The sequence below is a fragment of the Polyodon spathula genome, chromosome 12 (genome assembly GCF_017654505.1).
Source record: "Polyodon spathula isolate WHYD16114869_AA chromosome 12, ASM1765450v1, whole genome shotgun sequence".
Lineage (NCBI taxonomy): Eukaryota > Metazoa > Chordata > Actinopteri > Acipenseriformes > Polyodontidae > Polyodon > Polyodon spathula.
This window is the reverse complement of record NC_054545.1, coordinates 35,559,625-35,703,803: the sequence shown is the minus strand read 5'-3', so window position 1 is coordinate 35,703,803 and position 144,179 is coordinate 35,559,625. Positions and strand designations below refer to the sequence as shown.

The 144,179-nt window shown below is 37.0% G+C and overlaps 3 protein-coding genes across 3 annotated transcripts in view; 2 read left to right on the top strand and 1 right to left on the bottom strand.

Moving 5' to 3' along the window:
- Positions 1-46,553: 46,553 nt before the first annotated feature.
- On the bottom strand, positions 46,554-114,890 carry LOC121324499 (catenin alpha-1-like). The gene is made up of 18 exons (XM_041266472.1): positions 114,487-114,890; positions 111,802-111,917; positions 111,289-111,484; positions 108,740-108,906; positions 108,243-108,362; positions 106,876-107,145; positions 99,281-99,484; positions 74,170-74,250; positions 73,549-73,701; positions 68,072-68,164; positions 67,599-67,755; positions 67,143-67,343; positions 64,973-65,124; positions 60,698-60,808; positions 58,441-58,622; positions 56,784-56,889; positions 50,624-50,758; positions 46,554-48,448 (listed from the first exon to the last, which is right to left on the bottom strand). Exons 2-18 carry the CDS (start codon positions 111,904-111,906, stop codon positions 48,161-48,163), a joined length of 2,721 nt encoding a protein of 906 aa, XP_041122406.1. The 5' UTR covers positions 111,907-111,917; positions 114,487-114,890; the 3' UTR covers positions 46,554-48,160.
- Positions 77,154-78,861, top strand: LOC121324500 (leucine-rich repeat transmembrane neuronal protein 2-like; the record flags this gene model as incomplete). Its single annotated transcript, XM_041266473.1, has 1 exon — positions 77,154-78,861. A coding segment is annotated over one exon (1,614 nt), but the record flags the coding sequence as incomplete, so codon positions are not given.
- Positions 114,891-143,404: 28,514 nt separating the features above from the next.
- The window catches only part of LOC121324032 (melanin-concentrating hormone receptor 1-like), a 9,480-nt gene continuing 8,705 nt past the window's right edge, over positions 143,405-144,179 (top strand). Inside the window, exon 1 of the mRNA XM_041265420.1 lies at positions 143,405-143,811. Coding sequence (XP_041121354.1) covers positions 143,405-143,811 — 407 coding nt within the window. The remainder of the gene's footprint in view (positions 143,812-144,179) is intronic.

The following is a 144,179-nucleotide window of genomic DNA, read 5'->3' as shown; positions in this document are numbered from 1 at the left end:
CACATTTACTTGGAATGTACAGCACCGGAAATAGGTTGTGTAATGATCTCTTCGCGTTGAACCACGAATGCAAGATCGTTAAGCATTGTTACCCTACAGCAAATATGTGTTTGGTTTACTTGCTTGCCCATTTATTTTTCCATCCACCTAAATGCCAGTGGTACATGTGTTCAATCATATACCAATCATATATATTTTATAGACTTTTCCTGATTTTAAACACAGTATCTTGTTTTCTGCATTGTTTTTCTTGTAACCCTTTTTATTAATATCAACCAAAAGTAAAGAAAAAATGATATAATTTGCAGCCTATTTGTTACCAAATTAGGGAAGAAAAAGTAAAAACATAATGAAATAAATCTTACCTATTTAGATCAATGAGTGCTCAGACCTTTCTCAGAGGATGTAGTCTAACTGCAGAAAGCATTAATCCTCTCTGATATAAAGCGGTGACATCACTCATTTATTAAAAATCTTTCCAGTACAGTTTGCATTTGCATTCTGATCATAACACCCTATGTGTACGCAAACAGACAAGTTAGAATTATAGGAACAGCTGTATCAGAATGTATTAGAAAGTATTAATTCCCTAACCTGTAGTTATTAACAACAACTGTAGTTTTGTGAAAGTTCATTCAACTTTGTTTTCCCCACGGCATGGTACAAAAATGTAATCCAGTCCCTATATTTTCCCTTAAAAAAGAACAAAATAGACATATTAAAACTAGATAACACTTTACATGAAGCATTTATAACAATAATTACACACGTGGTTGTCGTTATAATGTAATAACTACTGTAGATAACCATGCATGCATGCAATTAGTGTAACCACATTTCAACAAGATTCTTGATGACACAGTTACAGATAAAGCAATATTCTATATTTTTGAGTGTGAAAATAATAATAATAATAATAATAATAATAATAATAATAATAATAATAATAATAATAATAATAATAATACATGTTATGTGCATTCATTGTGATATTGTCAATACAATGTTCAACAAATAAAATTTAACAGTAACCTATCCTCAAATGTAATTCTGATATTAAAGCATCAGTATAATTCTTAGATAGCACCGTCGCTTCTAAATGACTTGTCATGCAGCCGCTCAGACTTAGCGGAACACAGCCAAAGTCACTTCCACCTAAAGGCTCTCATTATTCCATCGGCACATATCCTTTTGAATGTCATGACTTTAAAATCAGCTGTGTTTTGTAAGCATATGAACTGAGAAGGATCTTATTTCCCCTGCCAGGGTATTGCCCTGATTACATATACTACTGCATTAAAACAAGCAATGGCTGGTGTATCAGCAATAGAGTATACAGCATCCATGTATAAGAACCATGTACAGCTATGGCCAAAAGTTTAGCATTAGCATCTTGCATCATTCTATATATGAGGCAAACTATGCAGTGCTGTACAGTAAGATGAAAAAATGATTCCACTCTTTCTACGTTGCTTATTTCAAGTGATTTACAGCTCCTTGTTTGCTGACTGACATGGTTTTAAACCTTTAAGGCATTTCAACAAGAAACAAACAGGGGGGATTTGTGTGTTTGCCAGTTGTGAAAGATGTTCAGAGCAGCTCTGGCTTGAGGTTGTGTGCCCTTGTGGAAAGAACTGAGGAAATATAGCAAATTAGCACTGTGCCGCTGTCTGTGCAATGCTGTGTTATTGTGTTTGTTGGGAGGAGTGAAACACTGCACTTGTATTGCTTGAATGGTAGATATTGAGGTAAGGATGTCAGGAATTGATATGCATTTGAAAACATGAGACTCGTGGATATGATAATAACAACATTAAACATATTGCTTTATTATGAGTAAAAATAAAACAAAAACATTATATTGCTAGAAATTGACCAGTAAATATGTTTTTATAGTATGATTTAATGAGTTGCCTGCAAAAAGATTTCATAAATACAAGATATGTAGTGTAAAACAAATATTCATTCACATAGCAAATATTCTCTAATGCCAAAACACACAATAAGATATTTAACAAGAAATAATTCGAGCACGTCTATCAAAACATGGACGCAAAACAGCAACAGGTTACATTTTCACTCATACTAACAGTTACCTTTAAAGGTAAAAGAACTTGCGATTGAAAGGTTATGTATGTTAAGACCAAATCTGATTTTTTTTTTTTTTTTTTGGTCTCCATCTTCCTGACTCAAGCAATACCCTGCCATCAGTCATTTGTTTGGTATTGAGCTAAAAGCAGAGGTGGCCAGGTGGTTGCTATGGTATTCAAGTTAAACTCAGCTGACATGTCATATCAACAGGGATTGGTTAATCAAAGTGGAGGGCCTGAGAGACCCACACTCTGAATCATCACAGAATGGGTACTGAAAGGGTTAGAGACAGTTTCACTGGGTATAAACATAAATTATTGAAACCCTCTCTCTCTTTTGCATTTACCTTAGATAGCGTCACCATGAATCTGGATTTATTTTTATAAGTTATTTGTTCACACACGTATGTTCCTTATAATAATATATATAATATATATATATTATAATATATATATATATAATATATATATATATATATATATATATCCTTTTAACATCTCCAGGATCCTTAGAGTAAAAGTGTTTTGCTTGTCTGACATGACTTTAAAATTGTGGCTTTTTACACCATCATATTATCCATCAGATAGTCACATCTTTTTATTCCTAGTCTGTTTCCATTAGTACACCGCTGCTTTTCCCAGGAAAAAATCTGATACAGATTTAGTTTCCCATCAGCATGTCAAATTTTTCTCCTTTTTGGTAATGCGGTCTTATATTTCGCATTCGCCTGAATCTAAACCCATTCAGAGAATCAATAAATATGTCATACTAGACCTCTGGAGACTAGTGAACACCTTTCAAGGGGTTTAACTAAAACAGAAGGGACTGATAAACATGGTATACAGCAATAACTCCTCAGACAGAAAGGGAATCAGACAAACAGCCTTATCAGCTATAATACCTTGCAAGAAAACAGTGCATTGACATTTAGAAGCAATTTTCAGAACTGCTGCAGACTCAGCCAGAAACTTGTATTCATTCAAACCTTGTAAAGAAAGCAGCTGGCAGGTGCACATTTTGAATGACATTTTTAGCATGAAAACTGAAAAAGCAGACATGATGTATAAACTATGTTTTGGTTGCCTTGCATTTTTATAGAAATTAAATCTGCGCTCATAATAGTCCTGGTGCAGGAGATACATAAAAAAGACTGGAATATCAATTTACAGAAACAGGCAGCTGTAAACCTGTGGTGGAGATTTCCAGATAAAAATAAGAAAACGAGTTAAGAAAGGTTATACCGGGGTCAGAGGTGGGGACTGGCAGCCCCCCCCCCCCCACCTCCCCTTGTGAATAGATACCTACCCACAGCTATGGCCAAAGATTTTGCATCACCCTATAAAACAAACTAATTTTGCTTCTTAAAGTCGAATGAACCCTGCAGAACAATGTTACGTTAACATTGAATTACATACCGCTGTGTAGTTTTCCATATACTTAACGAAAAACTGACACAAAGGGAAAGATGTGACATTTCAAAATACAGTGAAATACCATACTACTATTATGGCTTCCGGCAGACCTTTGCGATATCGTTTTGTAGTTTCTTTGCTTACATGATGTTAAATAAATTATGTTCATTTAGTATTTATTTTTTTTTTATTTTTTTTAATGATGTCATAATCCTAAAATTCTAGGTGATGCAAGACTTTTGGCCATGGCTGTATAGTAGGTTACATTATGGCACTTTAGATCCATAATAAGTGGTTATTTAAAATCTATACAAGTGTTATGAATAATGTTATGAATTACGATTAGGTTTGAATCGACATTTTGCACAACATTTCCATTTCATGGATAAATCTGTGCTGATGGGAAAACTGGCAAAATGGAAGATTTATCTTGAGGTAAAAGCTTTACAAAATATAGTATAGAAAAGAAAAAAAAAACCTAAGACACAGTTATGATTATGCTAATAAAAGGCTGTCATGTTGGCTTGAAGTTATTTTGTTTTATATTACTTTCTATATACACAATTCTATTTTGAGTGAAATGCATTAAATCAAAGCTAGCTCACCGATCACTTTTAACACAACAGAAAAGGTAATAAGGATCCTGAGCGTGACCATTTGCAGAAATTCACAATCTGTCATGTTAGGTGTAAATAGGTGTAAAGAGGAAAATGCAATGTTATTCAGACCCTTCAGATCTGGGGCGTCACATCCCTTGTGCAATAAATCATCTTGGAGCATGAACATTAAATTCAGCCACTTTATTATTTAAGATGTGGTATATTAGGGTTAAGCAACAACAGCAAAATAAAAAAAATGAGATATTGATAAAACTGCCAAGAAAATAAATTATTACATGACAGCGTAAAAAACAAAATGGTTAGTATGTTGACCTAAACTGCTGTTCAAATGTCCGGATATTGAGCTGATAATTACGTTTGCCTCAATCGATGGCTGCGGGCTATGAATGGGAGGCTATACAATAGAAAGCACGATATAATCAAGTCACTAACTATATTTTTTGTACAAGGAGCAATCCACAAACAACTGATGTTACTGCCACCAACAACAAGCATGGGTGTTTGTGTGTGTGTGTGTGTGTGTGTGTGTGTGTGTGTGTGTTCGGAAAGCATACTTTTTACAAAAAAAAAAGTACGCGGCGTGTTAAAAGTATATACATGTACACAGAGTTCATGTGTGCCGATCACAGCGGATCCTAGATCGTTTTGTCTGACACGTGAGAATTTTACAGTTTGCAATGAACCCTACGAGATATATATATATATATATATATATATATATATATATATATATATATATATATATATATATATATATATATATAAGAAAATATATCTATGTACATAAGATGTACAAAAAAGTTTCCTAGTCCTTGAATTGAATGACAAAAGTGTGCTGTAATGATATATTTTAGGATGCGACATCAATGGGTAAGATAATTACTTGTGTTTTTTTTTTTTTTTCACAACCCAAAAAGGGGAAACGTCGGCCCACCGCTGGTATTGTTCAAACCTGAAAATTATATTAAAACAAGGCTAGGTAAAGGTCGGCAGGCAGCTACCGACACCAGCAACAAGACAAGAAACCCACAAGCACATGTACTGTAAAACAAGGGCAGTGGAATTCGGCAGACAAAATGCTATCCTTCTTCCTGAAATATAAGAATCGCTATCTTTTTGTTTACAAAAGAAGCCCTCCATGCACGGGTGTCGATAACTAACTAACTCTAGTGGCCTGAAATTAATGCTCATTCCAAATGTATCGCCTCCGATAAATTAATATTTCTGTAACCTTGCAGCTTTTTTTGCCTGAAACATCGTAATTAAGACAATAAAGTAAATATATTAGAATTTGCCACTTTAGGTAACCTGTGAACAATTCCACACTAAAGTTTACACAAAGTAAAACAAAGCTGTTCTTACAGTTAGTTGATAATGCAGGATGACCTGGTCGGCATAACTAGAATTAAAAGGCTGCATATAGGGTCTATGTTTTCGCTTATTGATACTTTATTTAAAGCATCATCTAAGTAGAGAAATAGTAATGAGTAAAAACGAATAGAATTTAATGTCTCCTTATGCTCAAACGCTGCTTTTTTTGTTTACATTTGCTTTTACATTTTGTGAATACCTTGTATACAAATAATGACTGATTTTTAATCAGACATCTAGGATTATCTGTTAATCCAAGATTTAATAACCCATAGTTAAAATTGTTGTGATGCAATGAACTGTGATTAAAACATAGACCCAGATAAACTAACCCTAGTTTAGCATTAAACTGAATTTTATTTAACCCATGTTGGTGCAACCCAGTCCAAAAGTGCTGTAAAATGCAGAATGTTTTTAATCAGATTCTGTTCCAGACTTCTGCTTCACCCAGATGTCTTTACCACATTTGTAATGCACATCTGTTCTGAGTGCCATGTTTGTTCCCATTAGTTAATTGAACACCTTATTTGTAATAACTTTGCTCAAATTATTAAAGATTGAATGATTGTAGACTCCTAGAGTAGATACAGTTCATTTTATAAGATTAGTATGAGAGAGCACACTTCACAAGTTATAATAATTACTGAACTGGAACAACAAAACTGGCATAACTGTATCCTGGCCAATTAAACCGATCTGTCTTAGATAACAGAATAGACAGAATCATTTAAAGTTGGCATTGACATTAAAAAGCTACTGAGTCTGTAAAATTAGCAGGAGCAGTCGTGGCTGACCTAGCAGAAACCTTCAATCTCCTGCTCCAAGACAATACACGCATGGTAGCGTATGGAGCTCTCATCCAGTGATGGGGAATGAGATTGAGGAACAGGTTTACAGTTCTTTACTGATCAGTCCTGTAAATAAATAATACATGGTGTATGGGGAGCTTTGCAAGACACTTTAGTGACTGTTCATTAAGGTATGGCTTACAATAGAAATGCTAATTTTAGCACACGCCTTACATGATTTATTTGCATTCACTTTTTAGATAAAAGGCCAGTTTTTAATTTACGCCCCCTGCCAGTAAGATGAGACAAGGTGAAAAGCTCTAAGAATTCAGACAAGCCCGCTCTTTTGGATTGTGATTAAGAGGCTTGCTTGCGGTGCGTGGGGTCGCCAGCTTACTCCCAGCCTCTGGGCTGTCCTTACTATCTACAGAACGCCTCCGGAAATGCTAATCTTTATCCCATTCCTTCTTCCTTTTTCAGCATCAGCCTTCTGACCCCAAGGTTCCCGGATCTCAAGCAATAGCGGGATAAGCTGTGCTTTGAAAGGAGGATATAAAACTTTAGCACCGGGGTAAACCTGCTGCTCCGTTCATTCGTGCATCTAAAAAAATTACATTATGTTAATTTTTTCTCCCCCTCCCATATCCTGTTATGGAAAGTTTTAAAAGCTAACACCAATGTCAGGAGCTGATGATGAACAAAATAAGCACATAAATGACATATAGGCCAAGCTGCTTTGTATTGCAACCTAGCAGAGCAATGTTAATCAAATATTGAACAGAGGAAAGGGTTGAAGTGAAAAATACAAAGAGGATCATGTCATTTAGACTACACTGGCCTTTAAGGTTTAAGATGTTGAGATTCGACCCCTATGGTGTACAAGTAGGCATCTAATTTATCAATACATCAGGGCTCGGAGGTCAGACTATAATAATAGGTTCAACCCTTTGATAATAAATCACCAAGCTCTGCCTGCAGTTTTTCAGCCGGGAACAACAGGATTAGGTATTTGCTCACACATCTGGCTGACATCCTTAATCAGAATCCAGAGCCCTGCTTCTCAAATTGCTCTGGTTGATTACACTGCTTGAGTTGCATTATTTATTTATTTATTTATGTAGGTATGTATTTTTTTTTCCTCTTGCTCTGGAATTCATCCTGATTCAGGAAGGCAGAGTTCACTCGAACAGTTCTGCTATTGCAGAATCGTATTTTTTTTTTAAATGTTTGCACGCCATCACCTTGGAGACCCCCAGTGACCTACATGAAATCACATTAACTGCTTTTTGGCTTTCATTTCTGCTTCCCCGCTATCCGAACACAAGGTTCAATAAATTATGATGTCAGGGATTACACCGTGTAACAATTTTTTTTTTTTTTTTTTTTTTTTGTTCCTGGGTAGTAAGTGTTATTTCCTAATTGCTTATGCCTCAAAAGTATAGGAAATGGCTATTATTCCCCACAAACCTTGCTTTTGTGACCAGGCGAATTTGTGTCTTTTCGTTCACATAAAGTCAGAAAAAAACAACATATGAATCCAAATTAACATGTATTTATATTAAAGTAATACAAAAATGACTACAAAAGATTTAGACGTGAGTAGTTTTTTCGAGATTTACGATTATACTGTAAATTTATAAATACATGTACAATAAATACATGTTAATTTAGATTCATATGTTGTTTTTTTCTGACTTTATGTGAACAAAAAGACACAAATTCGCCCGTTTTCTCATTGGAAATAGTGATATTTTGAAATTGACCTGTCCTGGTCACAAAAGCAAAGTCTGTGGGGAATAATAGCCATTTTCTATACTTTTGAGGCATAAGCAATTGGAAATAACATTTACTACCCAGGAACAAAAATTGTGTTACACAGTGTTATCTGGATTCTGCAAATCTAAACCAACACAGCTTTAGCGGAGCTTTGATGCTTATGAAAATTATGGATAATCTGGTTAAGACACAAGAGGGAGGTTTCTCAGAACTGTACACATCCTTTAATATTCTCGCTTTCACTGTCAGCAACCATACAGAAAAACAAGATAACAACTAATACCTCTGCGTTTAGATTCCCTTTTGTAGCAAGGTTCTGCTTTTTAAAACACTATTTAAATATAAAGTAAATATTATGGTTTTGGGTTACATTGCCATCTATGTTTTCTTTACACTTTGGGCTTGCTTTGTGTGGATTAAACTGTGAATGAAAGCATTTATTTTTGAGGATTGGATGCAGCTGTTTCTCTGCCTTCCAAAACGACAGTAATACACCTCAAATTATCTGTGATGCTGGAGGGGAAAAACAAACAGTTTGCTGATATTAATAAAAAGTCATCTTCTTCTTCTTTAGTTTCAAACATACAGTAAACAGATGCAGAGGAAACTATCAAATACTTAAGATGCTGGAAAGAATGTAATGGTTTCATGATAAAATGTCCACTTCCACCTCCACACAAGCAAGAACATCTTCAAACCATACACAGCAGAGCAAACAATCAGTCCCTAGATATATATCCCAGCAGAGTTCTGCATGGTAAATAATAATTTAAAAGAAATACAATATGATAACCCTTTAAAATCTGAATTCCTTTTCTTTCAGGGCTCAATATTGTTAGCAATCTGAGGAGTTTACAAGCCTTCGAATGTAGACCATTTTAAAATCATTGACACACCAGAAGGCTCTGAGTATAGATTCTGGAAAATCACAGATAGATAGATTAATGTGTAGGTCTGCTATTACTGGACATCAATATTCCTGGAGCATGCTGGAAATCGGGACATTGTTGTGTTTATTTTGATCTCACATTCTCTCATCGAATCGTTGTCTTGTCTGAACACTGGCTGGTCTAATTAGTTCCCGCCTTACATTTAAGGTGCATAAGAAAGTAAAAATAAATAAATAAATAAATAGTACTCACTAACAAGCTTTGACATCCAAACTCGTATTTGCCTGAGGTGAAGGATTATACTGAATACAGCATGCACTTTATTTCAGTTTAGAAAGGGTCCATTTTGATGTGTGTCAAGTGGTAGCAGCTTATCTAAATTGCTTTACTACATAGTTTGGTAGAAAAAGGAAAGAAAGAAAAAAAGATGCTGATGGCTGTCAAAAGGAGTGTTTTAAGATGGCCTCGGTCATTAGCTTGTCATTCAATCTCAGGGACTTCAAGGGAGTATGTGTATACAAATTGCATTTTTATTCTAGGAACAATGGTTAGTTGTAGTTACATGGAGGACATCCTTTAAAAAACTATGTTGTATTGTTATGGACTTGTCCTGGGCACCTCGCATGAAATATACATTAGTATGACAAGCTTTTGTTTTAAAGTATTCTAAATAAGAAAATATCCTGGGGACTCCATCAGAACAGCATTCATGGTACCAAATAACCAATTGCAATCTCACCCTTTCATAGAAAATGAAAGACGTTTTTTCACAGAGTGCCTAACCACATTTATTTATTTAATCAGGGGCTCCTGGCAGGAGAAGGCAGCAAGAAATTACATTATACAATCAATGGCAAAAGTAGATAAATCATTCAAACAAGACAAAAACATTTAAAACAATGATAAAAACAACCCTGGTCAGTGATGTAAATGGGTAGTGTGAAAGGCTGTTTTTATGTTTTGAAAAACTGATGAAAAAGCTCCATATAAAATGTCAATAGCTGTCATTCTTTAAAAGACATAACATTTTACAACCAGGTTACTATGGAAACACTTTGTCCTCACATCTCAGTGCTTCATGTTTTATCAGCTTATGATGATGTAAAGGTTAATAAGTCACCTGCACTCTATCTGAACTTGAGAGAAAAAAAGTTAAAATTAAAAAGTTATTTGAGTCAAAACAGATAATAATTAAAATCCATGAACCGATAATTAAACTCAAAATTCCAGATCTCTTAATAGCTAAAATCCACAATAACTATAAACCTCTATCCAGTATCTTTATGAATCACTTGGGAGAGTTAAATAAATTTAATTTAGTTTTAATATGATCCAAAACACTTTTTACATAGTGGAGTAAAATAAATATCTAGGGAGAGTAAAATTAAGATGGTTTATAATTCCCTTGTCAGATTGTTTAACTATTTGTATCGTCCACCTTATGCAAACTCCCCCTTGCACAAGATATGGATTTTCTCATGGAAGTTTAATAAAACATGACTCAGAATGCATTACCACTGAGTGGCTTTACAAAATCTCTCACTCCATTATCATCATCTACTGAATAACCCAACATACCCAGGGGGGACAGGTTTGATCCATGGTATTAATACAGATTGTTAGTAGATTTAAGGGAGCTCTCAGTGTTCAAACTTCCAATGTTCTGGAACTCTTCTCAAACTTCCAGAACTTCACTTTGATGACTCCACTTAGTTCTCTTGGTACTGCAAAATGAAGAGATTTGCATTAAGATACGTCACCACTGTACATAAAGCACTCATAAATCCATTTATGCTAGAGGTGGTCTCATGTTATTTTTAATAATATCATCACAGATGTGGTACAGGATGCAAGATCAGGCAAACAGTGCAATGCCACCTTGAGAGCTGTAGAGTTTCAGAGTGGCCAGATGTGGATCACAAATGACTTGCCGATGAGTTCATTTTTCTCTCAAACTTCACATCTCAGTAAGTTCAAAGCTTTGACTGTATAGCTTAAAACTAAATTCAGCAGCCGGTGCAAATCAGTCTCGGTCTTCATTCTTCAACAATAGGCTGAAACAGGACAAAGAAAGCAGCCTGTTTCCACTGGTTAGGCACATTTTATTTCTATAGCAATCACAAAAATCCCATAGGGCACATTTCTTAATCAGATATATACATATTGTGCAGTCTTCCTGGAATCTAGTCACACAACTAAGACAACTTTTTTTCAGTTTTGTAAGAAGAAAACCTGGTTTGATGTTTATAAATTGCATGCAAATTTAAAAACTCAGTCTTATAAGAGGGTCTATATAAAATGTTTTATATAAATCTGTCCCAATGTGCATTAATAAGACAAGAAGAGTTACAGTATTCAGATAATGAATGATATTCCAACAGATCTCTAACAGTGGTCACAGGACTAGGGAATCAGGTGCATATGTTGCAGCAGCATCAAATGGTCAGCCATCAATGTAGTGTCCCAGTTTTTTAAATCTCTCTTTTAGCTATTATTTATCCCAAATGGAAATGCTTGCAGCCAAATGTTTAAGACACTTTCATCTTTAGTGCTTTAGGTTTTGGTGCCATCTGAGGCTTATCAGTTGCCTGTATTATTCTCCATTGTATGATAAAAGATTAAAAAATTGATACTGTAGAATCAGTGGTGGTCATTCCACTCTTGATCTCGGTTCCAGTCCTGTTCTAACAATTTAATGGAACCAATTAAACCTCCATTCAGACCCAGAGGTAATTAAAGATCTCATTGTACCTGTTAAACCTTGAGAGGAATGGTGGTGACAGGCCAGCCCTGCAGTAGAAGCTATAAGCACAAGGACTCTTCCAGTAAGGTTACTTGTCAGACTTGATTGTGACATGTTGGTTCCACTTTGCATTAAGTACCATGACTGCACAGTAGCTGCGCTGTAGTGACACAGGAATTGCACAGATGGTGGTATAGTTGCAGTGCATTTACACACAAGGTTATGCATTAGGAGAGGAAATTGTTGTGGAACCACACAGTGTATTTTGAAACACGTATATTTCACCCGTTATCTAGACATCGCTCTCCCTCTGGTGTTACACCATAGAACCCTACCGCTCAGGTAATGTTCATTGCTAAGATACAGCAGATGAAAATACGCAATTGGCTTGACAGCAGCAGCACAGACTGCCCCTTGATCTTCAGGACACCTGGAAGGTAAGCAGGTTGCATTCATTTCAGGTGTAGAGGGATTCTGGAAAAAAAGAAAAAAACACAGCTATGCCTTATGAATCACAGTTTTTTTTTTTTTCCTAGGGTTAAAAATGGTATTATCTTTCTAAAAGCTTTTAATATTAAACAAACCCTTGAGGTGTGATTTCATATCAGCACAAGAAAAAAGGGAAATAAAAGGTTCCACATTGTTTAAATAAAAAGCAGACTGACTCCCATTAAAACCTTTTCTATTTAGTTTTATCTGTAATGATTTATATTTCAGAATTTAAAAAAAAACAAGCAAATTATCAGTGAGCTGTCTTTCATGTGTCAGTGACTTAATTATTTCAAATGCGTTCTCAAATTTAATTCTTTCCATTTCAATTTCATCTTCATTCTTTTAACAAAGCTGACACGTGTATGTCAAAATAACGTTCTCAAGAAATAAGAAAATAATAATAATTTTCCTAAAAAAATAAATAAACTCCTAATTTAATATTCATATCTTCATTTAAAAATCCATTGTGCTTGCTCTTCCAAGGTTTTGAAAAATAAAATCAATTAAATTGAATTTGCATTTAAATAAACTCATTAGCTCCAGAAACTCATAATGGTTTCCATAAAGTCTCACCACCTTAAAAGACAAAGCAATCAAATGTATTATATGTACTATGTACTATAATCTCTACATGTCAATATCCGTGCAGCATAATAAATAAAAAAAAGCCAGACAGCTTTACTTAAAGGTGAATTTGCATTACCCATAAAGAGTTATGTCCCCACATGTTGTTACAACTGTTTAAATAACATGCCTGTAATATTTATTTTCATTGTTAACATTCTGACAACTTTTTACACTTTAAAAACTGTTGCAAAGCTCTTTCAAAATGTCCACTCTAGTGGACAGGGTTTGAGATCTGTCCTCTAAATCACTGCAGGAAGCCCTAGCTTTTCTGTTCCATACCACATCATGGATCATTCTGGCTTACCTGTTTGATAATGTGGGCAATAGTCCTTACAATCAATGCACTAGAGCGGACATTTTAATACATCTTTAGTATTTAATCTACGATAGCAAGTTTAACTAACATCAAAATGATGTAAACCACACACATACAACAACAAAAAATAATAATAATAAAAAAATCAATACCCCTCTCATGTTTAATACAAAGATCAATTAGGAGGGCAAAGACATTTTTTTATATAGTTTTCCTACGTACAGTATTTTGGTTATTTGATAGATAGATTTCCGGGATAAGTTTATGGGTTATTGTTTGTTGTCCACCTTCCTAAAAACAAAAACAAAACTAATTAAAAAAAAGCCACTTCAGTGTCAGTGCAACAAAAAATACAAATTAAAAAAATAACCGAGTGAATGGTGCTGCATTAACATTGTGAGGGAGCTGAAGTCGCAGTGCATATGTGTATTGGGTTTAGAATTGTCTTCAATATTTTATTTTCAGTTTCTTATTGCAATCAATCAGCTGCTTTCGTTGGCCTCAGATGTTATCTAAAACGCTGCGGTACCTCTGGGTTGTGTGTTTCCATGGCTACCAGAGAGACCTCTGACCTTATCTCGAAATATTTATTATTTTTACTGATAAAAACAGTATAATTAGGCAAAGGGTTAAGTGATCCAGCATGTAGAAGTAAATAGAAATACTTCCTGAATAAGGTCAGAGAACTCCACAACCATGAAAACACGAGCCTCCATATCAGTTTCTCATATATGCAGCTGCACCCTGGCTTATGAAATAGTAAAAAGGAGTACAGAGGGTACCTTATACAAGGGTAAAGAAATGCTTTTGGTTGGCTTGTGTAGTAGAGTGCACTATGTGCTTCAATAGTACTACTGACCTCAAGTTTGACCTTTAGTCCCGGAGCTCAATCGACTGGTTGCTGGTTGCGGCAGAGGTAGAATGGGGATAGATTTTAGTCGTTTATACTGGGTAAATTGAAGTGTTGAATCTCTCTAATCCTGTGAGCTCCTTGAAATCGTACTATGGCAGATATTCTGCATTACAAGATCAATCACTGTTGCTATGGACTGTATAACACACACCTCCAGAGTCGTGCTCTATTGAAAATGGTAGACGCAATTGAAAGCTACCACTGTGCTCTGTAAAGATGTAATATCACTAATGCTTTCACATTCTTCTGTCCTGACTGCTTTTTCAAGTTGAGATCTTTTCTCTCTTTAAAGATTATGGTGCTTGTGCCTTAACCTTTTTCCCTGTCTTGCATTGTTTACTGTGCGATAACATTCTTGACAGCAGGAAATATAAAGGTTGATTACCCAATAGTGATGTCAAACTGACAAAAGCCATTCTGCTGTGGCTTAGAAATAATAATAATAATAATAATAATAATAATAATAATAATAATAATAATAATAATAATAATAATAATAATAATAATAATAAGTGTAATGCTATTGTACTGTAAGTAAGTTATGTTTAAAAACAACCTGCCATCAGAACAAAGTGATACAGTTAGCAGTTGTCCTAACAGATCTCTTCCACCTGTGCAATGGTTCCTGACACCCCCCAATCAAGAAGCTTCATTTTAGCACATGCTAGATAACTGCAGAACTTTAACATAAAGTAATTAGATAGAATCTTTCATTTTGTATAGAATCTCCAGTTCAGTGTGTTTGAGAGAAAATACAGTACCCATCTTACTTTATCTAATAGCTCTACATGGCTTTTCAAGATGTCCTGAGATAACTTGATTAACATACCTGACTAAATAGATCCAAGTACAGCAATACAAGAAGATAGATTACTCAAAATGAAGAAAAAGAAAACATGGTTTAAGACACATTATTAGATTTCAGAACAGGCTGGGACTGGATCTTCTACCGAATGTTTTGCAGTTATTTTGCTCTTTGGCAAGCAGGTCTGGCTGCTCCAGAATGCCTTGCTTCCTGAAATATTCATTACCCAACGTTTCCCCGGCATTTCTCTCCTGCAGCATAAAGACTGCAGGCTTTTGGCTTCTTAATAACATCTAGGTCTGCTGCACAAATGCACACGTTCTAAAAAAACATTACAAAGTCATGGAAGGTCAGTTGTCATTTTGACAGCATCAGGTATGCAGAGAAAATGAACTTTCAGAAAATTAAATTACAAAGCAACACATCTGTCAGATGGGAGGAAGTGATGCCAACTCTCAGGTTCATTTGACTGCATAAAGAACCAAAAACATTGAAATGCTTGTTTTTTTTTAATATTGAATATCCAACTAGGTAAATTAAATATTTACACACAACACAGACTTACTATTGAGCTAGAATGTTTTTTATTTATTTATTTTTTTAATGAAATGCAATCATGCATATCAACCAGCCTCTAATTTACAAAATGTCAGTGACATGCCATTTTCACATTAAACTAAAACAACCCAGTAACCAACAAAATCCACAAAAAAATCAAATTTTCTTATGCTTTAGTTTAGACTTCCAAAGTATATCTAATATTTTGATAATTTGAAATTTTGCAAACCAATGGTACGCACCATGCGTAATGTGCTTACGGCTGAAGGCTCCAGTCTTTTTAGTGATGTGACATTATTGCTGTCTGTCTGGTCATCTTGCCAGGACACTCTTGCAAAAGAATGAATAAATAAACACAATTAATACAAATCACAGTTCAGGGGGAAAGAGGTTGCACATATAAAATACAGTATTTAAAAAAAAACAAGTTGTAGATCGGAGGACACTTTAAATCCTTGATAAAAAGGTAGCCTGAAATTAACATTGGGGTGTGAATAAGCCTTTGTACCCTGTCAAGCAGGTGGAATTTCATCAGCATTAGATCTATTGACTGTATGACGTTCCAGGATAGAGAATTAAGTATGGCCATCTCAGTTAGGCAGAATCATGTTTGGATATATCCTTGATGGAAAATATACAACACCAATAGATGTATTAGCTTTTACTTCCTACTGTACTTTAGACCACATAATGTTAAAAAATGTTCCACTGCTAAAGCCTACTCTTCATTGCTGCCTGAGAAGATGAATGCATTGAAAAGGCACTGCAAGGATCTGCCCATATTTACTCTGCTTCAACACTTTGTTTTATTTCAGAGAGGTTTTTTTGTTTTCACCCTTGATAGCCAGCTCATCCTTCATGTTCTGTTTCATAAAATATGGTCTAAAAGTCCTCCAAGGATATTATTGTTGTTTTACCTAGTCAGAAAATGCATTTTGCTTATCAGATTTGCCACCCCTCTACAGCATAAGTCATATCATGCATAAGTCGTGCAACTTTACTTCATTTACTCTATCTGTACTTGATGCTCGATTTATGCAAGATCATATATATATATATATATATATATATATATATATATATATATATATATATATATATATATACAATATATACGGTATATAGGTGTTTACCATGACGTACATGAAAATCTTCACAGTTTCACGGTAATACTTTGTGTGTTTCACCAAATGCTACCTAATATGATCAGTTTCATATAGTCAAGAGACTTAGTGATTACGTCTAAATAAGTTCCAAGGTTAAATATTCAGCAGTGCCGTCGTCTTGTGAATAGAGACAATAAAACAGAAGCCTTATCTCTGTGTATTGTTGCTGAATAATTTTTTTCATATTATCTTTAATCCCTGCAAACAGCTGCCAGTGACAAAGCGTTTACCCACCTTGGCTTATTCATTCTGTCTTTGTCCCTGCTGTGTCTGAGACACTGGTATAATCTACACGTGTCAGCTGGCACTACAAATCTGATTAGAAAGTCCTTATTTCCACCTACTCCTAAGCCATAATAGAGACCCATTGAACTACAGCTATGGTCAAAGGTTTTGCATCACCTAGAATTTTAGGATTGAGACATAATATATATATATATATATATATATATATATATATATATATATATATATATATATATATATATATATATATATATAAACATAATTTAGATATTTTACTTAACATCATGTACTTAAAAAAACTACTAAAGTATATCGCAAAACTGTACTGGAAGCCATAATAGTAGTTGAGTATTTTGATATTGAAATGTCACATTTTCAACTTTTTGTCAATTTTTTGTTAAATATATGGGAAAACTACAAAGTGCTATGTAATTCAAAACATTAATGTGACATTATTCAGCAGGATTCATTCGACTTTATGAAGCAAAATTTGGTAATTCTATAGGGTGATGCAAAACCTTTGGCCAGAGGTGTTGTATTCTCAGGGGTAATCCAAGGACCAAGGATAGGTGTAAAAGTGTCTAATAAATTGCAGCTGTGGCTTCTCCCAGCAGTGCAGTGGTTGATCAGATCAGCCCCTGTGTTTCATAGTGTTCCACAATATCAGCTAAAAGGGAATGTCAGATAACACAGCTGGTCTTGAGAGCCAGTGCATTTTGAGAAAGGTATCTTATCACTAAATAATTGCTGTGAGTCAATTTACAACTACTCTCCCAACACAGCCAACAAAGGCAATTGAACTGTGCACACCCCAGAGATTTCCAAGCAACAGCAACAGCACTACATATTTAAACCGTTGTTGGAAATGAGCACAATATCTCCAGCAGTTAATTAGGTGCTTTTGTTTCTGTTTGTTTTCTCTCAATGAGTAGTTTAAGCAGTGTCTCAGATGCAGAATCTCAACGAAGAGCAATAACTGCAATTGTAGACCCTTTTATGAACTCTGTGTCATTGATAACTGGATCATTTTCTTTCAAAATCTTCTATTATTTTGAATGCAATCAAAGTACTGAAGGCATTGTTAATCTTGAAGACAGCTTAATGTTGATCTTATAATGGAAATAAATATATAATGGAAATAAATAAATAGTGGATATCATATATATGTATATATATATATATATATATATATATATATATATGTGTGTGTGTGTGTGTGTGTGTGTGTATATATATATATATATATATATATATATATATATATATATATATATATATATATATAAGCTTTTTGTGAACAGCATTTAAATTTGAAATTATTGAGGTGAAACCCCAATAACACTGAAATAACAATAAAGCATAAATAAAAGGAGCAAACACTCCCACTGCTTAAATGAAGATCTTGTAATTATAAAGTCAGTTTTCACTACAACAAACATACCACTGCAATTAAGAAACTGACAAGCTAGATGCATAGGGGGGGAGGCAATGCATGGTATCCTTTGTACAAAGCCTCATTGACCTTGAAGGTGATCGGACTAAGCTGACTTTGATCGATGATTATTCTACAATGGTGGAAGAGGATTACATGCAGACAGCCTTCTTATGCTTCTCAAAAAAATTTAAAAAAAAAAACAAATAAATGCCTGTTATGCTCTTCCCCCTTTAATATCACCAATTGCCTGCAGCCAATCTATGAGATTCAAGTCACTGCGCCAATGCAAAAGGTGCCGGCTGGGCGTGAACATTTTAACCGCTATGCAAAACAGCCAGGAGTAGTTATAGATCTTTTAAACTTGAATCATCTTACCAACAGGGGGCAGAATCCATATCGGCAGTGTATCACACAACACCGCAACATTACAAGCTCTGTTCTAGAACTATAGAGAGCTGCAGTGTTAATACCATTGTCCTGTTTAACGTTGAATCCAGACAAAATAAATTCTAGCTCAATTAAATTTCCTGCACCCACACTAGTTGTTTATCCTGCAAAAAATAAATGCACAGCCCCTACAATGTCACTGGAAATAGGTCTCGTGGAAACAAGGTGCTGCATCTTAGGTGTATGCAATAAATAACTTGTCAAAGGAAAGACTTCAAAACTGTTTTGAAAAAGATACTGGCGTTTGCAGGGCTGTTCTTATGAGACTGGAATTTAGGTGAGCAGCTATTGCTTGGGCAGTAAAGTGAAGACAATAATTGCTGGAGTGACAAGTTGTGGACAAATTGCAGGTGTCATTAGAAAAGTCAGCGTTGCCCTGGGAGAAACAAAATGAAATGGTTTAATTTCCCTGGCCCCACACACAAACAGGATGTTACTGCATCCCCTGCAAACTGCATGTGTTATTAGGCTAAATGACTACTTCAGGAAGGTTTCAGGGAGGTTTAAGTTGCATGATATACTCTGCTGTGCTTTTGCACATTTTCTTTTTTTGGGGGGAATGGGGGTTATACCACCATAGAATCAACCTGTGCCATCTGCTATACATTTAAAATTAAAAAAAAAAAAAAAAAAAAAACATTTTACTTTTTTTTTTTTTTTTTTTTTTGGCGGGGGGGCCCCCTAACGAATTGCTTTGCGCCCCCCCCCCCCCCCCCCCCCCCCCCCCCCGTTGAGAACCACTATGTAAATGTGATGGATTAGCTGCTGCAACACTATATATTAGCTGCTCGTATATAGTTTACTTTGAGTTATTGTTATCACACGTTTTTTGAAGATTCTGATCAATGTGAATTAAAGATTGCTAAGTGACAAGCTTGGTTTCTTCTCACCCAGACTAAGCTGTATTAATAACAGTCATGTTATTAGTTGTTATAATAGTGGAAAACACTAGTGAAGACTTTGTTGATGCTCCTAACACAGATTATATATATTTGAAGGCACTGGTGAAAATTTGAAAAGGGGGTGTAGACTTTCTATAGGCACTGTATATATATATATATATATATATATATATATATATATATATATATATATATATATATATATATATATATATATATATATATATAATACAAAATAAAAAGCCTAATACAGTTTGATAAGTAAAAATGAAAAGTCATTTAAGATTGATTGCACCAATTTATTATTAATGACACATAAAATGAGTTCCAGAAAGCACATGTTAAAAATATGTTCCATTCCAGTGCCTGACATTCCAGTTCTGCTGATGGTCTCCCAAGCTTTCTGTGATATTCAAACAAAAGTGTGAACACATTCATTTCACTGCATTGACACACATTTCCCATCTCTCTATGGACAATAAGACTCAGAATCAGATTCACCTTAAGCAACAGGACCCTAATGAGAGGCATTACTGACTGGTTGTAGCCACCTCAAGAAGACATACCATACAGATGAGGTCAATTTCTGTCTGATAGTTTGGGTTTTATTGCAATAAGAAACCAATAAACCATGCCTTATTTTTTTGTAAACATTTTAAACTTGTTAGCAAAACCAGGTTCAGCAATAAGGAATAAATGTTTGTCTTTAGTATCAATTCCTGGTCTTCACAACAGTCAAGCATCTGTTTGTTAAGCCATCCATAGTGGGCAGAACATTAAAAAGTAAATCCTAAGCAGTTTCGCAATCTGCATCATTATCCTCCACGCCCGAGACACAGACACTGAAGATATTGTATTTACGTATGCATGCATATCATAAATGTAAATGACATAATTAATTTATATTGCTGTTAATTAAAAAGTGGGAGTGTTCTATAAACCCAGCTCATATCAAGAAGGGAATCTCCAAAACATGCGTATGATTGAGCTTTTTAAAGTACTTGACTTGTCAATCATCAGCCTGTAAAACATATTACCATACAATTAGATTTGTTTTCAAAGGAAAGTTGATGGAGGTGGCTCATAATGAAGTGGATGCCACAATGTCTACTACATCATATCACATTCTTTATTGTGTGGAAAATGCAATGGAAATTAGACCCTTTTATTATCATTACTATTGTTTTATTTCCACTTGATTCTGTTAAACAGGAGATGATGGCACTTGAAAGCAGGAGTGATGTAAAAATATATTATGTGGGAGGCTGGCCCCAAACACTTGTGAAGCCGGTTTTCCAGAATGGTCCACAGAGGTTGAGAAGCGTTCATATATGGTTACAGCTTGGTGGGTGTATAGAAGCAGTAAGCCCTAGGGATGTGAGCCTGACTTCACCCCAAATCTATAGGAATCAGGTATAGATCCAGTATAGCTGGTAACACTTTATATGAAGTGCCTCTATTACTGTGTATTTACATAGCAGTAACTTAGTAAATACATGTGTACTTACAATGTTATTTTGTAATGTTACAATGTACTTAATGTGTACATTGTATTGCATGATATAACCCTAATCCTAACCCTAACTAAACATATCCCTAACCCTAACTCTAAATCTAATCCTAACCCTTTTCTGATACAATTGTGTACTGTGCTTAGATATATCATGCAAAAAAGTGACACTTGAAGTGCATTTAAACTATGCATAATAACATTGTAATTGTAAGTACACATGCATTTATTATGCAATTACGGCATACACATGTTACTATATTCCTTAAAGAAGTCCAGAAAGCTGGGAAGTTGGGAGTTTTTCAAGCAGCCACAACAGGGTATAATAAATCTGCCTGTTTCAAGATTATCATAATGAATATGTGATTAAGCTGGAGCTAATTTATGCATGGGATCCCTTTATATGAGAGTAGATGCATCCTGCCAATACTGAACTCTCATAAGCGTTGAATATTCTGAAGCATTACTACTTTGCAAACACATTGAACATGCTTTTAATAAGCATGCACTGTAATGTGGAAGTAAATGTCGGGATTGGTTAGAGGTACTGCATTGATTTGATTTGATTTCGTAACAAAAGCAAAAAAAAAAGTCTGGATTTGTGGATCGGGTGCATTCTTGAAACGTTTTCAAAATGACAGAAAGGAAAGAAACAGAACTTGTTTACAGAAGCGATTAATATTTTATTGTAAGTGTGTGTTCACTCGTAACATAGCCAGCTAGAATGCTGTTGCCTGTTTTTCTTATTTTAATAAAATGACAGATGGTAAGGTTAGTATTGTCTCCATTTATTATATTGTAATTATGTGTAAGTACACATGTATTTATTAAGTAAATATTATGTAAATACACACTAATCAGATACACATTTAATGTAAAGTGTTACCATGGTAATGTATACGAATCTTGTAATAACATATTCTGAATTGTAACATTGTTATAGCAAAGGAAAAACTGTATTGTAATAGAGTGGTATTATCAATGTTAATAGGTTGTATAAAAAAACGCTTATAAAGAACAAAATAAGTTTTTTTTCAATCTTTTATAAACATTGGTTATAAACTTTAGACATGAACAATGTCATCCAAAAAAATAATAATTTGAGAAAACTAAATTCATTATTTAATCTGAAGCTGTAATCTTTTTGTCTACAGGAAATCATGGTGCTGAAAAAGGTGCATAATTGGTTAGATAACTCTTCAAAATGCAAGACAAACAAAATGTACCATTCACAATTGAAACTTTTAAACTTTTGGCAGACAACCCAATTTAAGCTACAGTGTAGGCGTGTGAAGAAAATTATTATCACATACTGAACCATGCATGTATTCTAGTATTTATTGCTACCGTTAGCACAACTAAAATGGAAATGTTTATCTTATTTTAGATACAGAAATTGTAGCCTACATATATCAGAATAGTTTTGTAGGTATTTAGAATCACTGAGTTGATAACTGATCAAAGATATGCTTTTAAATACCTATTAACATTTTCTATAAAAAAAAAAATAATTAGCCTAACAAATGGCAAACACAGTATTTAATTCAGGGCTTAAGTTTCTTCCAGTTCATGTTAGCTGCATTTTAATTGAGGATTATTATCTGTTTGAACTACAATGGTTCTTTATACATCAGAAATGACTGGGTTCCTCAAGACGCAAGGGTTTACTTCCTTGCAAATCTTTTAGAGCAATTTATTTAGTTTTTTTGTCTTTGCTTCATAACACCATTATACTAGTTATACTGCAGTTTATAGTTTGCAGTATCCAGTTAGAATTAACTGTATTGAATTCAACATGATTTCTAGACCACTGCATGCCACAGACGTCAATCAAAATCGGTAGTGGTCATTTATTTATTATTTATCTATGCAACTAACAACATGCCTTACATCAATAGATAAGAGCCATAGCTCTTTCAATGGTTTATTGTTGAATAACTGGGTGACTGCAGTTTGCACTTGCTGAACTTGTTTCGTCTTTGATAAAAAACTAATTTTTAATAGTTTTACTAATTGATTTACGCAACAGTAGATAGAAAGGCCATTACTTACAGGAGAATGTTGCATTGAAAAATAATGTCACTGTTTTCTTATGTGCGTTTGTTGTTCTCACTCCATTTCAGTAAAACTGCCTGTCTGGTCTGCTGCTGAACACTTTTCCACGGCTTATGACAGGTGTGTTTAATGGCAATGCAATAAAGAAAACAGCAATTCTTTTCTTGTTTACTTTCAAGGAGGCCTACGTCTTTTTAGAAGGAATGGATTGTGCTTGGATTACTCACAGCCTTCTTGATAAATCATTACATTTTTTAAACAGCGCGACAGTTAAGTATGTTCCATTTCATTTATGTTAAATGATGTGCCTTTTAGAACAATATAAATATGTGTGTAAATACTAATAGTGTGTGTGTGTGTGTATGTATGTATATATATATATATATATATATATATATATATATATATATATATATATATATATATATATATATATAGACACACACACACACACTATCACATCCTACTCATCACGGCCAGCATTGCATGAAACTAGGTAGACCCAGAACTGACCCATGACCCAGCTTGTATATTAAACAACTTCACAGGGTAAAAGCAGGGGCTACATGGAGAGTTTTGGACATTTCCACTTAACGGTCGAATATTCAAGGCTTTGGAACGTTTCCTCTCGCTGCCTCCATAGTAGATGTCCGACTTGCTGAGCATGTCACCAGAAAGAGGAAGGAATCAGCAAGGTGTTAGATTAATTTGGGACTCAATCGCTGAGATCGAGATCATGCCACGTCCCAAATTCGATTAGAATAGAGCTTCATCCCGGTGAGGGGAAGTAGAGTGCTTAATTACATTGATACACAGTATGGCCGGGGGTCCCCTCTGACTCACGTGGTGAGAACTTCCCTCAGCAGAGGCTTGTGAGTGTTGAACCAACCCGAGGTCGGGGAAGTGAGACTCATTCCCCTACAAGGAGACCTAATGCAAGGGAGGCAGTATAGAAGGAGGGGGAGGAGGAGGGAAGAACAGAAACACTTAGACAAGGAGGTGCTTGTGTTTTGGCTTTAAATAGGTGAGCTAGGTGATTAACATACAGGGTGTTAATGTATCAATCAAAATGTGTTAATAGGGTATAGCTGGAGCCCCTGCTTCTATCCCCTGAACTTTGCCTAAAGGCTTACATAACAAATGTCTGTGTGAGATCACATCTGATTCCCTCAGTTTACCACTGATTTGTTTTGTTTCATTGCAAAGATGCCTGACAGATCCCAATGGATAAACAGCCCCTCTCCACAGAGAAAGCAGGTGGTCCTGTGCTTCACATACACATGGAATATATTGTGGCAAAATGGTGAAGTGCAAACTAAATTTATGCAACCTGTGTTGGGTGTTGCATTGTGGGTAACACTGTTTTAGACCTGGGTCCTCCAGGCAGCTTAACTCTTAACCTGTACGGGGAATTGTGAAGATACAGTATTATGTAAAGAGAGCTGCCCAAAGAAAATACCATATTTCATATATAAACTATATGATTTAAAACTATAAAATCCAATTTCATCTGATGGGAAAATGTCACATGAGGTTAAATTTACATTACAATACAATACAATTGTTTTTTAAATAGCGTCTTTCATAGCAAAGTTATCACAAATGCTGAACAATTAAGAATAAAGCCAAATAAAAAAGTACGTTTTTAACCTACTTTTAAAAACGTAAAAAACAGCCAGCCAGGCAAATACCCTCAGGAAATGAATTCCACAGTCTGGGAACACAATTAGAAAAAGCTGTTCCACGCATAGAGACAAGGTGGAAAGAAGGACATGGAAACTTTGATCTCTGGATGCTGTACTGTTCCTTTGCATAACTTGCTGAGTTGGTCTAAATTCAAGTTGAAGTTCTGTTTGGAAAGAAAAGTAAAACAGGATGAGTCTGCTTCTGTAGTCAAAGCACTGCAGCTTTGTTTTTGGCGTAGAATCCCAGAATGTCCTTTAGTTCAGAAACATTTGAATTATTTAAAATCTGCGTTGAAGATGATTTAAAATGATTGCGTTTAATTACTTTTTTGCTAAAACTTTACTTCTTTATTTAAACAGTTTAGATTTAAATTTTTCATTAGTATCTGCAGCTGATGAATCTCAAGCTCTTTAAAAAGGAACACAACAAACAAGACAATTAAATATTTGGTTTGCGAATGTTTAATTAAGGATGCTTCTCTCTTTGCGTTGCCTTGGGCCAGAATCAGCTCTTAGCTGAGGTCTTAAACAGTCTTAAAAAATCCAAAGCTTGTTATTGTAAAAAAATTCTTGTCCCCAACAATATTTGTTTGTCTTTGTTTCATTGACACCCTTGAAATTACATATCTATCTGCATAACTTTCTAGAGTACGTGTTTATTTCTATATTGTTAGGGTTACCTTATGACTACATGTACACTATGACAGTTTAGGACAGTTTAAGCTTTTCAACTCAAACCCCAATGCCTTCTGGTAAGTGTAGTCCTGCTGTGAAAGGTACCTGAGGTAAAACGTGCCAGAAGGTATTGCGATGAGTTGAAAATCCTGGACTGTCCCAAACTGCCCTAGTGTACATGGAGTTATAAGGTAACCCTTCATATTGTTCTCTTTTGCATTTCTATAAAAAAGTTTTATTAACTGTTTATAGCCTATTTTAGAAAATGTCCCCGTTTTGAATATAACTGTTCTGTTAAATAAACCAAATATTTTAACCTTGCACATACTGTTCGGTTTAGAATTATCTGTGTGATGGTCTGAGATACACAGAGAAGTTAAGACACAGCTCACCCTGCCTCTTACACCATGCTGTAGCTTCTTCCCTAGGTGTTGAGCGAGGTGTGTAATGATAAAGTCCAGAGCTCTCTGATTACTGTCAATTAAGAGCTCAATGTGCTACCTGGGTGCAATGCAAGCTAAAAGTGAAGTCTCTGATTTCTTACTTTAGATTATTATTTTTATAATTTTTTTTACTTTTGTAAAAACCAACAGGGCCAGTGTTGCAGTCAAGCAAATACTTAGAAAACTGGGTTGGTAAGATTAATTGCACAGGCTCAAAATGTGCTGACATAAAAAATAAAACACAATAGCAAATGTGTAACTGTGTCACGTCCACACTTTAAATAAGACAGACTCCAGTTACACCATTCATCTCATTAGCAATTGATTATGCTGCCTGATTAACTTGAACTCTTTGTCTGATTGGCCCTCTGAATAAATGCTTTGTTTGTTTTGTTTGTTTGTTTGTTTGTTTTTTTAATGCGTTTGTTAGGGCCTTTGCACGTTATAGAAACTCTTTCTTTAAACTGCATTGTTTTACAGCCCTCGCTTTATTCACTGATCAGAAATAGGGTCACAGGAGGCTGCTGAAAATATCAGCTTCGGTAAAGCATTAAACTGTTTCCTCTTTATTAGTTTTACTACAATGCTGAGTTAGTTTACACTCCTGTGATTTTCTATCATCTTAAAGAACAGTACTGTTTCTACAAAGATGGCCAGGGTCTTGTAATAAAGTCTGGGCAGCTGCCAGAAACTTTGTAGCAGATGAAGGCATTTGAATACAGATGAGTAGGAAGATCAAATGTCACTGATTCTGTGACCTTGATTATACTTTGAGGAGTTCTTGCCATTTCACAGTGAGCAACACTGAAGTCCAGGACCCGTTATTCTACAATGATCCCTACTTGGAGAAAGCATTGTTAAACTACTTTGAGAAGACACATTTAAAAAAAAAAACCCAAACCAGGAATTAAAAAAAAAAAATCAAGGCACAGTATATAACCAAGAAGCAAAGAAAACTTATAACTTGTATATATAATTATGCATTGAAACTCGTGTAAATATATATATATTTTTTATAGGCTAGAAGTTGATGCACAAGGATACCTGGTCCTCCCAAAACTTCCCTTTTCTACAATGCAATGAACCTTGAATCATATGGTCACCCTACTCGGCCGTTACTGTCCATCTCTTCTCACACATGCAGAGTCCAGTCTGCACTTGTTTCCAGATCATTTGCTCACTGATCCATTACAGTAAGTTCTACTGCCCTTTGATTTCACTTCACTCATCCACCTGTGTTCATACCGTATGTGTCTCTTTTCCATTGATGCATTTTTTTTATTTCCCTCTTTGTTATCTTTGTATCCTATATCAAATTCTCACAAGTATGTTGCTTATAGTTGCTGAGAGAACAAAAAAAGCAAAAAAAAAACAAAAGTTGCACACCTCAGAGCTAATTTTGAGACGTGCCTGAAATACGTGTCTTTCTATATTGAATGTTGAAAGGTCTTTTGGCACTTACAAATATGGATTTTATATCAGCAATCAAATTTTCTCTTTCACAGTTAAACTCTGCATTGCAAGTATGACCTTTTGATTCTGAAGTTTGGATGAAGGAAACAAATGCAAGCTTATTGAAATCATTGCATTACCTGTTTACACTTACTCGAAACACATATTAAAGCATATATTATTGCTCAGAACCAAGACAGCTTGATTTTTTTTTTATTATTATACAGTATAACAAGAATCTCTGGTTGTTAACAACATCACTCAACCAGATAAATAGCCAATATTGTTTAAACAAATACATAGAAAGACACAGAGTTACAGAACTGTGCATTTGGTCTCTAAAAAATGATAAACGTATGTTACAGCATATATAGCTGCAAATGCCCACTAAGCATTATTATCACACATACAGTGGCTTTCAAAAGTATTCAACCCCCTTGGATTTTTCAACATTTTATTGTGTTACAACATGGAATCAAAATTGATTTAATTAGGTGTTTTTGCCACTGATCAACACAAAAAAATCTATAATGTCAAAGTGACATTATGTTGATCAGTGGCAAAAATTCCTAATTAAATCCATTTTGATTCCATGTTGTAACAGAATAAAATGTGGAAAAGTCCAAGGGGGGTGAATACTTTTGAGAGCCACTGTACATGAATACATACTGCCATTGCTTCTTTGTTATTGAAGGATCTCTGTGAGGGACTTACCAGTGTGTGTTTTATAATATCGGATATACCAGTCAGGGAACCTATTGAAGCACATTATTTTAACATAATAGAAACCTATCTGAACAGCAAAGGTTCATGGCAGGAGAAAAGCAGGAATCAACTTCAATGTTCAGCTCCTGGATCGCTTTGAAAAGAACCTGTACAATAACAACTGCAGCCTTGGAAAGTAGCTGCCTATGCAAATAACATGTGCAATTAATCCTCCTTCCCACTAGAGGGAAATAAACTGTAAAATCCCAGAAGCAAATTGTCTGTGATACAGATATGTCTTATATATATAATATATATATATATATATCTAGGACTGCAGATAGTATATATATATTATATATATTATAATCTCTACCTGATACAGAATTATGAATCTAGTAATATGACATATACAAGTGTGTTATGAAAGGTTTTCAAGATTCTCTGTGTTTTGTGTTTGCGGTTTTATATCACTAACTGTTCACAATCATTTTGCTGGCAGGGGCTTGGAGCATGTTTGAAAATTATGAAATGAGATTTGCACCACAAAAAGCACTTGAAAATCAATCAAGATCATTCTACAGCACCCTGAGAGCACACACAACCAGATTCAGTCAATCTTGCTACCCATTATAGCGTCACCTAAAATTGGAGTTCAAGTTATCTGCTTTGACTTGCCTAATTTATTTTTGCTATGTAAAAGATTTTTTGGAAGAATTTGCTGTAGGAACTAAATTTTTACAGATTCAAGTACCATTGACACAGATAACATAGTCAAGTGATCCTGATTATCGACACATGGAAGTGGCAGATGATAACTAGCAGCACTTACTTTTGTACTGGTTGAGATGATAAGCTGTCAGAAGTGTCCTTTGTGGTGAGATTTGTTTAAAGCATGGGGATACATCCACACCTTGTAATCAGAACCTTTTATCATCGACTTTTATCATTTAAGTTTTCCATGAATTTCAACTTCAAACCCGAAGGAGTCTCTCTGCTTGCCACAATCTGAGTGAACTGACTCTGAATAGTCTTGTCACTATCTACCATTTACTCTCCATCTGGTACAAAGAGTGCTGCAGCAGAGTTCAGGGGAGCATCACAAATCAAAGGGTTATGTGATCAAAGCTTCAGGTCCCTGAAAGTCATCTAGCTGAATGTGTTACGTGCTGTGTTATGTGTTAATAGCAACAAGATCTGCCACTTTTAGCTTGTTAGAGTGGAGAGAAAACATAAATTATCTCACAATTTAAACTAGTTTTCCTTGTAAGTATGTTTGGAGGTGTTCACGGAAATCAAATGGCAACAGAAAGTTTGCTTTACTCATTTTAATATCTTTTTATTTTTATTTTTTATATTTCGCTCCTATCATGTAACAGTTATTATGGGGAATATCAAACAATTCAGTAACCGCAGACTGCTCATACTGTAGCTCCTTTCATGTCACGATTCTGGAAAACAGAATATAGAATGGCAAGACGGGATGGGCTTCATACAGTATGTAGAAACGACATTGCCTTTGTGAAAGTTACCAAACATATAGAAAATAAAAAGCAACCTGTCCAGTTCCCAGCTCAGGCTCCCAGTTATTTTGGACAGGGAGATCAGTAACCCACTGTAGCTGCTCCTACATGCTGTGTGTCTAAGAAGAGTTTAATTATTGACCTACAGTGTTCAAGGGATAGCCCTGCAAGATCACACACAGGTCAGATAGTTCAGTGCAGAGTCAGCAAGCAGGACTTCTCAATAGCTACAGTAACAGCAGCCAGGGTTCATCTCCCTTTACATCCCATTAGATCAAGATGATGAAGAACATAAAATCAGGTCATCTTAATGTACTTTGCATGCTTTTTATTATGAAACCAGGACCATGAGCAAAAATAACTGTATTGTATTTATTTTTTAACCTCCCTAATTAAATTGCACTCATAATATTTAACAACTGTATCTGAAAAGGCAGTACATTCCCAATGCCAGGTAGGTTGCATCCGGGTATGCACAAAACTCTGATTGCTTATGTGGCAGAGCCCAGGACTGCAAACAGGGGATCTGCCTTATATTCCTTCTAGTTCTTTAATTAGGGGAGCATTGAGAATACTGATTTGACTCAGGAAAACGTTAATATTCTATTTCAAATGTGGCATCCTTGCCAGAAGCAAAGTTAACTGTATGCATCTCTCTGGTTTCTCTCTTAGTGGCCCAAAGGGAAGGACAATGATTTATTTTTAATGTTTAAAAAATAAATAAACATAAAATCCCATTCAAAATTGAATCTGTTCCCACAGCCTTAAGTGTTTGTGGAGCCCCAGGGGACACAGTCGGATTGACTGCAGCTCCATAGGGGTGAGAGGAACAAAGCTAGGAACAGTATGGAAATCCCAATTGATTCTTCCTTCACAGTGGTATCCACTGTGTTCACCTGTGAGGTGTGATCCACTTAAGTACTTTCAATAAGTAGTGTGGGCACAAAGAATTTGTCTGAAATGTGGAAAATAATAATAATGTAGCAGCACCATTTTTATTATAATTTTTAAACAGCACACCACCCCCAGTAATCCCTCTTTGCCTTTGGTAACATTTAAATTCCACCAGGAAAAGAAGATTTCTATTCACGGAATAATTATTTGAACAAACACCCAATTCGTTAAAAGTTTTTGCAGGGTTTTATGCCATATAAAGTACAGCTTATAAAATTATATATATATATATATATATATATATATATATATATATATATATATATATATATATATATATATATATATATATGAACGACATCAAATGGAAGTGTTTAAATTGGTTAAAGCTTTTGCTGCAGATTGAAATGTGATACTAGGAAGCTAACCCTATTGAATAACGCCTTATTGTTCATTAAAGCAACATTGGTATATTGTTTTCTAGCTCATTTATTGAATAATATTTTGCATCTATTATGAATACAGATATTAAACTATGTTGAATTAATCTAGTTTGAATCAGCTTCAATATTATTTGATTAGGAACATCTTAATCAATTGTTATTCCACTGAAAGTACCTTAAAACCAGTTCAGTTAAACAATAAGATGTAATACAGCAGCTGTTTTGCCATTATAATTTAAACTTTTAATTCAGCATCAATAATTATTTTGGGCTTATATTTCAGCAGCATAATTAAAACTGTTTTTTTTTTCATCTGCATACAATGGTACAACCATTCACTGCTGTGGAAATATGTGAGCTGGCTCTCCATAATGGTCAAGTCAAACCTGATCCTCATGACCGTCAGTCCACACTCCAAAATAATAAAGAAAGTGAATCTGAAACCATCCCAACATCTGAAGACATTGAAAAAAACCTTTAGCCTAAACATTTGTCATTGAATTTAAGTTTCATTTTAACAATCCTAAATCTAACCCTATTGAGTGTTTCATATTCATATCATCAGTATAGACAAAGCGAATCAGCTTGCATGCATTGCAGAATACAAATCAGAGATACCATTTACTGTGCATAACAAATTAATCAGTGACGTGAGGGACATAGCAGTTGTGCAAAAGTATCCTCCATGAATACATATTTCAAGGTGATATCAGATCCCTCCCTCTAATCTGTCCTTTAGAAAACCACAATAAATGTTCTGCACAGCCAGGAGACAATTAACTAACTCTAGTTTCACTGAGAGATTGTAAGAGATTGCATTCCTCCCACCAAACTTGTTTGTTGCATAGTTCATTATTGGGCAGTGTTGACCAAGAGGCCTGACAGAGTTAACCCAGCGATGATATTCCTGTCCTTTGCGGTTTTAATAATGCACAGGAGGTAAGAGAGACATTGATTTAGTTTGAGGTTGAGGGAAAATAAGCAAAAGCAATACTCTTTTTGGAACTCCAGTACGTTTTCAGATATTTCAGCTGCGTTAAGCGTATATGCTGTTGGCACATGTGAAGCACACAAGGTTTTGGTGATGAAGCTTGTGACTAGTTCATGCAGGATAGGGCAGGATTCATTGATCCACCATGTAACTGAAAGTTAAGGAAGCTTTGTACCATCTTTTACTTCCCCAGAACATGTAATTTCTTTTCTGTTATCTCTATCTATATAGATCTGTACGAGATGTTTATGCATGGAGAGTGTTACAGTGTTTCTGTATCTCTCTCTCTCGATGTGTTCAAATTGTTTACACATGGAGGGTGTTAGAGTTTCTCTCTCTAGATGGGTATGAGATGCTTATGCATAGAGTGTTAGTGTTTCTCTCTCTCTAGGTGTGTACGAAATGTTCATGCATGGAGATTGTTACACTGTTTCTCTCTCTCTAGATGTGTACAAGATATTTACACATGGAGTGTTACATTGTTTCTGTATCTCTCTCCAGATGTGTAAAAGATGTTTATGCATGGAGAGTGTTACAGTGTTTCTGTATCTCTCTCTCTCTCTCTAGATGTGTACGAGATATTTACACATGGAGTGTTACAGTGTTTCTCTCTCTCTAGATGTGTATGAGATGTTTATGCATGGAGAGTGTTACATTGTTTCTGATTCTCTATCTCTCTTGATGTGTTCAAATTGTTTACACATGGAGTGTTACAGTGTTTCTCTCTCTAGATGTGTGAGATGTTTACACATGGAGAGTGTTACATTGTTTCTGTATCTCTCTCTCGCTAGATGTGTTCATTTTGTTTACACATGGAGAGTGTTACAGTGTTTCTCTCTCTCTAGATGTGTACAAGATGTTTATGTATGGAGTGTTACAATGTTTCTCTCTCTCTAGATGTGTACTAGATGTTTATGCAAGGAGTGTCACAGTGTTTCTCTCTCTCTCTGTGTACAAGATGTTTATGCATGGAGAGTGTTACAGTGTTTCTCTCTCTCTGGATATGTAGAGGATGTTTATGCATGGAGAGTGTTACAGTTTTTCTCTCTCTCTGGATGTGTAGAGGTTGTTTATGCATGGAGAGTGTTACAGTGTTTCTCTCTCTCTGGATGTGTAGAGGATGTTTATGCATGGAGAGTGTTACAGTGTTTCTCTCTCTCTGGATGTGTAGAGGATGTTTATGCATGGAGAGTGTTACAGTGTTTCTCTCTCTCTGGATGTGTAGAGGATGTTTATGCATGGAGAGTGTTACAGTGTTTCTCTCTCTCTGGATGTGTAGAGGATGTTTATGCATGGAGAGTGTTACAGTGTTTCTCTCTCTCTGGATGTGTAGAGGATGTTTATGCATGGAGAGTGTTACAGTTTTTCTCTCTCTCTGGATATGTAGAGGATGTTTATGCATGGAGAGTGTTACAGTGTTTCTCTCTCTCTAGATGTGTACAATATGTTTATGCATGGAGTGTCACAGTGTTTTTCTCTCTCTCTAGATGCGTATGAGATGTTTACGAATGGAGAGTGTCACAGTGTTTCAGTATCTAGTCTCGTGAATCCTGAACCTCAGCCAGAGAATGCTAAATGAATTCTGGTAAGTAAATTAATCGTAAATAATTACACTAATCTGAACACGCTGCTCCATTCAGATTTAGATGGTCTTGCATTGGGATTACGGTAACAGTACAATTTGAATGAATAATAAGTATCTTTAGAAAATCATAATCTCTAAATACCACTTCATTTTTATGGCAAAGTGGCCTAGTGAAATTAAACCTCCTCCCCCTCCTATAGATTGGAATTACCTTTAATCATAGGGTGACCAGATGTCCCAGTTTAGCTGAGACAGTCCCGGTGTCCCGACATGTTTCTCAAAATCTTAAAAATGTCCAGTTTTGTAGCCACTTCCTTTAGCGTGACTCACTAAATAGCTTTTTTTTTTTCAAAATATCACGAACAGCATCTTCTATAACTGGCAAGTTGAAAACTAAATAATAATAATAAAAAAATACTTGGGTACTCAAGAACATTATTTATATAAAGTGATTAACACAGGCATACACATACATGCTTATTGCCATGCGATTTCATTTAGTTTATATTAAATTATCCTACAATTATGTGCAATACTGGCAGGATTTAGTTAGGATGGTAGCAATACCTTTATAACACAATACTGGTAGTGAAACTTAGCCCCAGATATATTCAGGAGTGTACTGAAATTGTGTGGCGTTAGAAAGCTGTTAAATAAAATAAAAATAATACATTATTAAAATGGCTATTTAAATGACTATTAAAAAAAAAACTATATATAAAATATATACTAGTGTTGGTCCCAGTTTTGAGCTTTAAAAATCTGGCCTTTCACAAATTTTCGATTGGATTTAGGTCAGGGCTCTGACTGGGCCACTCAAGGACATTTACCCTTTTGTTTCTTAGCCACTCCAGTGTAGCTTTGGCTGTGTGCTTTGGGTCATTGTCATGCTGAAAGGTGAACTTCTGTCAAAGCTTCAACTTTCTTGCAGAAGACAGCAGACTTTCCTCAAGGTCTTCTGTGTACTCTGCTCCATTCATTTTCCCTTCTATCCTGCCAAGTGTCTCAGTCCCTGCAAATGAGAAATATCCCCATAACATGACGCTGCCACCAACATGCTTCACAGTAGGTATGGTGTTATTTGGGTGATGCACTGTGTTGGGTTTGCGCCAAACATAAGGCTTTGCATTTAGGCCAAAAAGTTCAATTTTAGTTTCGTCAGACCACAAAACTTTTTGCCACATGGCTACAGAATCTCCTGAGTGTTTTTTTTTGCATACTTCAAACAGGATTCAAGGTGGGCTTTCTTGAGTAATGGCTTTCTTCTTGCCACCCTACCATACAGGGATATTGTTGTCACATGCACACGTTGGAGAGTCTTGGCCATAAAATCCTGTAGCTCTTGTAAAGTTGCCATTGGCTTCTTGGTAGCCTCTCTGATCAGTCTCCTTCCTGCTCTGTCATCCAGTTTAGAGGGATGGCCTGCTCTAGGCAGGGTCTTGGTGGTGCCATACACCTTCCACTTCTTAACAATCATCTTGACTGTGCTCCAAGGAATATTCAAGACCTTTGATATTTTTTTATACCCATCCCCTGATCTACAAGAACAAGAACTGTTGAATTTATCCTGAAATCATGTGAATCATTATAATTTAACACAGGATGTTAAATAAAACATATGTTCATATTTTATATATATATGTATAATTTTTATTATGCCTCAATTTTAAAATTTTAGGTGATGCACAACCCTGATTGCATTAGGAGTGTACACTGGTAATTTGTTTTCCCCTGAAACACTGAGTTTGCAAATCTAGAACCGTTTTTTACAAGCATTAGTGATCTGGTATTCAGACCATATCCATCTTAAGCTTAATCCTTACCCTCCTTGACAGCAGTTCTCCCAGGCCGGTAATGCTTTCTGTGATGCCTTTAGTGGAGGCTGAAATAGATAGGAAGTGGGGCCTCCTACACAGAATCCTTGTGTGCAGCTTAGCAGTAGAAAGCCTTCTGGCATAGGAACAGTAACAGAATCTCAGAGTGATGTGGGAGGATACCTTGACCATGTGTGAAATGGTTCTAATACATGTGAGTACTATACACAAAACAACATGTACTCTAATGGTACAGACATCATCTTCCTGGCTGAAGAAAACTTTGTCTCCAGGGTGGAGGTTTATCAAGTTATTTCTACTCAAAATATCATTTATTATGTATTTTAAACAATATGTATAGATGAGAGGCCCAGCGTCGTAACCAGACCTGACATTATACTGAAGTCAAAATGAAGCTTCAAGCTCTAGCTGGCAGTATTTATATGACTGCTTGGTATTTACCATTCATTCTCCAAATCTATGTTACATGGCAAACCAACAGAGAACATGAAGGAGTCTTTTGTACTTAACCAGAATGTTTACACGAACATCAGCTTTGATGATGCAAAAAAAAAAAAAAAAAAAACACAACCGAAGACACAACCTCGGTGCCCTCAGAGATAGTTATGGCCATGGAGTGGCCCAAAACATTGTTCATACCCTGATGATAAAAGAAAGAATATAGGCCTATATAAAATAATAGTACTTTGAGCACTCCTGTTTATCACCGCTTATAAAACTGCAACAGTTAATTAAACACAAGCAACTATAATAACCTGCTCTCTGTGAACACAAACCCAATTTAAAATACATATTAAAAAATAAATAAATATATAAACAATTAGTACATCTGTAAAATGTTGATCTCTCAGTGAACCTCCAGTTTCTTTCATGAAATCCCCATCTGTGTTTTTGCTTTCCACTAAACAACCAAGATTTCTGTACAGCAAGATAGGCACTGTAGTGGTATTTACAATAGTGACTATTTCATATACTGTACTAATGCTATATAAATAGGTAGAATGGTGTATTTCTGTTTGAACTTTGAATTTACCAGGGGTTTGAAAATGCCATGGTACAACCCCTTGCTGGAGGAAACATTCAAATTCTTCTTCAAATCTTGGTTTAATTTGTATATTGCATGCTGAGGAGCATACAGACTGTGGCTGTAGGTAAAACTGGAAATATAATATCATACAGGAAAAAGTAACACAGTCATGATGGGGTCCTATCACGACCTTCAGCTTTGAAAATAAAGAAATAATTTATTATAAATGCTAATAACCTTATTTATTTATGCAGAGTTATTGATAAAGGGCAATGTTTCCTGCAAAACAATATAAAGATAAAAGGTTGAAATCAATGTTATTTAATAACAGTAACTATATATATATATATATATATATATATATATATATATATATATATATATATATATATACACACACACACACACACACACACACATATATATATGTCATGTTATTAAATTATATATATATATATATATATATATATATATATATATATATATATATATATATATATATATATATATATATATATATATATATATATATATATATAGTGCCGAGAAAGTAGGTAAGGTAAAGATAACCTGATTAAATAAATGACACAAAAAAAAAAATTCAATATCCATGTGTGAAAAAGTATGTGAACCAGTAACCGATGGCACCCCTTTGAGCAGCAATGACTTCAACTAAACGTTTCCTGTTACAGCTGATCAGTCTCTCACATCAGTTTTGAGGACTTTTGGCCCATTCCTCCTTACAGAACTGTTTCAACTCGGTGATATTTGAGGGCTTTCTTGCATAGACAGCTCGATTCAGGTGCTGCCACAACATTTTGATGGGGTTTAGGTCCGGACTAGGCAATTCTAAAACATGAAATTTTTCTTCTGCAGCCATTCTTTTGCAGATCTGCTTGTATGTTTAGGATCATTGTTTTGTTGCATGACCCACTTTCGGTTCAGCTGCAGCTCATGGACGAATGGCCTGACACTCTCCTCTAGAATCTTTTGATACAATGCAGAATTCGTGGTTGTGTCAATGATGGCAAGCCGTCCAGGTCGTGAGGCAGTAAAGCAGCCCGAAAACATCACACTCCCACCACCATGCTTGACGGTTGGGATGAGTTTCTTCTGTTTGAAGCAGTTTTTGGTTTTCGCCAAACATAACATTTCTCATTGAGGCCAAAAAGTTCTACCTTTGACTAGTCTGTCCAGAGAACATTGTTCCAGAAGTCTTGTGGATCATCTACGTGCTCTTTGGCGAACTTCAGACTGCAGCAATATTCTTTTTAGAGAGCAGTGGTTTCCTCCTGGCTATCCTTCCATGAACACCATTCTTGTTCAGTCTTTTTCTGATAGTTGAGTTACGAACACTCACATTAACCAAGACGAGAGTGACATGCAGATCCTTGGATGTTACTCTGGGGTTCTTTGTGACTTCCTTGATGATTCTCTGGTTTGTTCTTGGAGAGATTTTGGTAGGACGACCACTCCTGGGTAGAGTAACTTTGGTCTTGAACTTTCTTCATTTGTAGACTGCCTTCCAGCGGATTGGTGGAGTCCCAAATCCTTAAAAATGGTTTTGTAACCTTTTCTAGACTGATGAGCATCAATAACTGTTTTTTCTGAGGTACTGAGAGATTTCTTTTGATCGTGGCATGAAGTGATCGTATATATATATATATATATATATATATATATATATATATATATATATATATATATAAAAAGTAATTGCTTACCATTTAACCAGAGACTTTTCTGAATAGAAAAGTATCATTTCTGGGCGTCTCATTACCAGTTGTACAGGAGAGGTATATTAAAATAGAAAATCTGTCTGCTAAACCTTGCTTTTTCTGCTTTAAAAGGCCATGTAATTACATACACTTACGATATGGCTACTTATCCCCTGTAGTTGCTAACACAATCTTTACAAGCTTTATTAAAAGCTGTATAAGGCAGTGACAGTGAAATGTTTCAGAATTCAAAATCCCTATAGGGCCCTTCTTTACTCAAAAAGAACATGTGTACTGCATCTTTTGAGCATACAGTATTATAACATGTCTCATGCAACACGCTGTTTTGACATTACAGAATCCATTAGGGAAGACTGCAACTTGACAAGACGTTTATATAAATTTATAGAAAAAATATAATATCTAGTTTCTAGTATTTTAAAATACAAATGTCTTCTAAAACAAACAAAAATGGCACTGCTGTGATTGATCCATTGAGAGTGATATTTACCTTTAAAGGAGGACGTGAAATGGACTTTTACTATTCTATATTTTGCACTCGTTTGCAAACATATATATATAGTATATATATATATATATATATATATATATATATATATATATATATATATGTGTGTGTGTGTGTGTGTGTGTGTGTATCCTATTTGTATCAGTTTGTAAACTGACATTATTTTGAATTTGCAGAGCACCAGCTATAACATTGTAACACAAAACACAGTGACAGCAATGTTATAAATTGAAATGTCTCGACCCAAGTTTTTTTTGTGTTTGGCAAAGGCTATGGCTGAGAAAACTAGCAGCTGCATACCATACGGATTTCAGACTGCTTGCTGTTTTATGAAGCCATCTTAAAAGTATTCTGCTTCGATCCCATCATTACTTGTTCAAAACCGAGTGCTTCGGAAATGCACACCCAGTAGGGAGCAAGTTTGCATTCAGCACAAAGAATAAGGGCTCAGTGATTCAGAGACTCACGTGCTAGTAGCTCTGACACTGAAGGCTGTTCTCTTGGCACGCCTTCAGTTAGAGCCCAGGTGGTTATTATTCAAACCTTGTAGCCTGTGTTACATGAATCTATAACTCTCTGCAAACAGAGTTTGAGAACATGCTCCCTATCTGATAGTTGCTTTTCATCTGAAATGCTAAGGTACTCAAGGCTAGAGGTGATCACTTTTTTATTTCTAATTGTAGTACTTTAAGCTCTTTCTAGCAGGTGTTCTGTGTTGATTTCACTGCAACTCCTGCTGGGAGAGGAGGATTGAGGGCTAGTATAATTTGGATCTTTTATTTAGCAACATGTAATCAAACTACCAAATAAAAACAAAAAACAAAACATATTGCAAAAAAAGTTGACCGGAAACCATAACAGCAGTAGAGTATTTCATGTTAAATTTTCAAATGTCACATTTCAATTTATTTTCGATCAGTATATGGAAAAACTTCAAAGTGGTATGTAATTCAATATGTTAACATAACATTATTCAGCAGGTTTAATTCGACTTTATGATGCAAAATGTATGGATTTATAGGGTAATGGAAAACTTTTGGCCAAAGCTGTAGGTCTGTGTTTGTATATGTGTGCATGCATACATATTTGGCCTTAGTTAAGCAGTGAAGGTTTATTTGCATCACGTAAAACAGTTGGCACAAAGTCTGTGTTCCATTGAATTTAATGGAACAAGTTGCCCACACAGCATGCAGACAAATTCGGGGCACGACAGCCTTCCATGTAAATGAAAACATTCAGTACGATACCTTAATGCAATATTAGTGCAACTACAGCAGAGCTGCAAAACTTCATGATAGATTTTAAAATCATTGATCTGCCACTGGTCATCCATTTCCATTGTATGCTTATATGCAGACAGCCACTTCAGTTTAATTTGGTGCAGCCCCACACAGTGAAGGGTCTTTCTGTTTCCTTAACTACAAGTCAAACTCTTAATATCATTCAGAGGGACTAAGCAAAAATAATCTGGAAACAACAAAAAAAGAAAAGGCTGCGTAACTGAGGCAATGCATGGATTACAACATTAATGCAAGTTATTTCCAATGTACAGTTTCCTACACTGTTCATGTACAACACATGTGAAAACTGCAACCACTCTGTAGGTCACACTGCTTATCAAGCCCTCAGGTATGGTATGGCAATAACAGGTGCAAGCAGCATGTAAGTGAAGTCTACTGTAAGGGTTTCTCCTGTTTTCAGTGCCTGTAGGCCACACAAAGTCTGTGTACACACAATTTATATGGGCGATCAGCCCAGCTGGAATCCTCTCTCATCCAATATATTACGATTCAGCTGGAGACTGTCTTCATGTTTTGTGTTTTCATAATCAGTAAAAGAATTAGCTAGGAAACTTTTCTTTTTTTAATATTAAGTAAGATCAAGTATTCTATCATTTTGAAAGGATTTTGGCTTGAATTATCCATAGCTTTTCATAATCATCCAGACAGTAGAGTTAAACAAAGAATTTGAAGGACTTGACTGCTGCCATTCAAATGATATTCAACAAAAACCCTCACTAAATCAAAGCTCTCCAATGTCCAATGACCTTGACAAGAGGAATGAGGATGTGATCAGAGCAGCAGGCAAGTGGGTGAGGAAGTTTAAATGTCAAACTTAGAAATGCACATATATCCCTTAGCGTGTCATGATTCGGTCATTCAATTTCTAATTTATATGTCTGTTTCATTGTGGAAGGGACTGAGCCAGTAAGGTTATTCATACTGTGGAAGAAGATGGTTCAGGAGGCTCATGCTAGTTTATCATGTCTTTCTGGAGCCCTGGGTTTGACTAGCACAGAGAGAACCTTTTTTAATTGAAGCTTGAATCTCAGAGTCCCTCTGTACAATTGCAAATAGCTGGATTAAGAGGAATTACAAACACTTCAGTTAAACAAGCTTATCACTTTGTAACGAGCAGTTATTAAGAGTTGATAGTGTAGTTTGCCACCACAACATATTTCCAGTTTACCACCCTAGGAAGCCTTCTCTGGTGAATTTTGTATAGAGATGTAGAGCATCTGCAGCAGCATTATGTCCATGTACGTCATTTATCAAGTCTTTTTCTTTTCCTGAATTGCCGGGGTAATACATTTTACAAAGGTCTATAAACAAGGTTATGATAATGAAGCCAAGGGTTCAATTTAAATTTCAACAATAAAAAAAATAATCTTATCATTCACAAACTGCACAATGGGTATTTCCAAACAGAATTGTAGAAAATTGCTTTTATCATTCTATAGTCAGATTAAGCACTACACACTGGGAAATTCCATCAAATACGGTAATATAATCTTTGAACAAAAATCAGAGGTGAAAAGTGAGTGTGGGAGGTGAACAAAGATGTCAGGAAAAGATATTTCCATATATATAACATTGAATAGAAGACCCTACTACTTGGTATGTGGTTCTCAAGCAGGTCAGAACAATTAGCTTGTACTGCATTGTTGTTAATGAGCCACAACACGAGGGAATGAACCTGGCATGTTTTTGTGGTTTGTTTAATCATAACTAACTCATTCGTGACTCAATCCAGGGCATTTTAGATCCCAGGCACTTCTTCCTCTTATCAACAGAGGTACCAAGGCATGCCACCACGACACTCATCTGCCAAGGTATTTAGCTGTTCAAAAGCAAAATGGAAGTTTTGGCTCCTACATCAGTTCATCAAAATGTTTAGATTTCCTGTGACAAAAAAAGAAATAATAAATAAGTATGGTAGTTAAACTTTCTTGAGGAGATGTAATGCAGATGACAGTGGTGCCAGCCTCCTTGGCACAAAAACATAAAAGTAGTTAATGCAGCTTTCTGGACTCACCCCAAGCATGGATAGGGAGACACTGAACATTTTTCTTCCTTTTCCATTATTGTATATTAATAAATGATGCCCCCCTCTCTTGGTTGAAATAAAAATAGATTGCAGAGTGGTAAAAACGTCTCAATTGGAATCTATAGACATGTGTTCTACTTACTTCTTGTGTGCTTCTATTTTTCCCTGATCAGCACTTTAAAATTTGATCAGGGGAGAAAAGGGGCTCAAACACATGAGATTACTCTTGGGTCAACGCAAAGGACACTGGGTGGATCTGCAAGGAACTCTCCTTGTAGAAAGGGTTTATTAAACTCCTGCTTAGGGGTTAACACTACAAGGCATTCAAGTTCAAAGTTTGATGTTCCTTTTGGAAATTGCATTGCAATTGGCATTAGCGCAGATCTCAAATATTGTAAATCAATAATATGTAGAAATGAAATTGAAGAACACTGCATAGAATATCTTACATGCACATCGTGAAAGAAATGCTGCAACATCGAAGGAGAGCAACACTGCGTAATTACACCGTGTAACAAGTTTTTTTATTTATTTATTTTTGTTCCTGGATAGTAAGTGTTATTTCCTAATTGCTTATGCCTCAAAAGTATAGAAAATGTCTGTTATTCCCCACAACCTTTGCTTTTGTGACCAGGACAGTGATATTTCAAAATATCACTATTTCCAATGGGAAAACGGGCAAATGTGTGTCTGTTCATTCACATAAAGTCAGAAAAAAACAAGATATGAATCCAAATTAACATGTATTTATACTAAAGTAATACAAAGATGACTACAAAATATTTAGAAGTTAGTAGTTTTTCGAGATTTATGATTATACTGGTCATTCAGAATGGTTCTTGGAATTGATAGAATTATATGTATACTATCTACTTTTAGTAGTTTTTCGAGATTTATGATTATACTGTAAATACAGTATAATCGTAAATCTCGAAAAATTACTCACTTCTAAATCTTTTGTAATCATTTTTGTATTACTTTAGTATAAATACATGTTAGTTTGGATTCATATGTTTTTTTCTGACTTTATGTGAACGAAAAGACACACATTTGCCCGTTTTCCCATTGGAAATAATGATATTTTGAAATATAACTGCCCTGGTCACAAAAACAAAGTTTGTGGGGAATAATAGCCATTTTCTATACTTTTGAGGCATAAGCAATTAGGAAATAACACTTACTACCCAGGAACAAAAATTGCGTTACATAGTGTTATTGACACATGCTGCACGCTTCAGTATAAAATGTATACCTGAAGTAATTTGTATCCTTAGTGAAGTAGAAAACAAGGCAGATGGATTCAACTTGGTTATTCTGCCTACAAAACTGTGCAGACCATGACCTGAACCGGTGAGAGGCTTAAAACCAAGTCTGTTGTTTGTATCCCTTATTACCACAGACAAAGAATTGCTTTAAAGTGGAAATCTTAGAAGAGGAATTAGGTGATTAAGATGTACAGTTTTGCAAAATTCAGCACTATTCAGCATCTACATAAAATTAAAATCTTATAAATCAATACTACATATATAATGTGTTTTAAAAGGATGTTATCAAAAACTTAATTATTACAACAGTCTACATGACTAAGAACATGTGACGAGACTGTTAGAAGAAACCTTTTAACTTGACATGAATCTTTTCACTATCAATGTCCTCACCTGCTACTCATTTAAAAAACAAAACATGGTCTATAGCATCTAGTTCTGCAATAACAACTGCAGCATTTCCCAGTAAAGGGAGCACTGCACTGGCTGGATTTAAATTCTATTTGAAATAAAGATTTTAACTTTTATAAATCCTCAGTGAAGCTACTGCTAGAAACAATGTCCACACTACATGCAGTGATGCTCCCTATCAAAACAATACACTAGACCTTTTGTTTTATTTAACAAAACCTATTTTAAATCAGGGGCGTATCTGTTTCAGAATAATATTTTTTATTGAGATTGTAAGAGTGCTTACACAATTCCGAGAAATTGGAGTGTGTTATGAGTGTACCTTTGATATGCTGTCTAGAGGTCATTCAGAATGGTTCTTGGAATTGATAGAATTATATGTATACTATCTACTTTTTATAGTACAGTATGTACCAATATTCTTCCTTTTCACTCACTGAAACTTGAAAAAAACACGCTTCATATAATATACAATAGACTAGAAGACAAAGTGTTTTGATAAACTCAGACAATGGTGGTTTTTAAACGAATGGAGTATGATTGTGTGCACACACATTTTTTCTTTGTTGTTTTGCCAACAAAATATTCAATATTTGTGCTGCAGTCGTTTAACAAGACACAGGACTTTGTTAAAAAGTGCAAATGCATTTGAATTCAGTCTCTGGAGACACCCGACATTATTCTAAGCAAGAGAACATAAAACTACAAATGAAATAAAACAAAATGTTCCAACAGTTAATTAATCCTCTTACTCGTTACGTAATCTCACTGCAAATCAAGGAGAAAAGCCTCAACTAATCCCAGAGTCAGGTAGAATCTATTGGAGATAAAGATTCCCCTGGGGTCAGATGGGAAACTGGTTAAACAGAAAGACGAAGCGTTGATTTTGAATGCTCCTTCTACACATAACACATACAAATCTAACATCCCAGAACTGCCTTTCAGGAATAAACCTCAATTTGCATTTTGCTTTTTAGAGGGGACTTGGCAGCATCAAGCCTTTGCAATTGACTGCAGTCCTTTTACTCCATGTGCAAGCATACAATTTTCCGATTCGTTTTTACATGACTTTGCAATCTCACACGTGAAAACGAAATAAATGAATAGATTATATTGTTGCAGTTCTCACATTGTGTAGGAAATGGAGTGTGTGTGTGTATATATATATATATATATATATATATATATATATATATATATATAGCCTGCAATAAACATGAGGACTAATTTATCTGTCAATTTTGTGCATTAAATGCAAACACATACCAACTAGTTTCCCATGGGAACTAATTTATCTGTCACTTTCGTGCATTAAATGCAAACCAACTAGTTTCCTTCCACTCATACAGAACTGCAAGTGTTCTCAGTCTACACATTTCATGAAAGCTTAATTCAAATCTTTGCTACCTTAAAATGGCAGAATCCAAAACAAAACTTTGCCATACTGAATCCTTGCCTATTCCATTCAACGATCTCTAATGCAGGCCCAATTACTCTGCATCCTTCTTGTAAAGACTCTTGGGGTTACAAATGTGTGGCACAGGTGACATGAAGTTGGCAGTTGTTGTATTGGTGCTCTTTCTTAGCATACATCTTCAAGTGTAACACCCTAGTACAACTAATGTTAGGTTTAATCAAAAAGTCTTTCCAGAAAATACATGGGCTTACTGGAAGAATTTAATTGACGACCCACGTTCTTATGGCTGGCATTTGCTGGTGTGTTGGATCTCACTTCCTGTTCGTATCCTTAGGTATTGTAAACAGTTTAAAATCAAAGTGAAATTTACAGTAAAACCTTTGTTGCAAAAGGAATGGATACTGATAATGTCAGATTAAGTGCAGAGTGTAGCACACCAAGATATTTAATCATGTCTATTGAGAACCCTTCATTCCTGATTGAGTAACTGACAGTGGTTATTTGATACCCCTCTCTCAAAAAGTTACCAATTATTAGGTTTGTATGGAAATTGGAGATCCTACCTGGGCATTAAATAATCCATTATACATACAAAACACAATTAAATATCAGGATGGGAGGGTGAGAAGCAAATAATAAATATGCATTAACACCCTCCCCCACCCAAAAGTGTTCTGCTAACTCTTCAAGGTTAGCCAATAGGAGAATTATTTGTTCATGTCATTACTATACAAGTGTGCTGACCCTGTCCCATTGCAGCTGACACTCAGGAGAGCAAGTTTTAGAATCATGGTCATGTAGTGAAGAGGGAGGGGATGGAGGGTGTTTCCACAAGAGTGACAAAAGTACAGCTGTCCTTAGAGGGGATAGGGGGTGGGGTAGCAAATCAATGAGGCTACACTGTCAACTGCTTGGACTGTTGCAAAAGCTGAGCGAGCATCATTATTCTTCATGGGTCGTATGAGAAATCCCACAGGGATGAGAAGTCCCATCTCTTAGTTTGTGTGGGTCACAGTACCTACCTTGGCATTGACTAGTGTGTTCAATTAAATTCACATACCGTGCATTAAATTAATACCGCAAAGCAGCTCAACGGAGCAGCTTGCAAACTCACCCCCACACACAATTATCCAAAATGTGCTTAAACATAGTAGATACCCATGGACTTTCCTCAAATAAAGGCTACTGGAGTCTAAATGTTTCAAAGCTAAAAGTTACTGTTTCAATCAGTTTGTTGTTGTCAAATGCTACTTTACTTGCATTCTTAGTTTCCAAGGTGTAGCATCTGCACAACATCTGGAGGAATACAATTACAGTAAAAGTTAAATCACACGTTACTATTGGAAATCTGTTGCAGCAATTACATGTTCATATAACACTGCATTGATATGGCCTTTTAACAGGATTACACTAGCTAGAAAACACTGTTCATGTTAAAAAAAAACAAACAAACAAACAAAACACACCAATCATAAAATTCTTTAATCTGGAAGCAGGAACAGAAATACATTTAGCAACTTTGCAGTAAAGTAGTAAAAAAAAACTGCAGATACTGAAAAGTCAAAACAGCAAGAAAAAAAAAAAAAAAGAAATTGATAAATACTGGATTCTCTTTTCAAGAGGTGAGAAACAATTCAAAAAAGAGGTTAAACAGAAGGTATTGAAGCTGTTGTAACCATTCAAAACCACACTCTTTCCAGACCTCAAAATCCCGGACTAAAAACTCTTCAAAAGTATGGTTTTACTATTGCTTAACATAAATAAATGGATTTGTAATGTGTTAAATTAAAAGTGTGGTTGCACAATTGTGAAGTCTAGTTACTGTCAGTTGAAAAGAAGTTTCAATTTTGCATCATATTTTCAACAGCAGCATCTATCACTGCATAGCAAGTTGCCCTTCAGTCGAATGTTAATTGCACTATTCATTAAAAGGAGACTTGTTTAATTGTACTCCTTTTTAAAATGTTAGAACAGGGACTGTAAAATGCAACCACATCTTGCATCACTCAACTTTGCACTACTTTCAACTAGAATGCTTCGAAAGGCCAATTTTGCCAACTTTTGTGTGAATATAAACTGAAGCTATAGAATTCATGATTGATAATTTTTGCAAAATGCATAATGAAAAGGATGATGCATTAAAAGCACTGAGGTACAAAACTGCAAGGAGAACTTCAGGAGAGTACAGCACTGAATATCAGTTTTTATTTTTTTAAAACAGTGTTGAAATGCGTACAGTCATAAAAATATCAAAATAACTTGTTGCAGTTTGATTGTCTCTCCTCTTGTGGGAATGAATTACTACAGCACTGTTAGCACAGAAAGTGATTTTATTCACACCTTGAACGTCTCTAAAGGAAACCCTGGCTACACAATACTCTGTTAACTCTACTTTTCAAAAAGGTGTCCTTGGTTCCAGTTTGAAATTAAAACTAAACAGACCTCCTCTACAAACATACTTTAGCAACACCTTTACTCTTATGTATTGGAACCTTTCAGAGAATCTTAAATAAAAATGGTTGGATTATTAATCATGGAATGGGGTGGAGGCTGCGACCATTGGAACACAGATCACTGGATATCAAGTCTAACATCCTATATACCTTAAGAGATTAGTTCAAAAAATATTTATATATATATATATATATATATATATATATATATAATATATATAAATAAAAAAACTGGAGCAAGCTATAATAGAAATCGTGTTTGCATCATCTAAAACAGTGTTCAATAACAGACAGAGCGAGTAAGCACATTAATACTTATTGTTGCTGGAATTACACTGAAATTTAAAACTGTCCACCTGCACAGATTAAGAAATACATGATTGCTTGACCTAGTTTTCCCTGACAAATCAAAACAGTTGAGTGTCAAATTAAAGCAAGAAAACAATGCAGAGGAATTGCAAAAATGCACACAACTAAATGGTTTGCTAATGGCGTAGAATCGCTGCAAACAATCTAAGAAACCTTTCATTTAAACTCTGAAAGACCAGTTCAATTGATCTCTATACAATTCACGCTCTTGTCTGCCAACACATCAAGCATTTCATTTCATCCCAAGCTATTAAATACTATCCATAGCTTTGAACTCGCTAAGGGCTTGCACCACATTGACGTTTTTCTTCTGAGACGCCCTCTTGACCATAGTAGTTTTCTCGTCATGTTTCTCACGTTTGACCAAGGGCTTCTTCTCAGGTGCCTTCATCTTCCAGGAGACAGCAGGAAGGTTCAGGGACTTCATGCCCAAGGACTTCTGGTACTTAGTGGAAGCCACATAAGAGGCCTTTACTGTCTGAACCACAGCATTCATCAAGTTTTTGGCAGCCTGAATCAGAGACATGGCACTGTCCACCTGCAACAAATCAAAATGTTTTATAAACTCTGCATTAATTTTATTTATTTATTTATTTTTTTTAATTACAAAACACCAAAAAATGAGGCTTAGGCAATAAAACAATGTGGGGCATTTTTTTTGGTCAGCAATAAATTTGGATTCTTTGCAAGAACAGCATTTTACTATTGAACTCGTAAATTCTTAAAACAAAAAACTGATCTTGGCATTTGTGCAACTGCTTGACCTTGGTTAAAAAGAATCTTAAAGATTGTGTTTAACAAAGTTTCTGCAATGGTGGTGCCCCTGTGTTACTTTCAGTGGTCAAATAAAACAGCTACAAATAGCCACTTGTGTTTTTGACGGCAATGCCGACTCAAACTGCAAGGAATAGTTTAGGGTTCCTTTAATACATTTGGCCACGCAATTGTCAATTTAAAGAGAGGTCCTTGATGACTGAATATTTAATTCAACACTTGCGTACTGACTACAGTGCCCCCATGGCCACATTGGTGGCAGTACTAGAATATGGGAAAACTGTTGCCTTCATCTGCCAAGCTTCATTGCTTTGCTGCGAGAAAAAAAAAAAAGGTGACTTTAAAAACAGTAAACGGGAGGATTTAGGGACTGCAACCTACATATATAATATGTACTAGTACTTCATAATACAGTTTCTTACAGTAACTGTTCTTAATGTATAACAGTTCTCTGCTTCTGGAGCCCAGAGGCCCTTTCAGAGAAAGCATCATGTCATTTTCATCCCTTAAGTTCCATGTGCTGTGTGACACACATCGTTTACTGGCCGGCTTAGGACCATCTCCATTATAGCCAGCCTATTCTTGGCATATATCCTGTTCTTGCAGTTTCTACAGTAGTATTACATAACTGGACTACAGCAGTTCGAGCTATTTCTCACAGGAGTTCAAATCTTGGTAAGGAACTAAATAGTCAGTCTAACCAAAACAAAAAGGTGCAACTTTGAATAGGAGAATAGACCCTTTAGTTCTACTTCCTAAACTTAGCTCAATGTTCCGTGACATTACGCAACTGGACTTCAGTGAAACCGTGAATGTGAAATGCCAATCTCCTCAAACAATTCTGTATACAAATTTTAACACAGAGTTTCAGGATGTTACAAATGGCTTTTAATCTTGCAACAAAATGCATTTAAAATGTGTTCACTTTCCAGCCACCATTTGAAGTACCTTTACTTGCAATGGTTCCCCATGCTGCTTTATTATATTAAATAAACCAAAGAGAATTGTGTATTTTGATGGCAATAGGGACTCAGATGTGTCTTCTATAGTAATACGTAGTGGCTTCAAAAAATAAACTAACAATCGAATTGCAAATTTGTTTTATTTTTCCTCCTTTATGACTGCAGTTCTATATAAAACAAAAAAAAAATCTGGATTAAAACCTACAATCAGACACAATACAGCACATCTGCCAAATAAATAGGCAAGTGAAGAATGAGTTCACAAAGTGTTTGCTTTGAAATTCTTGACAATCCAAAACACTTCGAGTGTTCGGCAGGGGTTGCCGAAACTAATAAAGCCATTAACTATAGAAACCGGCTTCCTGTCAAAGAAATGAATCTGCTTAAAAGCCAATTTAACCAGAAGGACATGAAAACATTACTTGAAATAGTCAACAGGAATAGCACTGTTTAATACAATTAATAATCAGAGAAATAGGGGGGGTAAAAACAATTCACTTTGAAAAACATTGTAAAAATGAAAAGCTGCTACTCTTGAAGCCAAAGAATAACCAGAAGTGGGCACTAGAATCATACCAGTTATTTATTTAAAAGTAGTCCCAATAGAAGGGTCGTCAGATATTGGATGGCAGCTACAAACCGTAGCTCAATAAAATTGTTGCCAATTGATCCCTCATGGTTGCATTCCTCCGACAAAGGGCTCTCCAACAGATGCAACAGAAAATTGGCTTCAGCGATTACCACAGTTCAATTTTAAGTATTTTTTTTTTTAATTTGTTCAGTTACCCACTTGTTAGACCTGGGAGGCCTTACTGTTAATGCAATCTTGTTCCAGGTGTTCATCTGAAGAGCCATCTCCACCCACCCTTCATCCTGGAATTATTGCCGGAGCCACTGTTTACTTACATGTGTAGCTCAAAGAGGAGAAGTTTCCATTATCCTATGATGCAGAGTGAATATAAATGTGTGTTCCTTACCCCAGACACAACCAACTCTCCTCCAAGGTTCTGCACCTCAGCCTTGACTTTACTGCAAATGTTCAGCTGATGGCAGTAGAGAGCAATACGTTGCAGGTATGCCAACAGATCCTGTTTGCAGGCAGAGTCCGGACACTACAAAATTAAAGAGAAGGCATTAAAAGGTAATCCTGGAGAATAGGCAAATACTGTTGAAATACTTCCTTACGACTCATTTGTAGATGTAACCAATCCATGTGCTGACCCAGTGGAGATGTGCCCAAAAACAAAGCGCTTTCCCAATTTCTTATCAGATCTCAATAAGGCCAGAGCACCCCCTAGTCATTCCAATAATCTTTAATTGGAAACACCCCATTCTGATAAGCAGCCTGTGGTTCAGCTGAGTGGGGAGGCATAAGATGCCACCATTGCAGTTCACAGGCTGTGTATTGGATATGGATGTGCAATTAATATCTTCGTATACACTTGCTGAGAAATTGTGCAGCTTTCCAGTGCTGACAATTTAAGCCACAACACCTCAAAAGTAAACTATAAAAGCAAAATGACTTCTGTTGAGGAAAGGGACCAAAATCAAAATCTCTAAAAATACCTGCTGTAGCTTTGAACTAATTTAGCATTTACAACCCCCCCCCCCCCCCCCCCAATCACACATATCTAAAAATCGTAACTTTGATCCGGTAAGTTACGTTTGTTTTGCAGGCAACAGCTGAATTCATGGATTTTCTTCCATGCTACAGATTGGACTATTAGTCGTCCTTTAGGTGGGAGAAACAAAACACAAGAGCAAAAGCTCAGGAAACCTGGTCCCCCGTGTCCATTAAAAAAGGTCACAATTGTATATTGGAATACACTGCACTGCAGTGGGCAACTACAAACAGAGAAAGCAAAGCAGTGCCTCAATGGTAAACATGCTGTGCCATCTTTAGATTAGGTAGCCTGGGAAAGGAACTTCTTGTATAGAAGACTCCCAGCCATGCTTCAATAATCACACAACAGGAACAGAAGGTCCCCTCACGCCTGTACTGTACTGAAATAAGAGCTCCACACACACGCTGGCCCACGAGAGCTGCTCTCCCTTACAGAGGTGGGATTCCCCCCAAATGTTAATTGCAGCATTTCACTTGCTGGAGGTTCATCTCATTCCACTGTGCAAGGCAACAGACTGCAAGTAGCGAAGAAGTTGGAGGCACAGAATCTGTACTTACTGTATACTACAGTGGAGTTCTAAAATTAAAGAACGGGGGAGTGTTTGGGGGAAGATTGCTTTTGAGAATAAAATATACAACAAACAATCTGAATACGTTCTCTTGAGGTTAGCAAGTGGACAGTTCTTTGGTTCTTTGCATGTCAAATGGAGTGCGCCCCTACCCCCACCCCTTCATTCTGCCCACAAGGGACCGACTTGAATCAAGATACAGGTAAATAGTGCAGGCTGAACTATATGAATTGCACAACATCCTACTTATTTACAGGTTTAACTGATGGTAAATGGGGTGAGGAGAGGGGAGAGGAAACCAGTCAAGTCCTCAAAACACACATTTCATGAATAAAAGCGACTTGCAGACCTGAACTACAAATCCAGGGTTTATGATCAAATACCAAATAAGCTCCCCCAGCTATTCCCATGGAGTTAAAAGCATAATTTCCTTTCCAACAGCACTCGCTGCACAGCCCCTTGCTGCGAGGAAAGACATTCGACAGTTGCACTTAATATCAGAAAATGAAATATCCCCCCCCTCCCCCACACTTTTTACAGCACTATGCAGAGTTTAGTCTCAAAGAAAACCCTCTTTGTTGTGTATAGTGGAGGATTGTCCTTCACTAATTAATGTAAGGGAAACGGGGTGTCATTCATCCAGACATGCTTGTATGTATAAATAATTTGAAGGAGTCTGAATCATACATGTTAAAAAGGGGCTATTGATACCCATGTCATGGTTAGGAATTTTTTGGGGAGGTTGGTTGGGTTGGCAGAATAGCCTTGCTTAGTTGTTATGATTTCATTCCTGCCAGAAAAGCGGGTCTGGATGACAACAGCCTACTGAACAGAGACTAAGGCTTTGACTTTGTGGAACATGCCTGTATGCCAGGGTTTAATGAGCTGCAAGCAACAAGAGTGCTTTCTAATGCATTATGAAGCATCGCATTATCCATTTGCTTTTGAAGATGAAAGTATACAGACAGAGGGAAAGATGCACAGGAAAACAGCAGCGGGTAAATTAAAAAAAAAAAAGGGGATGAAAAGAATGCAATTAAGGTTCCTTAATGCTCACGACAACACAATTCATTTTCAGTAGCAGAAATTAAATGGTACATACAATTCCTGGAATGAATCTCAGGTGCAATGCCAGGGTTTTCAATATAAGCCAGCGACCGGCGTGACCCATCGCCTAATACTCTATTTGCACAGGCTATTTTATTAAATATTACGGATTTCAGGTATAATTGTCCATTTTTTGTTGCATTATCATACTGTAACGCGATAAAAATGCATATTCCCTTTGTTGTGAGATCGTAAAAATATTTACCCAAGTGCTTGTTAGATACACACTGGGGGTTCATGTATAGAGACTGCACATCTAAGACAGGCATGACAGGATATCAGCCGAGCCCCTTGTCAACCGATATACAAATTCAGTGCAGATAAGCGCTGTATTAACACCGGCAGAATACGGGAACGGCAAAATAAGACACACACTTAAGGTTTGTGTGTTGCCATTAACAAAATGCTCCAAAACCTTACAAGTTTTTTTTTTTTTTTTTTTTTTTTTTAAAATGAAAGGCTGTAATGAAGCAAAAAGTTAAATTATTAAAACAAAAAAGTAAACAAGGTTACTGTAACAAACTGGAAAGTTTTGTGAACTCCAATAAACCAATCTTCTCTTTCGCCAGTCAAATCATAGAGTGTCTAAAGTTTTGGAGTCCCACAATCATTATCTGTTGCATCTGCTTTAGCAGCCACAATATTGTTTACTCTAAGGAGTTTAAGAAGGATTTAGACGATGAGTTGATTATCTCTCATCAGCCAAAGCAGCAAGAACGGTATTATTTAAGATGTTACCACAATGAAAAACAGTAATGTAGCATGAGTTTTGTACTAAAGCAGTGTCAGCTGTTGCAGGGAAAACAAAAGTTCATCTCATACAGACCAGAAAAGGTGAAAACCTAACAAATACTTGGGATGGAAGTGTACTGCGGAGAAAAGAAGAAAAAAAATCCCTTTATTTAGGGAATTAAATATATTGCAAGATACATGACTGCAGTAAGATAAACCGCCAAATCACCAAAATAGCTCAGGATTGTCATACTGTAGATATTTTCATTAGTACAATGTGTTTCCTGTGGAGTATTTAATATAAAAATTATCAGAACACACTGCAATTTACACTTTTGTAACATAACATGTAAACCCCCCTTCCACCCTCTCCCCCATAGGCTCTACCTGCCACAACGAGATCAGTGCCCCCTACTACCACGCAAGTGCAATGTATCTTAACTAATTGAAAAAACACAATGCTGTTTTTTTTTTTTTTTTTTTGCACTTTTCATATGAAGAAACATTTGCAGTAGACTGACAAATGGTTTACTAAAAAGTACACAAGATTTTGAGGAGGTGGTGGTGGGAGTGGAAAAAAAATTAAAATAAATAAATAAATAAAGCTATTCATTTCATAAAAGCCTATTCCGAGCCACAGGCACATAAGAGCTCAAGATACTAAAACTTCCAGGTGGGCAAGTAGCAGCTTGTATAAAATGCAAACAATTCAAAAACAAAACAAATTGTTTACTTAAAAGCCAAGCAAACAGCTTTGGCAACAGCCTCCCTGTCAGGGGCCTAAAACAGTCTCTAATTAATTGGTCTGCCCCTGGAATAAGCACGGCATGGGCTGCCAAATAACATGGAAGCTATCAAATCAAAAACAATCTGACTGCAGCCAAAGCCAAACAAGTGCAGGAAGGAGATCTTTTCCAAATACAGTAGCTAGCGTTTCATCATCCAACAGTCTACTGGGCATTTATTCTCCAGTACAAAAGGTGGCTGCAGCTGCAGCTCAAATATGCCTTGCCTTTTTTGTATGTGTGGGAGTCTTATATACAGCCCTGGTGTGGACACTGAGGGAAAACATGTATCCATGCAAAGTTTAAAAGCAATGGAACGTCCCTTTTTTTCAATGGATTTAAAAAAGGAGATATGCTGTTAAGAGGCATTTGTCATAAGGGCAAAAGAGGCTAGGGATATTTACAGATACCACTCCCAGGAGGTTTCCTTTTTAGGGCTAGTTTGAGTAGCTATGTCTTTTACCACAACAAGGGCAGCGTTAAACTGAACAGATGCATAGTGCATACATTATTAGGAGGACTTGTGAATCCTTATGCTTAGTCCCAGACTAGTTTTAGAGAGCCATCTCCGACTCAAAGGGTTTATATACTATTTCCTATAACTGTACATGTATTAATGGTTGTGTGGGCTCCCCTGTTACAAAGGGAAAACATGCAATGCCCTAAATAAAACAGAAATACAAATATTAGAGGGGTTACTCCCATAAGTGACAGCAGCCCCCTTTATAGGGATGGAGGGGTGGGGGGGGGGGAACCAGACTGACAAATTAACTCTTGAAACAAGCTCTGATGCAAAGGGAGAGTTGTAACCCCAGACCAGACACACAGGAGGCAAGTGCCTTCCAAGTCAGCAGAGACAGAACCAAGGCTTGTAGATGGAAAGAAAGAAAGAATGAAAAAAGGCTAAAGCAAAATTACAAGCACTACAAAAATAAAAATGACAAAGGGATCATGGAACAAACAGAACAGAGTGTAGACACAAAGCTGCAGGACTGCACACACTCGGCTCATGTTAGTGATAATGACGTACTATGCAGATCTCAACCACCACTACACAGCACCAATTACTGGCCCTGCACAGCTGCTGTTCAACTGCACATCACAGGGCTACTATACTCTATGTACTGCCGAGCTAAAACAAATTTATGACACATTGTTGCGAATTAATGTTTATTTTAAAAAACGTGTTGCATAAAAACAGCACAGGGCAGAACCATTATAAAAGCCTGAACCTTGAGTGCACATGGTCTTGATAAACTACACAGCAGTTGAATAGCAATCTGTTGTGTTGTGTTTCATTATGCTGCTTAAAATGAGCATCGTATGTATTGTTGACTTGACATTACTGTGGATACTGTATATCTCAACAACAGGCCATAGGTTATTTACTACAGCTCACATGAAACACTTGAAGTCCTGCAAGGCCTGCCAAACATTGTTAATAAACTGCAGTGCAGGCATGTGTGGCATCGGCATAGATACAGCATCCTATCCTATTTGACAAGCTTATTTCTTTAAACTTGTAGGGGTCTGGCAGATTCAGATCAGGTTTTCAGGAGTATGTCCAAAAAAATAATAAAAATAAGTCTTCGATAATCAATTTTGGTAATGAGCAGATAAAAGGGCTTTGCATTATTATTATATCAATAATAATTGATTCCCTCTAGTGTTTGTCCCCCACCCCCCCAAAGATTTAAATGCTTTCTTTATAAAAGATAGCCACTGTAGAAACGATTTAAAAGATTCCATAATTTATCAAAAACTGTTGAATAACAGCGTTCCGTTGCATGAGCTTTTAAGGCGTAAGCATCGCTGGATCCCAAATTATATTGCATATAGTTATTTTAACTACAGCTTAGGAAAACAATCATTTCACCACTGCATCATGAACAGAGTACGATAAGCGTATGAATTCATGACAAATTTACATTTTTTTTCTTCTTACATTGCTCCAGGGAAGTCTTTACAAAATGGATAATTTTCACCTAAAAATTACAAAAAAAAAATGTAACCATCACAATGTTTGTTACATTTCTGAAAACAAACCCCAAGTTTGAAAATCCACTTCAAGACTGCTATGACGAGCTTAAGAAATACAAGATTCTATACAAGATCTTTCAAGTATCCTGAAATACAAGAGCCTTCACAGTCTTTTGGAGAGAGCAGGGGTTAAAATAGGAAATGCTGAGACTGATTGGGGGGGGGGGGGGGGGGGGGTTGTTGCATTTTTTAATAATCGACTGTTTTCTTCTGTGGAGTCAAACTGCTGGAGGGAAGCAGTTATAAAAATGCTGGTGTTCAAAGAAAAAGGTTAACTTACGCGGTCAGCAATGGTACGACCCAACTTGTCCATCCTTGAACCAGCTTCAGCAATCTTCTTGGCAGCACTAATTACATCAGATGTGTTCTTCAGTGGCCCTTTACCCCTAAAATAGTTAGAATTACAAGGAATTGCTAACAAAGTGTTTAAAACAATTAAAATGATCTATAGCCGTACTAATAAATACAAGCTCACAGCTCAAATTTCACTAAACACTAACCATACTCAAAACCAGTGTGCCAGTTAAGTCTACACACACTCCAAAACACCTGTGACCTCCCTACACAAGCATGTGCCATCACCTGAACTAAGGTTCACTATCTTGCAGGGGAGTGTATAAAAAGGTGAAGTGTCATGCCTTGTACATGCTTCTCATATGAATTTGAATTAAAATGTCGATATTCCCACCTTCCATTATTAAAGCCAAGCTGCTTTGCATACATCTGCATATAATTTGCATTTGGGAGCAGCAGATTTTCAAACAAAGTGAGCCTGTGTCAGACGGACTTTAAAAAGGTAGCAGAATGTGATAATCAACTGTGGCGTCCCCATTTCCAGTTTGTGTAACTGACAGCTCAATGGCTGTCGAGGTTACTTTATTCAATAAAGCATTAATGCAAGGAGATGGAGGTCGGGGAGTAAAAAGGGTTAAAGTTTATTGTAAGTAAACAAGTGTTCAGCATATCAGAGTTCAACCTTTTGTGGGAAGCACCAACAGGTGCAAATCATGAACACTGGTATGTACGCCCACACGAACACACACAAAGCAATGCATAGAGATCTACAGAATTACACAGGTTGCGTGCATACAAATTGCATGTGGAGAGCTTAAAATGTGCAGTTTCTAGATTTGTGGCTTATGTCTGCTGTATACTGGCATTTTATGATGCTGGCAACTGAGCCAATATCCCCATCAGTACTGAATGCCCATGTTTCCTATAACAGGAAAGGAGGTTAAATCAAGCTTCTGCCTGATAAGAAATCCTCTGACTATTACCCAAGGTAACATTAGGTAGTTCTAGACCAGTGGTCCTCAAAGCCATGCCTGTGAAGCCAGACCATCGTGCCGCAGCAGCTGTAGAGCCCGTACACCCTTGTGATTTGGATTTGTAGTGAAATTTAAACTGTATTGCAGCATATGGGAGAGCGAAATATCGAACAATTAAAATTTCTGAGTGGCTGATTAAAACACCAAAATTAAAACAGAACTGGTGGGTTTACCAAGAAGTTTGAGAGAAACAAAAAACATGGCCATGAGGTTTCTTCTACAAGAGCAACATTGGAATCAACTGCAATGCCAAAATCAGACTGAAGCACTACAACAGCTGCAGGATCAACTATGAAAACCACACCAGAGTGCTCAGCACCGTTTGGGGGTGGGGGTTGACTTTACCCAGGCACAAACTTTTGCCACTGTGGAAACATTACTATTTCACAGACAAGAAGTGTGTGTTATTTGTCTGAAAGTCCTCCCCAATAAAACCTACAAAAAAATCATCCAGAATACAAAAGGTGTGTACCTGTTGGACAGCAGAGTGGGCAGATTTATGCTCGCGTCCAAATTACTTTGACGACCAATGTCCAAGACCAATCCTACTCAGTACCTGAACACCATCAGTTCTGCAGAGATTACCTACCACAAAACTGCTGTACCCACCTGGTGAAGTCTGTCATCTCCATCATGATCATGCACATCTCCTTGGCCAGCACGATGATGTCATTGCCGCTGTCATCCCATTTGGACACCTCAGCATCCAATTTGCTCTTCTCCTCCTGGAAACTGGCAACCTGTTCGGCGATCTTGGCTTTCTGCTCTTGGGGAAGCTGAGCCATGATAGCCTAAGAAGAATACAAGAACGTTTTGTTAGTCACTGCAATACTGGAATTCAACATGCCGATAGACTACTGTATTTAAAAAATATATCATGGAAAATACTGTGACAGGTTTAAATTTATTACAGGCCAGTTTCACTGCGCCAGTGAAAAAAACATTTGAAGATTAGTGGTGCATTCTGCCAAGACTGGCCAACAAGGCTGCACTTTGTAATCTAAACTACTGTAGACCAATATCTACTTAAAAAAGGAAAGATCTGGGAACTTTGACAAGTGAACAAGAATGCATTACACTGGACTACTTCAATCCGGTAGTACCAGCGAGTGTGCAAGAAAGACTAGTGGCGATTCAATTCATGCGCCAAACTTTAGGGTCATCAATCTTGCTTGTACAGTATACACAGTCAGTGTGTGAATGTGTGTGCATGGTAGGGGGCATTTCATTTTCCTAACTGTGGGTTTCTACCCACAGCAGGCATGTATTAACTTTGAAGTGGAAAAGATCTGATGACTTGTGGGCTTATCAGGGGTAGAATGCACCTGAGCATCATGACAACAAAACCACAGCTAAATGTAGGCTTAATGAGTGTTGCCAGAACTATAAATCAAGTCTTCAAGACCATGAAGACACTACTATACATACACATAGTACATATATTAAATTGGGTCTAAAAAATTACACATTCAACAGACCACTACCATTTATGTTACATCCTGTACTTATTCAATGCAGCTTTAGCCACAAACCAACTTGTGTAGAGAGTGCAATGCTCCAAAATGTAATTTTAGGAGTAAACAAGGCATTTGTTCCAGTTTGTATCCATTTGTCCACAACCATGGAGGAGGGAGTGATACATACACACACATTTTAAAATGCAAGGTTTTAGGAACAATTATTGCAAACTTAATTTCCCAAATATTTGTAAAAGTAAAATTGCAACTTGCCCTTATTTTTTGTCCAAAAGCCTAATATTTTGGAGTGAGAGGGCAGTGGCAGCACATTTCTTGATAATCTTGACTTTCACACACAGTACCATCGCTGGCAATCTGAGCACATCAGAATCACTTGAATTTCAATGCTTGCATCACCCTGAACCTATTTCCATCTAACCCTAAGAAAATCAGGTTATTTTTAGAAAGTGAACAATTGCTGCTTTAATAATTCTTATTTTTTTATTCCTCCACATTCCTAAAGGGGCTTGCTCTATTGTGAAGCTAATTAAAATTCAGTTCAAATCTACAGGTCTCACATCTTTGGAGTTTGCGTAACTATTCCATGCAAACACATTATCTACAGGTATTGTTAATGCCCTTTAAAATTTTGCCTTCAGAAAGAGTGGATTTAGAACACTGTCATACTGCAACAGCAGTGGCCTGTTGAGATGGAAAGGTAAGGATCCCTTTTATAAGAAAGAAAAAAAGACAAAACCACACATGCAAATGGTTCCTTAACCCAAGGCACTATTACACAAAGAACCACTGAAAAGCACAATACGAGTTAGTGTTTTGTGTGTGTCCCCAAATCTTCTATCTATTGTAGCCACTACAGTTCCTTCTCTGTACCAGACAGTTCAGTACAAAGCATACAAAACATTTGAGTCTGTAAAAGCAGTCGGAAGAGGCAGTGCGCATTTAATTGTAAAGAGTCTGCTTTGATTTGTAAAAGAACACAACTGTGACAGTATCCTTTAAGCTGCAATTACAGGTATTTCTTTATAGCCTCGTTATGGATGCAAGATTGCCTCTTTCCTTGTCACTCAGGGAAACTTCATGTACTGCTTTTGTTTATTTCTAAGAATCCACAAACACCAAAAACCCACCACTGCCTACTCTGTGTGGTTGTTTGAAGTTGTTATGAGGCATCCATTAAGGTTGAGAGAGTTTTTCTACAAAAAATATTTTATAAAAATAAAGAATATACAACCCAGGTAAGTTGTAATTAACAGAGATTTAGAATTCAGATCGTTTCGATTTGACTCGTCAATTCAGGAAGCAACGGATGCATGGAGATGGGGCTGTGTGACATTATCCAAAAGGTTATGTGATTCAGCAAGCAATGTGAAACAATGCAGATTCCTCACCCTGGCACTCTGGCCGGCAATGAGCTGGTCATCCTCAGTCTGGACGCTAGTCCTGCTCCTCACATCGAAGTCCTCGGTTTCAAAGTCAGAGTCGTCCAGTTCTTCTGGGGTCTGCAAGGGAGAGGTGTTACAGGAAAATGTTACCTGGCTGTCATTAGCAAGGCATTAGACTTCTTAAATTGATGATCCATGTCTACACACAGCAAGGACTAACTAAAAAATGCAAAAAAAAAAAAAAGAGCAGAAAACCAGATTTAAAACTATATATATTTTTTATATAAAAGCAAGCCTGTACAATATCCCAGATGAATTTATTGGAATGCAAATGGAGACATTGTTACTACATGATCTCCAGTTAAGGAAAAGAGATGAAGAGGAATGTGAATATGCAAGCTATCATGCTGTGCTCCCATTTCCATTGTGTTCCTTCATCAAGAAGGAATTACAAAAAAAACAAAACAAAAAGTAGACCAGCTCAAAGCTGCCTCCAGTCATACTGCAGCATGCACTGTCTGATAGAGAGAGAGAAAATGTTTTATATATATATATATATTTTTCATTCCTGCAATGAATGCAATAACTCTTCTCCCACATGTCAATATGCACAAGCCTCCAGTGGACATGGCATTAGAATAGGAGGACATTGCTTATTAAAAATACAAATTCTAAGGGAATGAGGTGATAGAGTAAGCTTTGCACACTGCACGATTTGCCTAATGTATCTAAATGTACATGCTGATTTCAAAATGAATAATTTGTATTTTTAAAAAAGCTAAATTTAGTGTGCTCTGAGCTTAAATGTGTTATATACTGTATTTAGAAATACTGGAAAAAAAAGTGAACTCTGCTTGAAGAAAGCACAAGAGCATGGCATCACCACAGATGGTCACTCTGTATTAATGCAGGACGCACATGAGCAAGGTACATCTGACAACTTTATTTGGAAATCCTCCAAGCAGTGCTTCACCGACTGCTTTCCAAATAAGGGGCATTTCCAGGCCCGCTTTATTCTGCAAGAGTACTGGCTTGATTCCGATGTAGCACTTACACAAATCTGGACCCTGGATAGTATATTTGCTTTCATCTGCCAATTTGCATAATAAAATCAACCATTTGCACCAATTGGGAATCCTCAAATGCACTGCCTCTATTTGGCACTAATGCAAGGAAAAAAAAAATAGAAAAAAAACACACACACCACACCTGCCTATCAGTCCCCATATAATTCAAATCAGGGATTCTTTGCAAATCACCTGCCAAATCACTACTCTTGTGGTATATTTTTACTTCACGCGTGATATATATATATATATATAATATATATATATATATATCTATATATATTCTATATAATATATATATATATCTATATATATATATATATATTTGTGTTAAACAGGTCACCCACTCAGTCATCTCTGGTAGAGACCCTTCGGAAGTTCTGTGCGTGACTTGCCACTATATAAAGACGCTACATTTATTGTTATTGGTGAGATAAATAACTGCAATTTAAAAAGAAAAGCGGTAAAAGAGACACTTGGCACAGTTTCAATTTGCAGCACTTTTGCTCATGTATTCTGTAGCTCTCCACAGAGCAGAACAATATTAAATTAATTCCTGAAGGAATCCAATTAGAATTTGCCAATTCAAAGATTTACTTCTTTGACAGATTCCAACTTGATGTTGAATTGCTATACAAACTATCTGCTGTGCAGGGACAGGAACTTTATATTTAAAAAAAAAAAACATGTCTGGCTCACTCTAAAATGCCCCATTTTGTACGGTAATACAGTCGTGCATACATAAAGACCATATCTGTGGTTTTACACACGCACCACACACAGACCCACACCAGCATGGAGCGTGTTGTAACCGCCAATGCTACTGCAGCTCCTGGCTGCACAGCTAAAACTGAAGTCTGCTTTAGCAGCCAGTGTGTCACCTCTGCTGTTTCTAATCTACATGACAACTGCTGGCACCCTTAACGAGATACCTCCAGCACTGTCTGGCTGTCAAACACCAGGAGCCATTGCAAGTGAGCGATAAGCATTCTAGTTAACAGTTAAAACACTGTCCATCTTAACTAGCGAGAACTGCAGCAGTGTCCTTTTACATTTGAGCCCCCCAATCCGTTTTTCCAAGTGAATGTGAGCACCACATTTCCAAGACTTATCATGCCTTAGCGTATTTAAAAGGAGGGAATGGATGTCCCAGCTTACTAAAGACACTACAGGAATGCACAAACCTCCTCTTGCAGTGTTCTTGCCTCAAATCTGTACACATTTCTACCAGTTGTACCTGTAAAAAGCAGCATGCCCATGCAATTGAACCCAAATTCATGTGATGCTTTAATCAATGCGGAGTAGAAATCCAATATTAACCTTTACTCAACCTGTACTTAATACAGCCTTATCCAGACGAAAGTTTAAAAAAAAAAAAAAAAAAAAAAAAGAAGCAACCTAACATTTCTAGGAAACTATTCTGAATTTAAATTCACCAAAGGCTGTCTGCAGATGACACTTGCCGCCGCCGCTGCTGCGCCCCACCCCCGCCAAAAAAAAAAAAAAATCCTGTGCTGATACTTGCCTTTCGGTGGATTGCTGGAGACAAGTGAAATACACAGCACCAGCAGCACTAAAATCAAATGCCTGCTTTCACAGTCCAAAGTTACACATGAAAGGAACAAAATATATTTGCAGCCAGCCACACACACACATATATATATATATACATACATATACATTATATATATACATACATACATACATACATACATACATACACATACATTACATACATATATATATATATATACATACCATATATACATGTACATATATATATATATATAATGATATATATATATATATATATATATATATATATACATATATATATATATATATATATATATATATATATATATATATATATTATATATATATATATATATATATATATATATATATACACATATCTATACATATTATATATACATATATATACATATTATATATATATATAATATATATATATGTATACATACATATATATATATATATATATATATATATATACACACACACATATATATATATATATATATATATATATATATATATATATATATACTAATTAATTAAGCCGTTGATTCAAACCAGTCCTTCCCCTCATAACAAATGAGGCGGCTCATTGCAAAAGAGCTGGAGGCTGTAATGCAAATGGGAATCATTTAAAATCACAGCAAACGGTGGGAGTGTTGGCATCCAGGTATGGAAAGAGCTGCAAGGTCTCATTTTGCAACTGGGGCTACAAGCTAACCAGACCACAGATTGCCTATTAAAAATGAGTGTCACTTCACAGCTTTCTAACTAATATAATAAACACGTTTACAGTACAGAACTGGAATAGACTTCAGGGGTCACCTTTGTCATCAAGCCTAAAGAACTGCTTACCACATCTCGCTATCCAGGTATGCGCCCTACTGTCAACACAAAACCAGGTACTGTATAGAATATTAAAAAAAATACAAAGTAGAGGGAATTCGACAGAACTGTTTCAAAATGTAACATTGTAGGTTATGTAACACAATTTTTGTTCCTGGGTAGTAAGTGTTATTTCCTAATTGATTATGCCTCAAAAGTATAGAAAATGGCTATTATTCCCCACAAACTTTGCTTTTGTGACCAGGACAGTGATATTTCGAAATGTCACTATTTCCAATGGAAAAACGAGCAAATGTGTGTCTTTTCGTTCACAGAAAGTGAGAAAAAAACATATGAATCCAAATTAACATGTATTTATACTAAAGTAATACAAAAATGACTACAAAAGATTTAGAAGAGAGTAGTTTTGAGATTTACGATTATATTGTATTTACGAGAGTTACGATTATACTGTATTTACAGTATAATCGTAAATCTCGAAAAACTACTCTCTTCTAAATCTTTTGTAGTCATTTTTGTATTACTTTAGTATAAATACATGTTAATTTGGATTCATATGTTGTTTTTTTCTCACTTTCTGTGAACGAAGACGCACACATTTGCCCGTTTTCCCATTGGAAATAGTGACATTTTGAAATATCACTGTCCTGGTCACAAAAGCAAAGTTTGTGGGAAATAATAGCCATTTTCTATACTTTTGAGGCATAAGCAATTAGGAAATAACACTTACTACCCAGGAACAAAACAAACAAAAAAAAATTGTTACACGGTGTTAACACAACAGTTACCCCTATCTTATATGTATTAAGGAAAGGTAATTCTGACTTACCCTGATCATGAGCACTGCCTTCCGGATGTCCCGCACTCCATCGTACACAAGGCGCGAGGCATCAATGAACTCGTTCTCATCCAGTATCTGAGAGGGGTTACCACTCAGAGCTTCCACTGCAGCCTCCACCTGTTCACTGAAACGGGGCATCACTATACAGGGCAAGAACAGCTGGATTAGAACAGCACTTTAGACAATTCTAGCAGAACATCTGCAAGTGCACCCATTCTTGCCAATCTAAAGTTACAGGAACTTGCTTGGAAACAATTCCTGTAGCCTCAGGGAGCAATTATCCAGGCTAATCCTAATTGAAATAATTGGGAAAGTTGTTTATAAGGCAAATCAAATGGTTTAAAAACAAACAAAAAAATTGTTGCCTTTAATACACTTTTATTCCACCAGATCAAGTCTGTTTGAAAGAAGCCTTCTGGGTTTTAAACAACATGTTTCAGGCCAGGCCCATAGGCTTTGAGAAGTAGGTTTCAAAAAGAGTCAGCAAGACATGCCAAGCTACAGCATCACTGTACGCAAATTCCCATCTGATTAAGCCAAAATTTAATTTGATCCCCCCTACATGTCCTGAACTGGCCAGCCAGAATTAAATAACGGTACAAGCAAGCCTTCCAGGCCACTAACTGTAGTTTATTGTTACAAAACAAGCAATGAATACAAATTAAAAGCACTTGCCTTTGAACAAATAACGTTTCAAATGATATTGGTTAACAGAAATTGTAGTTGTAAAGGCGGATTGGATTTTAAACTGATTCAATCATGAATGGGGCAGCATTTAGCTTGTAGGGAGGGCAAACAACTATAACAAATCCTTTGTCAGTCTGGAATAAAATCAGTAATGGTTAAGTTAAATTAACCTACCATGTCAGTTTGTTTATAACACTACAATTCAAACAACCTAATTTCATAAAAAACAAAAATAAACACACTGTATAGGTCGCACTGGCTTAAGACTTCACCTTTGAGATTTCAATTTTGAAACAATGTGCTAAATAATTTCCAATTGATTTTTTCCTACATGCTCAGCACCAACAGTACAAAAGAAAACTAAATCAGCTCTCAAAAACCCTTACTACATTTTATTCCATTAAATTAAACTGCTAATAGGAACTATTACATTTTTCAAAATAATTGGTTCAATTAAATTTAAGTGCAATGTCAAAACACCAGCATAGATATTACACTACTACTGTAAACTCCAGTACTGACAGTAAACCACTTACTAATGGTACCCGAAAGGATTTTAAATTAATTATTAACAGGGCACCAGTAAGTAAAAATCAAGGTTATACATCCTGCATCACATCTGTATTAACCCATTTTCTTTTGCCATATTTAAAATGTGTTTCTTCTCTAGTCACAGACTCCTCAGCATTGCAACTGCATTGCTTTTCAACAAACTAACTCGCAATTTCAAACCTGTTGTGTAGCATTTTCTTTTTTTGGCTGACTGCCCTACTGTATCCAGTCTCAAAAGACACCTGTATTATAAAATACTGCATTGCAGTTACAACAAACAATATTTGATAAGTTCACTTGGCTTTCTAACCAAAAGCTGTTTGCTATGGACCCCAGGGGTGGGTTCAGTCTAATGTTGACAAATAATAGTTCAGGAGGGTGGAAATAAGGAAATCCATTGAGATGGCCACTGTTTAACACAATAGTTGTCTATGTTTCTCCACTTACACGTGTCGGTCGAGAGATGGTCAGGAGTCAAAGCTTGCAGTCAACGTTCAAAATGACTACGGGTATTGAGAGAACTAATTAGAACTGGTTTTGTGTTTCTAGTACAGTGGCACTAGTACAGTTGTTTAAAATTAGAAACACCAGTGCATACGTCACTCCCCCTTTTTAGGGCCCCCCACAAAGACCTAGAAAATAGTTTACAGTAGCTTATTGAATTACAAAAAACAAACAGATATCCATGGATAAAAGGTCTAAACTATTACATTAAACAATATTCTCTGGAAACAGATAGCATTTATACACAATTGCTGTATAATGACTATTAAATTGAGTAAATATTAAATGGTAATCATCTGAATGCATGATTTAAAAGAGAACATCTATTTGCATAATGCTAAGTGTGTAAAACAAGCAAGATCCATTTTTAAAACCACTATCTACTTGGCACTAGGGTTAAGTAGACCGAGTTTACCTGTATTGGTGAGCAGTTTAGTGGCTTCTATAACCTTCTCTGTGTAGACACCAGGCTCGTAGTTGTCCATCTCAGAGGTGACAACGTGGACAACCCTGGCAGCACGGCCCCTGATGGCCCCAGCTGTGCGATCCAGCGCATCCACGTCCTTCTCCTGCAGCGCGATCACACACTTGTTCACATCCTCCAAGATGTGGTTCTCTGTTCAAAACCAAGAAAGCATTTTTTTCTTTGAGACTCTGAGATAAATGTAAAAATGCTGCTTGGCTGCCAGCAGGTTGTATCAAGTTATATGCCAGTGTCATTTACAGTACTTTACACAAGAGGAAGAATTTCACTTACCCACTAGTTGCAGCATTTAGACAAAGAGCTACACACTGTGCATGCCCAGAATGATACAAATTTATTTTCAAATTTGTTAAGCCAGTTGAAAACCATAAATCTGGGCTTCCTTACCAGATACGCAAAGGAAGTCATCAATGGAAGTGATGTCATCAACGGCATCAGTGAGCACATGCACTTGCTTCTCCCACTGCTCTTTGAAGAGATCCATGTTGTCCTGTGCCACCTTACTGCTGGGCTTGGCAGCAAGAGCTAGAGCAGCATTAATCACCTACAAACCAAGTTTCAAACACTTTACATTTGCAGTTAACCCAGAATCTACTTTACAGTGGAAGTATAAAAAATGGGTCTTTTGAAAGTAGTAACACAGGGTAGAGGGTTAAAAGTGCCATTACATAGATTAACTGCTGATCAGCAGGTATCCAAATAATCCTGAACCTCAATCAATTTGCAAAAAAAAAAAAAAAAAAAAAAAAAAAAAAAAAAAAAAAACCCAAAAAAACACACACCACATGTAAAGAATAATGTAGATGAATATTTTAAATTGTGCATGTGGTGGATGCATGCAACAAAATGCATTGCAATACCTGAGGACACAGAGTCTCCAGCTGGGAGGCAGCCATACGGACCAGTTTCACACCTTCCTCGTTGTTGGAGATGGAACAAGCGAGGTTAGCGACCTGCGAAACAGCACACCATTAACAATCATTAAGCGGACAAACATATTTACCATACTGTACACAAATTATATACTTAATCTCTTCCAAGAGTCCAGATACATATTCAAATAACAGATCTGCTTCGGTGGACGTTTCTATGTAACTGGAGTACAAAAATGCCCCTAGAATGTTGGCTGTTGGTAAAGAACCGCTTTCATCACGGAAGTAAAAGGCTAGTAATGATATTTCTTATTGCTGACAGTATAGCAGAGTAGTTGGAGAGATGTACCAATTACAGTTCAGTCTATTTCCAAAACCGATGCACCATGGGGCTCATTTTCAGTTGCACAATGCACTACTGACAAAAAAAAGTATTGTGTTCTGCAGTGGTTAGCAAAAGCTAGGTGGATTTAAGGTCTAGAATTTAATGTTGTTTTTACCATTGCAATCAATCAAACAGCACCCTCTTTCTGTCTTGCCCAATCAAGCGGACACATCCCCACATTTCAATTCAGTCTAGCTACAATAAACCTAATGCAGAGATCGATAAGAGAATGGGCCACTGTTGCTTTGAGGAAGCAGGATTGAGTCAATGTTCAGAACTTTATTTGGGACAGGGTCATTCAAGGGCATTCAGAACAGAAGCTTTAAAAAGGATTGATTTAAGGGGAGGGGGATTGGACAAACTGAATAAAATGAATGGATAAACAAAATAAATGTAGAGACATTTAAAAATAAGATATTTTAGTAATAGCATGGGTATAAAATGAGGGAACTGCTGCTGGTTGAGAATGCAGAAAAAAGGGGAGACAGTCACACTATCTTCTGTGTTTACTTGTCTGTCTGTTGTATTGGAAAATGAAGCACCAGCATGTGTTTAAACAGCAGTTCATATTTGCTCAGGCATGAGAGAGTTCATGTTAAATCTCCAGTAGCAGAAAGGGTTTAGAAATGCAATTATATAATCTCCAGTCCATCACTGCAACTACAGCTACTGCAAACACAACTGAGGCCAATAGCTCTGGCAGCAATGAAAACATACTGGTCCTTAGAGTGCAAATGTATTTACATATCTTAATGCAGGGGGCTAAATCAGTCAGTTTAAGGGTCTACAAATAAATATACCAGGCACAGAATGTCCATATTTCTGATGAATACAACAGTGCAGCATATATCTGTGTCTCCTCTGCTTAACAATTTATAAACCGGGTTCTCTTCACACCAGCGAACCCTTGTTATTTATTGGAAGTTACAGCTCTGCTATGAAACCTTGTCCAGTTTACCGTGAAGCTGGTTTATTGACACATGTTTAATCCAACTGCAGCTGTAAATCTTAGTGAATCGTGGTTAACTGGCCAATGGTTAGAGCCAACAGTTGTCTATAAAATCTACATTTGTATTTCGTATCATTGCCAGCAATAAAAGCTGACAAGCTTTAATAAGAGAAAGGGTAAATCTGTATTAAGAAGCCACCCAAGGCCACAATGCTGGTGTAACATTATATGAAATTTAGAACATCAAAGCTTAACACTAGTAAAAAGGGACAGGTAGCTAAACAGAACCAATCTCATCCACTACTATAGAGAAAATGTACAAATGCAGAGAAATTTATTCTCTATCATTCCAAAGTTCTTAGCAAATCACTTCCTGCACCCATAATTATTTGTCATCCAGAATCTTAATGCAGAGCCGCATGTAACGGACTGCTCAGAAGGCTGGATTGGCATTTTTAAACATGGAACCCGTCCCGCCTACAGAAAGCAAAACCTCAATCTATATTAGGGGAGTGACCAGCTGTCATTTATTTATATTTAACTGTAGCATCCCAGTTAGTCATGCTTCAATATACAAGAACCCAGAGGCAGTCCCAATACGTACAGCTATCTAAAGCTTTCAAATCTCCATTGGTCTCTATTCTCAATTCAAAGAATAACAACTGACAATTTAAAAATCTGGTGCAAAGCTGGGGGGGGGGGGGGGTGAACTATGCCCACAGTACACCTGATCACACAATTACAGTCAGTCACACAACAAAGTTGTGTTTCTAAAGTAAACTATTGCTTCTAAATGCCAGGAAGAAATACACTACTGAGAGACACATTCAACGGTATCGCTGAACCTCCAGCACAGGTCTGGAGACTGAATGCTTTAACTGCCTTTCAGACATAGTATTGCAGTCAGTAAAATGTCATCCTTGCAAGAACACAATAGGATTTCCATTCACTTTAGTAGCAGATGCTCATGTTCTTGGTAATTCTTGTTAGAGGTTAAAATGGCATGAGAGAAAATAGTGTTATAATCTCCTGGGTACTAGGTAACCACCTGCGGGAAGCAGGGTATTAATTCAGTTGATCAGTAGTAATGGAAAGTTATTTTACAATACTACCTTTACATGCCGAAATGTTTGCAGTCACAATGGCACAGAGTCACTGACCTAATAAAAGGGACCCGCGCATGCGCAAGAATGGGTAGTGTACTATACACCTGGATTTCTTTTTTGCAAGCACAGCTACTCCACCCACTGATACGTCAGAGTTGACTATGTACGTACACATACACACGTAGATGCACCAATGCATGCAAAAAAAAAAAAAGTGCTGAATTGGGATAAGAAGATTAAGCTGAATGATCAGGACAAGATCATAATAAGTTGTATTTAAAATTGGTCTGATTTCTTTAGTTACATCCAATAACAAGTGCAGTCTGGAATTACAAAGGGAATGATTTTGCATGTGTAACAGTGTGGGTGAACATTTCTATATGAAATAATAATAATAATAATAATAATAATAATAATAATAATAATAATAATAATAATAATAATAATAATAATAATACTCTGCACTGTCAGATGCAATCTCAGGCAATACTTTTTCAGGATTTAAGAATTACTTAATTTCTGGGCCGAGAACTCTCCAGGCGAAATGATTTCAGTTTATTACTAAATTGATAAAATAGTCACGAAGAGTTTAGCCTTCAGCCATGTCTACGTGGCCCAAGAGAGTAAGGGGAGGGAGGAGGGTTACACCATTCTGCAGCCTTGCCTCCGATTAATCATGGTACAGTCTTCAATTCACTGCCTGGAGATGCTTTTACATTTTATTAGGATTTACATTTAAAAAAGATTGAACTAACTTGAACAAATAGTACAGCTGGTGGGGAGTCTGTGAGGTTTGCCTGGTTATATTGTAATTAGACCAATAAAAATCTGGCAGTTTAAATCAGTAGTTAGGATGCACTATTTAGAAATGTTATTCACCGAAAAAAAGGATATACATGCCAGCAGAGCACATTAAAAACAAGACATGTTAGAGTATGTAATAGTATGGAGTGGCAGAATCCTATTAGGCTGAATGTAAATGTAAAGGCACACATGTCCAAACTGTCCTTGCTTTGTCCATTTAGTTCATTCCTTACCCCCACCCCCTGCAGATTGTTACATTTCCAAGAATCAAACTCAGTTATGGTGGTCTTTGTGTCTTCAGTCCCACACTACCTTGCAGCCATGTGGAACGCTTTAAAATTTGAAGAGCAAGACAAATTAGTAATTTGAAATCAATTACAGTTACTAGGACTGGGGCAAGAGCCAACCTTTCCTCAGGCACATATACAATGCCTCAACATTGCCAGAATAATAACACTTCAGAATTATTCCTTGTATTTATTTTCATTCATGTTTAATATATTATAACCGGTATTCTGGTCAAAACATCACATGTTAACAGCAGCTGTGAAGAACAACTTTATCATCAAAACTCATGGCTAACCATTCTGAAGTGCACAGACTGCAAATCAATGGGAGGCCACAACTGAAGCACAATGAGGTTGCCACGACCTAGACTGATGCACACAAATTCAAGGAGAGATTGTTCCAAATTCAGTCAGAATTGCATGTGGTTCTTAACTCAAAACTAGCAAAGTGCAAAACAAGTACAGTACATCTTGGATTCATGCATACTGTAAATTCAATTTACAGTATGCATGAATCCTTTCATGGCCACTAGAGACTTAAACCAAGATCTCTGCAAAGCGTTAAAGTAATTTCTTCCACCACAATTCTTGAAACCAACTCATGCATGAGATCTTACTTAAGATTTGGGACAGTTACTATTAATTACCTTTTGGCTAAAAAAGGAAAAACCTCCCGAACACTTTATTTTATGCAAAGCCACACAAGTCTGTTTTAAAATTAGCTTTCATCAGCTGTCCAGAGTAATACTTCAATAGCAGGCTACTCATCAACCTTGAAAATCACCGTGTACAAGTCTTGAATACATTCTGTATTAAAAATATCCCAGGAGTCAAGTCTATAAGTATTAACACCACACACCCCAGTTAAAGGTCTTTAGAGTTTCTTAGTAGCTTACAGATGCACACACACAATCAACCTGGATATATTAAGACACTAGAAAAATATAAAATTTGAACAAATCTGCATAGTACTCTTTTTCAAGGCTGCAAAGGCAGGTGATATAAATGATGCAGCACAGAGAGGCATGCCCTTCTCCAATGTGATTCCCAACATTGACTACAAGTATCTCCTTGAGAGGGTTGTAAAGGCCATCCCTGCAGTTATCAAAAGGAATGCAGGGAGGTGAACTATAGAAAACTAAAAAAGTCCAATGTTGTCAGCTCTGCAAAAAAACTTTTCTAAATATAAAATTCGCACTCTAAGAACATATCATTTGATCACGGCTACAACACTGGGGCTGTAACTTGTAGTTTCAACATGCTATATGTATTTTATTGTACATTTACTTGAGTGCCTGTACAAGATGGATATTGACATTCAATGTCAAATCCCAGTATTGTCAATCCATTGCCGTTCACAAGCAATAACTCAAATAGTCACATTAATGGGATTGCCCAGCGTGCCTTGTAAGTCTCAATCTCTTACTATTAAAGCAATTTGGTTAGAAGCCATCTATTCAGCACTGTCAGCTGCTATAAAGTCACCAGTTATGACTTGAATGTTCAACACAGTCCCTTCTGCAACTCCCCTCTCGCCTATTTTGCTGCAGGGAGAGTCAGATTTGGTTGGTAAAAACATGAGAAACTGCAACTCTGTTGGAAGTTGATTTTATTTATTTAAAAAAAAAAAAAAAAAAAAAAAAACAGAAGCCAAGAAAAACCCCTGTATAGCGATAAAGTGTTTTAATGTGTTGAGGCATGCTACTGGTGTGCAGATCAAAAGCTCAATAGAAGATACTATGAGGAGACTACTAGAACTTTATTAGTGATCTAAGCAGAATATATAGAGTATCATATAGTACATTACGGGATATTAAACAACAAAGCTGTTGATTAGGATCACAGTCAAAGTAGCACTTGAGAGAAAGAATATCAGTGGAAGATGAACACTGATTATAAACAGGTTTAGAGAAAAGGCTGTGGTAGAGACTCACCTCAATTAGCTTGTTGGCATGTTCACGGAACACCTGGGCATATTCCTTCACCTCCTTTTCATTGCCATTCTTTGCAGCTTCAATAAGGACCAACAGGGGGACGTTGGTCTCCAGGAAAGAGTCTGAAACATGGTCCATGACTGCTTTGCGCAGCTAAGGATGGGGTGAGGAGAATATAAAAATACATACATGAAAATATATAAAATATTATTTTAATCCGTCTGCCATTATACATAGTATAAACTAAATTAAGCAAGCAGGTATTAGGACAATCTAATTAAAGAGCAGTTTTCATTGCTCCTGTTGGAAATCAGTGGTCATATACCTGTTGCAAACTTAGATATTTCAGCAACAGGAGTTTTAAAAAAAAAAAAAAAAAAAAAAAAAAAAAAAAAAAAAAAAAAAAGCATTAAGCCCAAGAGATCCATAAAATCAGGGAAACAGCATTGATAAAGCAGTGCACCACACTGCTTTATAGGAATTTAAAGTGAATGGCCAATCAATAGCCAATGTTACAGAATAAAGTGAGAGATTTGGGTTTTTTATTTGAGGTTACTCAATTTCTCTAGAAAGGGCACTGTTCTAGGGTTATGGCCACAAATAACACAAGTAAATACAAACCTGTCGACGCAGATCCCTGGTCTTCTTGGTCATCTTGTCGATGGCTGTGTTGAGAGCATCACTCTTCTCTTTCCTGCCCGTCTGCAACACATACATGATAGATCTGATCAGTAAAATAACAAATTTCTCCAACAAAAATCACAAGTTTAAAAAAAACACACAAAATACGACATTTAACCATCACAAATCAATAACTTGGACCACTCACAGGAAAGGAACAGCAAAGGACTTGAATGGCAGTTTTGCATAGAACAAATTACAGTAACTGGTGGATAGGAACTTGAATCTAGTCACCCAGAAACTTGCGTTAATAAAAAGGCATGGGAGTAGACTTATATCTACAATTTATTAAACTATGAGAGATAGTGCAGTTTGTGGATTGTCCCTGATAATTACACACAATCCAAGCCCCCAAAAATAAATACAATGGCCAGCAGGGTACCTAATCCAAGTGTTGTCTTGATTAGAACTCTGCTGCTATTGGCTTTTACAAAATGTCATATTAGGAATTAAGCAGTGTAAATATGATAATGCAGTTGAGAACAAACTACTTTCTCTTAAGTGGTTAGAAAAATTTCAATAATTGTGCCTTTTTTTTGGTTCTCTCTCTCCAACAGCAGGAGGGATTGCTGTATTTTGCATTAGGAAACAAAGCTCTCAAGATGACAACACATGATCTGAATAACATTTCTTTGATACAATGCATCATAGCCCAGTCTTAAACCCTGTGTGTGTGTGTGGTGTGTGTGTGTGTGTGTGGTGTGTGTGGGGGGTGGGGGGGGGGGGGGGGGGGAGGGGGGGGGACGACTGCACTCCCAATTGTAACAGGGTTAAAATGTTCCCAGAAAACAACCGTATTACAACAGGTTAATAAAGTGTACAGGTTTAAAGTGGTCCCTTAAAAAAAACAAAAAAAACACGGGTATAAAACTAGCAGGTGTGTGGTCTGATTATCACCATCTGCCTCTGTTTCAACGACTGATTAACCACAAACGTTTCTATTCTGAGACTAGGCTCCCATTATTTAAAAAGTAATGGATTGTTTAGAATGCAGGCTGGAGTAATTTGGATTAAAGTCCTTATAATAACACTAAAAAATAAAAAAAATATACAACTTACTAAAAAAAGAGCAAAAGGTTATTTAAAAGAAATATTCTGGGGATGAAAAGCAACCCACTGTATAAAATGGAAAGTAATCTGAAACCAATAGCAGCCTCGAGCACATATTTATACAGTGAGAATACAAATGGGAAAGTATCTAGATCTTGACCTATGGAGCAGTTATGGCACACAGCAGCAAATCACTACACTTAACAAAAAGCTTTAATACTAAACTCAACTGTCACTACAGCAGGTTATGGAATACTTTCTCGTTCTCTCTAGTTGTGCCAAGAGAGAGAGAGAGAGAGAGAGAGAGAGAGAGAGAGAGACTCGTCACTGGATGACGCCAGCCTGCCACCACTCTGTAGCAGCGAGTGGCTGCATCCCAATAGCACAGTATAGCATCTTTGCTGCTCTCTCCAGCTCTGTAGAAAACCTCAGTAAAAGGAGACTATTGCTCAATGCACTATACTGCTGCTGGAACTGGCTCCCACACAGGGTCTCTTCATTTCCAGTGCTCAACAAGTTAAGGACGGTGGACCCCCAACTGTGAGGGAAGAGAGAGATGCCTGGGTCTTTAAATTAAGCAAATGGAGCTGACAGTTCGAGTGAAGAAAATACAAAAAATACATAAAATGGTTTACAGGGATTGCTTCGGATTCAGATATTAGTCATTCATTTTTTTGTCAGGAGAACATAAAAACAATTCTCTAAAAACACAACAACGATCACCAAAAGCAAGCAAAGTAGGATTAAATATCTTGTCATGGAATTTCTGCTTTTGTTACAGCTGGGGGGACTAAGCATTGCTTTATTTGAGGAAAGTGCAGTTCCTTTTGTTTTTTCTCAAAAGGGATTTTCTTCATTGGATTCCTTTTCCAGCTCATTGCTCCAAGACTCTGCAGAAGAGGACAGTTGAATGCAGCCTCCAATGAGCACAAAAGAATGGGTAAGTTTGCTCTTTCATACACTGGTCTGGGTTTGATTAAGACTGAATGAAAGCAAGGACTGCATCTCTCAAAAGATTTACATTTTTTTTTTTTTTTTTTTTTTTAACCTCTCTCCAAAATGTACAATTGATTACTTCAGATTCATAATGGATTATATTCGAAATGTATTTTAACAATTCAATGCATCTACTAAATAAATAAATAAATAAATAAATAAATGGTTCACGCAGTAAGGTTTTACAAAATGGAATGCTTGATGCGACAACTTTATTTGGGCTTCACCCAACCTTTCCAAAAAAGGTTACATCATATTTAAGAGGAGCATTGTTTCAAAGAATTGCTACTAAAAAAAGAAAAAAAAACCCTCAGTAAATGTAGACCAAGCTAAGGAATATGAATGATTTTGTATCGTGACTAATATCTATATTAACAGGGCTATATATATATATATATATATATATATATATATATATATATATATATATATATATATATTATGATGCTCGATATTATAACACAATTGTGAATTCTAATATAATATATATGCTTTTTAAAAAAAACACAAGTGTAACAGGGCTTTTAAAAATCAAAAGCTCTGCTTGTACTCTGCTTAGAAGCAATGCTTTGCATGTATATATAAATTATAAATAATAAATTGAGGCTTATTCTGCAACCAAATCCTAAGGTTACTGAAAAAATTACCGAACACCAATATCACTTATAATGAACAGAAATTTGGGGGAGGACACGGGTTTCAAAAACCTTTACTACCACTGATTAGGTAATGTTAACTAAGGTAAAGCTGTTCAAGATTAGGATTATATCAGGGACACAAACCATTACATGTTCTGGTTAGAAAGCAAAAGTGCGCAAGAGAGGGGAGAGATTAAATAAATCCCACCACAGTACTCTTCTCCCCCTCCCCTTATTTAACCCACAGGTTTCCATTCAAGGTGGCCATTGGTGGGACCAACACCTGTGGCACTCTATATGATCAGCATGCTGCTCCGCCTGTTGCCTGCATCAGGCACGGCCTGCCCTCAGAAATGTCGCTGCGAGGACCGGCTGTTTTACTGTGACTCGCAGGGTTTACAGGCACCGGAGGACGGTGTGGACCGGGGTGCCCTGGGTCTCTCGCTACGCCACAACAGCATCACCGAGCTGCAGCCAGATCAGTTCTCTGGCTTTAGCCAGCTCACCTGGCTCCACTTGGACCACAACCAAATTTCAACAGTGCGGGAGGATGCATTCCAGGGACTCTACAAGCTGAAGGAGCTGGTCCTGAGTTCGAACAGCATCACCCGGTTGCCCAACAGCACCTTCATCCACCTCATTAACCTTCAAAACCTGGACCTCTCCTTCAATCAGATGATGTCCCTGGAGCCAGAGCTCTTTCACGGGTTGCGCAAGCTCCAAACCCTGCACCTGCGTTCCAACTCCCTCCGAACCACTCCAGTCCGGGTCTTCTGGGACTGCCGAAGCCTAGAGTTCCTGGACCTCAGCAACAACCGCCTGAGGAGTGTGGCCAGAAACGGCTTTGCAGGATTAACTAAACTAAGAGAGCTCCACTTGGAGCACAACCAGTTGACCAAGATCAATTTAGCCCATTTCCCCAGGCTGATCACTCTCCAAACTCTTTTTCTGCAGTGGAACAAGATCAGCAATGTTACCTGCGGGATGGAGTGGATTTGGACAACTTTGGAGAAACTAGATCTCACTGGGAACGACATCCGCTCAATCTCCCCGGAAGTGTTTGAGACCTTGCCCAATCTCAAGGTGCTCCTGCTGGACACCAATAAGCTGACCAGCCTTGACCCTCGGACCTTAGACTTATGGAAGTCTGTGACTACTGTGGGGCTTTCAGGCAACATGTGGGAATGTACCAAAAGCATCTGCTATCTAGCTACTTGGCTCAGCATGTTTAAGGGCAGGTGGGAACATTCCATAGTGTGCCACAGTCCAGAGTATGCACAGGGTGAGGATATACTGGATGCAGTTTATGGGTTCCAGCTCTGTCAGAATTTCTCTGCAGCAGTAGCTGCACCAACAACAGTTTCCCCAGAGGTTAGTTTGTCTCAAGAGGCCACAAGCGATTTTTATGGAATATGGATAACACCCACACAGGACTTCCATGCACAGGATGTAGGGAGCTTCACTACAACGACTGTAACTACCACAACTTCCCCCACAACAAACCCCACAACCGTGGCAGCAGCCGAGGTCAACACAGAGGCAGACAATACTCTCCTTACCCAACGGGTCATCATAGGCACAATGGCCCTTTTGTTTTCTTTCTTTCTTATTATCTTTGTGGTCTATGTCTCACGTAAGTGTTGCCCGCCCACATTGCGCCGGATTAGGCACTGCTCAACCATGCAGAGTCGCCGGCAGATTATGACCCAGGTGCGGCAGCCCATGGCAGATCTTGCCACACAGGTTCCATATAATGAATACGAGCCCAGCCACGACGAAGGCGCGCTGGTCATCATCAACGGGTATGGACAGTGCAAGTGCCAGCAGCTGCCTTACAAAGAGTGTGAAGTATGAATTGCCACCATCATGTTTTACCATTCACTCGCTCCCAAAAATACAGGGTTTTCAGTTAAGTGGGTGACAAAGTAAAAAAAAGTATTTTAATAGTCTATTTATTTATTTATTTGTGTTTATATATATATATATATATATATATATATATATATATATATATATATATATATATATATATATATATATATATATATATTTTTTTTTTTTTTTTTCTTTATGCCATAGGTACGAGGTGGTACATTAAAAAAAAACAACAATGGTAGTACAATGTACTGGTGCTACTTGGAATTGGTCCTGTGTTACCCTTTCCTGACCAAAAAGCCTATATGAAATTGCATTTCATATAAATTTAATTCTGAGAAATTACACGAATATTTATATAGAATACAAGCATACTCCAAAGACCATTATTATAAATAAAATATAAACTGAGGAAAAGGATTTACTGCGAGGTATATTTGTGAGCTAATTTATAAAATAAACCCTTTGAAAAGGCTGCTTGAGTTAAGCAAGTCTGTGCCCTTGGTAAAAGATGACTTGCAATTCAAGAGACAACCCTGCCCTCTTCTGACAATGCAAGGAAATTGTTCTGAAATAGGAGCATAATGCTGGACCACATTAAAGTGTATTTTCATTTAATTACAATTTTTACTCCCATTTGAAGTGTTTATTGGAGAAGCCAGATTAATGTATTTCTCAGTTACACTAATTGAGGTTTGGTAAGGTTTAACATGATAGCCATACCAGATCTGTACTAAAAATAAAGCATTATATTTCTTAGGGCCATTCAGAAACCCATGACTGGGAGCAGGACCAGTGAGTGTGGGGACAGGGGATGGACCTGCTCAATTCCTAAAATTAAAAATTTGACATCACTAGACAAGGATACATTCCTACTACTTCTGTTCAGCGTTAATCATTCCATTTTACAAATTGATACATTTGTTAATATAGCAAAAACAGGGAAAAAGTAAACTTGTGAAATTTGACAAATTCCAGGGGAGGAGGATTCTAGTGCTTCTGTCTCTTTGTGTAAAAGTAGGTGAGAAGGAAGCAGTGATCCATCAGGCAAGTTGCATTTAATTGCTGGCATGTTTCATTTATGCCAAGAACCCACAGTCAAGAGATTTACAAGGAGCCATAGCCCTAATCAAGTGTGACAGATTCAAGACTGTCCTTTTCAATTGGCTCAGAAGTACTAGTTTCCTCCAACCTCCAATGTAATTTTCCGTCACCCACATGACTGCACTTGTGCTTCAGAACAGGCTTTCTAAACTCTGTAACGGTGTACAGTAATTGGCTACCTTTGAATGAGTCTAAAAAACACATAACCCTCGAAACCAGAAGTAGCGATTTAGCACACGCAACTTATAAAATCATGAAAGACAATAGCAAAAAGTGCCTATTGTTTAGAACCACAGTGTACAAAGAACTAAGAGTTCTGCTTTGTGTAGGTATATCCTATTCTGATACTTCATTTACAAATCTGCAAACAGATGTAAAAGGTGCCACAGTGTTTCCTTCCCTAGCAAAGGCTATATAGAAGCCTTGCAATCCTCCAGCTGAAACAAACATCACCACACTTATTTGACAGAATTTGTATACAGTATTACGATACAATGTCAACAAGAAATGAAGCTGGAGATAAGACTTCTCTTCAGCTCCCTACATCCAACAAAGAGAGTTGAAATGGTGAGGGAATTAAAAAGCATAGGAGGAGGAACAGTGGCTAGCAGCAGCACTTTAGCTGGAGATGCAAAGACAACTAATGGAAACTAGTTCTGCTCACTGATCTAGTGTATGGAAGCAAACAAAACCAAATCATTGAACTGAACAGAAAACTCTGCAAAATTCAAGTCTGCTTCAGAGGGATATTTTCAAGCAGGTTGGGGGAAACCAGTACTTTTGGACAGGCCAGAGTGGTGATCTCTCCTTCAGCAGGGATGGGAATAAGACCCCCATTGCATAGCAGTTTGATTCATCCCTGTTTTTCTAGGAGTGTAATAACATGCCTGAGCTCGTATCGATCTGGAATGCGTAAAACTGCCACGCAATAGGAGTCTTATTTCCATCCCAGCATAAAGGGTTCAAATGTACCACAACACACCCTTGACACTTCCTGTAGCTGTATTTGAGATGCAAATTCATGATTTTTTAATCCCCTTACAGTAATCTGTAAGCGTCACACGGAAGGTACCAGGATGAGACAGAGAGCAGCCTTTAGGGTGAGCTCTTCTTTATAAGCCATATAAAAGAGATACAATTTGCCTTGATTGTTCAAGGCAGAACTTTGTTCTAGTTTGGAATCACTACAAAAGTGATGCTGGTTTGTAGGGAACTATTGTCTTTGGGGAACCTCATTCATTATGCCATCACCTTCTCTGATGGCCACTTGGCCATTTCAACTCAAGTTATGAGCCTGGTTTGCATCAACTATAAAATCATGTGTCTTGTACAGCAACATCCCAAACATTAAATAAAACAGAAGTATAGATAAGACTATTTCCCTTGCAGATGTAAGCCCTAGAATCAATCATGCAAAATTAATCAAAAAAAGTTAAGTGCAAAGTTAACAGCAGCTAAGTGACTGCAGTCTGTCTGACACAGCTTATACTTGACTATCCGGCTTCCACTCAATGTAAAAAAAAAAAAAAAAAACACACACATCCCAGCTCCATAACCTGTTTTATTGCAGAAATCCCCAACCCCACCTGTTCACTGATCACACCCTTGTGCACATGACTAATGCTCGCTCTATTTTTAATTGTAAAATGTACAATTTCATATCTGTATAGTGGGTTAAGATGTGGCTTGAACTGAATCTTTTCCTTAAAACATATATTTTTAAATAAAAATGGTTACAAATTTAAAAATAAGTCTCTTGTCTGGTCTTGGGAACTGCATGAAATAGTGATAACCTTCAGATACAATCCTGTGTTAGAATCTTCGACTAAGTATTTCATATATTAAAAAGCAAAGGCATACAAGTTAGGGGTAGAAAAACAAGACTGCTACAGAACTTTACTGTGGTGCAACGAAATTGAGACTAATTAATATTTAATTGCTAGACAAAAGGAAATAGAGACACTCAAATTATTCCAAAGCTTTAAGGTAGTTGGGCTTCTATTTTTATCCTCGCCTGAGTCAGCTCAGTCGCAGTGTATATATATATATATATATATATATATATATATATATATATATATATATATATATATATATATATATATATATATATATATATCTGAGGACCATACAGTCCTGGACCTGAGAGGGGGGTGAAATATGGATCCCCCCCCCCAAAAAATAAAAAAATTCAGGCTAAATTCACCAATACACAGGTTCCTGAAATATGTTGAAAGCAGTGTAAAAGTTGGAATGACATGGTTAAAGGTTTGAGCTTGTATTGAATACAATGCAAGGCTCTCTAGACACCCTGACCCTGCAAATCATGTACTGACAGATGAAATGAGCTTGTGTTGCCTAGTTGGACAACTTGATGGAATTGCATCAAACCAGAGTCACAGCTTTTAGCTTTAGGGTTGCCATAATAGAACTGACAAGCAGGAGAAAAACAAACAACTGTTTCTCTTGTACTGCTGTGACTGACTGCAAGACTCTGATCCTCAATCTCTTTAATGAAAAAGTTGCATATTTGATTGGGATAGTTTTGACCTCATGCATGTGTCTTGTGTACAGTTTATATTCTCAACCTCACTCACTGAATACATTTCTTGAATTGCAATTCCTAATTTTGTAGACTTAAGACAAAACGGTAAACTGCTTTTAGCTGCTTTAGCTACATGAATGCTATTCTCAATTCCAAGATGCTTTGTAATGTTACAAATTAATCAAATGAGCACCTACATTAAGTGGCCCAAACCTCATCACTAATGCAATTGGAACAGTATGGAGTCCGACAAATTGAGGAAAGGATCAGAACAGTAGGGCCAAGACTACAGACTTCGTGGGAGGTCTGCAAACCATATCTGATCTTTTGGCGATTGCCAAATGGTACCTCCAGGTGCTAGGTTTAATTGCTCGGCAGTGAACAGACAGTGTGTTCAATGCGAACGGGATATTATTAAAAAAAGACAAACTCTGCCTTTAAAATGCAGAAACGTTAAATAGTACTTTGCCCGTAAACATACCCGTTGTTAAACATTTTAGATATCTTGGAGTGGAGATTTATTCATCTTTGCACATGACTGTACTAACCAACTTTAATAATACTTAGAAAAATTGAGATAGAATTAACAGATGGGTGCAACTTCCAAATTTGCTTCAAGTCCGTATTTCCATAATAAAAATGAATGTTCTTCCACGTATTAATTATTTTTTTTTTTTTTTTAGCTCAATGCTTCCACTCTCGCCCTCCCCCCCAGGTCACTGGACTAAGTTGCACTCTTTAATTTCTACATTTTTGTGGAGGGGGAAGCAGCAGTCATGTATCAAATTTCAGCGACTACATCGTGAAATCACAGGAGGATTAGCTTTACCAGATTTCAAACTATTTTTGGTCATTTGTACTGTGCCCACTCGCAATTTGGTTTGAGGCTGATGCTCCTGTCTCATGGTGACACCTGAAAGAAAACTTAGTCTTTCCTCACAGATTACAAGACCTGGTTTATTCCAACATTTCCCTGAAGCAATGTAAATTACGATTTCGTCCTATCGTCTCTTTCTTGATGAGTGTGTGGCAATTGGTCGAAAGACATTAATTAGAACAAAGTGGTTTTTGCATTCTCCCATTTTTCACAATGCTGCACTTCTATCTGGCAGTCACCCTTTCGTCTTTCTTCTATGGTCTAATTTAGGGATTCACACTTCAGCGGATATTACCAAAGACAACTACCTTTGTTCATTACATGACCTCCAATTGTTAGAATTCACAAGGTACTTCTCTTTTTCATTTGCGCCTTCGCTCCGCAGTACGTGCTTACGGTGTTCCCTGGGGCATAGAGCTACTATCTCACCCTTTACACAATATCTGAATGCAAGGGGTAGTAAAACGGTTCTGGTTTCCAAACTATATACTTATCTGCAGAGAACCTCACAAACCACTTGCCTCTATTTGGTTTAGGGACATACCACATGTAGAGAGACATTTCCTGGGATACTGTTTGGAACAATTTAAGTTGTGTTTCTAAAAACCCTAATCAATTGATCCATTTCAAATTTTGCCCATAGAATGTATTTAACCCAGTAAACAATTTCTAATGGGACTCCGACACCCCAATGTGTGCACTATGCCCCAAGGGAACGGCTGGCACCTTTTTTCATATAGTAAGGGAATGCTCGCATGTGGCCGCGTTTTCTCATCTGTCTACTGTTCTTGGGACAACTGTACCTTGCTCTCCACTGATTCTCCTATTGAATGATGATTCATCTCTTGATCGGTCTTTACAACAGAAGCAAATCTGGTTGGCTGGTTTTACTGCTGCCAAAAGAATGATTGCCCTGCGCTGGCAGCCTCCACACTCCTTCCCCTGGCGTCAGTGGGTCCTCGCCTTTGACGTGGTTCATATGGAGCTTTCTATTGCTCGGTTCATGGAACCAGGGAAGGGAAACTGCAGGACTGGAGTACTATGGCAGACACCATTAAAGCACTGTTGAAACCACCAAAAAATACTACCACTGGCTGAAATAGTGTCTTAGGGTTCTTTGTAATCTGGGGAGGGAGGGGGTGGTCAAAAATGGGGTTGATGTTCTTTACTACATTGTTGTATTGTCTTATTTCTCTTAAAATAATAAAAATCTGATCACAAAAAAAAAAGAGACTTATCCAGAGACTTGATTTCAGTTTCAAACTCAGGTTGTGAAAAGTATTGAATTTGTACATTGAAGGTCCATATGAAATGCAGATTAAAAGGACAGCCTCAAGCCCTAAGCCCTGACTTTGGTCTCCACTGTGCTGGCCGATTCAGCTGGCTCCCAGAATATGCCTATACAGGATACTGGAACCAATCCTTCATTTGTCCGTCAAGACTGTAAACTGTCTGCCACATTTAAATGTAACACGTGCAAAGCGACTCTTGTCTTCTCTGGTAAATATTACACAGAACAATGACCCCTTTCACCAGTCAGGACTATGCAAGAACACACAGCCATTTTAAAAAAAAAAAAAAAAAAAAAAAAAAAAAAAAAAAAAAAAGGAGATTGATTAGACGGCATTCTAACTTTTCATCTTTCATTACGTAAATGAACTGGTAGATTGCTAGATGTGTCTAATCAGAGTATCAAATCACTATGCTAATAACCGTGCTACTATGCTAATAAGTGCTGCAGCCAGGAGTTTCAAAGGGCGAAGAGCGCTGCGGCTGAAAGGGCTTTGTCAGCATATACTTCAAAACAGCAGCAAGAAGGTTAATATCTACCGGGGGCAAACAATTCCCTTTTCCCAGCATGTGAATCAGTTACAAACCATAATAACTTGTAAGAACGGTAAGTTACCCTGGATAAGGGCATCCAAGAAATAAGTTGGGGGGTGGATTGTAAATGTTTCCTCTAAAAATTAGTTGTGGAAAGATGGGCAAGCCATCACATTTTGACTACTGTACAAAAACCTGATAGCAGCATTACTTTTTTTGTAATGTTCCTGACATTATGACTTTCTAACCAGGACAGATCGTTATAGCAACTACAAAGGCTACGTTTCATCAACCATCTCCATTGCTGGCTAATACTATCCCTGAAAACATGAGTGAAAGCAAGCCACTAGCAACCTTTTAGTATGTAAAATAAAACAGAGCCGTCTATCTGCAGAGCTCTGCCCCCAGCTAGATCTTTTAACAGCCCTTGCTCTCCAGATCTAAAGCAATGCTCAGGTTAACTCTTAACAAGGAGACATACACTGCACATGGTTACAACAGTTGCTCTTCTCACAAAAGGAAGTATGCATATAAATGTTATACAATCTCAGACCTGTACAACACATGCACTTAATCACCTAAAATGGGACATTCCTGATATTTCAGCTACATCATTTTTAAACCCAATTTGGTACAATTTAATACAATATAATTTATATGAAAATGAGAACTGTATCAGGTTTCCAATCCACAGCACGCCAGAAAGGTCCAAAATAAAAGGACAGTAGGCTATTTTATATAAAAACTTGACAGCTAGATGGTGGAGATTTTAGCTGAAAAACAGCAGAGTGTTGGCAGAGACTCAACTTACAAAAACCATTCTTATGCAGTTCCATGTTCGCATTGCTAGAAGTTGGAAATCGATACAAATATACAGAAACAGTTTAGGCAGGCTAAAATAAACATCTTTACAGAAGATACTGCTGTCTAGAAAGTGTTCTTGTAAAAAAATCATCGCTGCCACTATCAGAAACACTAATACAAAAAACTTACCTACCAAGTCATAGTGGCCAAGGATGTCTGATCCAGTCAGACAAAGCCAACACGTTCTCTTCGCTTTATACTGATTTTACTGTGTACACATTCAAAAGAAAAGCAGGTCACTATGTGTCCTGTATTAAACTGGCATTTGACAGCTCTGACAACATAAGCTGAGCAAGGCTGTTTATAAACCATTATGTAGGAGGCATGGTTCTGCACCAGAAAAGCAGTCTACAGTAGTGCTTGATTATGTAGCAACTACAACAATTACAAAGCTAAAGGTCACGGACAAGTGGAGGATCATCCAAATCCACCCCACATAATTGGTCTTCTGCCAGAACACAACTGACACTGCTGTAGAAATTAAAAAACCTGACCATGGTGTACTATACAGCCAAAAGACCTGCAGTCTGCCTGCAAAATCCTCTCTGCAAAAAATATGAAACATTGATGATATAGACACACAATCAAGACCAGCAGCCCCAGCCTCTACTATAAATTACTGATTGCAGCCAAGACACAGCACCAGACAGAGCGCAGATCCCAACGGCCAGTGGTGTTCAAGGACTTGCAGTCTGGTGCACACCTCAAGCATTCATTACGGGTGCTCCAATAAAATCTACGAAATGCTTACCAAGAAGGACGTATCGATCTAGTTTCTCATCAGCAAAAGGTATTGGCTGCCAAACACATTAAGAGATTCTTCACAACCGTATTAGGAGGGGTTACCCGCAAAAAAAATAAGAAAACTAACCACACTGAAATCAAAATTACCCTGCTTTAACACCTCCCCCCAATATCAGGAAGCAATTGCCAAACACGATTTACAATTTTAATTGCAGTCCCCCTTCCCAAGGTAATATTTATTAAGATACATTTAAAAAGCACACTGTTTTTAGCCTCTCCTATTAGATCAATCAATGCTGTTTTCATGTCATGTTTGCATGGAGTGGTCTCAGAAACACTACTGATTTTGTTTCTGAGAATTGTACACTGTTGTGGTTCAGTACAGAACCCAACCCCTTTCCCTTCGCAGCTCCTTGCTTCCAAAAGAAACATCACTAACAAAGGAAACCTGTTGTCTATCATCTAGTTACCTAGAGCTGTACCAAGCTGTGAAAGTGCAGCTACTCCAGCCCAGAGCTTCCAGCCAGCAGTCATTTATCTTCACAAAAGCAATCTGTTTCTATATCAGCTTAAGTACTCCAGATCCTACAGAGCAGTGAATAACAACCAAGCAACATTTCTCTTTACTCTGGTCAAGAAATGGCAAGCCACTATTGAGCAAAAAAAGTTCAAGGTATCTGACAAGATATGGATTGCAAAGTTATTAAAGTGGCCTCAATTTATTAGACATACATAATAATTCTATATAAAACAGCATACCTTTATTCTAAATTCAAATAGATCACATTCCGTAGTCAATCTCAATCCCCAAAATCTGTTTTCATTTATAATGCAGTTTGATTTTTCAACCCCGTCCACTAACACACTCTGCAGAGGACAAAATCAAGGGCTGCAGGAAATGTAGAGTTCATTAGAAATCAGTTTACTCGAAATCCACAATACTGAAATACATGGTTTGGGATATTCCATACAGATGCCATTCAAGAACAGACTTTGCCTGGGACCAACAGCCACACACTGATATAGGGGACTGAAATTCCAATTCCAACCACAAAAATGTTTTACAGAAAAAAGAAGGACACACTTTCTCTTGAAAAACACATTCATTCAAATTCTGAAAACTGCAGAAACACAGAAATCCCAGGTAGCTTAAAAAACAGCATCATTTAACACCACATGCTCCGTCTGCCATCTTGCCAATGTTTTAGGAGGTTCCTTTACAAGTTAGTTACTGTTCCCACAGGGAGCACCACTTTCTAAAAACCACACTGCAGAAAGATTTCATTGTCAATGTATTAAGTGCATGGGTTTTATTTCGTAGAGCTCGCGACTGTTGTGGACGGTTAAATTTTAAGAGCATACAGGCGCCAGTACTAAATCCCCCCTTGCCAGGGATAGATGTCATGCTAAAATGTCCTTTCCTTTTATTTCCCTGTGTAAGATTCATTTGGAAAGGACAGTCAAACCGTATGAGCCAGAACCAATAAAGCTGTAATGGATAGCAGTAGATGGGACATCCCTATGGAAATGCTTTGCTCACCCTAAAAAAGGCAAGATCCTGGGTTCAAACCACAAAATAAAGACACCCACACCCACAAATGACAGATCTTGCAGCTTGTGGAATGGGTGGATATTAAAAGCCAACATGTAAAGGTTTGAAAGCAATGGAAATAAAGATTAGGCTTATTAAAACAGACAAAGGAGAAAAAAAAGTTAATTGAAGCAAAGCACATTTTGCATTAGTTCAACCAACTTTATTATGTTTCGTCCATCCATGGGGAAGTGCTCTGAACACATCCCCCTCATCCAAGGACAGTTAACACCTGTGACTCTGCTCACCCAGCCAGCCTCGAGTCCAATAGCAAAACACAAACCACCCAGCGAAGCAAAATGGGGGGTGGGGGGCAGCCCTTGCCTTTTAAATTTGAAAACAGATAAAAGAAAAAGGAATTGCCCAATAAAACTTTATAACAGATCCAAGTGTCTAAAAAACACCTGCATGCCAAGCACTTCTGGATAGGCACTGCTAGGAGAGTCTTTACAGCAGGTTTGTTACGAGTGGTTTTATTGAAAAACAAAACAAAAAAAACAAACCCCACACACAGGTTTAGGATCTATACCGCATTGGTTTATAGATTTCAGAACAACCTCTTTGCTGTATCCCATGTTGCTGTTAGGGAAGATAGGAAAGCTATATTTTCATCACTGTAAGCCTGACTAAAGTTTTCACATGCAACGGTGTCTTAAAATACAAAAACTAATTCTTGCATACATTCGTCAGGAGAAAATGTATCCTAGGAGCATCGTACTGTACAATATTTGTACTATAAAAAGGACAAGATACAGAATGATCTGTACTCTGTTACACACGTGATCAAGGAGCCAAGATTTTGCAATCAATTTTGCACGGACTTTGTGCATGTAAATAAATGTATACTATTAAAATGATACATCAAATGTTGTAAAAAAGAGCCTTAAATAAAAGGAAGCCAAAAGGTTACTTTTAATTAGTTCAATGTCCCTCAAGCATCCTAGACAAGAATTAAAAGTGCTGTGCAGTTGAAAAAAAAATCTCAAAATGCACCCTGCATTCTCTCAGGATGGCATGTGAATACAGGAATTCTGCATAAAGTTAATTGGAGAGAGATGGTTACAAATGTTGGGCCAAAACAACATGCCAAAACTGAGACTTTTTTAAAAAGGTGGATGAAAAGCCTGGAAGATGCCAGATGGATACAGCGAGTGACCTCAAAAAAGAACAAAGGAAGCAGAAGTGACAGATTCATCAATCTCCCCAACTCAGTTATGTGCTGCAGTTACTGTACATACAAATTTAAATTTGCAAAGCCATAGGAAAACATGTCATAGCGTCTCATTGTGCCTATACATGGAATGATTGAAATCCCTACCCTGGAGGGTGCAGTTTAGAATTATAAGTATTGGTATAGGGCTTTATGACAAGGGAATAGGATTAGGCGACACTTGCATTAGGCACTGCTTAGAAAGACAATCTGGGTCCTACTTAGTTTACCCTTCCCCATGGTATAGCTTGGATGCAATCAGCTTTATTCAGAAAGCAAAACTGCTTGTAAGGACTGTCGTCTCAGTTTAACCCTTTGCAGTTCTATGTCGGACCAGGTCCGACATTACAATTTTCCCTTTCCAGTCCAATGTGGGACCATGTCCGACATCAAAAAGACGTAAAGCACAGGTCTCCAGTCGTTTTTTCTCTGGAAAAAGCAGAGAAAACAAACCTTTCAATGGCCAAGTGAGACTGATAGGAGGGGGGAAAAACAAAAGCAAACCAACCACCTGATAGCCCCATGCGCCACACAGATAACACAGACATAAACAAAGGAGCTGCTTCTGTAAGCAGCGCTCAAAAGAATATCACGGACATTTGCGAGCTTTTTGAGATGTTATAGTAATAATCGCATTGAGGAGTTGGGTGCTCAAAACAAGTGATCAGGATTGGATTTATCAGTATGCACGTCAATAGAGGTATGTGAAATACAGCAAACAAGGGGTGGTGCTTGGCTGGAGATGCAGTACTGAGTGCTTTTGCAATTCAGTGCCTTTTAAACCAGTTTTACTTTTTTTAAACAGCGAGCGTAAAATAAACAGCCCGTGTGAAAATAAATTGGACTTGATGCGCCTGACAAGCGCTGAATAAAGGGACCACAAAGGGTTAAGGACTGGTGCACACACTGGTTCTCTCTAAAATTACTCATTTAGGCAGCCTACATAAAATCACCAAAAAAAGAGTACCTTTTACGTATTCATCAATTAGCATGAAATAATTCATATGACCTAGAAACCTTTAATTGATTCAGTTTGCATTAACTGCCAAAAAACAGAGATTCTAAATCTGATATGCAAAAAATCATTGGCATGTGTGACCAAGTTCACAAAAGTTTTAATACAGCGTTTGTAATGCTGCGAACTCCAAGCCATGCTGTGAGTGGGGAATAAAACAGGGTGATAAAATCAGCTCAATTCAGCAAAAGCAGCTGTTTTTGACAGCACGTCGCGCCACTTATGTTCAATTTAAACTAATGGAAATGTTTGCAGCAAATTAATCTTCCCCAGACCTTGTTTATCTGTTTGCAGGTGACTTATTCTTTTACCTCAGGATCTTTATTACATTTAATTACAAGCTGTTTCAAGAAGCACACACTACTTTTTGCAGGGCATCAACCCAAGATACAACCCTTAAATACTCAAATATTAATATTGTTTAAGTAGAAATACTAACCGCCAAGCAATATGCAAAAGGGTTAATAAACTCAAGCTATGTTTACTAGTGTACACCAAGTACATGCTGCACAATGTAGTAAGGATCAAGACATGCCGTTATATTTGTGTTCCACCAGATCAAAAGGTGTTGTTAGCAGGACGACTATGGGGCAAATGAGATCCACTTACCGCCTTATAACAGTGGTATAACAACACTTCATTAAAAAAAAAAAGGGGGGGGGGGGGGGGGGGGGTACTGTACAGCAATAAAAAAAAATAAAAAAAACCATTGTAAGACAGGGGTGACGAAACAGTCAACATGTTGGAGCAGAATATAAATATCAATACGCAAGACAAATAAAACTTCAAAGCTGACATGATAAAAGGGAGGCCAGATTTGTTCTATTTGCTACATTTCACATTACATTTCTTCTTGGCAAAGTCAGGGACACGGCCAAGAAGAGAGAAACAGCGTATATCTATCTGCCACGCAAATCAAGGCATTTTGACGTTGCCTCTGCACTGACCATGAACCGATGCAACATCTCCCATTCTAACTCGGAACAAACTATGTTCTTGGAAGAAAGGGCACACGGTATTCAAAGTAATTCAAATTATTTTAATTTAAAATATATTGCCTTTTAAATAAACCCAGTTAAGGAACTCCAGCATTTAGTACTGTAGGTACAAGTTTGCAAAATTAGACTTCTGACCATTGAAGGGATCATTTCAATCTTTCAATTCCAGAGCTCTCCCATTCTGGGACAAGACCAAGATTCTGCAAACAAGGAACTTGCTTGAATGGAGCTACACCACTCATTTACCTTAATATACATAAAATGGGTGGGTGCAAACAAGAAGTTGCCAAGCAAAACACTTGGCAATACTGACTGTTGCAGAATATCAGGTATCACCCAAAGCAAAACAAACCAGGAGAGAAAAGGTGCAAGAAAATCAATTCAAATCTCAGTACCAAAGGTAAAATTTGCTCCTACTGACAGCAGTAACTGATCCGTCATGGTCTGAAAGTCAATTACTCCGTAAACGAATATGAAGTAGTTTTCATATCACAGTCAATACCAGACTTGGCAATCTTTCTTAATACACTGTCACGCACATCTTTATGTCTCGCTCTATCCCTTTTTAACAGCAGGGGTGAAGCAAGTCATGATGGGAAGAGTCTTTTTTAGTGTTTCACAATCTAGCCTAGTAGTGCTGCACTCAAACAAAAACTCAGTGAAGGCAATTGGCTTACCTTTTGGCCTGGATAACATTACAAATTTAATAATCTTCCAATATCTGCTGTACAATAAAAACTCCACTATATCTGCTGTACAATAAAAAGCCCAAGCTACAATGGAGGCAGTATTGGGCTTCTTTACTCAAGCTACTATTCTAACAAGTTTGTGTTAAGACTTTTCGTCCAAGATGGGAAAAAGGATTGATGTGTCACACAACATGCAGTGGACAGAAATACAAAAGGATTTACAAATATTGTTAAAATAAAATTAAATGCCATGGACCAATTTAATACTAACATCTTAAATAACAACATTTCCTTAAGGAGCCATCGCTTACTACCCTTTAAAAAGAAACAAGGGATTTCTACTGTGACAATCAATGAAAGAGTCTGTGGCCCTGTCCACACTAAATAATCGATCAAGAACCATACTCAAACATTTTAATGAATCCAGCTCAAAGCATCCACACAAAGTACAGGTTTGTTTAGGTCAGGCTTAATGCGTACAAATACTATTAACCCTCTGCAGTCCATTTATTCAAAGCTTGTCAGGTCCAATTTATTTTCACACATGCCGTTTATTTTATACGTGCCGTTTAAAAAGACATTGAATCGCAAAAGGACACTCCGTACTGTATCTACAGCCAAGCCCCACCCCTTGTTCACTGTATTTTTCACATAACTCTTTATAGACGTGCATACTGAAATCCTCTAATCACTCATTTTATCACCCAACTACTCAATAATGAGATCCAAGTCATTATTTTATTACTATAACACCTCCAAAAAGTCTGATATTCTTTGAGTGCTGGACGCAGAAGCAGCTACCTCCTTTGTTATGTCAGTGTTATCTCTGTAGTGGATGGGGCTATGAGATAAGCCGCCCCACCCATTCCCCATTTCATTCAGCTCCTATCGGTCTCACTCGGCCACAGTTTTCTTGGCTTTTTCCGGAGAAAAAATGACTAGAGACCTGCGCTTTACATCTTTTTGATGATGTCGGACAGGGTCCAACATTGGACAGGAAAGGGAAAACTAATGTCGGACCTGGTCCGACATAGGACTGTAAAGAGTTAAAATAATTTGGTTACAGTTCCTAGCAGCGCAATGGACTGTGGGGCTTAATGACATCCCACCATGCACTGTATTATGTTTACAACCCGGAAAATATGGAGTCCAAGCCCACGAAAGACAGTGCTTCTTAGCATGAACGTTATGGCTTTGTTTCTTAAACACAAGGTACATTTTATCAATGTGTGCATTTCATTTTGAACTCTGAAGTTCTCCTTAACAGATTTAAATCGCTCCAATGTGCCTTGATTTTGGCATGTCGCTCCATGATCCATCATTTTAGCTTCAGAAATTGTAAACGGTACAGCAGTATTGATAGTCGTTAACTCCTTCAGATACCTATTCCAAGTATTGTATTTGTAATGTCCACACACCAAAACATATTGGAGAGCATTCTGGGATATTGGAGGATACACAAAAAATGAAGTTCAGTATTAAAGCATCCACACTTCTGACAAACCGTCTTACCTGAAGCGTGTTTAGAACTAGACTCGAGATTAACCCCCCCCGAGGTGGTCTTGAGTATTTAAACTGCGTAGTGCGGATGATAACCGTATTTAGCCCTTTTAAAGACTGTTTAAAAAGGAAACTAACATGGTTTAAATGGCATAGGACAGGGTCTTTAGCTACCCAAGGAAAACTGTTAAATATGCCTTCTGCTTCCAAAGCTGAGGGACGTGAGAAACAAATCCATGCCAGTACCTGAATCCAAGGATACTTTGAATAAGAATGCTTCTCCATAAAGATCATCCATTTGAGCTGCACCACGAATGCATCATGTACATTCCCATTGCAAGACAAAAAACACCTGAATACAAATTATAAAATCCCTTTGTACAAAGCTATCAGAGGCCAACACACCTGTGAAAGTATCTAAACTGCTTTCAAGCAGAAGCCACTGCTTGCCAGATAAAAACAGCAGAGATAGTTTGGCATCTCGTGATAAAGCTTTACTGCAGCGATAAACTAGAAAAAAAAAAATTGCACAGCAGAGAAATATAAAAAAAAAAAAAACCAACAACAACTCCAGCACAAGACACAGTTAGTGAGCTTTTATTTTCTTGTTCTACATGTGGGGTAATGACCACTGAACTTGAAATTGACTGATATTAGATGACCCTGTTTCTGAAATTCAACCTCTGTCAAAAGGTCAATCATTGTACTTGTATACCCATGAGGACCACGTAAAATACAATGTTTTAATTTGTCACAGCGGGATAAGTAAAGAATGTGGATTTGCTGCAGTCTTATTTACATTCTAGGGTAGCACCAGCATTAAAAGCTTACAGCAAGGTTCCATAAAGCGGTCACAACAGATTATGGCAATGAAGTTTCCACCTGTTAATGTAAACAGGTTTCAACATCGAGAACTAATCTCCACTCCTCCCAAAAAAACGTAAACAAATGCTGAAAAAATATCCGTAAAGCACGAGGCTCGCCACCTACTTAGATGCATTTAATTGGGATATAAATACATTCCAACCTGTGAGGGTACTGCTGAACAGAGTTAAGAAGATTCAAGTAAAACCTAGCAGGCAGCAATTAAACTGTGAATGAAACTACAGCAGCTCCAAGTCCAACATCCAACGTAAACCTAATTGGCACGAGACAGGCTTGACTAACATTACTTATGAACCAAGAAAAAAAGAAACGCTTTTATATAAAAAAAAAAAAAAAAAAAAAAAAAAAAAAAAAAAAGCATATGAAGAGGCAAATTGCAGACACTGGAAACCATCACTGCCCGGATAGCTGAACACATACTGAAATAGTTCAAATAAGCAGGTTAGATTATTTGTTGGTTACAATGCTTCCTTATTCAGTCTTAAATTGCAAATAGGAGCACAGAATCTGTGGTTCCAGCAATTACCGGGAGCTCATGAATTTGCCAAGACCAAGAATACCCAGTGCAGCGTTGGTTTAGTTCTAAAGGGTCTAAATAAACTTATTATCAAACAGGTTTACCACAAGGAATAAAATTGCTTTATGCATCATTGCATACTGGATCTTGACAACTCTTGTATACCGAGCATCAAAAGAAAAATATAACTTACATTTGGATAAAATTTACTAGATGTAATGACACTGTTTTAGAGCAAGTGCAGTAACTTTTATTGTGCCGATTAACAATTGACATCACAAAGATGCTGCAAAATGATCTGTCGATCTTGGGCAGGTGTTGTGAATCTTGGTCTCCCAGTTCGTGCAATGTCATTGTCAGAGTGTGTCTTGTTATACCGTCTTGCCAGGTTTGAAATTGCTAGAAACTGTTTACCACAAGGAATAAAATTAAAAGTGGCACGGTTTATTTTCTGTGATTTTCTTTATTGCTTTTATTCAAGCTTGCAACTCAACAGCTGAAATCACTCCATATCCAGTGTCCAATTAACTGGCTCACTAATTAGGAGATTAAGTGCATCTGCTTAATACTCACTTAAGCGTGTCATGGTCAAGGATGATTGATAGAGTGATTAAAAAGAAACCAATAAAAGTTTATTTTGATGCTCGGTATATTCCTGAATCCATGTAATAGGGCTGCACTAACCTCACTTGCAATATTTATTTAAATGAGTTAGCAGAAGTACAAGAAAACCAATTAAGATGAATGAATGCATATCTGTCTTTGAACTATGCCAACCAGAAAAGGATTGACTTTGAAAAACAAATAAATCCCACTGTAATGAGCTTCACACATTGTTCTAACTTGGGCATACTTGGACTTGTGACCTCAATTGTGTGGTATGTGAGCTTACCAGAAATTCAGCTAAATTTAGTACCAGTTGGCAGCCAGACTTTCAATTGGTTCTTTCATCCTGCAAACTCCCAAACTTGCCACAATCCCTTTTGAAACTGTAACCTCAGCCATCAAATTAAAGAGCCAAACTGATTTTTTTCTTCTGTACAATGCAAAAAGCAAACTGTCATTAAGAAATACATCCTATTCAAAGATTTGCATAGGATTTAAAGCATTCGTTTTCTTTGCTAATCTTGTTAATTCACTCCATGATCATCATTAGTGCTTTTATTCCTCAAAGCTTTAATACGAGCCCTACCACAACCCTCCCCATAAAAAAAGACTATGGGAATATATATAAAGCCAATGGATTAATCTTCAAAGCTCCCTACAAGTCACAGTTTGACATGGAATGAAGCAGCAATTCCACTGTTCAATTATTTGGAAATAGTGCTTATTACACAGCTGATATAAAAGCCAATTTAAAACTGTAGCTACTACAGGCCACGAGGCAGTTCATTGCATAATAATGCCCAGTTTCCTATGAAAGGATCTCTGTAGAGTGGTAACCTTTATTTCGACCCCACCTCCCCAGGTAAGATGAGCACTCATTTTGCTTCAGAGGTCAGCATCAGACCGTTCACGGCAACAAAATGAGCCACATTTGAATCTAAGCATTAATGGACCCCCTACCCAACATCCATTTAAGACTTTTACAGTTTCAGAGTGACAGAAGGTCAGTACAATATCATTTTGCCTAACAGCCAAAAGGATCATTAAAGCCAAGCCTTTTCATTAAACTGAAATGAAAAGTTAACATATTTTGGCCATGTGCATTTTTCTTGCATCCTGGAATTAAGATAAACAGAATGTTTACTAACTTGTGTACAGTGCATTGTAAAACTGTCAAGACAAGGGCTGTGACAAAGACCTATTATTGAAATTGAATTTCTTTGGTTCACAGACTGAGTGTTCAATGTGATTGGAATAAGTGTTTGTCTGTATACGTGGTTAAGAAGCGTGTCTACCCTCACCATGACTGAAACAGCAGGCAGCAGAAAGATGCCAATGCATGCTGTGGATTTAAGTCTCGCTCAGTCAATGGCTGCCATCACACATTGCATTCTTAATGAACCCCTTCAAAACAGCCAGATGTGAAAACATCACAAAAAGGCTAGGTGCCAATTAAGTCTTGTACACATTCAGGACATCAAGACTAAAAATTCTGCCATTCATTCCTATAAATAGGCATTTAATTGCACATTCAGTTAGTTAGATTGTATTTACAGCCACTGTATTCTTTAAGATTATGTACAAGAAGTGTGGTTTAAAAAAATACTTATATAAATCCCCTCTACTGGAACAAGTCTAATTTAATAACCAGCCGCTGAATGAACCTACAATACAGCCGTGTGACATCACAATTCAATTGTGTGGAAAACTCTCAAATTTCTGTCACTTGTTTCAATTCACCTGCCTTGTGCAGAAAATCTCCTTATAATAAAGACAATTAAGAGAAAATGAGAAGGGGGTGGGGTTAATTCTTCACTGAGAACAGCTTTCCCCAGAGCAAGCTTAGTTGTGACAGCAGGCTGAAAAGGTCACAGCTTAATATGTTTAACTGCTCATCTTTCCCCAGAATGCAAATCTAAAAGCAGAGCACCTGCACTGCAGACATCTCCATCAGTGCATTGCCTTGCTTTGCTTGTTCGCTTCCATTTCTACAATAAAGCTTAAGCAAATGTACAATGACCATTTCTGTTTTTATTTCACAGGACAAACTACAAATATTGCTGCAGACACTGATACCAATGGCAGCCTTTGGCAAGGAAACATGCTAAACAATCAGACAATAGCATCAACTTGCTATTGAACTTTTTTTTCTTTTATTCACTTGTCTCATCCTTTATGTATGCTTGCTGCAGAGGGAATAGGTTGCCAGCAATAATCTTCCTTTACCCACATGTAATCCCACTCCATTTTTCCCCATTAAATCACAAGATATCCTGGGCTACTGTAAAGCAGACATTACTCTCCAAATCAAATGTCAGCAAGTCTTCATCCACGTAGCAATAAACAAGTAACACTTGCCATTAAAAGTGACAAGGTTAAAGTGCCTTGAGATTAGCTGCAAGACAACCAACACTTTAGCATGGTGTTCAGACACTTACTCAGAAGCTGGACAATGTGAATGCCTCTATGGTGCAGACGGCAAAACATATCTCAAAGTTTTGGTACAAGGGAGGATGTTTTAAATTCTAAATCTAATAAACCCTGGCATATATCATGAAGGGCCTGTGGATTCTTGTAATAAAAGCAAACAAGTTTTGAGCTGGAATAAGGTCCACAAGATTAACAGTATGCATCAACTCAAACGTTGCATGCCAGCAAATCTTGGTGGACTATAGCATCATGCTAGCATTATTCCCCCTAAATTTGGGGACGCAAAAATTTGTATCCACCTCCAAATAGAAGGTACTCAAGCAGGGAGGGTTAAGCATTGCTAAAAACCAGAACTCGAAACAAGACTCCTATTGCACAGCAGTTTCACCAATTCTAGATTTAATAATAAGCTTAGGATGTGTCTTATAAACTTGTGGTAAAACAAGGAATGGATCGAAATGCTATGCAAAGGGAGTCTTATTGCCATCCCTGCTAAACATGGGATTATTGGTTAATGTAAGATCCTAACAATTACAGGGCAATGCATTCCAGAACCCTTTCTCCAACACGGTGGACGAGCAAAGCCAGCAGTGCATGATCCTATAATTGCATTTTAATCAAAATGATAAACTTGCCACAGATGCTTGGCCTTCTCACTTTTCAAAACAATTAGATTTGTCAATTAACATCAGCTTACATTTACAAAAAAAAAAAAAAAAAAACCAAGACAAAGGCTTGCATGGGAGTATAATGAAGCTCTTCAGTGCATTCGGCAGACCTGTCCTGAAGTCAATGTCACACTCATAGTCTTTGCCAGATTAAGAGCCATATGAAAGCGTGCTTTGGAGTTTTGTTTGCCAAACAAGAATCAAAGACTCGTGGTCAATCAGGAGTTGTTCAACACAATTTTAAACCTCAGGGAAGGTAAAAATGCAGTAGGACAGAAGTTAATTAAAGGCCTATTAAAAGGTTTTGAAAGTTTGCGACAGGTTGCAACGCAATAGGGCTTCAGAAGAGCAGAACTCCATAACAGCTGGGGTTCACAAAACGGAGAAGTTTGTGTTGGGGAATACTGGGAAAGAAAAGGACTTACATTGCCCATGTACTCGGACAGGAGATCCTGCAAGGCCTGTCGCACCGCATTGCACTCCGCCACAATGCGCTCCCGACGGTCATCACGTGTGCAGGACGAGTCAGCCATCAGCGCTGCGCCACTAATGATGCTCTCCAGTCGCTCTTCCAGGGAGGGCCTGAAACGCTCCTCGCTGAAATTCAGGGGATCCACAATGATTTGTTTCTAGAGAGAGAAAAACATGGAATAAATCACTTTAAAAACACAACAAGTATATTTATACAACCTTCAGAACATTACTAATGTAGTTATAGTAGTACCCCACCCTCAGCATGGTACAAATCAAGTGAAGTGCAACTTTATAACACACTACTTTTGAAGTGAATTGTTATTCTGATCTTGCATTAATACCAAAGTCTTTTTTTAAAAATAAATTATGTCCTTTCCCGCATTTATAACAACAAACTAATCATTCACACAAACTTGGAAAAGGTGCCTTTGTCCTCTGGGGTTGCATGCTCAATCGGTTGTGTCTCATGTCTTTTGGTGGTCAAAATGTTACGGTAGTTTGTGAGCAAAATCAGTAGTGCAAACTATTTAAAAAATGCAGGAGACTAGAAGGATAATTGTGTTAACAAAATATTTCTAGGTCGATATATATATCTATATATATATATATCTATATAATATATATATCTATATATTATATAGAGAATATATAATATAGAGAGAGAGAGAGAGAGAGAGAGAGAGAGAGAGAGAGAGAGAGATAAAGACACACACACAGCCCACTAGTGTTAAAAAAAAAAAACAGGTTAAAAATCACTAAGTCATGCTTCCTGTAATAGCCAAGGACTTGCTTAAGTTTAAATTGTTTCAGTATGGCACACATTCCCAATTTATTTGTAATTATATTGCACTGCCGGTGCTAAAAAGTGGTCCAATGGGGGTTAAAAATAAAGGAAAAAAAAACCCACACACACAGATTTAAGTGGGGTGAGCAAGAGCCGAGAGAAAGAAGCAATTTAAAAACATGGAGTACAGCAAGTCCAATGAGCAAAGCTTTTATCAGTTAGGCAGCCATTCGGAACTGGGGGATAACTGGGAGCAGAGGAAAAGGGTTAGCTTTATTTATCTGCGCTTGTACAACCTAGATAATACAGCAAGGAAATTCTGTTAAAAGCTCTGAAATAAACGACTGGAGAATCTGAAATAGCGGAGAACCAACCAACAAAGAAAAAACAATCCTTTCCACCAGGAAAGACGTTCCTTTGGTAGATAAGGTGAAGTGCCAAATTAAAGTGACTACAATTCCAGGGAGTTCAAGCTATTACAAGGCAGCCAAATAATTCAGTAAAGAACAGTCATTCCCCAAAGTGACTTTTCAGACAAAACAGTGAAGGAGGAAATAGGTTAAATCATTTTTATGCTTGACTAAAGTTTCTAACCACTGCGTTGCAATTTATTTTTAGATGTATGATTGAGCGTTTTAAAATCAATAGATAAATTTACAGAAAAACACCAGTGACCAGTAGGAAAAGTAAGTTTGTTGAATATAACGCATGTTATAGAAAATGTTCAAGGTTCACCCAGAGTCAGGCATGTTTGCAACAACTAAAACACCTATTTGTTCATTTGCTCAAATAAAAGTAGCAAACCCTTTGAGGGACATTTGGCCCATGCTGCATTCTTGGCAAGTAACACTACTCCAGTAACTTTAGAGAATACAAAGCAGGAATTCTGGAGCGTGCTACCCACATATCTGTGTGAGCAAACAACTCCACTTATTCTCAACTTGGTGTGTCTAAATTTTATTTTTATATATATATATATATATATATATATATATATATATATATATATATATATATATATATATATATATATATATATATATATATTTATGGTCATATATATATATATATATAGATACGTGACACACACACAATTTGCTGTTCTCCCTCTTGCAGACAAGACACTCAAACTGCTTACTCGTTCATGTCATCTTCCACTAAAATTACTTATTGCATGCAAGTCTTACAAGAGCTGGGTAGGGTGCAAACATTGCTAGCTGAATTAGAATGAAAGCATTTCAGAGCCGTTCCCTGGCAACTAGGTACAGATCGACTAGGAGGAGCACATCTGCAGATTGCAAAAGTGTGGTGCACAGGGATTGTTTTCGGAATGACGTTTTAAAAAAGGGGGGCCAAAATACTGCAGCTTCCGGTCTAATTGAACACCAACAAAATAAAGCTAAGCCATTAGTATTAAAACAGATTTACCAAATTAATTTCTTAAACTTCTATGTTTCACACATCAGATCTGACACTTTCCCTGCCCTGGGTGCTGTTAAAAGCACTGGCTGGCTACAATAGCAAAAATGCTAGTCTAGAAAATAAAAGAATGAAAAAGCCACAGTCCTATTACAAGCAGCTTTACCAGCTCAGACACTGGGGCACAGCGAGCAATGAAAAAAAAAAAAAGCAGCAGTCTAAAGCAGACTGCAAAAGCTTTTAAGTCACAGCTGTAATAAAGGCGATGTAAACCAAGGAAACAAGTTTGTCAGAAGATGTTAGAAGGCAAGGAAAGCTAGCTTGGCAGTTTTATAGTGTTCACATCCAGCGGAAAACAAAACCAATTACATTTCAGAGCTCCTTGCAAGGAAAAATAAAAAAGGATCAGTAAAGAGTTGCAAGGTCATGCAGGCAGTTAGCTCAGGAGATGCCAGCACCAGGGTTGGATTTACACATTACATTCTATGTTGGACTGTGTGAAATTAAATAAACTACCCATTAAATTGTGCACCATCTTTGCTGGGCCTTGGTTAATATTAAAAGGCGATTAAGCTCAGCAGTACATGATGAATTTCCTTGTTCTAGACAATGTTCTGCCTTTTATACTAGGGTACAGTAAATCAGTCATTTTATTCACTGGCTCTGACCATTTCAGTAGAAAATCAATGGCTTGAAATTTGAAATGTCCTTCTAAGTGTGTGAATGGAAGTAGAGTAAATGACTGTAATTAAACTTCATATTTCCTTGTGTCTCTGAAAACAACCCGGTATAATAAGCCTTGCTTTGTATTGCTCTTACTTGGAAGTATTCAAAGAGAACCGTCCTTTACAAGGATGAAGGTTTTGGTGAGGGAGGGCAGCAGAGTAAACATTTTAAAATCAATGTTAACACAACTGGATTTACTGCAGTAGTAAGTTGCAAGCACATAGGTGCATTGAGGTACCCTGATCTAACTATAGCTACTGTATTAATTCCATGTTTAATTTTATTAATTACATCTCACTGCCGTAACTGCTTTGGTTACACGTTGTATCCATGAAAACAGCCGATGTTTTAGTTATGAAACAGCTGCGTGAAATAGTCTCCAGAATAGCGAGCATGTACCAACTGTTACTATAAACCTGTAAGGCCATTCTGAGCACTAATGTGACAAAAAAATATATATGTAAATCGGGTATGAACACTTTGTACGCACACACAGAAAACACTCAACATTTCGGTATGTTTAAAATATCTTTTTCCAAGAGAAAGTGAAGGCACTTCTAGGCTTTTGATGCCTTGGTAGCTACACTCACTTATTTCCACTATTAAAATCTTAATGTGTTTATGATGTCATTCACATAGTTAATGACACAACAAGCAACTATTTCTTTCCATTTAAACCTTCAAGCTTGCTGTTAAGGTATGTATCCATTTATTATCTTGTATTTTGTTCTGCACATTATCTAATACTATAAAATTATATTTAATTAGTCCTGTTCCTTTAGACAACTCTATACTACTCTTAACGTGGTTATAGTATGTTGGGACCCATGGACAATACATAAATTGTTTCAACAGCTACACCTACAGGCATCAGATTGAACTGTTCAAAACAAAATGAAGCTCAGAGCCTAAACAAATACCTAGAATTTTAAAATAAGAAAATAGTTTCATTCAAATTCAGTGAAGAGCGAGAGAGATAAGGTGGTGGGGTAATTGTTGTAAATTAAGTGAATCATAAGAACACCTGAAGATTCGAGAGCCAGCAAATTCAATGGAGAATTTCAAGACTTCAAAAAGCGAGGTGTTGAGTTTTGAGAGCTATCTTGGAAGGTACTACTTCTTTGGGCTATTTACATGCAACAAGACAGGTTTGAGGGTATGTGTTCCCTTTCTTTGAAGAAAAAAATATATAAAATAAAAATGTAACCAGTAGAGTTGTTTGAACAAAAGCAGGAATTCACCACTATTGGTGTTAATCTACACATTCCCTGTCCTTTTCAGCACAAATCCAAGATATTTCATAAAATGGGGCTCTGTCAAATCCTACACACCTTCTCTTATCAGCATTTACACAGCTCAGTCAGACAAACCCTCCCCAGGGTTTTTTATAGCTAGGACATCATCTTTTGACTTTAACTGATTACATTTTCCAGTTCATCAGAAAAATGTGTTTGTAAACAGACAATTTAAGACATACCACAACATTGCGAAGCCGCACTGGGAAAAAATCGGTAACATTCTGAATGAACAATTGAATTACAAATATAAAGTGGGATGTCAGCTCACCAGTATATACATCAGACTGTACACCTGTGCATCACATCAATATGCACATTTTTAGAACGTTGGCAATAGTAAACCACATGACTGCTAGTACCAACAGTTTGCTCTAGAACACCACAATTGCAGAGCTGCCTGGCAAGATTTACAGACTATACTGTATGGATACTAAGGTGATGGATAAGGGAACAAATAAAACATGGGTCAGACATCACATGCTATGGGACAGACTAGAGACGATGTATACAGAGTACACAAAAGAAAAGACTACTATAAAGGGATCAATAAGCATTTAACTGCTCCCAGCTTTTACAGGCAGTACTCAGCAAGCTGGTGAAGTGGAGCTCCCTTTTCGTTATTGGCTGCCTGTGAAGCAGCATTTAGGCATGCAGGGGTGGACAAATCACTTGTGTGTGGTAGACCAATGGGCTACCAAAATGTAAACACTGGTAGCTCACCACAAATTCTGGCAGCCCACATTTCAGTAGATAAACATTTCCATTTAACGCTACTCACCATTAAGAAAAATGTAGACAGATACAATTGTAAGATTCAAATTCACTTCTGAGGGCCAATAATAAAACTTTTTTTTTTTTTACCATATATAAATCAGATAATTCCAAAGTTTGCCAACAACCTAGTTTTTGTTAATATTTCTACCAAACAATAACAAGCTAATAATAGTTTCCTGATACAAAATGTAGGGAATTATATTTGACAGCTTAATTTGCAATATTTTCCCAGACTTTATCCAGGCCCAGCATTATGGGCAGGTCTTAGGGAGCATGGTCCATCCAGTTTAGATTCAGAGTCAGTGCTGTGCCCCCCCCGGTTTCAGATTCTAAATTGATATACAAAATCATTACTCAAAGTAAAGCAAAGCACAATAATTATAATTAAAACATGTCTAGTTGCTTCTGGTGTTTGGAAACCCCTTCGTAGGGCCGCCTTGTCAGGTTGTTGACAAGAGCATATGCTTTTTATATTCAGTATTGAATAGTCAGTTGAAAGTAACCATTATGTACATTTGTTACTTTACTGTAATTTGGCGTGTGTGGGAATCTGTTTATTGCAACCTCTGTTTAGGGCCTGCTCACTATGTGATTGTATTCATTTCAAGTAATGTTGTTCAGACACCACGTTATTGCCAATGCATTAACAACAACTTAACAGGGGTGGGCATTATTATCGATATAGAACAATATCAAGATTGTTCTATGTCGATAACTTTCAAAATATTGATATAGCAAGATCGGTATAATCAAGTTTATTTTATATTAAGATTCAACAAACCCTCTGCATACCTTGTTGGTCTCGTAGGCAAACACCACATTCAAGTATTATTTAACCATTTCATTCCATTGATTGGTGTTTTTTTTTTTTTCTTTTGCCAAGAACCCAATTAGCAAATCTATTTCAAACATCAATAGCTATAAAAATCAAGAGAAAAAACAAATCCACAACCTGTGCCCTCTTTCGTATGATCTACCCCCGTTTCCTCTCCCCTTCCAATCCATTACCGAAAGGTATATCCTGTTTTCAGAAAGTTCGAGCATCAACTAATTAGAAACAAGATTGTTTTTTTGAAATTTGTTTTTAGGTGGGTATCCCTTTTTAAAAAAGACAATGGATATACAGTACAGTGCAAAAGTTTTAGGCAGGTGTGAAAAAATGCTGTAAAGTAAGAATGCTTTCAAAAATAGACATGTTAATAGTTTATATTTATCAATTAAGAAAATGCTAAGTGACTGAACAGAAGAAAAATCTACATCAAATCAATATTTGGTGTGACCACCCTTTGTCTTCAAAACAGCATCAATTCTTTATTTACCCTGTGCACCCACACTATCCACTGCGCATTCAGTAACTAAACTGTTGTAAATGCTGCATTTGTTTTCAAGATGCATTATACAAACAATATACAGTAGTACCGTACAAATAAACTTAGTGGCCTAAGTGTACACCGAACAAACATAAGCACAGCTTTCTGCTGACTTAATAAAAACAACAATGACGTCAGGTTATACATTTAAAATAGTACAAATGCATCACACATTTTATAAAGGCATTACCATGTGAGGGGGCTCCCTCACAATACAGTTTTTATATACATCCCATCCATAACTCTGGTAAAATAGTAGCCTACTGTATATTTGCAATCACTATATACCACCGGCGCCATTCTAGTAAAGTACAAAGCAAATTTCCCGCTGTGATTGGTTTATCTGTCATGTCACTGACCTTGCAAGTAACTAATGCATGATTTAAAAAAATAAATAAATAATGGAATGTCATGAATCTTAAGGCATGAACCAATTATGATTAGATTCACTGGTTACTATAGCTACCGCTTCAAACCGAGTAGGCATGTACTAAACTGAGCTGTTTTATCAGTCTGTCTGTACAAAGTAACCAAAGCTCTTCCATATAGAAGGTCTCTGAAATAACTAGTTAAGTAAAAATAATTAGAAGCCGCCGGTAGTCCCGCAGGCTTTGCATCATTACAGTTCGGTAGTCCGGACCCAATTTTTGGTACTCGGGCACCCAGACTACCGATTTGTCAACCCCTGGCCTGCCATCAAAGCCTATCTTGACATTTTTTGCAGGATAATTATTGCTACTGAATCAGAAGAGTTTAAATATAACTTCTGGTGACAGAATTTCTCACCAAAGCACCTCAATTGTAAAATGACTCACTGGTGAGAATTCACAAACTTACTGTACCTCAGGCCTTAACCCTTTGCAGTCCTATGGTCAGACCAGGTCCGACATTACAATTTTCCCTTTTCAGTCCAACATCGGACTCTGTCCGACACCAAAAAGACGTAAAGCACAGGTCTCTAGTCGTCTTTATCCAAAAAAGCAGAGAAAACCTTTCAATGGCCGAGTGTGACCGATAGGCGATAACATGGACACTTCCGCATCCATTGTTTAAAGAATATCACGGACATTTGCAGAGCTTTAGGAGATGTTATAGTAATAAAATAATGACTTGGATTAATAGTAAACTGATTCATCAGTTTGCAAAGTACCTGTCAGTAACCCCAAGACACTCACATCAAAGTTGTTGAGCGCGTAGGCAAGCTCCCCACCTCCCCCAGGCTGCGATAGGGCGGAGTCCTCAGAGGCAGTGGCCTGAGCTGCGCTAGAAATCCCAGAGACAGCGTGCTGGAGTTGCTTGTAGATCAGGTCCCGGTTAGCTTTGTAAGCGGCCACGTCAGGGTGCTGCAGGCAGGCTTGGGAGGCAATGTACAGCATGGGGATGTTCCTCTGCAAAACCCCACGGGCAGCTGCCATCTGGTCTTTGTGGTGAATGTCTTTCAGCTCCTTCACAAACACACAGGGAAGGTAGCAAGGAGAAATTAGTAAGGTACAAATAAGCAGTTCTTATGAAATAGCCAGTCTACCCTGCCAAATAGATTGTTTTAAAAACAGCTCCCCCCCCCCCCCCCCCCCCCAGAGATTTAAAATACACAATACAGCATGGCAGAATTTGACGTACATTCTTGGTTTGGTTGGAAATTTAAGACAGAAGGCAATGTCTAAATGTCAGTATAATTTATGATAAGACTAGATGTAGACACCATGAAAGGTTAACTAAGTATTCAAGTCACCTAGATTGGTTTTAGGCATACAGGTTAAAAGCATTCACCACTAAGAATGAGGCAATTAAACTGGCTGTCAACATCAGCATAAATTCTCTGGGCAGTTATGAGAATGAACAAAAAACATAATACCCAAAAGCTATCCCAGCATACAGGGTGTGCTCAGAAACGCTGCCTGGCACTTCTTACATCATACAATCAACTTAACAAGGTTAGAACTCCAGAACAGTTATTCAATCAAACTGCATGCAATATTGTTATCGAAAGTCATTAATACTACACTTAAAGCCCCAGGTAAAATTCTTTATTCCTTTGAGTCTCAGCATGAAAATGTAATCAAATGAATGCCCAATGTATTGACATTGCATGCAACTTAAAACCAGAAATATTGAACCAATTACAGTACCAGTATTGAGTCACAACATCTGATCTGCATTTAACATCTTAAAATGAGTCAAGCTTTCAATATACTAGATCTACAGAATGCAGTGCAACAAGTCTTGTCCCCACACACACCTCAAGCCCATAGTAAAGCCCACGAGATTCAAACCACTAGATTCTATAATTCTGTGTCTGCTTTAAAGGGTTTTTCTCTGCAGTTCCTGCTGAAAGTAACACAGGGGGAAAAAAGAGCTTAAAGCTGAATATGGTAATGCCACAGGCAGGCAAGGAAAATCCTTTAGAAGTGTCAATTCAAGATCTTCCCCATTGTGTAGTGTGAATTTCCATTCAACACAGAGTAAGCCTTTGACATACAATGGGCAAACTCCCCCAGACTGCAGGACAGCAATAATAGTAAACTATATAGAGGTACTGTACCTGTTGTCTCTTGGCAGCCATCAAGCTGAGTATATCCACTTCAGGTTTCAGTGCCTTGTACTGTATCCCGAGCTCCTGCTCCGTGCCGGCATTGCGGACCTTTACAAGACTCTCCTCCACCTACGGAAACAATTTAGAAGTAGTTTGGCTTTTACCCTTTTCTTGTACGTTATAGTTTCCAGCAGATACAAATGTCAAGGGCCGTTCTTTCATTAGGTACTCTATGCAAACAATATGCACAGCCAAGGATATAACCAACACATTTCAGCTGTCAGTAGCCATGTAGACCAACACCTTTCACACCCGGTTTGGCACCATTTTAGAAAACGTTTCTTTTGTTAAGGCTGACCAAATGAAAATGGTCAGCCATCAAGGCGTTGATATTTATAAGACTTATCAGAATGGCAGCAAAATGCAAAGGGGGAGGGGGGGGAGAGAGAGATTATTTAGAAGTATTGCAGATATTTTGGGTTTAGCAGAACTGAAGACCATCTCACCAACTTGAGCTGCACCAGAAGCTTGTAGACATCAGCCATGTCTGCCAGGACGAGGAGGTGAGTGACAGCCGACAGCAGGGCACGGGCGGCTCGCACCATGTTCCCCCTCTTCATCGACGAGCAGGGATCCTCTGCAAACTCCCCAGAGGCAGTCTTCATCACTTCTCCTGCAGGAATGAACACATCCAGCCATCAATACATGAATGCAAAGTTCTTTGGCAGCCCCCACAGCAAGTGGTTGTTGAAGTTTGAGGGGGACCATTTCTGGAGACATGGTGTTTATATGCTAGCTGCAACGCATTAGAAATGTGGCAGTTACCACAAAGACTAATCAAGAAGGCATACTATAAGTGTACCAGGGAGTTCTAAAACAAAAAAATATGTATTCTAAAAAACAGCAAGCGAACTGAAACACTGCTGGAACAGCTAAAAGGGTCAACATTCAGGCATGCTGTACTGTAGTGGTGCAGAAATCCCAGAGCAGCAGGGGTATACTAGGCCATTCTGCACCATGAAAAAGCAAAGCCTCATTAAAACTCTCCTTTAGTGCTAACTCTCTTAATGCTACAGCAACACTACCTCATACAGCAGCCTGTTTTTATTTATTTGTTGCCCCAGTAGGATGTGCAGTTTACAAAAAACCAAGTCTCATTCCATTAGACTTCTCCCCTCCATTTAAAAACACTCCCCATATAATGCAACACACCACATGTGCGTTAGAAGGCTAGAGGCAGTTTATATGTAACAAATGTTTAAAAAAAGGCATCTTTATCTATAGAGCCTTAGTTCCTGAATAACATGAGTGTCAAAACTGACTGAGTTTGCATGGAAAGGTGATACTGTAGGGTGCCAAGTGCTAAATTTCCATTGTGTTTGTCCATGGACTGGGATTACACTGATACAGCAATTCTCACAGCTATTTATAGAACACAATTATATGGATACCCCCATCCTCAAAAGGGAGGAGAAAAATATCATCATGGCGATAAATTCTTTCTCACTCTGCGAGAATGAGATCAGCACAGGCACAGTTACCAGCAAAGCTTCCCTCCCATCCACCTGTCACTGGCAGCATTGTGCTCGAATGAATCACCACTTCCTGCCTACTTCACAAATACAGCAAGTGAACAGATACTGGATGAAAACAAATCACTGACCATGATGCATACCAACAAGATCCCTCCAGAGAAAAAGCACTTTCATTTTTCACTGGGATCAAGCCAAAGAACCAACGACATGCAATACTTAAACCAATGACTTAAAACACATCTGTAACTACTGTATGAAGTAATTTTGGAAATCTGTAGTGTACTTTTTGAAAGGCAGAATGCATGGTTAGAGCAACAAAGAGATAAGACCATGGAAGAGAGTCTTGCTAAAAACCTACAGTACAGTTTAGGTCAATTAACTCCCATTTACTCCACATAGTACAAGCTGGGAACCACACAGCGCTGCATCCTTAATTTAAAAGCCGGAGAGACAAATTTAAAATGCAACTTTACTGACTTGAGGAATCATCAATTCATTACACTGTTAGGGATTTGTATATCCCCAAACATTAAAGCCATCTTCTGGATCCCTCTACTTCAGTGCTGTAGGTCAATGGATCTAACAGCTGCAAGTTGCATTAGAAAGCAGAAGCTTAAACTCAGTGTTGAGTAAAACCATTTAAGACTGTGTGTGTAACCCTTTGACAGGGAAAAGAATCAATGTAAATGAAGTTCCCCGCAGCACTTCAGTTCTTTGGTTTTACATAACAGCTGGACAGGGGCGGATAGACAAGGTGAATCTTGAAGCTATCCTGTTACTCAGCAGCTGCATTATCTTCTCAGTCATGCAAGAGCCTTGACTGCTGCATAGCAAACATTCCAACCTGATAAAAGCAGGCCAAAACAAACCTGGCATTCCAGGAGGAAGCATGATCCTCTGACAAGATGAATGCAGCTGAATTTTTTTTTTTTTTTTTGTTCAAAGCTACCGTTTAGATCCTTCTACCATTTGTTGTGAATGTTGGTCTCCATTAATGTGATGCGAGAGAGACAGACTACTTAGTCTCCTTTTTATATAGGCATGGCAATCATTTTTAATGCAAACCAACCTGCCTAGGCCAGTCAGTAGCACTGGATGCTTAGTAACAAGCCTGCCAAACCTCACAACAGCCCAGCAGTGCTGACAGAAATACCTGGATTAGCATCCAGACAATATACTGTGCGCCGCATGCAAATCCTTTTCTTCATCTGTACACAACTTACCTGCCAGCTTGCAAATGACAGAAGACGTGCAGTGGTTTATGAATATTAATCACAAAATATATTTACTTTAGAAAAAGCCATTTCAGAGATTAAGCAGGAATCTGAATGCAAATACACATCTTATGACAGCAGGCTGTCTACCGTTTGTTTGTTAGATCAAACTTTAAAAAATCCAGATCATTCAGAGAGGCACACACTACTTAGAAAAAGGTAAGTTTGCCAGAGTGCACCAAATCAGTCATGCAAAACATGGCTCACCACCGCACACAAACCTCAACCAACCCCTGGCTTCCTCACCCTGCTTGCGCACATCCTCCACAGCAGCAATGAGCTCCTCCTTCAGAAACTGGCTCTCCTTGGCAATCTTATCCCCCTTCTCCAGGAAGTGGTGTGTGGCTTGCTCCACTGAGGCAGCCAACACGTGTGCCTTCTTAGAACGGCCCTTTTTCTTGTTGGAGGGACCCTTATTGCTGGAGTTCACCAGGGTGGTCACCTAAAGGGAGACAGAATTAACATCCTGCAACTTCTCGAATTAGTTGTTCAAGGAGATTGCAATGGCTACAGAAGAGCATCCCGAGTATTTCTCCTCTACAAGCTCAACTCAAGCACATTGCACCGAGACACCAACCTAATGCTTTCCAAAGCAGAACCACAAGCAGGAATAAAAAGCAAAGATTAAAAAGGTATCTAGCACAGCAGTCCTGGTGTGCACTGCTTGCTTTCAGGTGGAACACCTACAGTACTGTAAATCTAACATTTTAAAGACAAATCTCAAGGGAAGGCAGCAATGTATGTGAAACCTCACTGGACCTGAGTGACAAGAGGCTCCAGCAGCCGCTCCACAGCCAGTGTCCTGATCTCCAGACTCTTTGGGTCCCACTTGAAGTTGATGTTTGCTGTGTTGATGGTCGTCATGGCCTACAAATCTGCAAGAAAACATTAATGTTATACTCCACTAAAAATACAGAGAAGCATCTGGTGACTAAACCACTGTCTGCAGGCAATGGCTGACTGCCACTGGGCACCAAAATCAATGGTAATTGTAAACCAAGTTAAAGTTGTACGCAAAGACAGATGGCTGACCTAGCTGTGACTGGACGGCATTAGACTACACTTATGAAATCTTAATGTCACCGATGAATTTAACTGTGATTGATGTAGTGTTAGCCTAATGATTAATTTAAAATCACATTTAACAACAACAAAAAAAGTTATTCCAACATTGGATTCTGGGTCAATGAAACCAACACTAAGTCATGCAGACAACTTTTTGCTAGTGCCTACATCAAAGCATAGAAGGCTGTAGCTGAAACACTTGTCTGAGTTTTACCATAACATAGGAATAGTTATATAGCTTATTTGTAGTCTGTTACAGAGTAGTAAATTAAAAACTACATTGTGCATTTATATATATATATATATATATATATTATATATATATATATATATATATACACATACACACACACACACACACACACTCCAGCTTTTTGGCAAGTAAACTGCTAGTAATCTATCCAACTCCAAGAGCATGTCAACAGCTTTCAAATTCCAAAAGAATCTCTTTGGCACAAGCAAACAGTGTGAAACTGCAGCAGCTGTGTTAGATTGCATTAACTACTCACACACACAGCTATGAGTCTACAGAAAGTAAAAACAACAGCAAGATTTGTCCTTTAACAAGTCTGTAGTGAACGGCAGACTCGAAGTGAATTCACAGCAGGCAGTCCCAAGTAAATGTTGTACTGGTATATCCATCAGTACCCAGACATTTAAAAACGTCAAGTACAATACTTAGCCTAAACTACTGTACACGAATGTGCATGTCATCAACATCACTTTACAACAGCACTCATTTTAACTTGTGTAAGCTGTTGGTTCCTACAGCATAATTAAACACAGAATGTTCGCTCTTAAATAAAATGAACAACCTAGAAGCAACGTCTATACAGACCCAGTGCAAATATTGTAAGGGCTTAGTTCAAATCTATAATTATAAACCTACTGTATTGCTCAAGTAACAGATTGATTCTACATAATACTCTGACAAGCTGTAATACATCAATGCTTAGGCATACAGTGCAGCACAATATTGTTTTTCATTCTCATATTTGTATCGATTATTCATCAAGCATGGTCCATCAAGGTCACTCCCCTCCCTGTGGGTGCTCTGTGAGCGTTTGGGAACCAGGCAGAAGGACATAACCAACTGTGTCTGCTGAACATCCAGACATAGTGCAGATCAGTTATCAGAAGGACTCAAAAAGAAAATAAATCCAAATACTGGTTTATACCGAAGAGCAACATAAAACAGAAGTCCGCTGACCTGAATCTTTGGTCAGTCCACAAATATCAAATCATTGAGGGTAAGGGATAGTTCCACCCAGTGTTTTTACAACGTACTAAAAAGGGTTAACATCGTCTACTAAGCAGAACTTTAATACAAACCTACTGCAAAACCAAAAGAAAACAGTCACACAGTGTAGATCCCATTTCTGGGACTCATAGAATGCAACTTTTCATCCAACAAATCAAAACGTGCATTAACTTGATTCGTTAGAGTCAGACAGACGGATATACAGATAGATATAGCTCTCGTTAGGATTAAGAAATTGTTTGTGTCAACCCGAATGCTTCTTAGGCTTGAATCAATTTAATCGAAACACTCATTTGCACATGGCAAAAGCATTTGTATGCATACCATACAGCCCATGCGGGACTGAAGACACGCCGAGCCCTTGCCACAGTAAAGCGGTTTGCTTTCTTGACCCAAGACGGCCAAAGAAAGAACACCACCACTTGGTCTCTGTATATTGTACAAACTTATTGGGAGACCACCAAAAATATGTTGCCAAAGCGTTGTGCATGTGTTGACCACATAACAACGATAAAAGTAGTGAGGCTTAAAATTAATTTACTAGGCCATATTATTACTGATTGCTTCACCTATTCTTTATTGTATTTATTTATTCGCGGTGGTTCTCACGCTAGTAATATTTCAGGAGTTAAGAAATACTATACACGGCTGAACTAGCTAAGGATCAGCGTTGTTGACTGACGCATTTAAAGTTATATGGGAAACGATTTAAGAGATGCAACGCCTGAGATTCACCAGAACAACGAATGTACATAATGTAGAATGTAACTAACTAAACCGAATCCCCACCCAGTTTTAAAATACGTAGCATTAATTAACTTAAAAACCAAGTTCTGAGCAGTAATGACGGTCATTACAGCCAACATATAAATCAAGTTATACACTTTAATTTCGTTTTTCACAGTCAGTTGTACAACAACACCACACAGAACTGATTTAGGAAACAGATTTAGCAGCGTTTTTCTAAACGAGTTCAAAATGAAAACACGCCTAACACTGCAAAACATCCAACATGGATGAACATTCCCCAAGCTTATCACTTCCCGTAATGTTTTGAAAACAAAAGACATCACAAAATGTAATTTTACATGAATGATACTAACGCCACACACACTTACCTCACAACTCAGCCCAGACCAACTTGCTGTTAATTCAAACCTCAGAAAGGGGTTAAAAATAACGTTGAGAAATTCCTTAAAAGTTTTACAATCTGTTTCAGTAGCCGTCCTCTGTAACTCCCACTTCTAAGTTACACAGCTCCAAACTTCCAACTCAGAGGAAATAGGATCAAAATGTCAGTTACCCTCCCTCCCTTTTTTTTTTATCCAACCCCTGCCCAAAATAAAACACCAAAACAACGACGGAAACTTATCAAACTAAACAAGCTAGGAACTCAGGTCAAATTACAACTTGTTCTATTGCTGTCTTTGATAAATATGCCTTTATTATTTGTTTGTTCCGCTGTTCGCGTGTGTGCGCGGAGGGGGCCCGGCTCTTTCCTGGAATAGCGAGCAAACAGGCTGTGACTCAACGAAGACAAGGAAAACCCACACCCAGTATCAGGTATACGAGAGGTGGAGTTTACATGCGCAATTCCTCGCATATATCGCAACTCGTCATCAACGGGATGTCCATGTATGGAGAATATGGAGAAAAAGGATTATCAAGTATCTGTTTGCTTTGCGCATTACCAAAAAACACGCATGTTCTTTCTTGCATGCTACACACAGCGCAAAGGGCTACCGGAGGGAGGTCATGAGGAAATTTAGGCTTCAGTATGCAAATATCAGGATTATTCCGTTAAGCTAAATTAATATTGAAATGAGCAAAGCTAAATTAACAAAACTGCTCACATATTATTATTATTATTATTATTATTATTATTATTATTATTATTATTATTATTATTATTATTATTATTATTAATTTCACTTTTACCAAGTTTTATCATACTTTTCTGTAACTGACTATGTTTTATGATGTTCTGGCTAAGCTTTCACTACAATTTCCTATAGTTTTAACACGCTATACGACACATTTATTTATTTCACAAAGAAATGTTTTGGGATGAAAAACTGGGATTTTTATATTCCTCAAGCCAAAACAAAACCTCAGACAGCTCATTTCTGTTTCTCCTCTCTGCCAGATCAGACTGACAAATCAGCAGTAAAACACGCATGCATTTGCCCACCTGATTTATTTTGTTTGTTTATTATGAATAGCCTTCCATAATAAAAAAAAATATGGGGCTCCATCTTGCCAGATGCTCACATCACACTTCTTTCTGGACTTATGTGGAATAATGCTGATCCTAGATATGAATCAGGTGTTTAAAAAAAGTATAGAAATAGATAGATTTGTTATACATATTCACAAATATCAGATCATAATATATTCTAGAAACAGGAAACAGTCATAATGGACTGTGGTTGAACATGGCCAGACATGAGGAATCAGGTGTCTCTGACTCAGCAGGGAGTCTGGTGGGCAGACTGAACAGCTGAGATGCAATGCTGTTAATGTGGGTGGGGTAGAGTATTTTCAGGAGGAGGTGGTCTGGGAAATTCTCTGCATATCCTCCACTATACTCCTCCCTGTTACTAGTGGGGATTCTGGGATTACCTCACTAAAGGGTGGAGCCACAAACAGCACAATCCTCCTTGATAAGAGGGAACCCCGTACTGAGACCCTGACACCCCTTTACACAACACAGCAAGGCATATTCAGGTTCACAAGCCTGTTTCTAATATATCTTTATAAATGTGCATTATTTTACAGTGGCATGGTAAGTTGTGATAGCAAAAATAATAATGTCCATATTCGTGAATGGTTAATAGATTTTCATTTTTTGACATGCTCTTTTCTAAAATAGTCTTGCGTACAAGCCAATGCACCTACCTTGTAAACATCAACATACAACCAGTAGACACATTTTTAAATCTAATATATAATGGGGTTTAAAAAAAAAAAAAAAAACAACAACAACTAATGAGACTAACTCTACATTTCAAAAAGACAGCTTGATGTGAACCAGCCTCGAATCGTATTGAAATCAGCCGCAAAGTCTAGTGAACCCTTTGAAGTTCAGTCTGTTATGAACTTCATTTTACTCAGTTGTGCCAATGAGTCAGCTGTTTCACGCTGAATAGATTCTGTCAATCACAGTGCTTTTAAATGGGAACTGAAACCAATTACATGCACAGCTGTTAAGTTTCATATTAGAACATAAGAAAATAAGTTTGGGAATGGGAGAAAGAATGCAGCACGTCAAGGCTCATCCCTTGTTAGCACACCATTCTCCCCTACAAGGTGGGGAACTCATTTAAAAGAGCAGAATCTAGTCTTCTTAAATGTTCCAAGTGTTTTGGATCCTCCTACTTCATCTGGTAAACTCTCTGTGTAAAAAGAAAATGCCTCCTACCTTTTGTTCTAAATTTACTTTTATTCAGTTTATTCCATTTAATCCCTCTTGTTCTGCTCTCTGTGCTTTGCTCCACTTAGCTTCTATGTTGGCCAAACTATTTCCTTTTGGCACTGTAACAACTATTTCCTTTTGGCACCTAATGCAAAATGAGGACAACCGTTACAGTGGGGTTCTTTTGAACAGGGATCCACAAACCCAGGAGATGAGGGGGATACAATATCCTCATGAATGCAATACAAAACCAGTACTGAGGGTGGAGAGGGCATTTGCCATTCAAACAAAGGTATTCAGAGCATTTGGATCAAGTGTCCAGTTGTGTAAGTGAAGAAACTGGTTCATAAGGCTATGTTACGTAATCTCCCATCCCTTCCCTGGATTAATGAGGCCATTGTACTATATATGACACACTATATGAAGTAACGTCCGACCACACAGCCTTAATCATGAAATTGAACCATTAAACCCCTAACCAGCTTGTAAACTCCCATGTATAGTAATTATACCAATTAAAACCCTGAAACAGAAAGGCATCACAGGAAGAGAGATGCCTTCTGTTTCCCCAGAGAGGAACCTTTTATAGGAACTGAGTGACTAAATTGTTTGTAAATATGATCCATAGTAGACATGTGGATCATAAAATATTTTGATGGACTGAAATTTATGGAAATATATAATCAATTCAATAATTAAGGACATGGTTGTTGGAACTAGGTCATGACTGGATTAAATTCAGCCACCATGAGCAGAGATCACCTGAGGGTCAGTTATTAATAGTGAGTATAGTTGGGATTGCACGCTCTCTCACCCATGAGGCTCATATTGTGGCTATGTGTTCTGTGTGTTACACTCACAGCAGTGACTGAGTCAGACAGTTTGCTGTAGAATTCTCCATGCCATACAAAATATGTTATCTTCCAAAATGAATCCTGGAATGAAAACCAGCTAGTTTTCTTCAAAAATGCATTACTATATATGTATTACTATACTATAGCTGCAGACAATAATTGGAAATTAATTTCAAACATAATCTACAAAAAAAATTAAAAAATAAATATATTACCCGTGATAAGAAATTCGTTTAAAATGTATGATATGTTTAACATTAAGAAGTAAAGCTGGCAAAAAAAAATCCCCATAATCTTTCAGCACAGGACATCTTGATTAATTGTTAAACTACAAGCATGTGTCATCCATTTTTCCATAGGTCATAAGATCCATTAAATTGGAGGTTTGAATTAGTCAAAGACACAGAGCTTTGTGAAATGTCTGAGTTAGTCTTCATCATTCAGCATGTCATACAATATAACCGATGAGATTAATACATGTTACCTATTGTGTTTATAGAGCTGTTTCAACACCTGTTTCTGTCTGTGTCTGCCATGTTACGAACATACAGTGCCAATAGAAAGTCTACACCCCCTTTCAAAATTTTCACCTTTTGTTGTCTTAAAACCTGGAATTAAAATGCATTAAAACATTTTTTTTTTCATTTATCTACACATCCTGCCCCAAAACTGCCAAGTGAAAAAAATATTCTAGAAATTTGTAGAAAATTAATTAAAAATAAAAACTGAAATAGCTTGGTTGGATAAGTGTCCATCCCGTTTGTAATAGCAATCCTAAATTAGCTCAACCAATCGCCTTCAAAATCACAGACCAAGTTAAGTGGCCTCCACCTGTGTTAAATTGTAGTGATTCACATGAATTCAGGATAAATTCAACAGTACGTGTAGGTTCTCTCTGCTGGGTAGTGCATTTCAAAGCAAAGACTCAACCATGAGCACCAAGGCTCTTTCAAAAGAACTCTGTGACAAAGTTGTTGAAAGCCACAGATCAGGGGATGGGTATAAAAAAAATATATCAAAGGCCTTGAATATCCTTTGGAGCATGGTCAAGACGATTATTAAGAAGTGGAAGGTGTATGGCACCACCAAGACCCTGCCTAGATCAGGCCATCCCTCCAAACTGGAAGACCAAGCAAGAAGGAGACTGAACAGACAGGCTACCAAGAGACCAATGGCAACTTTGAAAGAGCTACAGGCTTTTATGGCCAAGACTGGTCAAAGTGCATTTGACAACAACATGCCAAGCACTCCATAAATCTGGCCTGTATGGTAGGGTGGCAAGAAGGAAGCCATTACTCAAGAAACCCCACCTTGAATTCCATTTGAAATATGTAAAAAAGCACTCAAGAGATTCTGTAGCCATGTGGCAAAAAGTTTTGCTGTCTGACGAAACTAAAATGGAACTTTTTGGCCTAAATGTAAAGCGTTATGTTTGGTGCAAACCCAACACAGTGCATCACCCAAAGAACATCATCCCTACTGTTAAGCATGGTGGTGGCAGTATCTTGTTATGGGGATGTTTCTCATCGCCAGGGGCTGGGGCATTTGTCAGGATAGAGGGAAAATGAACGCAGTAATGTACAGAAAATTCCTTGTGGAAAACCTATATATACATCATGCTATATATATATATATATAAATTGTCTTTATCACTTTAATTTTCTGAGTTAAAATCTTCTTGCTCTCAGCCAGCTTAGTTTAATTTTCATCAGCATGTGTTTTTTTTTCCTGGAGTCATTGTTAGATTAGTGCACCTGTTCCTTAGGGATGAGTGCAGGGTTGATTCTAGTGGAGTCTGGAGTATATAGGGGAAGTGTGCATGATAGGCAGTTAGTCATGCTGGGGGATGCCAGGAGAGGAGAGGAGCGCCACAGCGAGATATACAAATTGCTTGCTGCCTGACCTTGTGTTGTGGACGTTGTCATCCACTCGCTAAAGTACAGCACTATTAAATCATTTCAAATGAATTGTTGTATTGTGTTTTTAACAGTGCTGTTGGCCCACCTCTTATAGAGAAGTAACAGCAGGCTCTCTCCTCAGATGTAACTAATATATCATTTATAGAAGGCTACATTGGTGGTTTCTGTACATTATGCAAGCAGCAACATGTACAAGTGATTTGTTGCAGGCATTCTGAGTGGTGTTCGGGTGAAATGACAGGTCTGACAGGCCCCTGGCAGCAGTGAGCTGTTTAACCTTCAAAGTGAGCAGGTCAGTGTGTAAAGACACTGAGCATGGGGGAGGCGGGAGGCAGCAGAGATCCGGGATATGGCTTTCATTGTTAAAGATCCATTGTCAATGTAAAAGACCAGTCTGTTTTAATAACCTACATGGAGCAAATGTTGAAAACCTGCATTATAGAAAGAAGGGTAAAAAAATGCTCCAGTAAAATGTTGATTCCTTGCTTTCTGGCTAAAACCTAATTTTACAAGTTCACATGTTAACTTTCTGATTGGTGTAGATGCGCTTGGATAAGTGGATATGGCAATATGTTCCTTCAGTCAAAAGTGAATTGGAAACTCATTACAGCAAGCATGACCAGCATCTCAGAAATTGAAGTATTGAAGAAAGAGATGAAGACACGTCTTGTAGCAAGATAACCAACCCCCCAACAACTTTCAGAAAGAAGCTGACGTATATAATTTCATTCTGCGTCCTTCTTAAAACCATGACCATCTCATCTTATTGTTACCAGAGCCACATTTTCAGTCTGTTTCATTCACTGTTCTGTAGGTCAGGCAATCTGCAGTCAGGGCAACACATTAAAGACACTGAATGAACATTAGAAAATAGCAATGGGTAGTAACAGATTTAACAGATTTCCCTTGATTACAGCTGTCAAACAGACGTTAAAATTGTTTTCATCAGAGCCTCATGACATTATTATTATTATTATTATTATTATTATTATTATTATTATTATTATTATTATTATTATTATTATTAATGCAAGGGTTTAGGAGTTAAATCTGACACTTATCTGGAGATATTAATCGCTGTACATATAGCAATGTCTCTTAGGTACACTGCTGTTAGAAGTGTTTTTAGCGAGGGCTGCTGGTAGATGGATTCATTGTTCCAATAGTGTTTGTTTGTTTTTTCAATTATGTAATTAGCATTTCATAATCATTTATTCACAGATATAAATACATCGACTTTGTATTATTAATGATGAGCAATGTAATTTATTAAAGTATGTTATGTGTTTAGAATATAAACAGTGACTTCCCATCTGCCCTAAATTATTCATTCAATTATTAAGTCTGCAGAAGAAACCCTAATAATTCCATAAAGAAATAATATAGGAATTAGCACAATTTCATATGGTTGTGTGCAACCTAAGGCTTTTAATTCCATTATCTTCTCTCTGATTAGAATTAGGAAAATGACCAGTGGTCCACCCTTTTGCTGTGTTGAAGATCTTTTGGCATTTGTCTAACTTTAAAACTACAGTAAGTCTTGTACTAGTGTATTTCTTATGGTTGGATTTTTTTAAGCTATGCATCAACAGGATGCATAGCAGAGAGCAGGACTAGCAAGCGTGGATGCACAGTCAGGTTATAGCTCAGAAGCTAATGAGCAAACAGCACCTTTGAAAGTTAACACATCAAGCCAAGTTCTAAAGCAGATTATTAGCAATGTCTGCCAAAGGCTGTCTGGGATCACAAACCATCTCAGTTGCTGTCTGACCATTGTTGCTCTCCCAACCACAGTATTAATGAGCTGCTTTTCTGCCAGCAAAAACCTATGCAAACCCGTCCATCCATTATTTGTAAAAACTTAATCCTATAGAGGGTTGCGGTGAGCCAGAGCCTAACCTGGCAGACATAGGGGTGCAAGGTGGGACTACACCCAGGATGGGTGCAAGTCCATTGCAGGGCAACTATGGGACAATTTAGAGAGTCCAATCCACCCAGCCAGCATGTCTTTGGACTGTGGGAGGAAACTGGAGTACCCAAAGAAAACCCATGCTAGTATGGGGAGAACATGCTACTCCACACAGACAGACCCCTGAGGCTGGAATCAAACCCAGGACCCTGGATCTATGAGGCAGCAGCGCTAACCACTACACCACCATGCTGCCCCCAATGTAAATCCAGCTTTTAAAAATAATGAGCTGGACTGCTTCTGGGTCAATGCTTTCAGTAGCACCTTGAAGTTAATTGCCACAAAGTGCACTTGAAACCATGCAGTGCAATGAAATACCTTGTGGCCCATGCAGCTGAAGAGGATCCGTCACATTGGAAAATTATGGTTCAGAAGGATAGCAAGCCGGCAAGGGTTTAGATATGATATAGTGCTTATAAATAACATCAGCTGGAGGGACCAGGGAAGCTGCTTGCATCTTTTTCTTTTTAATTTTTACATGCATGTGCATGTTATTGTCTGCTTCAGTTTGCATAGCAGCACATCCTTTTTTATGATTACTTTCTTTTAGTGCTTCACAACTTGTAGAAGGTCCCCACTACTGGAGCGCACCTAAGGGCCATTCTAAAGGGCTGATCTGAAATTCATCATCAAGGAGGCTACATCCTGTTACTCTGAAATCTGGAAATCAGTACATGACCAGCCTTCCGGACATGTGATTGGTGCTCTAATGTGTCATCCTTGTTTGGAAATCTGTAATTATCTGCTGTTGAGGTTCCCTTCCATTCAAGTGACAGTGATTTTTTGACTGTCGTTTTAAAGGAACCCACCAAAAATGTAAGTTCTTCTCTGTCTGTTATGCAGAGCAATACTGACATAGACATGCAACATTAGGATTTATTTACAGTCTGAAGCTGTTTTATGAATGTTGAAAATGGAAATATAGCAAAAAAAAATAAAGTATTCAATTTTACCATTCTTTAAGCCTCTTCGTGTCTAGACAATGAAATACAGTAGCTAAAAAGTTATTCTACCAAGTAATGCAATTCTTAAACATGGAAATTCAGTACAATTCAATATGCGATCTGTCAAATACGAATATAGCCTGTTTCATAATTAAACATTGTTCATTCAACTTGACAAATAGTGTTGCTAATGCAGAAGATTAATCATTTGCTCTATTTCAGTAGATTGTGGCCTGAGCACAATTACTATAACTATATATATATATATATATATATATATATATATATATATATATATATATATATATATATATATATATATATATATATATATATATATATATATATATATATATATATATTATATATATATATATATATTTATATAGATATATATATATATATATATAGTGGTGTTATATATATAAGTATTCACCCCCTTGGACTTTTCCACAACAACATGGAATCAAAATGGATTTAATTAGGAGTTTTTGCCACTGATCAACACAAAAAAAGTCCATAATGTCAAAGTGAAAAATAAAATCTACAAATTGTTATAATTAATTACAAATACAAAACAGAAAAAAAATTGATTGCATGAGTATTCACCTCCTTGAGTCAATATTTGGTAGAAGCTCCTTCGGTAGCAATTAGAGCCATGAGTCTATTTGGATAAGTCTCTACCAGCATGGCATATCTGGACACTACAATTTTTGCCCATTCTTCTTTTCAAAATTGCTCAAGCGCCGTCAATTTGGATGGGGACCTTTGGCGAACAGCAATTTTCAACTCTTTCCACATATTCTCAATTGGATTGAGGTCCGGGCTTTGACTGGGCCACTCCAGGACATTGACCTTTTTGTTTTTAAGCCACTCCAGTGTTTTGGCTGTATGTTTGGGGTCATTGTACTGCTGGAAAATGAATCCTCCCAAGTCCCAAGTCTCTTGCAGACTTTAACAGGTTTTCCTCCAGTATTTCTCTGTACTTTGCTGCATCCATTTCTCTGTACTTTGCTGCCACCAGCATCATGCTACACGGTAGGGATGGTGTTCTCAGGATGATGTGCGGTGTTCGGCTTGCGCCAAATATAGCGCTTAGCGTTGAGGCCAAAAAGCTCTATTTTGGCCTCATCAGCCCATATAATCTTCTTCCACTTGGTCTCAGAGTCTCCCACATGCCTTCTGGCAAACTCTAGCTGAGATTTGATGTGAGTTTTTTTCAACAATGGCTTTATTTTTGCCACTCTCCCATAAAGGCCAGTTTTGTGAAGCACCCAGGCTATTGTTGCTATATGCACAATGTCTCCCAGCTCAGCCGTGGAAGACTAACTCCTTTAGAGTTTCCATAGGCCTCTTGGTGGCCTTCCTGACTAGTGCCTTCCTTGCCCGTTTTTGAGGACGGCCTGTTCTAGACAGATTCACAGTTGTGCCATATTCTCTCCATTTCTTAATAATGGAATTTATTGTGCTCCGGGGGATATTTAATGCTTTGGAAAAGTTCTTATATCTTACCCCTGATTGGTGCTTTTGAAGAACCTTATTCCGGATTTGCTTTGAATGTTCCTTCGTCTTCATGATGTAGTTTTTGTTTGGAAATGTACTAACCAACCGTGAGACCTCCCAGAGACAGGTGTACTTAACCTGAAATCATGTGAAACACCTTAACTGCACACAGATGGACTCCATTCAACTAATTATGTGACTTCTAAAGACAATTGGTTACACCAGAGCCTGTTTAGGTCATAGCAAAGGGGGTGAATACTTATGCAATCAATTATTTTCTGTTTTATATTTGTAATTAATTTAGAACAATTTGTAGATTTTATTTTTTACTTTGACATTATGGACTTTTTTGTGTTGATCAGTGGCAAAAACTCCTAATTAAATCCATTTTGATTCCATGTTGTAACACAATAACATGTGGAAAAGTCCAAGGGGGTGAATCTTTTTGAGAGCCACTGTATATATATCACTGTATATATATATATATATATATATATATATATATATATATATATATATATATATATATATATATATATATATATATATATATATATATATATATATCTATATATATATATATGTATGTATATATATATATATATATATATATATATATATATATATATATATATATAGTATATAACACACACACACTGGATAACTGTACAGTTATAGAGTTTTTGTAGCGAATGAATCAAGAATGTTTTGTGTATGTTTGCTTGTGTTACTTTATCAATATTTGGCACTGAGGAAGTTGAAATTGCATAATGACTTCAGGACCTATAAGATGTTTACCACAGTAAATTTAACATACATCTTTATAGTTACACATGCCATTTTCAGTAATAATGGTTTTACCTGTTTCAAGGTGAAGGATGCCTGTAAACTAGCATAATAGGTAAGGGAGGGGTGAAAAATACCAAGATTATTGAGGTGTGTTTCAAGAGCTCTGTGTCAGGTTATAGACAGGAGTTCACAAACCATAGACAAGTTCATATTTTGGGGGATTCAGTATTGTTTTATTCCTTGTTTTGTGTCACCTCTTTTTTATGTGGGAGAGAAAGCAAAATAAAGAACAATATCTTAATAGCTTTCTTTCTCTAAAAAGTAAAACAAAAATAGAAACCACTTGAAAGTTTGTGTTTTATGTTATTTGTGCTGGAGAGCATAGGGAACCTTCCTATTAGTTTTGTTCTCACAACAACCGTTTGTAAAAGCCCTCAAAGCCCCCAGGGAATATTTGTGTAACCTGATGATTTATTGCAGGAGACATTTGGCAAGAACAGAACAAATTGTATAAAACCCAAGATGGATAAACTCTTCAGGAGCACAGTGGATTGGTACCTGACCAAAGTGGTCTTACCAAACACCAGCTCTGAAGGTGGATGTAAGTAATGATGTGGATGTGTACAAGATGCATCTGGGAGATGCAGCAGAGAGATGGTGTGCTCGATCTGGGGAAATAACCTCAATTACATAAAATGGCAGGTTTTTGGCTGATGACAGCCTTTCTTATTAAAAAAAAAAAAAAGCAGAGCTCTCAGCCCCATTTGTCTCCTAGTTCATTGTAAACCAATTTGATCTCACTTCTCTCTGTCAGACTCAGGCTAAATGCAGAAAACAGAACTAATTAATTAAGTAGGCTACAGGGCAGCTGCAGTTTTTCAGAATTGCGTGCTGGTGTTCTAAAATGTCCTACAATATATATTCCCCCATTCTCTTCAGTTTAGTGTCTAATCCCAGTATCTTCTCACAGACGCTTCCCAGATAGAACTCATTCTCTTACCACAGCAGTTGCACAGTGAGACAAACAAACCACAGCCTATTTTCCTCCCCAAGCCTGCTGGAGCGCAAAGGTCAATGCAGCGCTCCCGCCGGGTCCCTGGACTGGAAACTTGGTAGGGCCGGGATTCTAACCAGCTCCTGAGGCATGAATTACGCTGCACTTCAGTCGTGCTAATTCTAAGTGGGCCAGCAGAGATCAATCACATTGCTTTTTTAATTGGAAACTGCAAAATAACTTGTATCATTTATTTTGTGTTTCTTCTTTTTTTTTTTAAAGCATTTAATTAGCCATTGGGGTCTGTGTTTATACCTTTTAAGTATGTAGCCACTGTTATCAATAGAACTGTGAGAAACACAGAAAGTGGCGCACAGCCAGATGACTTGCCCCAAGCACTCCCAAGCACTGAATGGCACAATTAGTCAAGACCGGACTGGAGCTGCGAAATTAAATCCCACCTGCTGATCTGAGTCACCCAGCCTCCACTCTTTTCGTTCAAAACACTAAACATGAATTGCTTTAAGATTGCATCTGCTGTATTCCCATATATGATGACCTTTTAAAGTAAGATGTTATAACTAAATAGGACTTACCTAGGTACATTGTGTCTGGTATGGTACTATCTGGTCCCTGTTTAAAAGCAATATCTACAAAATGCTAGAACAGGTAGTAAATTTAATTCAAAATCCAGAAGTCTCCATTGACATCTGCTCTTAATAAGACCCTCTGCATCGTGATTATGAATTTCACTTTGTACACATAAAGTGGGGTTCAGCATTGCTTTTGAGGAGCTAAAAATGCCCAATTTAAAAAGGCATTCTGTGGAATTTGCCAGATTATAAAGCCCTGGAATAGCTGTACTTTTGTGGAAAGCTAGAACATCCTGGATATCCATCACAGTGATTTAGGATTGGAGGAAAGTGCTAGAAGTCTGAGCACTGCAAAGAGGTTAAACAGACGCACCTTTCAGAATTTAGAGCAGACGTTAAGAAGACAAAAGGACAAGAATGGGAGCAGTGCCAAGTAAGGTACAATGTGCAAGCAGGTGGAACTGTAACTGAACCATTTACACAGAATAAACAAGGCAGAAGGTGCTTATGTGGTAGTCATTAGTTATTTAAGGCTAGGATTCGGATAATGAAATAATATGAAAGGACTTGATAATATCTTACAACAATAGCATTGTAATTATTGCATCCATAACTGTATAATAATCAATATGTGTATATTTTAGAAATACTAAAATAAACCTTGTAAATTTAATGGCAGACTAATGTGTTGGGTTTTTTTTTTTGTTTGTTTGTTTGTTTGTTTTTTTTGCTTATTTTATTTATTTATTTATTTATTTAATTATTGATCGTATTTACTGGTAATGGTTTCCCTGTTACGTGTGCAATGCAGTACAAAATAAAACATTAAGACAACTGTTTCTATGGTGGTTCAGGACTATCTGACTAAAGAAGCACAGCGCCCTCTTGTGATTCACTGGAGGCTAAACTATGGCACCAAACTACAGGCACCAAACAGGAAGCAAGTTTTAGAACCAAATTGCACACTATTGTGAAATAACAGCGGCTCCAACACAATCAAAGCTGTGCTGCTTCAATTCAATATTACGTCTCAACCTTTCGCCCGTGGCCATTTGACAATTAAAGCAAAACACCGAAAGCTAACCAGCATGAATCTTTCTCAGGTGTTACAATAACGCGCATTGTATAATCCATAAGCACGGCATGAAAATTAAAAACGAGAACGGAGTTATGATGTATGGCTGGCACACCTCTTTTAGTTATCAGGAAAGTGCATTCTGGTTGTTGTGGACAAAAAGCTGTAACAGATTTTAAACCCTTTTCACATAAGGGTAGCAGATAACTGCAGGATGTAGCTCAAATATTTATAGTTTTTGTATGTGTTAGAGGATAATATTAAGAAAGTATCGCCAAAAAATAAATAAATAAATTATAAGTAAGGATCACGTCATGTAGCACCATGCTGTGAATGAGTTCTCTTCAGTTAACTAATGTTTGTACTCCAAGGAGCCACCTAAATGCTTAAAATGTAAGTTTATTCTACAAAGAAAGAAGTGTTAACACTTTACATTAATTACTGTGTATCTAACTAGTAGTTACTTAGTAAATACACGCGAACTTACATATAAGTACAATATTATTATGCATACAATAGTTACAGTTTACTTAATGTGTAAATCTTTTTGCACCTTATAAGTACACAATTTTACTGTGTAAAAAGTACTGGGAAAAAGCCCTCGGTATTAGATAGAAACACTAAACATAATCAGTATCCAGTGTAACTTACTTCTATTTTATACAGGGTAATTACCTCAATTACCACACAGCAGGCCTGTGGTGCAGTTTAATCACATTTATAATTAAGACACGAACAATTAAAGGAAAAAGGCATTCTTTATAATTGGATAACTAACCTATAGTCTCCATTATGCACTGTTGAAAGGAGTGATTATTTCCCTTAATAATGCTGAAGTAAAGCAAGGTCTCAGAAATTCTTGATAGATAGATAGAAAGATAGATAGATAGATAGATAGATCTAAGCATGTATGGGTTGCTAAAGAATGTCTGCCTGCTTGACTACCTGCTGCCCAGCTGTCTAATACAGTATAGCCTGTATTTACAAATCTTTAACATAATGTGCTGCACTGTTTATATGCGTCTTTGTGTTCAGTGTCTGCTGAGTGTTTTCACAGAAAAGAAGCATTTCAATAGCCCTCATTGCAACACCCTGTGGCCTAACATTATAATAGCACCTTTGCAAAATGCTCAGACTTCAGTTGAGGTAATCACATTGAGTTTCGAAAAATGCTTAAATGATGCTTATTTTAACTCACAGAAAAGCGCATGGCTGCTTTTTACAGTCCATGCTGTTCTACTGTGTATTTGATTTTTAATAAACCCGTTGTTTTCTGTTTTTTGTTTTTTTTAAAAAAGGCTACTAAACTACTGCTTTATTTTTGGGACACCTGATACTTGGGGTATCATGGCAGTAGTGCCTCATGGCTGGAAGCTTGTTTAAAGCACCAATAGAAATGGAATTTGCCCAGTGGGCTGTTTGAGGGGTGAGAGTTGCTGTCTCTTCAGGGATACCTCATGCTGGGAGATGTTAGCTCTTGCCTTTTGTTTTCATTTCATGTTTCCTCATTACTTGCGTTTTAAAGAGCCGTGAGGGAAAACACCAGGTAATAAAAACAGAGCTGGAGCCGATCAATGAAAATCTTATTTCATATAGAAAGCTTTGCAGAAGGGTAAACAGAAATGTTTCTGGATGACATGGAATCACCGGCTCTGATATGTGGGTGTGTCTGCTAACCACACTGCTATAATCACATTGCGTTATCTGCAAGACTTCCTTTGTATTCTCTGAAACCTTTCAGCAGGAGGCCTGACTCGGCTTTCTTTTGTCAGTCATGATTTCTACAGGCAGCATTTCCATACATTTTCATTACTTACTGGTCAATGTCACTATTTTCTTATCTATGACTGGGTGCTGATGTTCATTAAGCATATTTAAAATCACTTGTACCCCCCTGCCACTCAAGAAAGGACACAACGTTATTTTGTGTTCAGATTTTGTGTCCCTTTTTAAGAAAAGTCCTTTTCAAGCCAAACTGTGCACTATATAGATCACACAAGTACAGTTCCGAAAGAAACTCAAGATACCATTTTAAAACATGACACCTGCTACAGCTTTAGGTCAAAGAAAGTTTCGGAGTAATCCAAGCATCTTATTGGCTGCAAAGAATGTTAATCATTAGGATGGTTGGTTAACGAAAGGAAAGAAAGCCCTGAAGGGGAGGGGACAATTTCCCTCACCAGGTATGTCATGTTGTTAAAATGAAAATGCATTGCTAATAGCACAAAAGTACGGTGGTTCACTGAGGACATGGGGGGGAGGGTGTTATGTGTAGATACTGAGATTTATCTTGTGATCTCGACATAATGGTTTGGAATGATGAGTTTCTGAGATAATTCATCTTGTAATTTCGACGTAACACATTTCTATGTATTTGTTTCCCACTGTTCTTAATGAGCTACCATATATAAGTTTGTTTGAAATTATATATTTGAGACCTATATAGTGAATAGATGTGCAAGGTGTGGAAAATCTATGGAATCATTTTGTGTGCTCAAATCACTTTAATGGTAGTCCTAGAATATAGTTTAAATGATTATTTATAGCACTATGGTGTATCAGTCTTCCTGAAAAGGCATTTTCAGAATTGTTGCAGCAATAGTGAGGAGCAGTGGGTCTGGCAGGAGGGGAAGGGGGTTGTTAGACCAGCCCTCATGGTGATAGCAGTGCCAGTGTGTAGAAATGAATGCACAGCGTGTCTCAGAGGATCACCGAGGGTGGACTGTGGGAGTAGAAGTGGAACAGAACTGTTTGCTGACTCGATTGAAGAATGCATGCAAAGCACAAGCAGTCAAATCTTTTAGTGCTCTGATCCACTCCAGACGGCTCTCAGTGTGCTCTCAAGAAGGGTACCTTTCGAAAGCTTGTCCCCATGTGTCTCCAAAAGTGAATCAAGGAACCAATGGAAACAAAGTCAAAATATAATCCTTTAAAAAAAAAAAAGCAGAATACAGTGCTCCGCATATAAACTGCACCTTACGTTGCAGTTCTTTCTTATCCTGCCAAAATGTTTAGCTGGAGTTTCTGGCCCTTGGAACCTGCTTGCTGCTTTTCATTCTAGAAGCCATCCACTCCATTCCTATTAATGGCACTGTGGCTTCAAAAGTCTTTTTTTTTCTGCAGAGCTTCCTTTTGCATGTTTATCATAACTAATATAATCTTGCCTATTCATGGCACGATTTATTTGATTAAAAACACCTTGGCAACTTAGTTAATAAAAAGCACAAGGAAGCACAGGAGTAACACATTGCTGAGCTGTACAGAGAATAATAACTCAGACCAGTTAATTGATTGGTTGGTTGGTTAAATGGGATTGTCTCCTGTGTCTGGAATCTGACAGGGCTTACATTTAAAATTAGATGTTGCATCTAAAGCATTTGTGGATGCAGTAAACAGATCATATGAAATGCACAGTGTACTGCAGGGACATGCATGCCAATATAGGTTTAGCTAGAGGATATATAATTCAATATATATATATATAATTCAATCCACTAGAGGGCACCAGAGATCTTTACTGTATTTCTCCACGGACTGACCATTGCAGCATTACAGGACCAGATCTACTCCCATCTTTTACCAAGGGCAATCACAGGAACACCACGGCCAGCAGGGAAGACGTTCAGTGCAATGGAAATGCATCCTGTTCTTGCGATTGTCCTTAATAGCCATAGTTAACTGAACACATCTGTCTTCAGCGCTGCACATTAATCCCTAGCACTGTATTTATCACAAAACATAATAATGATAATAAAAAGGCCAGTGGGATTGTGCAATGTATCACTGCTAGATAGCCTGCTTCTTCCATGAACTGTAGTTGCTCTCCTGTATTTAATAGAGATAACAAACTACTGAAAATCTCCAAGTCAAACATCTTGTACGACAATTAATCCCTGAACAACTTTTTCTATTTAGGGTATTTCAAACTTGTCATTAGAAGATGCCTGCTCATCACTAGCATTTTGATTATCCCCTGTTAAATAGTAAGAAGACAAACAACGCTGTAATTGTTTTAGCAGCGTCCTCCAGTTTTTGGAGCTGTTCAATTTTTCGCTTTTCTTTCCTCAGTTGTATACTTGACCAGGAATGCAGCCCTCTCCACACGTGGCTGGGGTGTTCAAACAATGCTAAAAACATAACAGTGTTGTTTGTCTTCTCATTTACATTCAGCTCTTTATTTTGAACTTTCTAGTAAAACATATTTTTGGTAAATAAAATCTGAAAGCATGATTGCTAGTGTTTGGTATATCTGTGTTTATCTGTGTTAGGAGCATCACCAATTTACTCAAAGTCTCCACTAATGTTTTCCACTATTATAACAACTTTGACTGTTGTTAATACAGCTTAGTTCGGGTGTGAAGAAACCACATGTCATTTAGCAATCTTTAATTCACATTGATCAGAATCTTCAAAAACGTGTGATCACAACAAAGCAAACTAAACTATACTAATATATTAGAACAAGATTTGTCATTTCTATCCCTTCCGACATGAAAACCAATTTCGGTCAGTAATCAGTGTGCTGTTCTGTATTGGTAGGTGTGTTGGGCATGTATTTGTTGATTCACCTCACTCATGGCTTGCTTATTAAAGCTTATTCAATATCTTGGTAACATTTCTTTCCTTTAAAGATTAAACCATTTCTTGGTTTAACAGCAGTAACTCTACCTTATTTACAATGAATAATTTACTACCTTTCTGATGCTTATGGCTCAGTGTGCTACAAATACAACATAACTCAGGCAACTTGTACTTAATTACATATCTTTAGAGTAGAGTATTTGACACTGCAGTTTCCAGGAGGTGTAAATGATTTGCTTGCCTTAACAAATACTTCCAAAGTGATATATCTACACTAGCTCCAAACAGTGCCACACTACACACTTCATACAATGAATAAATAAAGAATGCTACGTGTTCTTAGAATCTCACAGTTTTGAAACCGGTTTGTAAAACACTACAAGAAAACAAAGTAGTGTCTCTGAGCTGGTGCAACACTGACAATCCTGGTTGCTCAGTGGGCTACTCGTCATGTGCTCATATACACTAGAAGTCAGGAGAGCCATTGTCGGAAGCCACAAATAACAAAGCAATCTCATGCTGTTTCTGTAACTAGATGACTAGAAAGTATACGATGGGGTCAATCTTTGTTTTGTTTTCACCACTAGCATGAAGAAGTCAGAGTGAGACTGTGCCAATATCCTTCCAGCATGTCTCTCTTGTCAAGCCACATGTTTGACCTCTTATTGAGAATCACTACAGTTCAAAGTATATCCTGTTTTGAACTTGAAGGTTATATTGGAAGAGCTTCGCAATGACAACCTAGTGTCAAAATTGCATGTACTCTTTTTATCTATGCATATGCTCTGAGCACACTCTAAAACTCAGGGGAGACATTTAAGGAGAACAGAGATGTTTTAAACTCCTGTAGTTGGTTTTTGTTTGTGCACTGGGCATGCTATTTGTCCAGACAACTTTTTAATAATCCAGAAAATCACACAGATGCATTTAATTTGAAGTTTCAACAAATTAGAACAGTATTAGTACTCCTTCAGTTTATTAAAATGATTAATAATGGATCAATGGTTCAAGCCAATTTGTATCCCTGTTAATAGGCAGTCAGGGTGTTTCCAGTGCCTTTACAGGTTTAACAGCATGAATACTTCAATACAGTAATTCAAATATAGTTATCATATGCTTAGCCTTCAGGCTATAAAATACAAAAAAGTAGAATGTCCACTGCTAAATCCTATAACATACAATATATCACTCTCTTAAGACTAAAATATAATTTCTACACCTTATAGCAATGCATCCAATATAAAACAAGATATAAATTCAAATATATGCCTACTCCTTTCCAAAATATTGGAACATGATCTCATAGTTCTCATTTTCAACCCCTCATTTTCAGGTGAACCAAAGTTCACAGGACCCTTGCTATAATACAATACAATACAACTTTATATGTGTATTAAAATAGATGCTGTTTTATGATTGATTTCCATTACAAGAGAGTAGAACTTCATGCTGATTTGAACTCGGCTCTCACCAAGATAAGCACCAATTAAGATGTAGCACCTCAAGAGGGTTCAACAGTGACTCTGGCATCTTAGTAAGTCTACTGTGTACTAAAGTTTATTACTGCAGTAAAACCTTTATAGAAACTAACAATTTACATTCTCTAGTTTAATTGATATTGTAATGGCTAAAATTATTTTTTGTTTAGTTGGAGACAGAAACAGAATTCTTAAATTGATTAAATTAAATGACCATCTCAAATGAGTCTTAACAATTTGTCTACAACATTGTCAATGTCAGGCGTCTGTTATGATAAACTTTTAATATGTTCTTTTAGCAGTTTAACTTTAAATGTCTTTATAACATGTATTTCCAATTCAGGTGTGTCAATATAACAATCTCTTCTAGACATTGTAATTTTATTTTACTCCATTGACCTGTTACAAAGGATTTAAGCTTTTAGTGGAAGTTCTAGTTATTTTCAACTATTGTTAACATGTTAGAATGTACATACTTTAGTTTTCTCTTACTATAATCAAACTTAGTTCGATTGCTTCTGGTGTATTAATTCTTTTCCATTGAGTTTGCCGTTCTGCTGTCACTGAATCAGAATGTTTTAATGCTCTGAGTATAATTTAAAAAGATGCTCTTGCCTGATAAGAAAGGTTTGGAACTTTCAACAGGTCAGCCTGACCTTTTGATACCAGCTGTCTTTCAGAACTTATACACACTTATTCAAAAGGATATAAAATACAGGATCCTACAACATTACTATTAGAAATGTATTTCATTCAATAGCATCCAATCCATATCTAATAAGTCAGCTGTTACCAGCATGATTCAAATTCTCCACCTGGCTCAGCTTGAAGTTGCTCTGCGAACACCACAACAGGCCCGTGCATCTAGTGTTACAGGTGTGGGCGACCAGGACCTTTACTTGACACATGCAAAAACTTAAATCTTTTAAGCGGGGTTCCCATTTCTACATTCTCATTCCCATCGTCAGTGGGCAAACCTGAAATAAATTAAGCTGTTTCTATCAAAGAGCCAGACATATCTGCCGCATACACCATTCACTCAAAAAAGTTACTTGCCTCTTATACAAGGGAAGATGGGTTTTAGGATCACTCTGTGACACTAGAATGACTATGCGTTTGTATTCTCTAAAGCAGTTCAATATGAAATGTGATTTACAGTTTGTTTTGGAGTTAAACACTATCTAATCCTAATCCAAATAATAAGCATCCTGATTTATTCTATCCCTAGAGTTCATGATCTGTGTTTCATTTTTATTTAATATTGTTCTTAGTGATTTCCAATCAGTCTTCTAGAAGTTAACATTTGTAATCCCTCTTCCTCTGCTGTTTTCCTTCAACATGACCTAATGAAAAGAGAATTGTGCACTCTGGATGCCAGGAAGGTTCAAATACATGCACAGCAATATCCTCCCGACTGACCTCCTCCCTTCCCCTTTTATCATCTTGCAGTTTTAACAGTAATTAATAAAACTGGACAATTTCCATGTCTGAAAGCATTGTGCAAACGACTTGCCAAGCTCAATTTCACCTTACAAATTCATTTTACAGTTATTCTTCCTGTGTGTTATTTATTTATATTTTTAAATGTCTATATTAATAGACATGCATCCCCCCCCCAACACAGGTGGAATCCTCAGTTCTGTGGTTTTGCATAAATTGAAAGGAATACATTTGTCCTATTAGACACAGTTCTACTTTTGCAAATTACTGTTTTCAGTTGAGGAGGCTACAGAATTGAAAGCACAGAAACATAAAACTAAAAATAATAAAGTTGGATGACTGAATATAGCTTTTGTTAGAGATAATAATAATAATAATAATAATAATAATAATAATAATAATAATAATAATAATAATAATAATGTTTAAACCTAATTTGTATTTTTGGTGTTTTATTTCCGCTCTCCAAACTTTAATTAAAACAAAATATTGTACTGCAGGGAATGTTTAGTAGAATAACAAAACACTTGTATGACACTCCACTACATCAATCTTTTTTTGTCTGTTGCTAAATAAATTAATGCCATTTGTATTGCCATAGTTACCCGAGGAATGTAACTTAGCTACAGAGCCTGAAATCCCTATACAATGTAAACTAAAAAAAAAGATCATTTTAAAACTACTGCCACACTGTACATTTCAACTGCGAAAGAGATTAGTCCCATAACTGGAGAGAATTAACTTTTCACTGAAATGGGTTATAAGTAAATACAAATAAATAAATAGATAAATTTACATGTAATTTTATCTATTTATATAACATATATATATAATATATTATATATATATATATATATATATATATATATATATATATATATATATATATATTGTTTTACGGTCCTTTTACGACAATGAGTACTCGTCAAGTTGTAACGGTATAAGCAATTTCTTACCAAGAATGGTATTCTAATATTAATAATCGAATATTTATTATTATTATTATTATTATTATTATTATTATTATTATTATTATATTTCTGTCAAAAGACAACATTTCATCCTTTAACAAGTTCAAAAATCCTTTTTCAGGTCGGTTGGTTGTCTTATCAGGGCAAGGCAACATTCTCATTAAACAAGATACATATTTCTCAGATCAAGAGATTCCTCCATGAGCGCCTGATCAATCACACCCTTTAAAAGTCCTCCTAATATGACCCTGAAAGTAGTGGTCTGTGGTCCTGTGACCAAAACAAAGTGTGTGAGGTTAAAAAGAAGTCTATGGATACACTTCTTCCAAACGAGATCAGCCAAAGTTGAGTGCCCTTACATTCGGACAGAAACAGTCTAAAACTGTCTAAAACAGCTGACTTGCTTCCACCATTGTGTTATTGTATTTAGCATCAAAACAGAAACAGGATTAATGCTGTTTTAGGGTTGAGTTGCATGAAGTCTAGAAGTATGAAGTATAGTCACTTAGTACCTAGATGCCAAATACAATAGATTCTCACATTATGCTCTATTGGCCCAAGCAGTATGAACTGCATACAATTCTTTTCAAATAAATAACATCACCTGCATCAGGCTGCTTTTGTTTTTCCCTCTCAAGAGCTTCAGGCCAGCAGGTTGTTTGAGACACCAGCATTTCAGCAGCAAAAAAAAACAAGGTATCATAAGAACATTTTGTATCCTTTTTATCCCAGTGGTGCAGGTCAACCTTCTATTCCATAATGAGATGGCTCTGGAAACAAAAAGCAGTTCTCCTCTTACTTTTTTACAGCAGCTATGGTCTTCTTACCTGTGTCAGTGCTTGAGGGATGTTTGAATGTTTGTTTTTTTTTTCTGTAAAAGCTTGTGATTAAATTATTAAATAAATAAGAAACCATTTCATACTACTTATAAGCCCCTAAATTTAAAAGTCTTAAAGTCATATTGAGAAACACTTGAACACATGATTATTCACTGGGCATGAACAAGAGAACCAGTGACCCTGCAAGCGAACCTCTTAACTACAATGCATGAGAGTCTGGCTCGTCTGCATTCATGGTTTTAGAGCTTTTTAACCTCACCACACAATATGGCCCATCACACAAGTGTGGTTTCTCTATTCAAACAACAGTAGCTTGGCACATTTAAGTGAACGCTAGCACTCAAGTGTTGTTTCTGAATATGGTTGTCGTTGTTTATTTCTGGGTTGATGACTTCATTAGAAGCACTTCCCCTGTCTGATCATTTAACATCAATAGCTGTGAGAATTCAGCTCTAGTTTTCATACGGCTGGGTTCAGAGGATTATACCATTGGGTCAGTGATATCTACCAGTTCTGTTATGATAAGAATCAGAATCTTATGATAAGGATCTTGTTCTAGCAGAAAAGAGCCTTCAAAAGGACACTTTGTTTTTTATTTCAATTGTGTATGAAGTCCCTTTAATTATTATAATAGCTGAGCTGGCGACCTGTCCTTAGGTTACCTATTGGTCCATTACAGAAATGTTGTTTGGAAGATGATAAGTAATGTGATTTATGAGAAAGGTTTTTTTATCCATTAGTTAATTGTTCAGATGAATGTTGAGTAAGAGCTGATGTTATTGTAAAGCATATTTTAAAACCCTTTTAATTTGTTTAATCTGTTTCATTTTTAGGCACTGCAGTTATAACTCCTTTCAAGGTATATATGTGAGTATGTGTCTTCATGGCGTCGCAGTGTATCGTGTTTACTGCACAATCTGTTGATTCATTCATCAGAGGTAATTTTACTTCAGAGCAGTCACTTTGAATAGGTCACAGCTTGAATGCATTTTCTAGGAAAAGGAAAGATAAACTTCACAATTGGTATTTTGATTCCTTCAATTTATTGAACGAACATTTCATTTCCTTACCATTAATTGAATTGAGCCCTCATCCCAGAATAAAGTGAATGCCTACTTAAGATACAGAGCGTCACAGGTGTTAGGAGTAATGGGTCTCATTTCCTGGGTCGGGAACTTAAGGGGTGTGTTTATCCCAACCAAGGCTCTTCTTCGACTGAAACAATGTGCTTGACCTCTAAGGGGCTAGAGAGGGCAACAGGACAGTTTTGCAGCCTCTCATCTCACTTTAGAAATGGTTCCAAACTTAACCCCCGGTGGCCATTAGTCTTCATCAAGACTGGGCCTGACCAGGGTAGTGCAGGGGATCATGCTGTTATAGTCAGACCATGCTGTTTTCAAGAACAATGCCTGACTGCCCGTATCTCCTCAGCGCTGAGTTCACATCAATATTGTTTAACATCAGTTCACCATCCCACAGACAACATGGCAGAACACGCGATAGCATTGCTTTGTAATGAAGTGGAAACTCTGTAAGGGAGACATGACATTGGAAATAGCAACCTTTAAGCAGTAAGGTCAAGCAGCAACACGACTTAGCCATCACGTATTTATACAACTGGGGTCTATCCTGCATCAAAACACTCTGTGACTCTTTTAAAAAGATTCATTATACAGGTTTAGTTTTAGAAGTTATGTGTCAGTTGATATGGCTGGAACCTGGCCTTTGCCTTGCACAGTCTGAATATACAAAAGTAATTTTGTGCTCAATGCATTGTGAAGATAATTAAACCCCCAAGGCATTGTCTTTACAGAATGTCTCACTGTCCTTTTTAACCACTAAGATGCTATTTTAAAAGCAATTCACTGTTACATTTTGTTCCAATTTACATGACATTTGGATGCCTGGTTTGAATTAAACGGAATCCACAGTGTTCTTCAGCCACAGGAAGCTTCAGGAAACTTTAAGCCTGTGGTTTCACTTAGTAACAATGACTAATTACACTCTACAAAAACAGTTCACCAAAATTATTTACCAAATCAAAATTGTAATGCCTTTTTAGATCTGCTGTCTTATCGCCAGCCCTCTAACAACCATGTTAATCCTTGACAGCACTTTACATCTGCCTAATGAATGTTTATCAGAATGGAAATTGCAAAAGGTACAGTGCCATATTGATATGGACACATATTAAATTAAGCAATAGTTCAACACATTGCAAAAAAAAAATAATAGAACATGAATGACCTACAATTTGTAGTTTTAGAAGAAATACAATCAGACAATGTACAATACAGAAGAATAAAGGAAAGTAAATGGATAAATAGACTCAATACCATGATGTCTGAATGTTTAAATAGAAATGAATAGTATTAAATTACATCATAAACTGTGGAGTAAATAACATCACAAACACATTAATAGATTTAAATAGAAATAAATTAGTTTATTTGCCATGACATCAAAAGCCTATAAGAACCGTCACTGTTTGTTAAACACAACGAAATGTTGGGAAGTTAAACATTTTCCGTATATAACGTAATATATGCATATATATATATATATATATATATATATATATATATATATATATATATATATATATATATAGTGTTGACTTGTCACGTTAAGCTTTACAGTTAATGACTTTGCAATCAGTAAAAATCGAATGTCAATTATGAACAACAGGAAATTGAAATTGCAATTGGTAAAGGCACTGCTGTAAAAATATTGCATGCAGCCCATGAAACTGACATAGCTCTCCATATAAATGCACTCTGGTACAGCTCACCTCCAGTACTCCAGACTCTTCATCTACAGGAATATATACACAGATCAAATACCATATGAAAGAGCAGCAGGCAGGCAGCCTGCAAGGTGACAGAACTTCAGCTTTTACATATTGCCTGTGACATTATGAAAGGTGCATTGCATACATATTATTATTATTATTATTATTATTATTATTATTATTATTATTATTATTATTATTATTATTTCATGTATTATGCACTTTCCACTGTATTTAATGTTTTTTTTTTTTTTTACTGTATAGCATGCATTATGCATAAGATATTATGGATTCTCTTTGAGATGGTGGTCCACTATGAAAGGAGCTACATAAAATAAAGATTGATTGATTGATTGATAGTAGTATGATTGTTGTTGTATTGTCATCAGCGCTTAACTTTGTACATTTTTTAAAACTACGTTCAGCAATTATGAACATGTTTTAAAGTTTAAAATGTAACAAGCATGAAAAAAACAAACAAACATAATAACTTTTTCCATTAAGTGTCTCTAATCACAATGTTGTTACACCACTGTTACTTAGTAAATACGTGAGTACTTGTACACAATTACACTGTTATTATGCATAGTTCCAATATACTTAATGTGTCAATCTTTTGTATGAGAAAAGGGTTAGGGTTAGGTTTAGGTTTAGGTTTAGGGTTAAGATTATGATTAGCGTTAAGGTTAGGGGGTTCGAGTAATATCATGCAAAAAATACACATTGAGTACATTGGAACTATGCGTAATAACATTGTAGTTAAGTGTAAGTAAACATGAATTTACTACTATGCAAATACACAGTAATTAGAAAGACTTGTAATGTGAAGTGTTACCCAAACATACCAACAAATTAAAAAAAAAAGGCTTTTAAGTTTTTAGAAGGATGAGAACAGACCACAAACATTATGGCAGTGCATTCCAGTTGTTAAGTAAGTGAAGGAATCATTATTAGGAAATCTGGCATCTCATCTGTCCCCATTTGTATCATGGTGCAGACTTAAGTACATATGAACATAAGAATGGTTACAAACAAGAGGAGGCCATTCAGCCCATCTTGTTTGTTTGGTTGTTACTAGCGTATTGATCCCAGAATATCATCAAGCAGCTTCTTGAAGGAATAGATTAAATTATTTTAGCCTGTCTGCATATGACATGCCTTTTAAACCAGGAATAATTCCGGTCGCTCTTTCTAGAGCAGCAATATCCTTTTTGTAGCGAGGTGACCAGAACGGAACACAATATTCTAGATGAGTTCTTACTAATGCATTGTAAAGTTTTAACATTACTTCCCTTGATTTAAATTCAACACTTTTCAGTATATAGCTTAGCAATTTGTTAGCCTTTTTTATACCTTACACACATTGTCTAGATGAAGACATTTCTGAGTCTTGAATTTTGAATGACCGTTGCTGGTGAAATGGTGTTAGCCACTACTTCTATTTTTGTGTCATCTACAAATTTAACAAGTTTGATTACTATACCAGAATCTAGGTCATTAGTGCAGAGTAGGAAGAGCAGAGGACCTAATACTGATCGCTGTGGTACTCCACTGGTTACCTTGCTTCATTTTGACGTTTCTCCTCTAATCAGTGCTTTCTATATACTACATGTTAACCACTCCCTAATCCATGCGCATGCATTTCCTTGAAAGCCTACTGTGTTCAGTTTGAGAACTGGAGACATCGCTTACATCCTCATGTCTCCACGATGACAACAAACCTACAGGCTAAAGTGCCTATAGATAAATCAGAGGGAAACTACAAAGCGGTGTGTAATTCAATATGTTAACATAACATTATTCTTCAGGTTTCATGCGACTTTATGAAGCAAAATTAGTTTAATTCTATTTTTAGTTAGTTAATTTTTGTTATTATTCATTCAATTGCTATAAATAAATAAATAAATAAATCCTTAATATCGTAAAATATTTTTGTATGATTAATGAACAAAACATTTCACTGTAGAATTCGGTGTGAATAGGCGAGTAAATATGACGCAACTTGTCCTACTGACTGGGTTATGAATGGAACTTGTTTTATATCCCATCTTCATACAGCTAGTTTATACACCTCATATTGCATCACATGGTCTATTCAATTATATCTAAACAGGGTCTAAAAGCGGACACTGTTTATATCATTTTAACTGGGCGCATTGTCTACCTGTGTGTTTGAAAAAATCTTAATAAAAAAAGGACTTACCTCCAGCTCTTTAAAGGGCTGAACATCTAACCCTTTGTGAGATTGAGATGTTATAATTTCAGTTTATATAAAAAAAAGTTACAGGGGAGATTTATTTATTTTTTATTTTCTGTAGCAAGCATTTACAAGCATGTCATTAAAATAGTTTTAGGCAGTTGGATTTTGAAAAGTGATCAAGAATATATATATTTATATATATATATATAAGTTTGTGCAACTATGTATGTGACTTAATTTTGTGAAAATATGCATGTCATTTAATTTTGTGCAATTGTCTGAAATGCTGTTTACTTTCCCTATTTCTTGGGGCAGTATTTTTGATAATTATTTTAAATAATATTTGCATTCGCTGATCTAAGTTACATTACAATGAGAATGTTTTTATTTGACAGCACTGTTGAAAACAACACATTGTTCACATTGTTCAATGTACAAGTGATCAATTGCAGATTTTCCATTAACCAGGCGTAAATAGAGGATAACAATACAACCACAAAACATATAACACGCTGTCTGTGCAGGGCAGGGAACATCACAGCAAGAGAAACATGTGTACAATCTCTTTACTTTCCATACCATAGGTTCCGATTAGCTACCGACAGGCTAAAAACTCTTAATTCACTCACGCGTATTGTTCAAGCCGGGATACTGTACGTCAGCCGAATACTTATAGTCAGGAAAGTCTGGGTATATTGGCTCCTTTCAATTCCTTTTGTTACTCTCTGTTCTAAACCATAAAAAATGTATTCCCACTCCTGCACAAACAAAACCACACCAAAGTTCAGAAGGACGGACGGACGCACAGACAGACACAAACCCCCACGATGGCCATCCAGTTTGCAAGAGATGTGGGCTATTTATATTTAAAAAATCTCAATAATTAAATTAGGCGCTACCCAATAAGGCATTACAAGTGAATTGAATGGAGAAGCTATTAAAAAGTGATACATCGATTAGAATGTTAGTCAATAATATATAAAACGTGCATCAATCAAATCAAAGTGTAAAATTATACAAGTGACAAATACGTGAAAGATAAGGGCATTATTGTTACACAGCATACAAAGACAGCAGTCCAAAACCAAGTGTCCGAATTTTTTTAAAATAATGCCTCTTTTCTCTAGCAGTAACTGAAACACCACTTACGCTTTAATTGAGCTGCTGAATTGAAAACTCTTTCTACAAATAGTGTTTAAAATTGTAATTTGTAATTGTTACAAATGAGATTCGTTTTCATACTTCGAAACTCCGGGCTTACCCCTACAGAATTATTCTCTGGGTAAGAAAAGAAATGTGAAATGCATGCGCACGTCACTTCCAAACTCTCATCTGGTTAACAACACTGCAGAACAGGGCACCCGAAACGTCTGTCTACTTCGCTTAAGGGTGGTGCACTGTATTATATCCTCACACATAGCAGGCTACACTGCTGCTAATACAACCAATCACAGGTGGAGCAACAAGTTAGTTTTTTTTTTTTCAGCATTTCTTTTGGAATTTTCTGCCACTCTACAATACCTTGGAAGCACGACTCACCCGCTAAGCTGGTGATACTAGCATGAGTATGGTTGCTAGCTGGTTTACACTTTTGTCTCTGCTACCTGTCTGATAGTATGCTTTTTTAACAGAACCTACCTTTGCCAGATCTTATTATTTTTTCTCTTGTTGCTGCATGAAAATGAACACATCGGTGTCGCTCTGCAAGGAGACCGGGTTTTACAACCTTTCCAACGGCAAGTGCCTACTCAACGGAAGCTCTGACGAGGACGCCACTATGGACAACGCCACCCTCATGCACGTTCTGCCCTGTGTATATGGCATACTGTGCATCGTTGGTGTCGCCGCTAACAGTTTGGTGATATACTCGGTGGCTTCCTGTAAGAATAAAATGGTCTCTGATATTTACGTGCTGAACCTGGCCATCGCTGACATGCTGTTCTTGCTGGGGATGCCTTTTACTATCCATCAGCTTGTCAGAGACCAACACTGGGTCTTTGGGAATGCCATGTGCAAAGCGGTGACTGTGGTGGATGTAAGTAATCAGTTTACCACCGTGGGGATTGTTACAGTATTGTGCATAGACAGGTAAGAGTTTTTTGTTTTGTTTTGTTTTGTTTAATTTATTAACAGCGTCTAGAATTGTAGGATGAAGGTAGGGCGCCGACTTTGGAGGGCAACTTTGTGCCAATTAATTTTTGTTTGTTTGAAGAATATATATCTTTATTTATGTATGTATTTATTCATGTATTTATGTATTTATTTATTTGCATCCGTTTTCTAATGTTTTAGAAAAAGGTTACTTTACGCAATTGAAGGAGACTCCTGTCACAGACACTTTGCGCAAAGTCTGCGGACAGTCAAAACGAAATACACGTAATAAAGCTGGGCTGGAAAGAAAATCTGTCACGATAATTTGGTTCCACAAATGGTTATCATGTGCTATTGTCGGCGTC

Excerpts from the sequence above, each read along its gene's own strand:
- LOC121324499 (XM_041266472.1), bottom strand. The coding sequence starts at position 111,906 with ATGACGACCATCAACACAGCAAACATCAACTTCAAGTGGGACCCAAAG. Across the intron at positions 111,485-111,801 it reads TGGAGCCTCTTGTCACTCAG|GTGACCACCCTGGTGAACTC; the intron begins GTCCAGTGAGGT and ends GTCTCCCTTTAG. Across the intron at positions 68,165-73,548 it reads ATGCCAACAAGCTAATTGAG|GTCGCTAACCTCGCTTGTTC; the intron begins GTGAGTCTCTAC and ends GCTGTTTCGCAG.